General features: G+C 45.2%; 1 protein-coding gene and 1 long non-coding RNA gene across 2 annotated transcripts; one reads left to right on the top strand and one right to left on the bottom strand.

Moving 5' to 3' along the window:
* Nucleotides 1–1,049: 1,049 nt before the first annotated feature.
* LOC116940819 (uncharacterized) lies at nucleotides 1,050–116,896 on the bottom strand. The gene is made up of 12 exons (XM_032951042.2): nucleotides 116,497–116,896; nucleotides 101,242–101,274; nucleotides 51,646–55,514; nucleotides 48,241–49,647; nucleotides 47,447–47,566; nucleotides 46,314–46,393; nucleotides 29,482–29,803; nucleotides 23,091–23,332; nucleotides 16,121–16,207; nucleotides 14,747–14,828; nucleotides 13,635–13,720; nucleotides 1,050–9,541 (listed from the first exon to the last, which is right to left on the bottom strand). Exons 3-12 carry the CDS (start codon nucleotides 55,373–55,375, stop codon nucleotides 9,344–9,346), a joined length of 6,354 nt encoding a protein of 2,117 aa, XP_032806933.2. The 5' UTR covers nucleotides 55,376–55,514; nucleotides 101,242–101,274; nucleotides 116,497–116,896; the 3' UTR covers nucleotides 1,050–9,343.
* LOC142924237 (uncharacterized) lies at nucleotides 49,621–50,466 on the top strand. The gene is made up of 2 exons (XR_012941432.1): nucleotides 49,621–49,707; nucleotides 50,273–50,466. It is a non-coding gene; the product is annotated as an uncharacterized LOC142924237 (long non-coding RNA).
* Nucleotides 116,897–121,875: the final 4,979 nt, after the last annotated feature.

Genomic DNA, 121,875 nt, shown 5'->3' with positions numbered 1-121,875 from the left:
TGGGTTGAGATTGTCTTACGGGCTCCCTCTACTGGACGGGATCGATCCTTGCCACGGCTTTGCACTGACGTGAACATCCTGAGATGGCCTCGGCCCTCCAACAAAGCAACGACCACTCCACACTGCCCAGTTCCATTGCATGAGCTCCAGCTGACGAAGCCAGCACGAGGCGATGCTCGTCTTCATCAACAATCTTGAGCCAGGGAGATCAATGCCACATTCTCCCCTCAGGGCTCTGAGACAAGTTAGATATTTTAAAAGCTGGGACGATTAGTCGATGAAGTTGATTAATCAACTACTTTTTACGTGGTTGCTTCCTCAGGCTCCTTTAAAACGGCGGACGTCCTGCCATCCTGCCTCCCGAAAGCAAGAAGCCCCCTAGATTTGGACATCTGCGAAAAAAAGCATCATAGCTAATGGGATTTTTCCAGGATGAATTCTGATTCTGAAGTCACGGCCAACGTGAAACACACGTGGCACGAAGTGAGATGTTCACGTCTATTGTTTGTTATCCGAATTGTCAAGCGAACCGATATTCAGAAGAATAATTAATCACTTAATCGCATTTTCCAAATTGTAATGCTTGATTAATAATGATTATGATGATAATTAATCACAAATTTGTACTCATTATATTGATCCTGGATGGATGATGGGCCGTGTTGACTCTGGACTGGTATTTAAACTCAACACTTGCCAATTACGAGTTGAGAGCATCCGCCCAGGATAATTACGAGGGCTCTCGACATCTCAAATAGACGAGGCAGCACAAGACGCCAATGACTCGAGTCGCCCCCAATCTACACGGTCAAAATCACAATTCATCGTTTTTACTTGATCAGGGCTGTGAGCCTGTGTCATGGACATTGCTTGGGATGACTATTTTAAGGTTTGACGTAAAGTAAGTAGAGCAAAATGGTTGCAAGAAAAAAAACAATTTAATGTTTTTGTTGTATTATTTATTCGTGTTCCTGATAAAAACTAAAACGTGCACATTGCAAAATGCGTCAGACGTCATTTAAATAACAAAAGACAAAATCAAGCAGCCCTACAGATAAGAATAACCTGTTTATTTGATGCTTGGGCTAAGTTGAGCAGCTACAGTAGATACACGAAAACTGAAACGGCAAACACGTTACTGGAAATCACGGAGCCAACTACCACATACGACAGAAACAAAACGTCGAATCACGTTGCGCAAGAGCCAGCACAACCACAACCCAAATGCAAAGCACAGCAACCACATCGTCCATCTGCTTTGTCGCCGGTCTCCCCCGAGATCTGTTACACTGCCGACCAGACGAGAGAGCACGTGGGCTCGTCTTCGAGAACTCCCATCGAGGCTGCCCACGAATGTTGAACTGACTCACAAGTCGACTGCGATGCCATGTGTTAAAAAAACAGAACACGTGAAATGTGGCGTTTAACTTCCCACAAGAGAAAGCATCAACCAATTAATCACAGTATGCAATCGTTTTTATGATCACGTTTGAAATAAGTACACCATATGGCAGTTTTGTGAAACAATGCACTCTGCCATTATCAAACAAAACATTCAACCAAACCAGTGACGCCAGTGAATTACACTCATACTGGCAGACAAATATTCAAACAAAGTTGCGTGAGCTCTCTGCAATCCAATCAAAGGCATACATTTCACGTGTGTTGACCTTTATCCGGTGTCACAGTAACGCTGCAGATGCACAACAAGCAAGGTAACATTGTCTGTTGCTATATGTTCCGATGAGCATCGTTTCGGTTGGAAAAGATTAAGTGATTGAGTCTAAATTAGCAGATTTTCCTCACAGCGATGCATTTCCTAAAATCGCCTGCATGGGCTGAGTGACGCGTATGGCTGCATTGGGGAGCTGTGAAGGGTTGCTTGTGGAGCCACGTGTTGGCCCACAGGATCAAGTGAGAAACGAAGAGCAAAGGAACGTAAATCCTGACACCGTAGCTGGATCAATTCCTTTCCCTCCATCGACCAGTGGGGATGCCCACGGCAGTCCTTGTGATTGTGCCCCGGCAATGTCCACGTTGCTTCTACGAAGGCGACGCCGCAAGGCATCTTGCATGAGACGTGAATGGAATGAAAGGGAAAAGCCTCCACCCGAGGCGATGGCCCTACGTTCTCCTCGACATTTATAACCTGTGATACAAGCTGCAAATAATGTTAAGACTTCATTGTGAAGATTCAGCATTCCATCCAAAGTGTTGGTGGAAAGAATTGGTTTTTAAAACGAGTGTAGCTATGACAGCACGGGTTAACAGAACAAGCATCATCTGTAGAATCGTTAAAATCAATATGATGTTTCTGTGTGCAAACACGTTCTGTACCTCTGTTATGCTGCAGTTCTTTTGTTATTACAGCCAATAAAGCTGGGTTTTCAATATATCCATTTGAAACTCTGGGCCAGATACGTGAATGGCCACTCACAGTTATGTAACCAGATTGCAATCTTGAATTCACGAGTTTTCTCCCAGGGAGCTGTGTCTGTTGGTGCCTGGTCTGCAAAAAGAATGCATCCTGCGTCAGAGTTATGTTTACACTCTGCAGCAGGGCAACTTGATTCTCAGTGAAGACACGATCTACTGGGGAATTTTTTTTTTACCCAATAGTGCAGGGGGGGGGATAAGCAAAAATAAATCAACAAAAAGCAAAGTAGAAGTTTATAGTGGACCTCATTCATTTTTCGTAGAGGTTTAAAATGGAAAACATCAGTATATTTTACTATAAGTTTACTACAATTAGCAATGCAGCAGACTAAGGGACGTGTAATAAATGTGCAACGGCAGCTGAATAATGATACCAATGAAATTCCTGCATGAGAAAATCGGGTTGAGATCTGAGGTAAATAAACCTCTCAAAAAGAATGATACGCTCTTCTCGATCTGTTCCCAATCCGCGGCGGCGATGTGGACGCAAAATTGCCAATGCCATGGCCAGTCTAATGTGAAACGGGCACAACAACATTGTGTCAAAGATGCCTCATTTCAAACTGCGAGTGATCGTGCTCTAAATAGAACAGCGCCATTAGGCATGTCCTGTGCGACCGATGAAAAATGGTGAAATTGGTTGACCCGAATTGTTACTCTGAATAATGCAGCGTCCCCGCGAGAATACCAGCGGAGATAAAGAGCGGAACAGCATTGGTTGTGCACCTTTACGCGACCATTGGGGTCACTGAAAATGGTAAATCACGCCATTGCAGCTGCATCTGAGGTCGTGTGCACTGCAGCCTGTTACACTTGGATGCACTCCTGCACGGTTGAAGAATGTGACGTTGCTTGTAACTGGGAATACACTCAGCACTGTGTGGTGCAATAATTCTCACGGTGCAACAACAATTACCAACGAGCCCGAGCCCCGCAGGAACGCAATGGAGATGATGTAAGCTTGCTTGTTGTGCAGAAACTCACACGGCATTCTTATTAACATCGTTGCTCCACCGGACTTCCTCCGTTATCGTAAACCAATTTCCATCCATATCCGAACAATCTACTTCAACCCAGTTGACAATCTGTTCACGACTTGGAAATAAGTCAATTAAATGTTCCCGCACCTGGGGTCTGTTTTGTGGTGGTGGTGGTGGTGGGGGGAGAGTTTTTGTTCCAAAATAAAAGGCCTTGATAAATGGTTCTGTGATTCCACCTTGTGACACACGCACGCTCATAGAACGACCAGTGTCATTTTGTGTTATCTTCTTGTAACAGAAAAATCGCCGCCCACCACCCAATTACCCCAGCAGACCTGCTGCTGGACCCTGACACATCGCACTTCATAACAAGCATCCGTCATCACTGTTCGATCCTTACGCCATGCACTCTATCAGGAGAACACGAGAGGCATCGTCACTGGATCCTTTATACATTGTAGTCAGCCAATTGACGTCTAAGAATATCGTCATATTCTTATTCACTGTATTTTTCCCCCAAACCAGTTTAACTGATATCATCTTATCTGGTTAGTGTCACGTCGACCAAATTCAAACGGACAAATACCACAATTCACGCTGGAGGTCAAATCGTATCCGTAGCTAGTGTCCTCCTCCCTGCGCCTCGCGTGAAGCGAGCACCCAGCGCTTGGGCCAGACCTGCTGCTGCTGCACGTACTTTAACTTTTTGCATTTTTGCCCTGAAAAGTACAGACTGCACCTTCATCCTCTGCTGATAACCTAAAATTTGGCACAGCCATTCGGAGACATTTGCAGAATGTTCTTTACCCTGTTTTTTATCTCTTTCTTTTTTTGTTTCAATAAATGTTCCACTCAGTAAACTCGCAACAAACAGACCTTAATAACAAGACACTTGGCCTATCCAAAGCTGTACGTGACTGCACATCATAAGCCAAGCCGAGTGCTGTGTGCGTGATTCACAACTCCAGTTGTGCTCACGGCTGTCTCCACACATTTTATTGTCTCTGTATGTCCCTTGTTGCTAGACTCGTCCAGGCATATCCATTAAAGTGCTAAGTTTAGTAAGCATTAAACTTAAATCTCAAAACAGACATGCAAATTCATTCAATATCTAATTGGTCTAACCATATCGGAGTATATAGAAGTAGTTTTAGTACGCTTCTAAATTAATAGAATGTTAAAGGCTGTTTTTTTTGTTTTCGTTTTTTTTGTTAAGCGGCTAAAGAATACAATGATCATAACACAATATATAATATCGTAATTCCGTTCGTCTACTACAAGTAACGTAGAGAAATCTTACAATAGTCTAGGGTATTAACAAAACACGCAGTGGTCCAGGTGCATTGTTGAGCTGGGTAACAACAGCAGAACATTCCTTGACGAGCTAAACAGGCAGAAATATGTGTGCTCACCACAGCTAGCTGAGCAACACTTCATTTAAAGTTAAATTAACATGTATTACATCGTGTAGTAGTATCCGTTTACAAACAACCTTAAGCATAATAAGCAAACTAGGTGAGAGAATTGATTTGATCTGGTCTCCCGTTTTCATATCTCACAGTGTTATTGTGTTTGTATCTCGCATTAAAAAACTATAATCTACATGAACCTGCACTGATCACACCAGTTCGTGGGTTGCAACCTGGACTGGATCATTTCAGCCCTCTTCACCTTGAATGCTGTACGTGCCTAAGAAACTTAACGCAAATATAAGTATAAATTAAATCGCCATAACATATCGGTGCCTTAGAATAGTCTGGAAACAGGCCTTGGCAGTGCGTACACTCGATCGTTCATCAACTGCAGCATCCAACAAAGTCATCACGTGGCACCAGGAAAACCAATAGCTTATGCTCCTGTCAGGTGGAGTCATCATTTATGTTCACAACGAATGTTCCTGGTAACTTAAAGACACCCCTCGGTGAGCCGAGTCAGCCAATGGCAAACCACTCACGTCTTGATGGGCTCAAGAAGACTTGCGGCTGTGGCACGTTGTGTCGTGCCCATTTCCTTGCAAACGCCTCGCAGTAAGTCGTCGGCAAACACTCACCTACGTGACTTTACCGAAATAACGGAAGAGTATGGGTCCTTGGAGTCACGAAAACTTCAAATCTAGGATAAACTCACTCAGACCTTTACCAGCTTTTTTGCTGCAATGCAAATGTTACAATTTCCGTAAAGAGATAAAAACGAATGCTGATGGGATTTGTCTCTTGCTTTGGCAGTGTGCAAAAAAAAAGTGTTTATGGGTAACGTTTCTGAGCGCGCCGCATAATTGTCGCGCACGAGACGTTTCTGTTTGCGATAAAAAACAATCGTGCTTGTGTTGCAATACTCACTAACTAAAGTGAAATGGTACCAAGACAATTTTGTAGGGATAAGGGATTTAGAAAAATAAATCGCAGACATTAAGCAATTACATAGTAACCAGAAATTATATTTGTGATCAGGTTAGTCAGTTACTATTTTAGAAGCTACTTGGATAAGGACATAATTACAGTACTGGAAACCAATCATGCATTTGCATAGCAAATTCAAAGTTATTTCCAGACACCGGGTTTTTAAATAAATAATTCAATCCATTTCAATAGTAGCTGACACTTTGCTATTTTTCCATTTAAAAGAAAGTGTTAGCGCTAATCTGCATGACGGATTGACTTGTCTTAAGACAGGTGTCGTGGAACAGGGGTTGAACGCGTGGAATGAATCAAAATTTTGTCAGTCACAGAAGAGAATTCCATCGGCCTGAATAGAGGTGGCATGCAGCCAATCACATGCAGGTGTTATATTTATATATGTGTTTGTATATATAAATATATATCACATGGACAACTCAATTCCATGAACCCTGAAAAAGTCTGGTGCTTGCTTTACTTGATTTAAAGCCTGATAAACGGCAAAAAATATGTGAATGTTCCACTTTTACAATGAAGTAGTTGACTGACTGGACAGGTCCTCTATATAACGGCATGGTGGACGTGTGTGTGTGTGTTGGACTTCTTTCACACCGTACGCAGCAAACCGTGCTCATCGGCGATGCTTAATTGGCACAGGCTGCTGGCGTACAGCAAATTTGTTGCGATTTCACATTCCAGTCATGTGCAGCGATCGAGCGTGCGGAGTTTCCTCAAACGTTTGTGCATCTTCTTGCGTATGGCGAGGGGGGAGGGGAGAAATGTTATTGAAACGTGTTATGTAGTCGAATGCGACTTTTGTTCTTCTTTAACCAATCCAAGGAGGCCGTAGATGCTGCTGCTGCTGCTGCCGAGTGCGGTGACACCGCCAGAGTGTTGGGTGACGCGCTTTCACGCCAGGGTGCCGATTAGGAGTCTGTAACATTCTATGAAATTTACCAACTGCCAGTTTTGGTCACTTAAACAGTACAGCGTTGAATCCACTTGGGTAGAGGGCATGCCCAGTAGACGTGGAACCGTCGGCCAAACGTTGAACAAATGGTTCTAACCACAAGCCAACGTTGGCGCAACGTTTGGCGCAAACGTTGGACTGTTTACCGTGTAATTGGTTATGGTGAACTTTATTGGCCATGCTACTTTATAGACCAGTGGTCACTTGGAGATGATTTACCCACGCTTAGTTCAGCCAAAGTGTTCGGCACGCTTCATGGACAGATTGTGGACTCGCTACATTTAAAAAGCACGGCACACCCAACAGCAGTGAGCCTTACCGTTCCACACGAGTACAGACGCCAAAATGCCGCAGCAGTGCAACAGCAAGCCTTTGCGGCTTCCTCAGGCAATTAAGATAATGAGCACGGCGTTTAGGGTGACATTGGCATCGCATCGTGCATCGTGTAATCAATAGTATGTTCAAAAACTTCTCCACAACTGCAAGAAGCCATTACATATTCTATACTTATTTCTTGATGTTTCAGCATTTGGTATTTTCGTGGCAACAAAATAAAGTGTCTACATTTTAGACTTTTCATAGAGATTTCATCGATACACATACAGATATTTTAATGTAAAAACTAGTTTCACATCTATTAACATTACTTATTGTATTTTTGTTTGTGTTCATGTTTAGCTCATTGCAGCCACAAAAAAGACGTGGAATCTGAAACGCATTACAGTTTATCAGAGGGCCTAATGGTCTGCAGATTGATTGAATCGTGTTGCCAATTGCTCCCATAACCTGTGGCACGTCGAACTGGCACGACTTGTTTCCGTGGATAACAAAACCTACCCCTGCGGTATGCCACGGCTTACAGGATCCGCGATATGACCCCTCCCCCATATTCCGGATTACTGGAGTTCGGATTACTGGAGTTCGGATTACTGGAGTTCGGATTACTGGAGTTCGGATTACTGGAGTTCGGATTACTGGAGTTCGGATTACTGGAGTTCGGATTACTGGAGTTCCGCTGTGTATTTTGTCAGCCTTCAGTCCTGTTGTTGACACTACGGCATTATGCTTGAGCTGAGCGATGTCTTGTGTTTATCACCCAAACTCCATCTACTGTTTAGAAAGCTTTAGCTTGGCTTGTTTGAATCCTTTCACACTCTCTTTGTCACTTGGTCAAATGCGCACACTCCACGTGGAATCACCAGCATCAGCACAAGGTGGAACAATCCAAATCGCATGTCCTTTCATTCGCACAAACAGCGGAAAACTCCAAACAGAACCAAACATAATTTCACTTGAAAAGCTGCTGGTGCGAGTGTGACCAATTCCATTTTGCGTTTGGCATCACTGATAATTGGTTATTAGACTGAACCAACACAAGGTTTTCCAGCCTGCTTAAAACAAGAGATGGTCAAAATGCATAACTTTAGTTTCACTATGTGGGATAGCTTTTGGGTTTCGCCCGTAAAGGGAAATTGAGAAAGGTGAAGCCACATACACTCGAGTGAAAACCAACCTTGGCTTTGCAAACTGGTAAAGACCAACTGTTGGTTACTTGCTGAGTAAAACCAGGAGAGTCTGTTATGTTTAAGTCACTGTTAAATATAGCTTCATATTTTTTGGGCAAAAGTAATGTCACGTGAAAGAAAAACATATCCATTGCTTAAGCAAGGGCAGCCTATTGCTGAGCCAAAGCACATTGGCTGTGTCGCCATAATCCTGTTCCATTCCTAGTGCAAGCGCGCTCCCTGAAACGTAGCATTGGACGATGCAAATGGATGAAATAAATGCAAATCCGTCTGCTGGTGGAAGGGTTAAAAGTCATGGATGAGAATGTTCTAACATATTTTCTAGAGCCATTTACAGAGGGGTATACTTATATAATACGTTAATAAGAATAATACGACTTGCCTAAATTGGTAATCACGTTGGTTGCATTTCATAGGAAATGCTTTCTGCTGACCACAAAGTCCGTCAGAACGTTTGTCGGTCACAATGCTATGCACGATCTTATAGACCTCATGAATTACATGCTCATATAATATCCGATCTTCTGCACGAGGAGCCCCATTGTGAACGATCACAAAATGGTGAACAGACGCCGCATAGCTCTGCGTTTGTAGCGAGATTGCGGTGTTAAGTTCATGCGGTATGTCTACATCATGGGGCGTGTGACATTTGCGGCGCTACGTTGAATGCATGCTGTGCGTGCATTAAGCGGTGTGTGGCAGCCTCTCGTCGTTTTTGCACACGTGCGCTCTGTGTCAGCAAATATCAAAGCTGTGTCAATGCACAGCTATGAGCGGCGGCTGGGTACACCTCACACCTGCGACAGGACCGGCGCCGCATCGCACTCCTTTAAAAGCCACAAAAGAAAGGAAATGCGAGGTTACTTAAGGCCTACGATCACACCACACGAGTACCACGCGACTACATGCTTTCATCAGCAAAATGCACTTTGTAACGTTTCTGTTCACCATTACGCCGATCGCAGAAAATCTGGCCCGTGATACGTGGGGGGGGGGGATGGGGGGGTGGGTGGGGGGCACGAGGGGCTGGGCCCCTTACAAGCCCTGCTGGGCCAGCGCTGTGGCGAGCTGGATGGCCGGCTGCTCGGACTGCGCGAGGCCGTCCGGTTGCGAGAGGCTGCCCATGGAGCACACTTTGCTGATGCGCAGCGGGGAGGGCCCTCCGGACGCGCTGGGGGAGCGTGAGCGGCTCTCCGTCCGGGCCTGGCTCGTGTCCTTCGGCGGCGAATCGGTCTGTGGGGCAGCGATAGTTGTTGTCGTGTTGCTTCCTCGGGATACAGACGAGGCTCAGACACAAGATAAATCCAAGCTATTCCATACGAGATACAATAAAAAAAGATCAATCATTAAGCAACGTGGCCATTGGTTGGATATACATATGTATGATAAAAAAGAAAACCTAAAGCTTTAGTCCAAGAATAAATACTTATGATGTTTCCTTCCAACAGAGGCCTATAGAAGGATTGTCTGGATTTAACTCTGCTGCTGTGGCGTCCTCCTTAACCCGTGATTGTGTGCAGTAGCCCAGCTCCAGGATTGGAATCTGCTGGCAAGGCCGAATCCTTGCAGCTTGGGTTGCCGAACACTTTTCCAAATGAATTTAATTTGCCAATGGACAGAAGGTGAGGGTTTAATATGGGTGAGTGTGTGATGGCCCAAGCCCAGGACCGGTTTGTTGGCCGGTAGCCCAGTCAAACACTGCTTGGCGGCCCTATTCACAGAGATTCCCCCACCCCCCCTCTCAGGATTTTGATCAATGAGTCTTCCTCAGTGTGCAGAAACCCAAAGTAGCTTTAGCACTGTGCAACAGTCTTCAATCTGCAGCGATTTCATACACAGTAATCCAGTGGCAGCTTGGGCCTTGGCTGTGCTTGCAGTTGGGCAGTTAGGTGGCTCATCGAGTTGACTTCACTAACACTACAGCGCCCAACACCATCATAGACCAACAGTAATCCCCTTTTCGTTGCGCGGAAATGTTCCTTGTAAGAGATCTGAACGAGCTCTGAATGTGCCGATTGGGTCACCGAATGCTCAATCGTTGCAGTATCTCGCACCTCCGATTGGTGCTGACGAAGCTCAACTCAACGATGCGCTTATGGGCCCTCAAGAGACAGGTGTATTTATCTCTACTCTCGTAGCCCTGTCTCCTTCTCAAGCCCCTCGTGCTACGTATATGCAAGGCTGACTGTGCCACCTGCTCTAGCTGAGAATAAGCTGAAACGTTTAATCATATAAATAATAAAATGCTGGAAGAATATTATTTAAATTATACTTGAAAAATAAGCCACACTACCTATCACAACTTATATACTTGTAATGGAAGTTTTAGTTTTAATTCTAATGCTTTAGAACGTTTATTTCAACTTAACCTTTGCTCCCCGTACTTACAATGCTTTAAAATAATGATGAGTTTTACATAGCGTCATTTACGCAGATCAGATCGCATCTCACAACCGCTGAGCAAGCACAGGCAAGCTGGAAGGCAACCAGGCGCTAAGATGGCGCGAACAATTGCACAAGTTCTGTCGTCTTCTCTCTATATCAAGGAGTGTTTATACGCACGGGGCGGAAACCGGGGCATCCGGAGAAAACCACGCGTTAAATAAACACGTGTGACAAGTCTGCTCTACTGTTAAACCCGTATCGTTTTCCCAAGTGTGTCTTGTTAAACAACGTTGTCTCAATGGGCTCTTACATGGCTGAAGTTAAATGTTATTCACGTAGTTAAATAAAAGTTAACCAACCACTGCTCTGGAAAAGTCACACCACACTAAGCATTACATAATAGTTGGGCATACATGGCAGGTGTGATTTTCTGGAAATTGAATCAATTTCACACCAATTTTCTGTTTCATTAATCTATTTACTGTTTTTTTTGTTAAAATCATGAAATCCTGGTTGTGTTTTAAAATCAAACTTTAATTTACAGTGCATAAACAATGTTTATATTTACAGAGACTCATGTGCACAGCACGGGATGGCTACTAGAACAAACTCATTTGCACAGATGCGTCATCCTCATCATTCACTGTCTTCCACTGTCCACGAACGCGAATAACATGGTTGTGCCTTGCTTAATACTGTAGGAATAGGTTTTACCCTTTTAACTGGCACAAAAACTGACACTTTTATTCAAGGCATCATGTTTGCAAAAACCACAACACAAGCAGTCAGAATGCAAACAAAAAAGACAACTCTGATAATATGCACTGTCCTTGAATTTGATTGGTCCACACCCGAGACAGCTTTTCTTAGAGCCTAGTCTCCATTGGTGTTGGACCAGAAGACGCCAAAAGGCGTACAACTCAAAAACAGCGCACCATCAGAGTATTGAGGGCTCGGGGTGAGCATTTACATTATCTTGTTTCTGGCAAAGGAGGTCTCATAATGTAAATGCTCACCCCGAGCCCTCAATACTCTGATGGTGCGCTGTTTTTGAGTTGTACGCCTTTTGGCGTCTTCTGGTCCAACACCAATGGAGACTAGGCTCTAAGAAAAGCTGTCTCGGGTGTGGACCAATCAAATTCAAGGACAGTGCATATTATCAGAGTTGTCTTTTTTGTTTGCATTCTGACTGCTTGTGTTGTGGTTTTTGCAAACATGATGCCTTGAATAAAGGTGTCAGTTTTTGTGCCAGTTAAAAGGGTAAAACCTATTCCTATATCTTGTTTCTGGCATAGGAGGTCTCATAATGTAAATTGCTTAATACTCTTCAGGTATCTCTCGATTTGCCAACGCTCGGTTTACGAAGTTTCGCATCAACGTAAATGAACAAATCATGGACGCTTTTTGATGAACGAAATCGAATTTCCATGTGAGAGAAAGTTAACTCTGGCAGGTGGCACGAGGTCATCAAACAAGTGCCACCCGGGATGCCGCAGCATCATCCATCAGCGACAGCGTCACGGTGTCCTTGCAGGGCAGCAGTGACGTCTCCACGTCACCTTGCCACTCATTCCAACATGCAGATCTTTTGGTGAGTTCCCTGAAAAGGTTAATTATTTTTGTTTGAAATGAATTACTATTCAATCGCTTCAATATGTATGTTCTTTATAATTATTATTTTTGTATTGTCAAAAGTGATATAGGTTTTTTATATTATAGGTTCGGAGTAGAGTTGGAGTGAGTCTGAAACACATTCCAAATTGTTGGTATCAAATTAATGAGAACAGCCATTCCGATTTACTAAATTCCTTTTGGTAAATCGAGGGATACCTGCACTCTAAAGCCCTAATGTCTTCAAATAAATACTGTGAAGCTGTTCTAATGATGTTTTAATACGCTTCACATTAACCGTTTGAAGCTCTTCTTTATTCACCAATGCCATTCATTAAAGCTACGCGTAACATTGCGGTGTTCTGATAGCTCTTTAAACGGAATGCCACAGCTCGTCAAGAGCGCCGAATTAAACTTGCCACAATGGGTTCTGTCGAATGCACGTTTTGTTTAATTCACGCAGACGCTGAGAGCATTCTCTGTTTTTCTCTGTGCATGAATCAAGCTGCCGCAACACGGATCGACATCACCCGTGTATGGATCTGCTTGAGAATAAATGGAACGCCACACGCTGTCCCCCTGCTCTGGGAAGATGAAAAGCCTCTTTCGAAAGCAATTCTTCGGGGAGCGTACAACAAAGTTTACCTCATTACTGCCACCACTCTCACGAAAATAAAGCAATCGCTAAATAAAGCCCAATGATTCATTTGGCAATTTGTCATGGCTGTCAGACAAATAATTCATTTTAAAAATTTACATTCCTCATTGCTTGACTCCGATGCACAACCTTTGATTCCACTTTTGCTTGGTAAAATGTTAACTTTATTCTACGAATTTCAACGTAACCATTAAAACGAATCAACACCAGCACTTGCTACAAATGTGCAACAGAGATAATATCAACACAGTGGTGGTGTCTCTGATAGGCAATTTTAGCCAAGTTCACCGATGCAGATGTCTGAGAGCTCTAACTTCACTGGCCACCCTCTGCATTTCCAGTCCAGTGGCCTCACCGTTCCAGTGTGCTCCTCGGTATTAGGAAGCCACTGGAGCTATGCAATATTACATCTAGATTGAGCACATTCCTTGAGCATTGCTTTTTGTGTTTAATTTGTTGTCCTCCCCTCGCACTTCCGATGAGCACGGTTGGTTATGTACGGTGCGAAAGAAGTTTAAAATACAATATACGCGGTTAATTCCAGGCTACGTGCACAAGCGCCGTGGTGCACGTGGTTCATTCTGCAGGCACACGCACACACGTGCGAGGTGGGCTCACAGGGTCAGCATCGCGAGTAACTGGCGAGGACATGGCAGATCGTGTTATCCTCACCTTGCTCCCCACCTCGCCCAGGACGTTCTCCAGCGAGGCTCCCTTGCTCTTGTCCCTGTGGCTGGGAATGGTCACGTTCCCTCCTCCTGTGGGACGCACGGTCGGTCCGTGCCGGTAAAGGACACCGCACCGACGACCAGACCGCCCGGGAATGCGCCCGATCTCGTCGCATGCGGGGGAGCTAAGCAGGATGGAGCCAAGTGAGTCGTCACGGTGGCGAGATGTTAACTACCTCGTCTGGTGTATAGGACAGCGTGGGTTTGATCCGACCCTGACGCCTGCTGTATATTTGGGAGTGTGCGGTGTCTCTCTCCCCGTGGTCACGCGGATTTTTCTCCAGGTCCTCCAGTTTTCCCTCCCATTTAGAAGCATGTGTTTAAAGAGTATTTGGACGTGGTACATTCGCACACTTCGTTGAGTTATCGTTTGTGGCCAGGTCGCTTTTGAAAAAGAGCTAAATAGCAGCTCAGTGGGCCTTACCTGGTAAAATATGAATAGTTTAGTTGAGTGTTCGGATGGGTGACCGCCATGCAAAAAAGAGGAGCAGTAGATATTGTGGATAGTAGAGGGCAGTGCAGCAAGATCCATTTGTTGTTCTCCACTTCCCCCACCTCCCACAACCCGCACTGACCAGCGTGGTGAAGTATAGACAAATATTCCTCACGGCCTGCAAGAGCGAGGTGTGGCCCTCATCCTCATGACAAATCGGACTGCACATGTACATAGCACATTGCATTATCTTGTTGTATACGGGGCCTACAACGCGTGCAGGTGTACTTGTCGACTGCCAGGTGTTACGAGTGAAGGTACAACTAGACCGCTATACAGTGATGGGTTAACGTGGACAGGGCATGCATACAGACTGTACTTTCACAAGCGTACACGTGCCACGTGCACAGATGCACAGGTGTTCAAGTGTACAGCCAGGCCTAACAGGTACCAAGCTGGCTGTCGCAGGTGCACAGGACACGTGATCTGATTTATATCCGCTTCATTTTGATGACCCAGGTTCCGCTTTGCAACGGAGCCTCTCCCCTGGTCTCGTGACTTCTCACCTGCTTCGACAAAACGAGCTCGAGGTGTGAGCCCTGAGCACTCCCTCCCCCACGCACCTGGCTTGTGGTGGATGTTGTGCTTGGAGCCACACTTCGCCGTCACGTGGCTCAGATCGATCTTCTTGGTCACGATCTGCACCTGCTCGGAGTGGTGGGGACATGATTGGAAGTGGGAATTTAAGGGTGCGTGCCTTCTGCAATTGGTGTTGGTTATCGTGATGGCGCATGTATTTATGTGTGCATAAGGAAGGACTACAAACTAAACACAAAACGCAGTTCGAAAGAAATTCGTTTTCAATGTAGATGATTTAAAAGCTCAGTGCTCCAGTGGCTTGCTAATATCGGAAGGAAGAGCATTCCAGACGGCCGCAGAAGCTTATCTGAAAGCGCCGCGCGATGCGGTGACCACCGCCTTTGTTCGATGGCTTAGCCAAAAGCCGCTGCTGCTGCGAGAATGACCGGCGTTTGCGTGATGGTTTACTCACCTTAACGAAGTGTACATGCAATACCATATCAATATTGTATAGTGTCCATCTCAAGACTTCTCACAAAAATTTGAAGGTAATACAGGTCATAAGCATATTAACAATACGTCCATATAGAACATCAGCTGGAAAAAAAACCCCATTAATAATGAATTTTACGTTGCTATTAGATGCTTTATATGATTACAAATCAAAGGTAAACTAGCCACAATTAAAGTGCCATAATATGAGACCAAGCACATTGTTATTTATTGTTCATCCCGTTTGTTGTTGTGAATAATCCATATCCATTGGACACTCCAGTGGGACAAAGCAATGCCAGAGATGACTCACACACGTGACGTGGGCAGCCTCCCTCGGCCAGGACGGGAGGAGGGATAGATTTGGGCAGATGACGTCGGGAGAATGGCATCAAAAGACCTAATTATAGGTTCACGCACAGCTCCAGTTCTGGGTATAGCTGTACTCCATGCCATGTTTCCCGGGTCGACAAGGATTCGTGCTCATGAGGCCGTGACTGGGATGTGATAACGCGGAGCAGCAGTGCAGAAAGCTGCCAGGGCAGCTGCCTGTCTTGCATTACATTTACAAAATAAGTATGCTCAAGCGAAGCCAAGATTGAAGACAATACATAGATAGCGTTGTTACTAGGGCACTGAAATCACACTGCCTATCGTATGTGTTGTACAAAACTGAAAAAACACAGCCCGAGGTCTGTGTTGTTATTGCTGTTAAGATTTATCAATTTAATGCTTCGTCAGAAAAAAGGCATATTCCACGTTGGAGGAACCATGATAGGGGATGCACAGGAATGATGGCACATCTGTATGCCAATACGTACCACTCTTTTGTTCTACAGCATTGTGGGAAATGCCATGGGCTCAAGTGAAGCGACGCAAGATCACAGCAGGAAGGAAACCAAAGATGTCAGCGCCAGAATACTCACGCGCCCTCCTCCTGGCACATGTTTGATGTTGGCCATGGAGCCACACTTGGACTGCACGTGACTGAAGTCAAGCTTCTTGCTGAAGACCTACACGTCGCACAGCACGAGACGAAACCGTACATCATGTTTAGTGGAGGCTCTTCTGATGCTGCGCCGGTCACTGTGGTGCAGTGATTGGTGCAGTGTCCAATTACGAGTTGTGGGAGAAGAGTGATTTGTGATTAATGTAATTCAAGAGGATACTGGCATGACTATGCATGTATAGTCCTCGCTTGTATCACAACCAACAAAGGCATGTGACGTTCAATAATGAAGATATGGAATCAGACAAAGAATGACTGACAATGTATGAAAATCAAGCCGTGTATTCGCATGTAAACTATCGAAGCGATCCATTGTGGTGTCATGTTTAAGTACGGTTCTGATGCTAACAGGTACATGTAAAGAGGATGAAAAACAACACAACAATAATAATAATTCAGGCCCCTGCTGCTCTAAACCCACAACACTGGAGTGGAGAGCCAGTGCGGCTGATTCAATTAATATTGGATAGAACTGCTTACTTCTCAAAAATTATAGTTGTACAACAACAAAGCCCCATAGCCCACAATTAGCAACTCCTTTGCACTTAACAACTTGCAGGTATAATCTTTCCTGAAATTAGATTGACCGACAAAATTATCTCGTCATGCCTTGTAAATCGAGCCCGTTACATATTTTACCAAAATGCGAAATTCCCTTTCAGATTGGTTGTAAATCCATTACAGTCACAGAAACTGACGAATGAAAATCATGGCCACGATGTTTTAAAAGTGCCAATAAAGAAATTCCTCACTTCCTTTCAGCAGAATGGAAGAATACAATTATAATACAATTAGAATACAATGGGAACCAGATGAATTGAGAATATTCAGAGAAGTGAACCACTTGACAACGTGGAAGAAAACATGGAATAGGAAAATCGTCTTGGATGGTGCACAGTTGCAAAATTGCCAACAACGAGGTAACAATGAAACGGAACCGTTTGATATAAAAAATAACAATTAAGTAATCACACATAAACATGGCAGTCCACAATAGTTAATGGCATACTTTTGTGTCGCGTTTTCTTTGATGTAAAAAAAACTATCGATTCTCAACCACATAGCAGATTAACTGCAATAAAATAAAATTGACGTCTCACCATTGAAATCTCGAATGAGAGGCGTTAGGCCTGTAAGAAGCATCTGTATTTAAGCGTCAGCGCAGCCAGGCTCACAGTGCCGTGACGTTGCGGGCGAAGGTCAGGGAGGGAGGGGGGAGCCTTGTGCACGGTCACCGGTCGACATTCTCGCGATTTTACCCTCCGGACGTGGACACCTTTCCAAGTTGCAAGGAGGCCGCAACTGTGCAGCTGTTAAGGTACAAGAACAGCTGCCACCTAAACCTCGCAAACGCGTCACGAGAGAGACGTGGCATCCCTCCGTGTCAACTCGCTGAACGCTCGCCCTTCGGCGCGAGTCGCGCGGATCAATCGTGCGTCACTGGCGACCCCAGAACGCGTCAACGCTGATTATTGCACTCCAAGACGTTCATTTATGAAGCTTAGAACTTTTATCTGATAACATAGGAGACACGTGCTATGTGCTTCTATATGCAATTATGCCCAATCAGTTTTTTTTGTTTTATGAAATTTAAATCTAGTTTTTAAAAAGGGCATATATTAAATACATTAAGAGCCTCAGTGAATTTTCGTTTTTCTTGTAAATATCAATACACATCCGTTTAGGGAGCAGTGCTGTTTGGGGCTTATTGTATTTTGGCTAGGATATCCTCCAAGGTAGGACTCTCGAACCAATTAGGATCACGCATCCAAAATATGAAGTTTGACAGCAACAATATATTTGTTTGGCCCTTGGGCTGCTGTCTCAACAATCTCAATTTCCCAAGGCATTTTAAGGAAGCCACTGCAGCGTACGTGAAGGACATGTAAGCAGATCAAGTTTAAATATTTTCTACAAAGTCTGTTGGCCTACCAGTAGATTTCAGCATTCACACAACAGAAAAGAAAATCGTCTCGGTTGGGGCATTCACTCTTCGACAGCATCGTCAGTAATTGGCACATTTCCCTCAATAAACTTTTATACCAACGTCCCTCACTAATTTTCGGAGGGAGGGGGGGGCATGAGGGCCGCCACACCATTTGAAACCATTGGGGGGGGTGACAGAATCACGACGATGATGACGAGGGGTGGGGGTGTCGTCACGTGGTGTTGTGTCTTGTCGGGGTACCGCACGTCAGGGGCTGCACTAAAGGCCCCCAGGGGCCGCCAGTGGCCCCCGGGCCTTGCGATGAAGAGCGCTGCTTAATACCAACTCAGAGGGAGTGTTGTGTAACGGGAATCGGTGGCTTGGCTTATAGCGCCGTGGTTCTTTCAAGTTTTTGAAACTTTCGGCCTGCTGGGCCGCGAGGAGGCAGGATATGCCAGAAGAGCGACCATTTCAGGATGATCCCCTCATTTGTGTCGTATTGTCCAGGTGCTCCAGTTTTGGAAACACATTACTGGAGTTGTTTAATCGTTCCAATGTAGGAACCTCCTGAAAAAAAAACAGAGTCTTGAGAGGCAAATGCTTTCCTGGGTAGGCAGAGGGCACGATATTATTAGTTTCTTTTTTGCCATTTATCTCTTGTAAGGTTGCCAGGTGGAACCACTTAATCTGATGATGAAATCGAGGCAGAAAGCCAAACACTGATTAAGAGTGGAATGTTAATGAGCAGCTAATAAAATTAAATCGATTTATCTATTTGCAGCTTTGCTGAGATAGTTCGTTATGCCGTGATGAGTCAGAACAATTCACCTTGCACGACAAGTACAAGGTCATGTGGTCATTAAGCCAAGGCCGCCGATGTCACCACACCATGCCATCACTTCCTTCCTTCTGCCAGATCTCATAAATGTTCTATTTGAGTACGAAGGATACCAGAAAATGTATTGTGTTTTTAAATCGATATGTGTTGTACGTAATGGCTTCCGTGACCACTGCAGTCACGAGTGGCCGCTACGTTCACCTCAATGTAAAAAAAGAGCTTTTTTGTATTTAAATTCATCGATCCATTGGGGCATGAATTGTCACACCTTGCACTGTAATATACAAGTGAAGCACATAAATTCATCAAAACACGAAAGTAGACATATGACAAGCCCCAATTTAGACTACCTCATTAAAAGTTGCACCCGTTACATATTATAGTATTATGGATGTTTGTTTTGCACTTGGGATATGCAGTCCAGTTCACACACAATCGCAGTGTCAGCTGGAGTGAGCGGGAAGTGGCTCTGACGGGTAAAGCTGCACCAGTGAACGCCACAGGTGAACTGCACAGGTGAACTGCACGGGTGAACTGTACAGGTGAGCTGCACTGGTGAACTGCACAGGTGAACTGCACAGGTGAACTGCACGGGTGAACTGTACAGGTGAACTGCACTTGTGAACTGCACATGTGAAGCTGCACAGGTGAACTGCACAGGTGAACTGTACAGGTGAACTGCAATGTGAACTGTACAGGTGAACTGCACTAGTGAACTGCACAGGTGAACTGTACAGGTGAACTGTACGGGTGAACTGCACATGTGAACTGCACATGTGAACTGCACAGGTGAACTGCACAGGTGAACTGTACAGGTGAACTGTACAGGTGAACTGTACAGGTGAAGCTGCACCAGTGAACTGCACAGGTGAACTGCACATGTGAACTGCACAGGCGAATATGCACATGGGGAGCTGCACTGGTGAAGCTGCACCTGCTCTGCCTCTGTCAAGTAATGGGCCTCGCTCACAGCGTGTGCTCTCCCGCACGCACGCAGAGCAACGGCGCTGTCACATTGGAGCCCTGGATAGAGCAGGTCACGTGCCGCGGGGTGACGTGTGGGTACTTCCACCCCCTTTGGCCAGAAGGTGGCAGGAGAAAGCAGCAGGGGCTGCGCATTTCGCAATGTTGCCCCTGCCGCTCCATGCGCATCGTGCGTGGCACTCGCGTCGTGTGCCAGGGCACCGTGGAGGATCGCGACACTCGAGGATCCTCCAGCGCCCACATCCCCAAGTGAATCCCCCCCCCCCCCGCCGCCGATGCCACAGCGACAACAACAGTCCACTTTGGGCATACGGCGAAGGGGCCAGAGGGAGAGATGATCATGGAGAGTCGGAGTGAACGTGCGTGTGGAAGAAAGCGGAGAGTTGGATGAATTAGATGCGAAAGAAAACCCCGTACTATGCCCCACAGGTTTCACACTGTGGGGCATTTGACATGCTGCCCGCATCAGCCGACAGCAGCCTGTTCGTACGCCGGCGATGTCTGAAAGCAATGCGACTCTTTTGTTGCCGAGCTTATTTAAGGAGGTGTTTCATAAGCCAGGGGAGGGGTTGTGCCGTGCCCCGCCAAGCGATTTCAGTCAAGGAGGAAAATGAATACTGTAGAGATGATTACGAACCATCGTTGGGTTTGTGTCATTCCACACCAGACCTAAATGCAAACAAGGCTTAGAGGAGCCCCAATATTGAAGCAATAACTATTTTAACTGTTTGTAAAGGTGCAGCCCTATGATTTATTGCGCATGCCACTGCTGGCGGAGAGGCCTCCACGAGAGGGTATTTGGCCTACGCTTCCATGCTCGCCTTGAATCTTGAAAGAGGTGGGAGGACTCGCATTCTGCCACCGTGGTGAAGCCATTAGCACCTCTGGGTGGACAGAGGCGGGGGGGGGGGGCACTTAAGGAACTTGCCCGATTTTTTATTTAACTGCCGCACCGGATCATCGAAGCGATGGCCTCTGGATTGCAAGTCCAGTGTGCTCGCCATCACAGCACGGTAGCGTCCCTGAATTGCTCGTGCGCAATCGCCAAAGTGATTTCCTGCTCAAACGAGCATCGGGACAGTGCTTATCACCTGCTAATAGCCCCGAGCCAGCGGTGGAAATTGCACAGTCGTATGGTGGAGGTGAGTAGATCCACAGGACACCCCTTGTTGACTGAACCACAAAAAACTGGTATTGATTTCATCGACCCCTGAGGCATGATGGGCTGAGTCAACCCCCATTCAGGATATGAAGTGGCAACCTTTAGATTACGAATTTGGATAGTATTTCAGCACAAGCTTGTGGGATAGCGCCCTTTCTCATCACTGGTGACGATTATCTAAATCGGTCCTGGGCCTCCCCAAGGTCGACTCAGTCTCAAATGAGTACCTGGTGTGATTTGTAAACATCGCCACTGGAAAGACAAAGGCGGCCGGGCGTGGTGCTGGCCACGCACCCCCTCGTGTGCCGTGACGGCCTTCATAGGTGCTCGCTAACAGCACTTTCCACAACAGTCTGTTAAGGCTACACGGGGGATATTTTTTTTTGTCTCGCAAGCCCCGTGCAGTTCTGCTGAGCGCATGGCTCTCTAATTGGCTCACCATGGCAACGCTGCCCGTGCTGCTGCTGCTGCCTCGCGACTGGTCTTTGAATGCAGTCATTGGCCAACAGTGGCGTCACCAGAGGCATTGGCGATTAAAGATTATATTTTAAATAAATAAATATATTCTCCCCCCCTGTTGACGTTTATGATTATAGAGTGCTGAGATATATGGTGGGGAGAAGCTATTGATTGGAGCAGCCACTGCTGGGCGTCGTGCCACGCCGGAGCGGTGACGGATTGGGGCCCCTGACTTTCTCAGAGTGTTGCTCGCAATCACTCTAGAGGGGAATTCAAAACGAGATCTTTTCAAAGACCAAACATGGAATAAATGTACGGCTTCCTGTGTCAATAAAGCGGAGTCATTAGACATGCAGAATCTCACCTCGGGTGGCCTTGCTTAATGGAAAGAGCCGTTGCCCATTGATTATATAGAACGCGTGTTAGCTCAAGTTACACACTACTGCATGGATAATTTAATGGGAAATAGGTCAACCCAATTTGCGATCACACAGCATACTCAGGGTTGATGGGGATGCTTGGGGGCTGGGGGATGCTTAACGCAGCACGGTGCCTTCGCAGCAAGAAGCATCTGCGCTCAATTCCTGACTCGGGTGCCTTTCTGCGTGGGTTTGCTCCCCTGGGTTCCACTCCCACGCTGTAACAGGAGGTGGCCAAACATCCTAATGCTGGAAGAATACCTGCAAATGACTCGAGATTACACAGCAACATCGCCCCCTACTTGGCGGAATCCCCCTGAAATAACGGCCTTGAGACTCAGACTTTCCTTGGTGAACAAGCGTGACGATATACTAAGAACAATGCGTGCTTCGTAAAGGATGTTCTGCAGTGTCCGAGCTCTGGCTGTATCCTCCGGTCCGCAGAGTGCTCGGCGAGCAACGCGTGCCGTGTCCCCTCTTCTGTGAGCGTTGCTTTGGCATGGAACGACAGCCATCCGCGGTCGTCGCTTCTCGCTCGGTGCAAGAACCACGCTCGCTGTCGACGCGCCGTGCCACCGTCATCGGTTTCGGAACTCTTCCCGACCCGTCGACTCTTTTGCCAAGTCCCGCGGCCGTGCTCACTTCACGAGACGGCGTTGGTGTTACGCCGTGAGGGGTTGCCGGACCCTTTGCGTTACAGGCCTGTGCTCGAAAAATGCAGGATACGTATCAACTAAACCAGAAACTAAACAATTTTATTTTAGCAGGTAAGGCCCACTGAGCTATTTAGCTCTTTTTCAGAAGCGACCTGGCCACAAATGTTAGCTCAACGAAGTGGCTTATCACGTGGAAATGTATCCCGGCCAAATACTCTAAGTGCGTGATGTTTATTCTAAATGTGGAGGGAAAACCGGAGGACCCGGAGAAAAATCCACGCGACCACGGGGAGAGAGAGAACGAGATGCAAACCCCAAATATACATCAGGCACCAAGGTGCGGATCAAACCCACGCTGTGCACCGAGCGAGGCAGATCAAGGCTCTCGGCAGCCCTGACGGGGGAATCTCCGGACGGGGGCACGCAGATCCCTCCTCCTCACCTTGCTTGCCCCGGCGGGCATCTTGAGGTTGTCGCTGGAGCCCACTTTGGAGCGCAGGGCCTTGAGGTTGGAGGGGGCCACGAGGCCCGTGGGGGAGCGTGGCGAGCGGGGCCCCTTCTTCCTCTCCCCGGGAGTGGTGCTGCCTCCGCGCTGGGCGTGCGGAGTGGGGGGCGTCGGGGGGCCCGTGCCAGGCGTCGTGCAGCCGCTCTTCTTACCCCCTCCGGGCTTGCCCTGGGAGCCGTCTAGGGGGCGGCAGCAGCAGCAGCAGCAGCAACGTCGGAGGAGGAGGAAATGAATAATAATACGGCAAGCGGTATGTTCTACATTTTCACGCAGTACGTGAGATGCTGTATACACACAGTTTATATAAATGTACACGCAACTAATACGTACGCTACACCGCATGTCGACTATGCGGTGACATGGTCCAGCGTTCGTGCGTTCGAATCCAGCAGGCCACCCTGGTTATTACTGTGGGTGTATTAACCGCAAAAATACGATGCATCGATTGTTTCACAATGGACGTTAAAGATCCTGTGATGCCAATTGAAAAATGTAGGCCATTGCATGTATGTTGAACTGCTTTTGCACCGTATTTAACCAACCGTGCTAATCGGTGACTCTGACTATCCACCCACCACACGCAAATGCATGGCTATGAAGAGATGAAGGAGCAGACTAAATTAAGGTGCAGACATCGTCCGCGTGAAGGTGCAGACTAAGATAATTTAGTAACGTTATTTGAAACCGTAGTGCACAGAGCAAAGTAAGATTGGTAATCGGTTACGAATGTACAGCAAGTACAAACATGAATTCATTGTGCACCTCTCACCCCATGTACAAAACATGGGGTACATTGTGCATCCCTCACCCCCAAGTCTAATAACTGACAGTGGACTAACTGTTTTAGTCGACTCGTGTTTCGACTAAAAAAGTCAAACATGACGACGTGAAATCCACAAAGACTTGGCTAATACTCCACATGGTTGCAGTCGATGAGACTAAGACTGTGACTGCAATATAAAAGCGCTAACACCGCCAGCTACAAGCTGCTCTTAAACGCCCAGATCATCAGGGGTTGATGGCCACCACCAAGAGGGCACGAGGACTTGAAAAGTGTGGATACGAAGTGGTTTCACGGCTGCTTCAGTGAGGTTCATGAACACGGTGGCAGCTCGTCCTGGGCCGGGCTGCCACCGGAGAGGTGAGGCCCCTGACGAAAGAAGCGGAGAGGGCTCACTGGAAATTGCATCATCGCCGAGACAAAATAAACTGATAACGCCGTTACAATATCAAGCCCGAAAGCCAATTATCACGCTCCACGTTACTCTCTCCATTGCACAATGAGGCTGAATGCTGCTGGAGCTGTTCACCATTGCGGCACACCGCAAGAGGATACACACCTGGGACAGGCGGAGACGATGAATTATGTATCGCATACACGCATATCGTAGCCGTGGAAAATTACAGTTTCATCTCCCCGCAAAAAAATAAACCGATGCACGTATTCAGCTCTCGGGATGTTCGGCTATCTGTTCGGTGCGTTTGCATGTGTGGATGAAGCCATAGCGCCCAGATATATTCTCTTTTGCACGGCAAGAGCTGACGTTGTGAGTGAGCTGCCTTCTGCGCGCCGCCTCATTGCCCTGCGCGTGGCTGCCTTTCCGCACCCGCGACGGCGTCCATACAGCCATCAACTCGGCCTCCGGAGTGCCGCTTGAGGATTGTGCACCACCACACGAGGAGGAGGATTGTTAAAACTAACGCTGGGAATATATGTCGATTAAATCAAAGCACAGACTGAAAGTTGTAATCGTCGAGTTTTTTTTGCGTTCAAATCAAACGGACGCCGAGCCGACGTCCTACCGAAGGCAGGAAACCCCCACAAGCCACGCCCAGCGCGACGCTGCTGATGATACCGACGACATCACCAAGCTCAGCGACACGTGCGAGAACACAGGAGACACTTTTTCTTCCCCCAAACTATTTTCGTGTTATCCAATTCGTCGAGTAATTGAACTGATAATCGATAGGGTGGTCGATGACTTAAATATATCATCGGACATGGCCCAGCTCTAGCTAAGTCTAGTTTTTGTTATCTACACCATGTGAGTTTATAATGTATTTGTCGATTCGTGCAAGTGTTGCATACAGGTATATATATGTCTTTTCTTTCACACACGACAGAGCGAAAACCCTTTCATTTATTTTTCTTTTAATGTGTTGGCCCGGGAACAGCTGAGCTCACAAAATGCCATTATCAAAGGCGTTCCAAGAGTCAAAAGGAGTCGGGATATTTTATATTTCACAGAGCCAACATAAGGAGAGGGGACAACAATCGGACCTTAAAAGTGGAATTTAAATTAATACACCATCCCCTTGTGAAGGTCTCCCACACTCATGCTATTGAGAGTCATAACCACGTCCGCCCTGGGGAAGTCCCGTTACTCAGATACGGCGCAGAGCGCACACACTTCACCCTGTGGTGGCCCTCGATGTGTTAGCCAGCACTGTGGAGAGTGGGGTAGGTGGATTTCACACAAGATTTCACTATCTCCACACGTTCGTCAATAACACGTGTTATATATGAGGAAACCAACATGCAAATTACGTCACGTTCCAGGAAATGTCCCTGCTTCATAGCAGGGCGATGCTCCTCCTGCTATCACAAGGGCCTGTCTGCTTATTTCAATGCTTGACAGAAACTTCACAAGCTGGAAAGCGCCGATTGGCTGCACTCACTCGCAACCTCTTCAGACGTTAAATGTAAGAGGGCTTTCCTTCCGATGAGCGGGCGATGTGCCTCTCCTCTCTTCTCCAGTACACTGGGATCCTTGCTCTCTTGAGATCAATTAACAAGCCACAAAGTGGCTCTGTGATCGCACAGAAACCTTCAAAATTGCTTGCAAATCTCTCACTGTTGCTGAGGCTGAATTGATGTTTTTACAATCGGGCAAATGCATTTCACCACGAGTGGCTGTTGTGCACATGCAGAAAATAACAAGAAACCAAACTCAGTCAGCATCGTCCTCGTCGTCTGTCTGCTATGAAGAATGGCTGTTGCTAAGATACCGGAAACTATTCATAATGTATGTCCTGTACGTTCAACTTCGTTCGCACCATACGTAGCCAATCGTGCTAATCGGAGGTGCGGAAATTACAATCCTGTATATTCGTGTTTATTTAGGAAAATAATGCAGTTATTTTTACACGCAAACAATATGTTGTAAATAAAATAAAGGGGATAACCTACTTATTATTCATTTTGTTTGTATTCATGAAAGTCAGGTGATAGTTGACGCACACCAAGGGAATTACTGAGTCCCCCATGCTGCTGTATCGACTGAAGTGGCACATTTCTGCACAAGGTAGCAACCGCTGCTGCACAATCGTGAGCATGACAAGCACGGGAGCGGTGGGGCCATTACGAAACACAATCAGCCGGCTGTCTTTGTCTCCCCAATGCTGATGATGACACATCAAGCCAGTTACTAATTTTAGGCCGAGTCAACCTCAGGAAGGCCAAGCCAATTTAATATACCACTTGCTGGGTATTTAGGCTCACAGTGCAGTGCACTATTGCTAATGCACACACACACACATACACACTCCAGGCAAAGTAACTTATAACACGAGGCTTCTTTAGACGGCTCTACAATAAACTGCACCGTGGACATTATTATTTGGTTTCAATGCCCTGGCGCGGTTGATGGCTTTCCGACCCCACCGGGTACCGCACTGACGTGCGCCCAAGTTGCCTCGCGACAGAATTAATTGGTCGGCCGGGGCCGTGGGACCCGAGTTAACATTTGGCAGCAAACATTTTAAAAAAGTTCTGAAACGTGCCGGGACAGTTTCCCGCGGAAGTTTGCGCAGTGCGAGGCCATGGCGGCCACTGGCAGCGACACTACGCGCGTGCGGCCTCGGGCGACAGGCACCGGACGCGCCGTGGACTGGGCAGCACGGGGGGCGCCAACCAACCTTGCTGTGACCTCGCAGTTAACATTTTACAATATCAAAGTCAAAGGATCTCTGTGCTCAAATGGGTATTTGATGTATGTATGTTGAACCTCTTCCGCTCCAGACGTAGCCAACCGTGCTAATCGGAGGTGCGGGGGAAGGACATACAAAAAAGCGTGTCGTGTCACTGAGTCTCAAGACTGCTTTCACGAGGGTCCTGTCAAACGTTCGCAGCATGCTGCGATGTTGCGGCATTTATTCCCAATTGAGTTATTTTCAAAAACTGTACCACAAATTACTCAGTTGCGAAATGCATAGCAGCGGTCACCCAGTGCTGTGAAAACTTAGTAGGACTGCTGAAAAAGAAGACCTCAGACTCAGTGAGGCCCTCCTGGCCAAACAAACATCATAATAATAATGATATCAATCGTGTACGGTGTTTCTCTATGATGGATTCCCTGAACCAGTGCTGGAAATTGTTTTATTCTCAGCGCTGGGGCCAAGGAGTCATGGCACGGTCAACATCGACTCCCCACAAATTCAAATCAAATCATGAGTACATTTTGTATTTTCTCCGTTTTTTTTTAATAGAGCAAGGCTATCGTGAAGGAAGGTGCTTTGTTTCAGACGACGAGTATCGTCTGCAGGAGATTCACAGCAGGGAACGATTTTGCTTCTATTGCTTTGACAAATTTATTGATTTGCGAGTAATTATCGAGTTAAGGAAATATGGATCGTGACGCCGGCGCACATGGCCTCACTATGTTTTGTTGTCCCAATAATCCCACCGGGATCCTTAAACACCCCCTGTGAAGTAAACGGAGCACAGCCACGGTCAACGCAGCCGCAGGATTAAACAGGGTGGCCGTCGGGCTTCAAACCGCGAGCACGCTAAATCTTAATGCATCGACTCCTGCAGGACGATGGGCTTGGGCTGACCCACGACCTTAGTGCCACTTGGCCAGATAAATACTGTATTTGGCAACAAATAAGAAAAATAAGAAAATATTCACTTGACGATAAAAAAGCAACGTTTGCAAATGTATGAAATGTTATTAATTGCTACTGCTGGTGCACATTTATAGGTCAGTTGATGCATCTAGGATGTCATAAATATGCATGGTGAGTTCGGGCGGAATATTCCCATGGGTGTCCAGAAGTCAGTGCGAAAATTAGGACTGCAGTTGTGAAACGTAGAAAAATAGTTTTTTTTTAAACTACAAACACAATAACATTTTCACAGTTTCGCCCCCTACGGGAGAAACTAGCTCTCCCAATGGCAATGCAGACTTTTTCGCGATGGCCCAGGGATTGCCGACGGAGCTGTGTGCTGCTCCAACGCTCGTTGGATGGACAAAGAATGCATTTAGGTGCCCCGATTCACTACGAGCTATGAATGCAGTCAAAGCGTTTGTAGCGGTTTTTGGCCCACTTTTCCACGCGAAATGGGTAGAGCCTTATGCCGCTAAAAATCTCATGGACAGTCGCTTGCCACTGATTGTTAGCCGTGGTCAGGAATTGAACTCGCCAGGTTAATCATAGCACAGCGTGCTAATCGCTGTGCCACAGCTCCACCACAAATAATTAATTAATGAGTACCTGATTCTTTTTCTTAATAATGTAAAAAAAAATCGATTTCAATTAAACAAATTTTTTTTACATGTAAACAATCGCAGTGAAGCAGTGGAGCAGTGGTTAGTGCACTGCACTATGAACCCGGCGACCTGAGTTTGATTCCCAGCTACGGCTTTCATCATTTGCGATTGATATCTGAAGCGGTCATGGTCTCCAACGTCACCATGTCTACTTCACCAGCGTGGTGAAGTAGGGTCCGAGCCACCCCCATGGCCAAAAAATATAGGGAGGCCTTCATCCATGAGTAGATTGACAAAGGGTTGGAATTTATATTCACAAACGAATGAAGGTACATTGATAATACAAGCACACGTAGTAGGGTCTTTTTAAATAACATTTTCCTCATAAATTCAATGCATTCAAAATGTCCCTGTAAAGAAATGCGGACCCAGGTGGCTTTTGCTTGAGTGTCGTCTACATTCAGGCCTTGGCTGGGTAACTCCTCAGGCAATCCTTTGAATTAAGGCTCCATTAGGTCTTGCACAGGCCCAAGGACCGCAGAGCCCCTCAAATGAAGATCTAATGGTGCACATTAGCACAAAAATGATCCCTCCGGTAAACTTCTGCATGAACGTTCTATTGCCGCATCTTGGGCTGTGCCCTGGAGCTCTGAGAATGCAAATGGGCCAATGAATATACAATAGAATGGAGCTGAATCAATCCAATATCCCAACGCATTTTGTGCAGGGAAGAGGTAAAGGTACGTATGTATGTATGTTGAACTTCTTTCGCACGGTACGCAGGAAGGACAGCAACGACGAAGGTGCAGGGGCTGCGGCGCGTCAACGGAGCTTACTGGTGGGACGCGACGGAGCGCTCGCCGCCACCGTGGACAGCCGCGGTGCGCTCACGGACGTGGGGATGGACGCCCTGAAGGGCCGTGGCGAGGAGTAGGAGGAGGCCGCGCTGGCCCTCGCCGTCTGGGTCCTGGTGCCGTCGCCGCCGCCGCCCGGCGATGCGGTCTTGGCGGCGGCGGAGGGCCTGGCAGGCCTGCCAGTCCTGGTAGGCCTGCTCGCCGTTGTCGCCGCCGTCGTCGTCGTGGTCTTGGCAGGGGACACGGACGATGTCACCGAGCGCGCCTTGGGTTTGGGAGCTGCGGTCCTGGTGGCCTCTGTCGCCTGGGGCGGTGGGACGCACTCGTTAGGGGACCCCCTCGTTAGCGGACCCCCTCGTTAGTGGACCCCCTCGTTAGTGGACCCCCTCGTTAGTGGACCCGCTCGTTAGTGGACCCCCTCATTAGCGGACCCCCTCGTTGGTGGACCCCCTCGTTAGTGGACACCCTCGTTAGTGGACCCCCTCGTTAGTGGACCCCCTCGTTAGTGGACCCCCTCGTTAGCGGACCCCATAGTTAGTGGACCCCCTCATTAGCGGACCCCATAGTTAGTGGACCCGCTCGTTAGTGGACCCCCTCGTTAGTGGACCCCCTCGTTAGCGGACCCCATAGTTAGTGGACCCCCTCGTTGGTGGACCCCCTCGTTAGTGGACCCCCTCGTTAGTGGACCCCCTCGTTAGTGGACCCCCTCGTTAGTGGACCCCCTCGTTAGTGGACCCGCTCGTTAGTGGACCCCCTCGTTAGTGGACCCCCTCGTTAGTGGACCCCCTCGTTAGTGGACCCGCTCGTTAGTGGACCCCCTCATTAGCGGACCCCCTCGTTGGTGGACCCGCTCGTTAGAGCGATCGCCCCTCCCTGGTGCCACCCGCGGCGTTCCACGTGTCACACGCGACGCTGCCAACGCCGTGCTGTGGTGGAGACGTCACAAGGCGGAATAAGGAATCGTCAATGTTCGTTGCTTTGATGTATTGCCCAGACAATTGTCCCCTTTTGTCAGAATTCTACTGAACAATACCACCGCCATGCTCTTTTACTGTTCGTAAATCATCGAGAAGATTATTTTGAAACATTAACTGCTCAAACGCGTTATTGCAGAGAACAAACACATGGCCACGAATGATTTATGGAATAAAACGTCACGCATGAAAATGCCAAATAAACCATGAATTAAAAAATAATTACGTGAAAAGTAAACAGCGTTACTCATTTCCATAAGCAGAGATGCTGAATGTGCTCGCGATGCCCGTCTCAGTGACTGCTAAATCTGAGCTGCGGTGGAACTGCGGAACTCAGAAAGGTTTATTTTGCATTGGGTAATCGAGCATTGTTGTGGCGTGGAGACGTGTGGGCTAATGAACACACGCACACATGGCACTCTGTAGCGCAGCATTGTCTCGGGACTGGGAGACAGTTTCATTTGACAAGAGGGTACCCCTAAATATTCGTTTCTACAGCACTCACGAAGGATATGCATTAAAACAGTCCCTTTTAAAGCAAAATTTATCATAAACACACGACAAAATATATCCGCTGATATCATTGTTTGCAATGAAAAGAATGATCATTGTTAATTTTCTAGCTAGCGCCCTTCATGCTGGGGCATTTCGAGCAATATTGCATCGCCTGTCATCTCAATGCAAGGTGAAGATACAGCAGCCACCTGTCTATGCCACGCCTGGCAGAAGAGCCTCTGGTACAGGGAGCTGGGCAGATGTGTATGAAGAGGTGGAAGTACCCACGCTTCACCCCACCACACGTGACCCTGCAGACTATAGCTATCTGTGGTGAACCCGTTTACACTGCGGATTAACAGAGGTGAGGGGATGTATAAAACTGGCCCGACATGGCTCACTGCCATGACAACCACGACAAAAAGCTAAATCATTACCACAACACAAAACGACTGACGTCATTTCCAACGAAATGACCGCTATCGTCGTTACGTTGAGTGCATTGCTGAGGTCTAATTGCATGGAAATGGCCGTACGTGGACAGCTGTGATCCACTTTGCCCAATAATCCAGGTGCCCATCAGCGCAAATCTGCAACCTTCATAAGTGTGAGAACCATCGTAGTGTATTGACCAAATACCACTCTACGAGCGGTCGTTTATGGAACAAAACCACGGGAGAATTATTAGCAGTGCTGAGGGCTTTTTTTGTGAAAAAGAAGCACATTTTTGGCGACATTTTTCAAGGACAGAAGCAATATTTCTAGAAATGCACTGTACCAATGAAATGTCAGTGGCAATTCATTGAATTAATGACTTAAGCTGAAGTGGAAGTGCTGATGAAAATAGAATTCCATGCAATACAAAAAACAAGAAAATTTAAATGGTCGAGGTCATCGTATAACAGACAACAATTCCACCGACAAATATATTCCACCCAGGAACTTTTTTCCACCTCCAGTTCGCTGGATGAACGTGTCAATTTGCACGTCTCTCCGCAGGTGACATGGACTGAACCGAAGTCCGCACTACAGGTGCTGGCAAGTTATGACAAGCCTGGAATTGTAGCGTCTGACCAGATGCAAAGCCTGTCAATGGAGGCTTCATTGGCATTAGAATAAAGCTGCATGCGCGTATTGGGAGGTAAACGTATCTCTGTAGAAAGGACACTTCATTTCGTCAGTTTGACGTGTCTGAAGGGTTGTGAAAACTCGGCAAGCTTCATTAGTGATTTTTTTTTAAATCAGTAACACTGCCATGTCACTTGAGTGCATCTACAATGTCTGTGATGACTTCAATAAAAAAGTAGTTGGTGATGCGTAATGCAATAATCCGTAACCAATAATTCAATTTGTGACATCGTTAATCAAATCATTGATATAACATGTTATTTGTGCTGTTGGCACTGTGAATCGATATGAATTACGGAAGCACGACAGTTTTCTACGTGCGGCCCGATTACTGGCCCACGTCACTGCTGGCGGAACAGCCTCCTCGAGGGAGCTTTAGAGATGGGCCTTCTCTGTCTTTCTTTCCCACGTGCCAAACCCCACACTTTACCCCACCACACACGACCTTGTTGATCGACTGTGTGGTACCCATTTATACCATCCAGAGGATTTCAAGATTGCCAAATCCAATCACGACATCGTGTTTTTCAATGACTAATATTTTTCAGGTAATTATGAAAACTTGGGACACTGCATCCATTATTTTTCGTCTCCCCCCTCCTCTTTTCCAAACATAGATGGGCTCGTCCATCTGAACAATCTGTCAAATCGCTCTCCGTGGTGCTAACGTTAAAAAACCGCCACTTTTTTCAAATTTTCTTGCTGTGGTTTTCAAACCTGATGATGATTGCTTGTGTTGCAGTCGAAACGTCGTGAGAATTGTATTGTTTTGTATTTTTATTATTTTATTGTTTCCCTTCTACGTGACTTTACCGAAAGAACCAAGAATAGACTGCAAGGAGTTACCCGTGATGCGTATAGCTGTGGCTCACCTGATGATTCGGAAGCGGAAATCTGATCCGATCATAACCTCAATGCAAGGTGAGTTATATTGGCTGCCGATGAAATATCGAGTTATTTACAATATTCGCATCCTTGCCTAAAAGGATGGGCACCATTCCGGTCAGTCCTGTCTCACCGAGCAGCGCGCAGTGCCGGCTCCAGTGGACGTCGATCAACGCCGGCTACTCTCCGCAGCCCGCGGTGACGCTGCTGCTGATGCTGCTGGACCCACGCACAAACCTTGCGCAGCGATACGGCCAGCGCAGTCTCACCGGGGGGGGGGTGGTCTCTGGCCCGAAGACCTGGATCTGGTTACCGGCGGCAGATGTTCGCGATCTATCCTTGAGTCTGAGCCAGTTTTGCATTGGACCTAAAACAGTGTTGTTCCAAAGAGCTCACTGTGTGTGATCATCGCGGCGCATTCGTGACGGACTGGACTCATAAAAGTGCACGATAAAAATAAAAAATTCAGACTTACAAAACAGCTGATTCTGGCTGCTTGTTAATTGGGCTTTGACAGACAAGACTCACTTTGTTGAAGGGTCTTGAAAGAGGGCTCATCAACCTGGAAACTATAATTGGAAAGCGTAGACATTTTGCTGCTGTGGGCTCCCGGGACAGATGAGTCCTATCACATGGCATACTTCGGCCTTCATGGCAAGGTCGCCGCTGGTTTTGGTTTGATCCAACCAGTCTGGATCGTGGCCCTTGTGTCCAGGATGTAAGAATACAAACAGCCAATGTAATTTCCTAAGATTTTTCCTTGAAGAGTGTTTTTTTTCAACTCTGCATCTCTTTTATTTATGCCACTCAGCACGCAATGATCTGCTCACGTGCGGGTCTTAAAACTATACAGTGAGGGAAAAAAGTATTTGATCCCCTGCTGATTTTGTACGTTTGCCCACTGACAAAGAAATTATCAGTCTATTATTTTAATGGTAGGTTTATTTGAACAGTGAGAGACAGAATAACAACAACAATATCCAGAAAAACGCATGTCAAAAATGTTCTAAATTGATTTGCATTTTAATGAGGGAAATAAGTATTTGACTCCTCTGCAAAACATGACTTAGTACTTGGTGGCAAAACCCTTGTTGGCAATCACAGAGGTCAGACGTTTCTTGTAGTTGGCCACCAGGTTTGCACACATCTCAGGAGGGATTTTGTCCCACTCCTCTTTGCAGATCTTCTCCAAGTCATTAAGGTTTCGAGGCTGACGTTTGGCAACTCGAACCTTCAGCTCCCTCCACAGATTTTCTATGGGATTAAGGTCTGGAGACTGCCTAGGCCACTCCAGGACCTTAATGTGCTTCTTCTTGAAGCACTCCTTTGTTGCCTTGGCCGTGTGTTTTGGGTCATTGTCATGCTGGAATACCCATCCACGACCTATTTTCAATGCCCTGGCTGAGGGAAGGAGGTTCTCACCCAAGATTTGACAGTACATGGCCCCGTCCATCGTCCCTTTGATGAGGTGAAGTTGTCCTGTCCCCTGAGCAGAAAAACACCCCCAAAGCATAATGTTTCCACCTCCATGTTTGACGGTGGGGATGGTGTTCTTGGGGTCATAGGCAGCATTCCTCCTCCTCCAAACACCCAGTTGTCCCCTGAATCATTCAGATGTTCATTGGCAAACTTCAGACGGGCATGTATATGTGCTTTCTTGAGCAGGGGGACCTTGCGGGCGCTGCAGGATTTCAGTCCTTCACGGCGTAGTGTGTTACCAATTGTATTATTGGTGACTATGGTCCCAGCTGCCTTGAGATCATTGACAAGATCCTCCCGTGTAGTTCTGGGCTGATTCCTCACCGTTCTTATGATCATTGCAACTCCACGAGGTGAGATCTTGCATGGAGCCTCAGGCCGAGGGAGATTGACAGTTCTTTTGTGTTTCTTCCATTTGCGAATAATCGCACCAACTGTTGTCACCTTCTCACCAAGCTGCTTGACAATGGTCTTGTAGCCCATTCCAGCCTTGTGTAGGTCTACAATCTTGTCCCTGACATCCTTGGAGAGCTCTTTGGTCTTGGCCATGGTGGAGAGTTTGGAATCTGATTGATTGATTGATTGCTTCTGTGGACAGGTGTCTTTTATACAGGTAACAAGCTGAGATTAGGAACACTCCCTTTAAGAGTGTGCTCCTAATCTCAGCTCGTTACCTGCATAAAAGACACCTGGGAGCCAGAAATCTTTCTGATTGAGAGGGGGGTCAAATACTTATTTCTCTCATTAAAATGCAAATCAATTTATAACATTTTTGACATGAGTTTTTCTGGATTTGTGTTGTTATTCTGTCTCTCACTGTTAAAGTAAACCTACCATTAAAATTATAGACTGATCATTTCTTTGTCAGTGGGAAAACGTACAAAATCAGCAGGGGATCAAATACTTTTTTCCCTCACTGTATATAAAGTGACAAGCTTAGCTTCAGGGCATGGAATGTTGATGTGCTGGTTTCATGTCTGCCTACGACCTGATCACCAAACGTGAGATGACCAAGTTGCCCATGGCTGCAATAGAACACCTGCTCATGCGTTGTTCGTTACAGGGCCATTATGAATGAGCTATGCCATCGTACGGGGTTATTTATCCTCTCGTTTCAGGGCGGAAGACGTTTCATCCACAGGCTCGTCCCACCCATTGAGTAAAACATTCATCCAATTCCTTCTGGGTTGGCTGACATCCCTTGGCTCGATGCACGATGCGTGTGCACCCCTGACCGAGATAAAATGACATCAATCAATGGCCACAGATCAAACTGCATGTCTATTGTTTGCTTGTGGCTTGCCTGTGCACTGGTTCAGGGGCTCTTGGGAAAGAAACAGCGGCAATAACGCCCATTCAGAGGAGCAACAAATATCGTACATTCAAAAACTTCGTCTGCCGATTTTACTTCAAGTGGCTGTTCATAAGTTCACATTATACGAGATGTAGCAGGGTAAGAGCGGTGGTGCGGTGGTCGTGCACTGCGCTACGATGACCCTGCCAACCTGAGTTAGACTCCCAGTAGGGGCTAAAATCAGCGGCGATCAATTTCTGAACCGGTCCTGCCAAAACCACCTCACCAACCGGCGCTGGCGAGCGTGGTGAAGTACGGTCGAAATAACCTCGACAATCAGCAAAGTGCGGGGAGGCCTTCATCCAGCAGTGGATGGACAAGGGTCATTACATGGGTATATATTTTTTCATTTTATGAAAAAAAAGAAAGAGCATGAAGGAGAGAAACGGTACAACATGACCCAGAAGAGGAGCAGGTTGTCAAACATTAGCACGTGCGATTAGCATGGCTGGTTAGGTACAGTGCAAAAGAAGTTCGACGTGCATACACCACGTACAAAGAAACCGACGCGATGTTTGAAATTATCAAAGAGAATGCCACAGCGGTTTAAAAGGCAACGTCGAGGTCAGGGAGCACCCGGAGAGGGAGTCACGGTCAGATTAAAGGAGACGGCTGGCAGCATGACGGACAGCGGAGAGACGATTGCTACAGCCAGAGCAACATCGGTTGCATCCATTGTGAATCTGCGAGCAGCACCATCATGGACGTTTCCTGTCGAACGTGGGGATTGACCATGAGGTGGAAATGTGAAAGGAGAGATAAGAGCGATCAACAAAAATGGAATAAGAGGGTATATAATCCTGCATCGTGTTCGCAATTCAAGTGAGGGAATTGAAGAAGTGGGATTTATATTCAACAGCGAGTATATCGATCCGTTGAACTCGAGGCTATGGAATTATGTGAAGACATTAAACATAATTATTACTATAAAGCCCTCTTACACTGGATATGAATTCAGAAAGTGACTTGAACTAGATTTGAAAAACCTACACCACTAAGCCCTCAAGTGAATGAGAATCTCGGCTCACCCCACCTTGCGCTGAAGGGGGATTCACAGAAACCTAATTGAGCGATTATCAATGACAATATAGGCTCCAACGAGTCACGTGTGAAGTGCAGTTGTACACAACCCACTTATGTTGTTAATCTTCGTTCACTGACCCCACAGATCACAATTCTATACCATTCCAGCTCACTGTCGAGAATGATCCCCTTGCCTTCTGGGTAGATAGTTGTTCACGCATTGCTAATGAATATATTTAATTTAGCATTTTCTTTATTTTAGTAATCATATTGTCGCTCCAACCTGCTTTGCCAGATAGAGAGAGAGTTAGGTTTAAGACATCCAGCATTTTGGGAAAACCTAATAATACCGTGAGGCATCTCCAGGTTTAGGATATCACTCAGTTTGTTGTCAACAGAGCAGACAGGAGCCCCAAAGTAACAGCGTCTCACCGAGATACTAATTCTCACGTCTGCACCGCTGCATGCGTAGCGACTGGTATTTCTGATTAATCAGGACGGTATCAAGGGTGTAGGCATTGAATATGGAACAGAGTAGATGCCAGACACCTCCAGGTAATAATCACAGTTCAATCCCCGCTAACAAAAAACGAGAACGTTAAAAGTCAAAAATAAAAAAAAATCAGCCAGGCCCTGAGGTCGCGTTCCCTTGAACTCAAGCGTGCCACCCTTGCCCTGCCCTTTGAACCCGGACACGGCCTGCTGCCGAGCAGCCTTCTTTCTTCTCATTTCTAAAATGTCCATTAATTCAAATATTCTTCTGTTGCCATCTGCCATTCCAAAATTATGAAAATCTGTTCCATTAAAAATAAATCTGCTTTGATAAAGTCATGCATTTAATAATGCAAACCCACCCTGAAGCCGGGTGGTTATGCAAGATCTAAAAGGGAACGGCAAGCTAAATTGTTTGCACGGTGGGTTGTTAATAGGTTGAGTGGTATAAAGTGGAGCACACAAGTCTGGCAACCCTAACCCATAATGAGCACTCTGAAAATTGCTTTTAAAAAGTTAACATTTTTGTCATCAAGCCGTCTGCCTCTGAAGCCACACACGAAATGATATCTGATCACTGTGGGTTGTTTTTTTTTTTAAATTAGAATTTTGTTCTCATCTTCAAATACATTTTATCGCAAGATCACTGAATCACAACTCATCATCTGGCACATTTGCTTCTCTTGCGTTTTAGCTGACAATCGTTTCCCTACACAATCATTCCGTCTCCATCATCTGAATAACGATTATTTTGTGTAAGGCATGATGGAAGGGTTATCTCTAGGGTTTAGAATTAGTGTCGATGCGAGACATGAGTTACTATTACAGTTCGGGTAAGGAATGGAGCTAAAGTGTTAAGGTTTGAGTTATAATCAGGATTTTTTGAGTGACATTGTTACACACATGACCTAGTAACAAAACGATCATATAACAATTTGTCCACGTGTGGAAATTCCTTTCGTAGCTCAATTATTTACAATACACTTGAGGTGGAACTGTTTGAATGTGCGATGGGGATATGTAAATATACTCCAATGCATGACAGTGAAATAGAATTGGGCGAATACGGACATAAGTCATCAACTTCAACTTGACGTTATTTTTGCTTAAACAATTCTACATCAATTTATTCTGATGTGCTATGGGCACGTTTGTAATCATTTTTTTCATTCTGACATTGTCAAGCAATTTTAATTAAATGCATTTCAAAAATATCACAAAATGGCATTCACGAAAAATAAATTGTAGACTTTGGTCTCTAGAGTTCCCTCTTGTAGATGCTCTTCCACCAGCAGTGGCACGAGCGGGCAATTGCAGGGCTGCGCCTTTACCCTTTATGTACTAAAGTGTATAAACAAAGACAAAGATTCCCCGTGTAGCCTGAGCAGACTGTTCGAGAAAGTGCTGTTATCGACAACCTATGAAGGCTGGCACAGCACACGAGGGGGTGGGTGGCCAACACCATGCCCGGTTGCCTTTGCCTCCCCAGTGGCGATGTTTACACACTGCACCAGGTATTCATTTGAGGCTGAGCCGACCTAGGGGAGACCCACGGCCGGTTCAGATAATCGTCACCAGTGTGGTGCCGTGAGCGAGAATCTAACTCGGGTCACCAGGTTCGCAGTGCAGCGCGCTAACCGCTGCACCACCGCTCCGCACACTGAACTGTACACACGAGCGCACACACACCGTGGCGGTGCTGTGGCACTGAGCTTGACTCACGATTACAAGGTTGCGAGTTCAAATCATAGTGGGGCGGCTGACTCAATTATCCCCTCTGGATGGGGCGATGAAATGAATATCACTTCGTGGGACTTGAGCAGCGGTGATCCCATGGAGAGGCATCACAAGCGTGACATCTTTCCCATTATGGTATCAGCAGGGAGACAGTTTTTTTTTACTATTAACGCATTCATATTTATAAAATAACCAACACGCGACTCCCTCGCAACGTGTCAGACCACATCAGATCTTGGAAGCTAAGCAGATTTGTGCCTGGATAGTGCATGGATGGGTGAACAACGTATGCGCCAGGCTGCTAGAGAGTTGTATTTACATTGTGGGCAGCAGAGGGAATTGGACAACAACGTACACTGTTGTACTGTACCTCAATGTTCCACACCTTCGCCAAACCCGCACTGCCCAAGTGTGGTGAAGCACGGTCAAAGAACTCCCGCTGGCAGCATGGCGAGGTGAGGCCCCCAGCTATCAGCGTGTCGACAAAAGAGTTGCACGTGTGCATGCACACATGAAATGGCAGGCGAATTCAATGTAATAACGGACGTTTTCTTTAACCAACTACGACCGTGGTCCGCTATGATTGTCATTGCATCTTATGATAGGCTGGTGACGTTATGTTGAGGAAGTAAAATATTTCATTGACATGCAGGTGGACGGACACGAACTCCGAGGATGAAGCACGGATAGCGTAAGAGCGGTAGGTCAGCGAAATAGTGGCTGGGGATTTGGGGTGATATCTGTGAATGCATTTCAAAAAGACTTTTAGACAGCACATGGCATTTGCTCTTCCGATGGCCATTACGGTTGCTTTGTGTCGGCTACACGCTTCCATCCCCAATTGCAACGTTGCACTGAAGGCTTTTTGGACTTGCGTTATTGCGCTGTGTCTGTCATCCTCTGGCCTCCAGGCACGAGAGGGCAGAGCTTCACGCAGTGAAAGGCAGAGAGAGAAAGAGAGAGCCGAGCTAGTAGACTTTAACTGCAGGCTCTGAAACCCGTTCATCTGTGATGCGTCAGATATGCTACAGACGTGTGACCTTTCCTAAGTGTCAGCCACAATTCTTCTCCTGAACAATAAATTAGGCTAATAAATTGTAGAATGTGCAGCTTCTGCAGAGGGAAAGCAGAAAGGTTATAATAAAATTGCGTTTGCATTGTCCGTGACTACCAACACAAGGCAACTTGAAACTACCATTTCACACAATCATTATATTTAAAGATAAATGTACCTTGATTAAACAGCATAATCACAAATTAATCTTACTATTTGTCCTTGTGCCTGTGTTTACACCTTGATACTTTATATGCCAACATTAAACATCTATCGTTGTCAACACCAATCAGCCTTGGTCAATCCACTGCTTAAGCTGCCACCATCTCATGGACCCGTGATGTAATAATCCGTCCAGCACCGGCACGCAAGCTGATTTCATCACTCCATCTCCGCGGTTGTTGTAGTCTTGTACGTGCTTCCTTGGTTGTGACTCCATTATCATCTTTATAATAATATGCTCATTATTATTATTATCCCTGGTCACCTGCCATCACTGGCCTCTAACGACCTGTCCTGCCCACGCCAAATTGTATTAACAGTTGGATGACATCAACCACACAGCTTTCCGAAATGAAATATAATAAAATACTGTACCCAGAAAAAATAGATTTTGGGCCCAACTAAATGCTTAAATTATGCCCTAAGCTCAAATATATTTGGCTTGTGTCACTTTGAGTAAACCTGCAATTCCTCGTGTAGCACTTGCGCTGAATGGACCTGGCACAGTCCTTTAAACTTCAACACCATCCCGAAGCCTGCTCCCTGTGGAGATCTGCAATTACGTCGACTCCTCTTCACCTTCCACCTTCAGGGTTCCAGGATGTTTTTATTGAAGCCAGGGACACACACGCGCAACAACCAGAAGTGACAAATCCAGCATAATGCACACTACAGCTGTATGCGGCAGTCGGCCTCGTAAGACTAATAACTGTACGTCTACTCTGCATTTTCAAAGTAATACTCGTGTCTGTTTATAGAGCCACTTTTATATTTAGCTCGCAATTTCATTACACCTTTGAATTTAACTGCGTATCTTGATTCACGACATTACTATTGTGCTTAGTGGCCATTCTGTGCGGCTTTAGCTGCGCCATCTGCCTGCGAGGCGCATGGGAACTAGAATTTGCGTGGTTCGGGGGCACGTCTGGGTTTGCATGTCCAATCAAAAAACAACAAACGCGTTGCGAGCTCAGTAGAGCAGCGACGGATTCTTACGCACAGAAGCCGAGCCCCATGAGTGACAGAGAAAGAGCTGCAGCACAGCAGCGTTGGGAGTGAATTCCCATAGAAATACAGCGTATACATTTTTACTTTGTTTTTATAATTCCCATCACGTGCGCAAGCTTGCTGATTATTATTACTACTACTGTATTTGATTCCTATATTACACTTGTTTACCCAGAAAAGCCTCACTGAGTCTCAAGACTTTTCCAGGAGGGTCCTGCCAAGTTTCCTTGCCAGGGCCGATGTTTCTGCTGCTGCATTGTCAGCCAAGATGAGTGATTTGTCATTTTTCAGCACTGGGATGTTTGGCCGATACCATTCACACTGTATGGTGTTTTAGCTACGGGAGGAAACCGGAGAACACAGAGAAAATTCGAGCCGAACAGGGGGAGAGCACACAAACTCCACGCAAAAAGGTGCCCGAGTCGGGAATAAATCACGGAACTTCTTGCTGAGAGGCAGGAGTCTTACTGCAGCGCCACCCTGCCACCCTCATGCAGGCCACTTACGATTTCATCTCCACCTTCATTGTAATCCCATTCCTTGAAGGCGTTTAACAGCAAACACATCACAAACCTGTTTAACCTTAACAAAGAGTATTTAAGCGCGCTTTCATGATTGTGACGTACAATGCGTGAGTGCACGATTCAGCGGCTGCTGCAGCCCCACAGAGACGGTGGGGGGCGTTCGTGTCTATGGTGACTGCTGTCGCTGTGGTCGAGACTCGTTATGTAAGAGGCTGCTGTGGACCCAACTCGTTGTCATGGTGCAAGGACCGCAGGGGCAGGAGAGTGTGAAGAGAGCGTGGGGAAAGTGGCCCGGTGCGTAGCGCACTGTGCTGCGAAGACCAGTGGCCCGAGTTCAATCCACGACTACAGCTAACATCAGTGGTGATTGTATGAACCGGTCCTGGGTCTCCCTGAGGTAGGCTCACCTTTAAATGTGTACCTGGTGCCGTGTGTGTGAACATTTGAGCACTGAGGAGACAGAGGCGGCCTGGCGTGGTACCGGCCTTTATAGGTGCTGCTCACGAACAGCATTTGCCCCAACAGCCTCTATAGGCTATGCGGGGGGGATAAGAATATTAAAACACCAAATTGAAACCTTTTGCAAGGAATCATGTTTGCATTAACCACATACAATTGTGCTATACGTGGTTAATGTCTGCATTAACCACATATACTTGCAAAAAACTTTTCAGTTTGGTGTTTTAACATCTTAACACAACTGTTTTATTGGCAAAAAGGATACACCCTATCCTTATATTATTTTTATACTGGCAAGAGAGATTCCATGATGTGAGGGAGCGGGGGGTGCTGATCTTTGTCCTTGTTTGGAAGGGGGCAAGGTGAGGGAGGATGGAGCACTTCGAGTGAGGGTGAATGCAGGAAGAGCTGAAGGGTGGCTGGGCTCGGAGCTGCAGCTGGAGGTAAGAGACCCGTGGAAGGGCTGTGCTGAGAGGGCAATGTTTGCCGGAAGGTCAGAAGGGTGAAAGAGTGATTCGACGGAATGTGGATTCATAATATCGTTGATGGTTTAAGTGCTGCAGACACAGCAGAATGTGAAATCAAATAAAACAATTATTTTGCCCAACACATATAAACGAATAATTGAATATAATTAATAATAAGTAATAATTGTGTATACAACATGATACGGAGTAAACTTGTCAATCACCTCTGGAAATCCGGCAGCATTTGCTGACCAAGCCTGGCTGCTGATGAGACCCAGAAGGCCAAAACCGGTCGAGAGTTTACTTGAAGCAAATTTTGCTGATTGATAATGTCGGTCTGGAAAGTCAAACGGCTGATGGTGTAAAATAAATTAAATATATTTAATGCGGAGACACAGAATGCAGCTCTTCTGATATTTTCGAATATCAGGCCATGTCGGCCCATTGGTGAATTCTTCAACTGAGCAATGCAAACTTTCGAATGTGAGCTAATTTTGTTCCTGCTTAAGGACTATTGATTTTAGGACCCAGTGGACTATTACAAAACAGGCTGAGATCAACAAATCTTAACAAAATGGTCCATGCATGTGTTCCAGTGCCTTTGATCAATGCTGGAGGCAATGGCAAGGCAACACAAAACCTGACAAATCACCAGCTGAGGGTTTGTTGTATCACCCATCTATTACTCTATTAAAATATAATTAAGGGTGTGACACAGAGGCGGATGTAGAGGCTTCCTCACGGGAGGAGGGGAGGGGGGCGTAAAATGTCAAGATTTTGAAATAGGGCCCTACGTTAATAAATAATAATTAACGATTTTATAACGTGCATATTTTTCAAATGTACTTCTGGAATCAAACGCGATGTCCGATTGAGACACTGGGAGGCGCAGAAACTCTCAACGTTTTTCTCTGTTAAATACCAGGAGGATTCCAATTGTCGCGATCTCATTGATGGTACAAAATAACACTGCAGTGTAAATGACATGACTGCTTTGTTAACACTGATAATGAGGTGTAAAGTGATTTAATATCAACTTCATCGTGCTCACAAAGTATGTGTGACTACGATTTCAAAGATATAACACGTCTTTGATTGTGCAGGATATGTCGGGCATACGCATTATTATTATTGTTATTATTCACGACTCTGGTGATTAGTGGCTTGCCGAGTCAGCGTACGCATCAACTCAAATGGAAGGCAAACAATTGGCATCACATCGAGAGCAGTGGCCAATGGATGGAGAGTGCCCCTGGACATGCCTCGATCCACTGCTCGTTTACCGAGGTACACACCACGGCTGACAAAAGAACCCCACTTTCCCACCGCCTTCATGAACACAAATTTAAGGGCAGATTTGGAGGGCGCGTGGCAGTAAGTGAAACGCACGTGCGGACGTTCGTGAAGAGGGCACGCGAGACCTCCCGAGTAACTTATTGGCCCCCCGGGGAAGGAGGTTTCAGATGGCTTCGAGAATCACAGCAGAAATGAGGATCTTCGTGACAGACACGACAGCAGAGGGTCGCTATAAGCGATGCAAAAGACAAAGGAGAAAGTTCCCACCCAGGTGACACGCAGGAGTTACGGATGACAGGGAGGACGTGGTTCTGTCTTGCAATAACATACAACTTCAATGCGTAATGACTGCATCGTACAAGGCTGCACCTCGTGACACTGTACAAAAAGCAATATGTGCGTTGCTGGCTCATGGGGATCGTGCTTTAGGTGAAGGGGGACATTGTGGAGAGCAGGAAGGTGATGTCTGTATTAATCACGGCGTTTGAATAAGTAGAAATGGCCATGCATAGGCAAAGGAAAAGAGGGAGGTCATCACCCTGGATTGAAAAGAGGGATGGAGCCAGCGGCGTGGACGGCTAGGGGGGGACGGTTCTCGACCGAAGCGTCAGCAGCAGAGAAGGAGCGGCTTCAGGGATGCCCACCACAGCACGCTGGCATTGTAGAGGCCCACACTTTTCAGTACCATCGCCTCTTATTTGTCAAGATGTAAGTAACAGCACCCATGATAATACAACTCAGGGATAAGAGGATTAAACCACTTTGTCTGATTGGGAAGCCGAGAGCGCTATATATGTATTCTTTGGCAAAACGTCCAAGGCTCTAATGTCATATCTGTGCTAAAATTATAATTCGAATAGTTATTCGAACGGGTCATGATGACACCCCCTTAGTCTTATTCACCCAGGTACCTTGGATTCATTCACACGGAGCTGCATGGAGCTATATATGGAATGACAGTCCGTGTGTACATTCACATGGAGAACTGAAGCATTCATAACTGACAGAAACAAAACTGAACACATTCGTCATTAAAACTGTGGCATTAGAATAAAAAAAACGATAAACAGGTGACGTTGTGGGCAACGTCCCTTGATCACAGCACACGCATCAGCATCATTGTGAGCGCGTTTCACAGACCGAGGTTTCACAGACCGAGGTTTCACAGACCGAGGTTTCACAGACCGAGGTTTCACAGACCGAGGTTTCACAGACCGAGGTTTCACAAACCGAGGTTTCACAGACCGAGGTTTCACAGACCGAGGTTTCACAGACCGAGGTTTCACAGACCGAGTCTAAATCGACACGACGACGACGCGTGTGTTGCCTGCAGCAGGATAACTGCCCGGAATGTCGCCTACTATATACTTATTTTTAAAGCAATGATGTTGACGGACGTGTTGAGATTGTTAATTGTGCTTGTGCACCACTGACAATGCAGCATCACCATATAATAGTTTATGATTAATATGATTAATGACGTTTAACAACAAAAAAATAAAATGTTAATAGTTAAAGTGAATAATAAAAAAAATACTTTTAAAAAGGAAAAAGAACCGACCCCCCTGATTGGTCAGGACGTGAAACTGTGCAGCGCTGGCAGGCGGCGCTGCTGATGCCACCGCTGATGCCACCGCTGATGCCAGCGCTGATGCCACCGCTGATGCCAGCGCTGATGCCACCGCTGATGCCAGCGCTGATGCCACCGCTGATGCCAGCGCTGATGCCACCGCTGATGCCACCGCTGATGCCACCGCTGGGCCCCTGAGAGTCGCTGCACTCCGCCCCACGTTCTCGTTTACGCACTGCAAAGCGTGCAGCTCGCACGTCCGATTAGAATCAATAAACAATTGTTTGGAATGAGATGGGAAGTTGTCTCAGCAGACCTGGAGACAATCGGAGTGCCTAATCTTTGCGGGGGGGGGGGGGGGGGGAACTGTGTTTTTGTGATTACTCACGAGATCATAATCTAACTTTAGCCCTCACAACATGAAGTGTTTGCTCAATTAGTGTGAGTACTACTTAGAAACTGTGGTCATCTCGAACCTTTGAAAGTCCACGACCATCTCCCTCCCCAACTCCATCTTATGCTCTAATGAAACGATTAGCCTCTCGAATACATTGCTCAGAAATGTCAAAGCAGACGCAGATCCAAGAGCTTTCCATCGCTGGCGTCAGCAGCAAGCATCACAGAGACAGTGTCTCACATCACCTCACCTTGGCCTTGGCACTCGGGCTGAATGTCTGCTGTCCTGCTGCAGGCAACTCCACTCCTCCTGCGTCCGCTTTTGGAGGAGCTGTAGTGTACAAGACACAAAATCAGACCGGTCGGTTACGTGCATTTTGATTTCCCTTTCCCGTAAGCCCAGATAGGCCGGCTTTGTCAGAAGAAGGTAGCTCTTTTGAAACTAAACAATGTTTTATTTTACCAGGTAAGGACCATTGAGTTACATAGCTCTTTTTCAGAAGCGACCTGACCACAAATGATAGCCCAATGAAGTGGCTATTCACGTGGACATTTCTAGCAGCCAAATACTCTAAACGCACGTTGAGTCTAAATGAGGAGGGAAAAACTGGAGGACTCGGAGAAAATCCACGTGGCCACAGGCAAAGCATGCAAACTCCAAATATCCAGAGTCGGGATCGAACCAACGACCTCCTGTATACCAGGCGGGGTAGTTAACTTCTCCTGGCCACCGCAGCACACTCATGGCCTGTTTGGACCTTCGTCCAACATCCGCGCCATTGGCCACCTCCCCGCGTCATTATTTCGAGGTTGGATCGGCAACCACGCGTCCCCCGTGCGCTTGGTGAAGATGAGGTTTTACAATGGTCACAAATCCACGTCGAGTGAGGAGCCAAGACGAGATCCCCCTCTACTGCTGCAGCAAAGTGACGGGCCCTCCAAAGAACGCTGCACATGTTGCAACACCCCCAGCAGCGACAGCGGCGACCGCCAATCGCCACGAAGTGGCGGTCGTGTCGCAGTGCTCATGGGCAGACTGGGTTCATCTTGAGGCAAACAAGGCAAATTATGGTTAAAATATTTTACTTGCTAAGTAAGTTTAATACTGTAAGGCTCAAGCTTTGTGCCACTTCGCATATGATCATAAAACCTCAAAAGAATAGTTCCTTTTTTTAATAGGATTTCTAAATATATTTGGTGCCATGACACATATCCAAACATTAGATATCCGCCCTGACCAAAGAAGCACGTCATTTCAGCAGCATTGCGTCAACGCAAGCAAACTCCGGACGGACTGGCTTCGACTCGCGGTGTCTCATCAGCAGTCAGAAACAAGAGACAATGCTGCCTCGCGGGTGAGGGAGGATGGCTGGACGGGCATCACCTTTCTGTCGCTTCTTGCTGGTGGCGTGCGGGGAGGCTCGCTGGGGCCTCTCCGTGGCTCGGCTGGCTCTCACGGGGGAGCGAAGCTCGGCGCGCTTGCTCAGGTCTCCCTTCTTACCCACTGGGCGACCGCAGGGCAGCCGAGCACGCAAGAAGGGTGTGCGAAAGGTCGGTGGGGGGTGGGGAGAGTCGGGGAGATGGTTGGATGAGTGGCAGAGAGAAGCGTCAATCAGAATGAACCCATTAATAGCACGATCATTGGTGAACTAGAAAGGTCCTGCAACGTGCATTCGTTAGGATAAACAATCCATTAACTGATTTCAACGAATTAACTTGTCCGCACATTGTGATCAAATGTGTCGTTCATTTAGAACATTGAAACATTGTCATGTAAAAACACTCATCTAAATGCATGTTGATTCTAAATGTGGAGGGAAAACCATAAAAACCTGGAGAAATATCCACGTGACCACCACGGGGAGAGAGAAAAAGCGGACTCCAAATATACAACAGTCATCGTCAGGGTTGGCGAGGCGAGGAAGATACACCTCATTGCCTAAATGCTATGAATTATGTTTTTTTGCATGTCATGTCCCTTAATATAAACTTTAATCAATGCCAATAACTTGTTTTAGCCATTTAAACATATCATGTTCATTAGTGCAAAGTTAGTTATGGTTCTACATTATAAATTAACCTTGAACACTTCACCAACACGACAGGACAGCACAACACGAAACATCACCGACCCAATGAACTCTAAATACATTTCAATGAGAGTTCCCAATGCACAACCTTTTCTGCGCTTCGTTGAGTCTTTCTTGGGAGACTTCTTCTCTGGAGAGCTGGGAAGGGATTGCTTCCCCACCTGGTCACTGTCTCTCCTCTCCACGAGAATCTCCACATCAGCGAGGCTCTCCCCCTCCTCCTCCTCCGGCTCCTCCTCCACCATCTTGCTGCTGTCTTCTTCCAGCTTTAACTCGCTCTCTGGCACGCATTCCTTACTCACTTCGCTCATTTCTTCTTCTTCTTCCCCCTCCACGTCGGTTCTGCTCTCAATGTCTGCTCTGCTCTCAGCCTCAGGCTGGCTCTGTTCTTCTGGCTTTTCATCACCGTCTGGTTTAGTGTCATCTTCTGTTTTGCCCCCGTTATGCGGATCACCCTTCGCTTCTGGCTTATCCTCGGGAATTGTATTTCCTTCCGGCGTGTTCTCAATATCCGCAGTGCTCTTCTCTTCAAGCATGCTGCCAGTATCTGCAATGTACTTCTCTTCTAACCTGGTCTCAACCTCTGGAATGCTCTTCTCTTCAAGCAAGGTCTCAACATCTGGAATGATCTTCTCTTCAAGCAAGATCTCAACATCTGGAATGCTCTTCTCTTCAAGCTTGATCTCAACATCTGGAATGCTCTTCTGGTCCAGTTCACTGTCAATGTGTGCAACGCTCGACCCTTCAAGTTTGCTCTCAGTATCCGGAGTGCTCTTCTCTTCTCCTTTGCTCTCCGTATCTGGCCCGCTGCCCTCTAAGCTGCTCTCAATAACTGGAGCGTCCTTTGCATCTGTCTTTGTCACAGCATCTGCCTGGCTCTTCTCTTGCGGCCTGCTTTCAACTTTTACATTTGTCTCGTCAGGCTTGTGTTCAACATCTACCTCCGCCGCTTCCTCAGGTTCGCACTCGGTGTCTAACTTTCTATCCACGTCTACCGTGCTCTCAACATCTGGCGTGCACGTACTACTGTCTCGGTCGCTCATTGCGGCCGCTTTGCTTTCACTGGCGACTAAGGGGCTCTCCAAATGGGCGTCTTCAGCTGCGGCCTGCTTCTCGACGTCATCAGTTTGCTCTGCCTCTACGGGTGGCTTTCTGTCGCCCTCCGATTGTTGTTCCGCAGCGTGGGCTGCGTCTTCCTCCTCGACGATGTGCCGTTCCTCTGCTTGAAGAACCTTCTCGGGGTGAATGCTCTCCACTTCCTCTGTGGGTCGCCTCACTTGCACCTCGTGGCTGGCAACCGCCTCCATTCCCCAAGCCGGAGCCTCCTCGACCCCTGCTGGAGCTGCTGGCTGTGTCTCCGCTGGCAGGGTCTCCGTCTGGACGTGAGCTTTATCTTCGGCGGGCACGGACTGGAGATTCTCCAGGGGGGCTTCGGTGTCCACCGTGTCCCCCGATTCGTCGATGGCCTCCTGGTGCACAATTGGCTCTTTGAAGCCTGCAGGGTCAACAAACAAGCGTGACTGAAAACCCCACGGAAAGAATCATTTTAAAAAAGGTTAACTTTCAAATACCTAATTTCTCGATGCTTCGTCACTGAAAATGTTGGAAATGCTCTAAGTTTCAAGCATAATTCTTAACTATCTGAACTTCAGATGTCCATTTGCAACGCGATGGATCCTAGATAATTTTGAAGTCAATCATTAGGTTTCCAGAGATATATTTTTTAGGAACAACCAATATATACAAATACATAGGATTGAGGGGAAATAATTTATATCACCTTATCTATGGTAATTGGGGCGTATTTATGTTAAACACAGCTCCCAACACATATGTGACACGTGATGCTATTAAAATTCAGTAGCTACCCAATTGACTTAATTTCAGTCAAATGCGCGCGTAATCAACTGTGCACACGCCGCTGGTTAATGCATCTGAGCCGTCGGTGCAGCAGTGCAGTACTCTCGTGGTTTTTTAAAGAGACCTCCAGCGCCATCCAGCCCCGCCTCTCCCCGGCGTCTCGTCCACGAACCCCCCCCCTCCCCCATGTCCTCGCCTCCCCCGGTTGCCAGTGGCATCAGCCTGAGCCGCGTTTCATGCTAAGTCGCCTTTCATTCCAGCTCGACCTGCACGTGCTGGATGGAGGAGGAGGCTGTCACACTGCTCTGTGGCTACGTGGGGCTGACGTCCACTCACACACAATATAACATTCTACAAATATTACATTATTTGCTTTTTTTGCATATCTGGCACTCTAACTGTATGACGGTCACGCGTAAAAACATTCACTAAATAAATAAATCACCTTCCATTTCTTCATTTTCACGTAGAAATATTTTTTGTCTGGGGGGTTTATACCAAGCGTTTAATCGTGCTCACCGAACTACAAACATGATGATTATAAACTCCAGTGTAAATTAATATTCTGGTTCTGATTCGGTAGTGTGCATTTGCATTGATGGTGGTATTTGCTTAGATGTCGCGCAAATCGCTACATATCCCGCTCCGTTATTTAACCATCGGAGAGGCCAATTGGATTTTCTTCTTCTTCGGAAATTGAGGAATGGTTGCCCAGAGTCACACAGGAACAGTTAATTTTCAGCAGTGTAACATTGATCATATTTGGCCTACAAATGTGTGGATACTTATCTGACTCCTGACCCTCACGAGATACTCACCAGGACATTCACAACTCACATATTACTCACCAAATAAACTCAAGAGACACTCACCAGTGACTGACATGTGAAGTGTCATAATCTGTGTGTATGGATCGGTGGTACTGCTCAAATTACAATGCAGCGCTGGTTTCAATTAGCATTCCATCACGTCGGTTGCATAGGTCACTCTCATTCTGACAGTGGAAGGAACCAAGATCAGATATCACTCACGACTGGTATTATCTATGGCCGGGTATTGAACTCAGGTTGCTGGTTTCGTAGCGCAGTGCACTAACCACTGCCCTAACTAGTGTGTGTAATGTATCCTACTTAGCATGTCGTGTGTGTTGTAACAGCCAGCACATGCGTGCGTGCACAGTGCTGAATGCTAATTCGCCTAAGAACACCGATGATTCTCGATATTTTCAGATGCCCATCAATTTGACATTCTATGGATCACACCAAACAAGAATCCACAGGGCAACGATCTGAACTTTTCGGAGATCACTTGGAAATTGTACGTGGAGAATCTGCTGTATTTCGATGATGATGATGTTGAAATCAAATATACGTTGGTATATATATAATTGTACCGAACTTCCCTGCTGGGTTTCCTGTATTCGACCATCCATTTCAAAGCCAGATAACTTGCACAAAACATAGCTATCACGAATATTAATTAAATTGCCCGTATAAGAAGAGGTGGCATTAACCCACGCTTACCCTCTACACCTCCGATTAGCAAGGTTGGCTACGTACGGTGCAAAAGAAGTTCAACATACGTGCATACCTCGCCACACGCCATCTGTAGCCTGATTCAATGCGAACCTTACCGCTCGCTGTTGGATGTGGCTTCGTGGGCTTGGCATCCTTCTCAGCGCCGTGCCGTGGCTCTGCCCTCGCCAGCTGCTCCTCCGCTGTCTCCATCTCCTTGTCTTTGATTTGTTGTTTCGAATCTCGCTGCTGTCCCTCGGCACCCTCGCTTACAAACACTTCCACCTGCGACTCGGAGAGGCCTTTGCCGTCTTCCGCCTGGTGTTGTGTCTCAGCGACGCCTTCGGAGCCAGAGTCGGCAGATTGCTTTAATTGAACGTCAGTGGTTGTGGCGTGCTTGGCATCTTCCTTCTGCTCGGCGTTTGCCGCTGTGTCTGTTTTGATCGATTCATCCGGTTGAGCTTTCTCCCTTGCTGGAGGCAAGCACTCAGCGTGTGGTATGCTCTTTTTAGGACTTAAACTTTCTGAATGAATATAATCAGTGAACGCTGCGTCCTTTTGAGCCGCAGCTCCCTCGCCCAGGGTGTCTTGCTTGTATTCGTCATCGTCGTTGGGCGGCGGCGTTGTTGATATTCTCGGAACATGCGCTGGACACAGCTGCTCCTCGGCAAATTTGAGTGGCGCGATCTCAGAATCGGGGCTCTTGTCCTGCTCTCTGAGGTCCGGCAGTTCTCTCTCGTACGTCACGCGAGCGTGGTGGTGGTGACCCTTGTCGCTCTCATCGTCGCTGCCGTCATTGTGGCGCAGCACGCTGCTGACGTCGACGCTCAGCGAGTATTTTATTCCTCCAAGACGCTTGTCTGCACCGGAGAGTGACCGCGTTGGGGTCACGTTCTCGAACAGAACACCGGCCGGGTGGTATTCAGACTCCCGCGCGCTCAGCACGGGGAGGTCGGATTTCATTAGAGGAGAACTGAAAATAAAATCCTTGTCTTTGTCCACCGACAGAGAATCCGGCTTGTACGGATCTGCTTCAACACGCTTAATTTCTGCGGAGGTGTCCTCTGTGTCAGACCTTGGAACCAGACCCTCTTCTTCTTCTTCGTCCTCCTCCTCTTCCTCCTCTTCCTCCTCTTCTGGATGCATGTGTTGCGTGATATCTATTTCTGGGGTGCCTCCTGATGCTTGGTCCAGCAGTTTCGTTTCTGCCGATTGTTTGGAATAAGCAAGGAGGGCCTCTTTACCAGCCGTGTTCAGCTCCATATACTCCACATCGTGTCCGTGCCCCTTCGCGTCGGGGGGATACTCGTAGTACGCAGATTCATCCTGCGGGTCGATGCAGTGAAAGCGAAAGCTGCTGAAGTCACTTTCCTTCCGTTCCTCCTGCCTGGCGTGCTCCGGAGGGAACTCTTGCCGAGCGCTTGCCGCAGACGCCTTTTCGGATGGGAAGTACTGTTCCTCGTCGCTATTGTCCTCCTGAAACTCAGACAAGATAGCTGTTTCCAACGGCGAGAGCCTCGAGTGGCCGTGATGGCCGGCTGACTTCTGACCATCTTCCCCGCCCCCCCCAGCTGTGAGAAAGTCCCCCGACGTCGGCTTTCCAAACTGGTCCACGACATTGCACTGCAATTCATCATCGGAGCTGGCGTCCGACTCGCTGTCGATTGCTTTCATGGCGTAGAAATCTAGCTCCGACTGCGGCGGCGCCGATAGTGGTGTGGACTGCGCTTGGGGTCCCAACATGCTGGCTACAGCGGTTTTGGAGGTGTCCGGTCCAATAGCGACCGCGTCTTTCCCATTCGAACTGGAGCAGGTTGTTGCGTGCTCCACTGGTGTGGACGCAGCGTCACCCGGGGCGAGTTTTCCGGGCCGAGGTTCTTCGAAGTGATCTTGTTGTGTTGGCTCTTTCGTATGACCGGCACTCAAAGCGTCGCTTTCGCTCTCTGCTCGCGAAGCGTCTGCACATTTCAACTGCGGAATCGCGCTTCCATTCTTGTCATCCTTCATAATATCTTTGCATTCCGGTGCCTCAATAGATTTTTCTTCATCTTTCAATTTCTCTATGGAGGTTTTGTCACCATCCGCCCGCAGCACGTGTGCGTCGTTACTCCTCTTATCACCAAATTTGGCTTCACATTCCACTTTTGGAAAGGACGGTTGCACCGTTTGCACCTCGGGCATTTTTATTTCTTCTTCGAGGCTGTCACCTTTGATGGCACCCTGGCTCTCTCCTCCTTGACTCGATTTCACCTTTTGAGAACTGCTTCCCTGTAACACTATTTTGGATGCTTTCTGTTCAATCGGTAGAAAATCTGTGGATATTATATCTCTTTGCGGAGTAGGCTTTTCAGTGTGATGGTTTAACGATGTTGCTGTAATGTCCAAGCTTTGGTCTTGAGCAGAACCCGCATCTGTGGGCGCAGGTTTATCGGTCTGAAAATCAGCCGCCTCTCTCCCTTCAGGAATAGCTCGCAAATTTACAACGCTGGTGAAACTTGACTCATCCACACCCACGTTGCCTGCTTGGATATTGAGGGCATCGTTTTGTTGCTTTGTTTCTTTATCTGCCTCCTGTAGATTACGTTCCATTTCCAAAACCTCGGGCTGTTTGGATGACAAATCAGCAGCCACCACTTGCTCTGTAAACATGCAAGCACTGTCGGATTTCTGTCCCAAGCACTGCTCTGAAAGCTTCCGCTCCAGTTTTTGGTTTTCACTTTTAAGGGTCTTACTCTGTGAGGCCGCGTCCGGAATGTCGTTGTCGTCTTCCCCCCTGTAGTCGAACGTGTACGTGTTGGGCAGCGTGTAGGATCGCAGCATTGATGCCTTCTTGTTGGAGGCCTCGTACGACCTGAAGGCGCAGGTCTCATCCGCGTCTGCAGGCATTGCACTGAAGTTCACAACGCTCAAAACGTTCTCGCCATTTCCAGGTTCATCGAACTTCTCTTCAACCAAAACTTCCTCGCTGAATGTGACCTGTTTCGTCTTCAAGGTTAATAGCCCACTTGAACCCTCCTGATGTGGAGCCTCAGCAAAGGAACCTTCATCCGATTCTTGAGGCTCTGTAAATCCCGCTATAGGCTCCTCGTGAGGCTCGGGGCTTTCTTTGCCGGTTTGGGGCCGTTTGCCGTTTTCAGCTGCACTGCCAGACGATTCAGTATTCGGCGCGGCGGGTTTGCTTAATTGAGCATCGTCAGATTCATTTGGCAGCGCTGCTGTGCTGGCTGTGTCACATGGCACAGGCTCATCCCGTCGAAATTCTGGACCCTGAATGTTGTCGTGAGCGAGGTGTGCGACCTCGTCGCCATCTCCACAAGGGAAACAGTGAGTTTTTGTCACGGGCTTTTCAGATGCTTCCTTGTTTTCATCTGGCTTGTCAACGTCAAATTTGTTCTCTTTGTGCGTCACGGGACTCGGTTTGTCATCGGAGAATGAGAGTTGGTTTGTGAAGCCCCCAGCTGGTGGCCTGGAGTCCGCCTTGGAGTCCGACCGAAGTGAGGCCACGTCTGCCCCACTGCCGCTTGGGCTCGCCGCTGGCTCAGTCGCACCGAAGCTGCCGCCGCCTTTCTCTTTGGTCTCTGAAGCATCCCTGGAGGCCCCCGGTCCCTGCTGCGGAATAGCCGGTGGGCTTTCGTACTCGGAGGGGCTTGGAAGCTCCCAGTCGTCAAGGACAACAGGTGCCGGCTGCCTGCTGGAAGCGGCGCACTCCTTTGCTGCTCCTGCTGCTGCTGCATCCGTCGTTTTCTGTGATGATGGCTTGGCATCAGAGGAGTCGCAATCGTCATCCTCCTGTGCGTACGTGGCGAAGGAGGGTGGGGCGTCCGGGCCCTGTTGGCCGTTCCCGCTCATGGTGTTGCAGGCAGTGGAGCGGTAATCCCTCGCGATGTCTCTTTTTTATTATCTGTGTGTCTGCCGCTATTTATTCACGCGCACGCTGTGGCGTGAACACTGCACCGATGACTTTCTCCCTTGAGGCAGGAAAATGTGCCTGGGTAACGGAAATGAGAAGGGACAGTTTGGTTAGTGTTCAAAGCGTTTTGGACAACACAGGGCACACAAATTGTCCGCAGGCTGTAAGAACAATCTAGGCTCACACGTCCATGGCCCTCTTGCCTTCACCAACTCGTACTGGCCAGTGTGGTGAAGGATGACCAATAACCATCATGGCTCACACTGTGGGGAGGCATTCGTGCCTCAGCGCATTGACAAAGGGCTGTGCACGCGGTTGCTGTATAACTGTATTCATAGGCTAGATTATGAGCACTGTCTATTAACAAGCATTAATAGACAGTGCTTTGTCTCCTGGATTATTGCCGTGTTTGCTGTGGCTTTTGAGTGGAAACATTCACAGGGCGATGAGCACACGAGTCGCAGAACACACGACGTCATAGAACACCCGACGTCACAGAGCACACAACGTCACAGAACACATGACGTCACCTCCTCCGGTGGTCTTTAATTAAACGCCCAACTCAAGTGACACGATGATAACTCAATGCCACACAAGCATGGCAAGGTAACGTTCAAATGAGCCCCAAGACCGGCACAGCAGAGAGGTGGCCCTCATCCAGCAGTGAATTGACAAAAAGGGCCGAACATCTGCACGTGGGTAGAGTTGTCTGTGGAATTAACATCCACCACAAAGGCGTGCTGAGCTCAGCTGCGGCTTACTGCTCCTTCAGACGTTACGCGCGATGAAGGGGCCATGTAGCTCCTCTCAAGGCAACGGTGGCAAGGGAGGGTGTAGCGCAGAGTACAAACTTTCATCGTAAAACAATACCCAAATGTGTGGCTGACTTCATACTTGTTTTAAGGTGCTGCCAGATGTATTATACAATCAATAACACGCGTACATAGGGTAACACTTACATAAACTCACATATGCATAAACACAACATTGAGAAACGTGAGTACCACTTGGTGGGAAGTCAAGATCAGAATGTCCCCTGAGGTTATTGGCGATTGCCATGGGAATGTGGAATGAGCATCACTGGCTCAGCCAACAGAGATGGGCCCTGTAGCAATCCCCATGTGAGCATGGAGACAATTATAGATGTGGTCTGTTCAAGGTTGTTTATTGGAACTTGCCATATATGTTCATTTGTAGTTACAATATACTGCCTCTCCATAGTAGACTTGTTTTTTCAAACTTTTAACTTTCAAAATGTCTTTGGAATAATTAGGGGATATACAGTGTTAAGATAGTACCATAACAGTGTCTCAGTTATGGTGAAACATGCATTCCTTCTTCACATTTATTTTCCTCTTACATTCATCCTCCCTTGATTTCGAAATACAGCAATTTCAAAATATGTCTTGCTTAATCCATCACTTTATAGTGTATGTCCAATCTCTCTCGAGTGTAGAGATTAATGCAAACATATCCTGTGATTTTAAAATGTATATAACTCCTCATACGCACTTAATCGGTATCTTGAGCACTCATCTAACATATCTCTATCCTGTGTGACATATATATTTAAATAAAAACGGAACAATGTATATTCAAGTCACATCACCAGGCAAAATATATATAAAAGCTGCCGTGAAGGCTAATAAGACGTATCTCTTCAAATGTAAATAGGTGTAGACTCCATTGGGTGCAATCATCAAAGATAAGTGCTTCTTTAAATTAGAATCCATAGACTGCGGTGGTTCTGTATTTCGCAATGGACTACAATAAACGAGCAGCGACGTGAAGAGAGGGCTCAAACGCTTTGCTCTTTGTCTTTTTTTAAACAAGGATTACGGGAAAAGCTGGGCGAGCGGCTTAAGCCTCGGAATGTTTTTTTTTTTCCCCCCCTCCGGGGGAGTGAGTTCTAAATTGTCTGTGTGTGACGGGCGAAATGGGAAAGGCGACGATGCGAGGAGACGGCGGCTGAACGCAAGGACGCAGCGGAGGGCACGCCGAGCGGCAGCTGCGCTTCTCGTTTGGTCACCGCCGAGATGGAGGTTCATTTAAAGTTTACTTTATAAAAGAAATGCGTTATTTACCCTGGGCCGCATGGAAATTAGATGGACGGCGAACAATGACCGTGTTATCTAACTAAAAAAAGCACACAGCGGATTAAAACGGGCACAGGTGTTGTTTACGTTCTGGACACACTGCCTGGTTGCTAGCCCACATCAAAAAACGACATCTGTAGGTGAAAATATCGCACTCCATTTGAGAATGTGGCACGATCTTGACTGAAAATCAAGGGCACGAGAATCATTCCCACTGCGAGGTTTATAGTCCTTGTTTAGTGTGGCTTGGCTATATTCTCCAGTCAGTGACCACAAATGCTTCGTTAATTCACTCTTTCCATGCTTTGGGGAAGAAAAAAAATGACTGAGCAGATGTTACTTAAACATTGGCTATGGCCATGAATAACGATGGCAAGTGTCCATAATGATGTTGAAACTATAGTCGAATGAATAATATATTTGAGGTCATATGCTAAATATACGGTAGTTACATAAACAAAATCAGAAAATTATATACGATATATTTCGAATTAAAGCTTTCGTGACTGCAAGGATTAATCCAGATGAATACGATATATTGTTATGTTTTAGCATTCCCACCACATTTAAAAGTAATTCCTAAAATGCCACCATGAAAACTAATATAAATTGTGTTAGCTGTTTGCCAGTACTTTGATGGATGAAGGCCTCTCCATGGCAATGTTTTGACCATACTTCACCACGCTAGTCAATGCAGCTTGGGGAAGGGGGCGAGCCCAGGACTGCTTTACATGTCACCTGCCAACTGACATTATCCAAGATCAAGAATGGAATTAAATATTATTGGTTCATGACGCAGTGTTGTAATAACTGCTCTACCCCAGTAATTATTGAATGTAATATTGTTCACATATCACACATCACGAAAATGTTTCACTGTGTATGTTTGATTACTGAAATGACATTGACTAAATGGCATCGATGCATTATGTCAAGTTTCAACTCCAGTATATTGCCAGGGCGTCCAATACGGCAGATAATGCCATGAGAAGTGTGGTCTGTTTTTTTGAAAGTTGTTATTGTCCTAACTGCAAAAATACAAAACTGTAACAATGCTCATTGAATAGCGCGTTGCAGTTGCCTCTTTCATCATCATCATATTTCCGAAGTAGGCCTCAGATGCACTGAGTCTATGAATGGACCATTCGGTTGTTCTTGTATTGAGTCTTAGCGTGGACTTTTATTCAGAAAACCACACAAATAGTTGATGCGGTACCTTGTTTAAATGATAATGAATCTATTGCTATAAAAGTGTACTTTGAAATATATATGATTTGGCCAAATAATGCCGAAAATTGTCAAGTTTGCATAAAAAAATGTCTTCATCACGCTACCAGGAAAGGTAAATGGCCCTGGGGCAAACATCGTCCCACCAGCCCAGTAGCGTTCGAGATTCATGATGAGGTGCCACCACCTGAAGGTTGGGACCCCCCCCCCCCCCAAGTGAAGTCGACCACCGTGGAGACGGAGCGATAAGATCGTGGGCATTGTTGCATCGCGAGACCATGGGGACCGTGAGGCATGGGGAGACTTGGGGAGGGGATTTCATCCACGAGTGAATAGATCATGGACTGTGATGACGATACCCTATTTAGTTGTAGCTCTTTGAGGCGTGTCTTGAAAAGATAACGATCATTGATTTATCGTGGCACATCATTGGATTTTAACGTCACGTTGCTAATCATTACTGCGAATCAACTATTGTGGAAATGCATCATAAAGGACTAAAGTCTAGATCTTCAAAGCATGAATGGCATATGCACACAAAATCAATGGCTTGGCCATCGTGGGGTGACCCAAGATTATTTAGGTAACAGATCCAATGCACCAACCACATGGCAACCCAGACGTAATGAGCAACCACTTGTAATTAGCTGGTGGAGGGCGGTGGCTCAATGGTTATTGCACTGCACTGTGAATCAGGCGGCCTGAGTCCGATTCCCAACTACAGCTAACATCGGCAGAGAGTGATATCCAATCTAGTCTGGGGCTTCAGTCAACGGGGCTGGGAAGGCCTTCATTCAGCAGTGGGTCGATACAGCCTGTAAAGGATTAATTTGATTTAAGTAACACAGCGTTATACTATCCAGGCATACAGAGATAACGTGGCGGTAATTAAAAGAAAACACTCTATATGCAGATGAATGTAATACACGTAAAGAAAGTGAGGTTTCAGATTTGGGTATCATTATATCTCAGGGTCGGTATCCTGCTTAATCTCGGGCAAGAGTTAAATTTTAATGCCGTCACATGAAAGTGTGCTTCGTGTAATGTATTTTCATCTACAGTGTTGCCTTCCCCTACTTCATGTACAATATTCACTTGTACACATATATGGATATTCTCTTGAATGGATCGGAATACACGTTTCAAAATATATTTGAAAATTTAAATAATATTTCAAGGTCTACATTTTGAATATTTTACAAGCAGAAGATGATCGTTTGTAAGGATATATTGCAACTGTGTGGACACAATTTCTGCTGTTATGGAAGGCTCTGAATTTAGCTGCTACCACTTTGAAGGCCTTGTTTATTTCTCTACTTAGAGTCACTTGACAAACAACACCAACGCGTGGCTCAGTGTCTACAATATCCCAACAAACCTGTCCCGAGCTGTGGCAGTCTTGGCAAAGAACAAGATATTGGTACCACTCTGAAGTTAATTTGACAATGTTATAATGTTGATAAACTCATTAATGTATAAACACTCCATTTGGCTGAAACGAAGTAGATAAGACTACATTTCGTAACTACAACTGTAAAATAAACAAAATTGGTTTCCTTCTTGATGGAGCACGTGTTAGTGTGTATATCCTGTGTACAGCCCTGGGGCAGGTGTGAAAATTACAAGTTCCATTGATATGGTCAGTCCATCTACAGTAAAAACACGTTCTGGACAAAAGCTTCATAGCTCATCGGATTTCTCCAGGATAAATAGATATTCTGTTTTTTTATTTCATCAGTCCATCTGGAGCAAGACATTGATAATGATGCTGATGATGCTGTATAGTGGTCAATGGTGCTTAAAGACAAAAACAAATTCTAACTATCTTCTAGCAATATGAAGATTGTAGTACATCAGGTGTGCGATGTTCCACAGATATTACCAAGCACATGAAAGGCCGACACCACGATAGCTCCATGCAAAAAAAGATGGTTCTGTGGCAAGCAGCTAACCCAGGAACCAATATTTAACTTCTCAAAAATACCCACTCAATGTAAGGCATGTACAGTATGTTTAAAGAAAACACATATCGATGTTTTTATTTAAAAGCCTATATTTTGCAACAGCTAGTATTTTACATTCGTTAACATTAAAATGGGCGGACAGCTCATGAATAATATGGGGCAGTAATTCTCAATAACATTCTTCATCTTCCATTAATTTGGCATTCCCGGTTCCCGGCGGCCAGGTTTCAAGTGTCACGAGCGTCAATGTGTTAATAAGGAGAGCACAAAGATAATGAAGTGAGCGGAAAGAAACAGCAAAGGGAGTCTCAACATTCTCAACCATTTCTGCAAGGGACAATCTACTCACAACATTCACACTCGAGCAAGACAAGGATGCAACGCACATTTTGTCCTAAGCCACGGAATATTCCATTTTTAGCTGTGGTCATGGCCAGTTGTGAGGGAACAGGGGCTGTCATGAGCGAATGGCCTAAGAGGCCATCGTGATAGAGCGTGACCCTGTGGCGATGTCGACACCAAACAGTGGAAGCTCAAACTGCATTGCCACGGCTCACAATGATTGATGGTCAGCAGGGCCTTATATGGGCATAACCTCAAATGAGAAAAGGCTCTGCTGACCCCGACTCATAAAATCCCAGACTTGATTAAGGCACAGACCATATCAATGCCTCGGGGCATTGAGCCTTCATTACAAAACACCCCCCCCCCCCAAGAGGATTGAGCAAATGCGACTGAGAGTCGACGACGATGGGAGACGTTCGTTATGTTTTTCAATGTCGCCCTGGAACATGGGAAATAATTTGAAATGTAATTGACAAAAGCTCGAGATCGAAATCGTCCTTCCGAATCAACGCCTTAGCCTACCTTCAGCGCCCCCTTTATAGAATGAACAACGTTCAATAAGAATAAAATAAACACTTGAATGACAAATCAGAATACAAAGGAAAATTGTGTTTGAAGAGAAAATATCTCTAGTTTTCTTTCGAGTGCATTTCTTTTGAATGATGTAAGTCACTGATAGTTTGACAAGAGGCTCACACTGTGATTGAAGGTGCAGCAGTGATGTTTCTGTAATGGTAATTTGCTCTGTGGAGGTGTGCAAATATCATCCGTAATTTATGTTGTAGGTGTGCATAATTTTCATCAACGCATAAAGATTAATAAAGTCAGAATTTACCAACGGATCTTGTTTCAAACACCATGATTTATCAATGAACTGCCAATGTTTACAGAGACTGCAAGATCCTCAGTAGGCCTGCTGAAAGCTGACACTGACTGAGATATATAAATGAGTCCTAAATGTACTCTCTCCTCCCTCAACCTTGATGGAAATGTGGGCCCCATCAAACCCTTTTTTTGTGTTTAGATTGTTGTCCATCCCGATTAGCAGAGTTGGCTACGTACGGTGCAAAAGAAGTTCAACATACATCCAGCCATGCTTGATCCCTTAAAGAGCCAGGTCTCAGGGCCATTGCTTTCAAAGTCTCCACCAGGGCTGGCACTCATGGGGGGTACTGGCGTGGGGCCTGCACCACCAAATGTTCACTTGGAACGACCCAAGTTCTCTCTGCATAGTGGTGAACCACCGCTGTGGTGGCCCCCCACAACAGATTCACTGCCCCCCCCCTCCCCACCGTATCCGAGAGGAGCTGGGGTCAGGCCTGGTCTTGATTCGCCTCGTCTTTGTTTTCACCACAGCTTGCACTCATTACCGACCTCACACTGAGTAAATGTTTTCCTTCAACCCCGATATTCATTTTAGTTTTATGAATAGCAGAAGAAAGATCTCTTCATGCACACTTTGTCGAGCCTTTCGGGTCGATGAACCCAGCAGGGGTGGGCAATGATTTATTTCTGATGGCAGAAGATTGTGCCAACTGCCAGCCTAGGCTGGTGATGAGACTCGGTGGCAGTCTGAGCAGCGTGCAACAAGCGCATGCCTAATGCGGAGCGAATGTTATTGAAAGGTTGCATACTTATATTTAATGCATTTCAAAAATTACGCTCAATCGGACTCATCACAAATCCTATCTCAGGTTTATAGTTCATATACTGTACATGTTCGTGATTAAGCCATTGCGTAAGAATGGTGATATTTATTAATGAAAGCAGCCTCCCCTACTGTGCAAGAATCGTCCCACTAAGAACTACACCTGGATATCATTCATTGTGATATTGGCTGAGACTGGACACACTCTGATTATCCGTTGTGATGTTGGAGATCGGCTTCGTGTGTCCTGTTATCCACAGGGTTACCCACGATTTTACTCCACTTATCTGAGAATCCTGGTTTATACGAAGAGTTGGGGCAGCAGGTAATACAAGTGTTCATGGACTCTACAGCTCCTGCAGTTTATAGGAGTCGCGGGTAACACGATAGAGGAGTTATATTATGCACTACATTTCATTTTGAGCTGGAGAAACTAGCGTGTCAATGTATTTTCAAGGCATGTGCGTGGCAGCAGTTGAATGATTATTGCGTCATTCGAGTTGGGTATTCTATTGCGAACCGCCTGGAGGTGACCCCGTGTGCTCGTCAAGCTGCGAGCGGCGCTTCCTCTCCAAAGCCACAGTGAACACGGCAACAATGCAGGAGACAACGGGGCATGCATTCCATGAACAAAATAAACAAGAACGAAACAATAGCATAAGGTTTGCATTCTAGGTAGACACCCAGTCCGCATTTAAAATTTAGTATTTTATGATTGCGTGTCAATTGACAGTGTGCGTGTTACGCAGCCAATGGGCATCATTATACGACGGCGGCTACACACGTGGCCCCTTTGTCCATCCGATGCGTCATGAATGCCTCGGCACGCTGTACGGGCCACAGGAGTTACGTGATCATACTTCATCGTGATGGTTATATCGATGCAGTCTAGGTGATTTGTTCTCCGGCTATGTAATGTTGTACTTGATATAATCATTCGGTTAAAAAAGTAATAAAAAAATACGACAGGAAATGATAAACAGTCGCATGAAGATTGACTCTTTTTGATACGCAACAGACACAGAGACGAATGAACACACATGTGCACACATTTATGTACCAGTCACAGATCCAATGTGCTCAGAGGTAATTTAGCTTTGGGAGTGGAGCAGTGGGCCAGTGGTTATCACGCTGCACAATGAACCCAGTTTGCTGGGTTCGCGATCCCCAACATCACTGGGTGAGTGATATCTGACCCAGTCCTGCCCCATAACTTCACCAACCCAAGCTAAGCAGCATGGCTAAATCAAGTCAAATGACCCCATCAGCCAAAAGGCTGATAACACCATTGTGATGCGTGTAAAAAAAAGTGAAACAGTAATTAAATCATAATACACATTATTGAATGCTCCAAATATGTAATATATGCTGCGGGCAAACAATGTCCCTTTGGGATCCCGTAACTCTAAGAGATGAAGATAAATCAAGGGATTAAAGTACAAAGATCCCAAACATTACCATTGGAGATGAAGATCACAGCTTAAAGATATAATATATTATAAATATATGATATACAGTATTATCTAGATGTAATATGTTACGTGGATATCATGTGTGAGTATAAATATTATATACGGTCAGAAGGGGACCAAGAGTTCAAATGGTACAACAAAATCAGGGCACTTGTGAAAATGAGAGAGATTACGGGCAGACCATATGCTGTTAAAACAAAACATTATTTGGGGATGCTGCGTGGGCAGTGGTGCACAAGAACAATCTACTAGAAAGCACAATTCATCAACAACACTGCCTCTACATGATACATGAACTATGAGTAATTATTATTTATTTTTTCTACCTACGTGACTTTACCGAAAGAACCAAAGATTATGGATTCCTGCAGTGACGAAAACTTCAAATCAATAATGATTTATGAACTATGTCACCTCTTATATTTGTTTCTTTGAACGCAGTCTTATTGACGAATGTGGGTTTTCTTTGCATGCTACTCAGTATGGAGAAGTCTTCATCTGGTAATGAAGTTGGAACTGATCATGTATAATGATGATCATGATGATATATTTACATAAACATATTTGGGAGAACCACATGTCAACTCAGAGATGGGCGAACATTGGGGGTTTATTTGTATTTTGACTTAACTGTTTTCAGAATAAGTCACATTTTACTAGAATATAAAGTTAACACAACAGTCTCAGCAGAGGCCGTACACTATTCCGCTCAGTGTGTCTGAACTCTTGCCGAGTTAGCACAAAAGCCAGTCGACATTTTCCAAAAGCCGTGAATAAGTGGAAAATTATACATTTGTGAAAACAATTGTAAAGTTTTATCGGTTGCTCGTGGGTCGGAACAAGGTGGTGGCTTTTGAGGCACCGGGTTGAATCCGAGTGTCAGCCGCCTGTGTTCAGCTAATCCTCAAGTGGAGATCATCACAGCCCGATCACCAATTACTTCATAAAAAAAACTCCATCACATTCAATTTTGGTTTTACACTTCATTCAGGTAAATTCCAGCTATTAGAGAATACATATATACAGTTTGGCTGCCCTCGGATGCTCATTTCTGTACAACAGGGTAGAGAAGCAGGCAATGTCTCCTTTATCTGTCTCTCCATGTAAAAAAACCCGTCAGCCCCACAGCTTTCTTCAGTACAAGCAAACTCTCAAACGGTTTAACATGCAGTTGTCTCATCAGAAGTCCAACCTTGCCTCATAGCAGGGTGTGGGAAAGTGTGTCACCGAGCGTGAGGATGAAAAGTTGTCACCTGAATGCTTCTCAGAAGCAGTTCTACGATATCTCCTTCAGCGGCCTCTTCTCTCGCAGTGCACTGATCTGCGAGAGACGCGATGGCCTTTTTATCCCATGACATGATGCCAAGAGAACAATTAGAATACAATCTTTAAAACAGTGCTTCATTCGCAAGCTGCATTAGCATCACCTACCAAACAACTACTTCAGCTTTGCTCTCCATAAGCCAAAACACATTACCGTACGTCCGTGCAATATAAAATCAAGGGCTTGCATGTCTTTAGAGAGGTCAGATATCACCACATTTAGGATTTGAGAGAGGGGCCTTACCTCTCAAATTGGAGCCAATGACCCAGGAATTTATTACGAGGAATTTTGATTTGCATTTATACAGCAAATAAATAATAATGCCTCTCAAAGTGCTTCTCATGAGTTTTGGCCGAATGCGCTATCGGAGTTGGCCGTAGTGGTCTTTAATGAGGCCTTGATGTTATTCTTCCAACAAACTTACGTTAAGCAGGAATTCTTTATGTACGAATGCGTATGTTGAACTACTTTAACACCGCACGTAGCCAAGCGTGCTACGTATGTTGTTTATGAACGCATTGAGGAGCACACTGTTTTTATTCACGTGAAAATGTTCTCCCCCGTGATTCTTGTGGGGTTACAGGTTCACCAGATGATGGCACATGAACATTGCCTTGTTTCTTGTGGATCGCACTGTCAGGAGACCTTTGATTGCAATTGTCAGGTGGGAGCAACCCTTGTTTCGTATTTTCCAGTGCAGTAAACCCGTGCCACTTTCCATTGGTACCGGAACGGCACTTGGCACAGAGTGATAATTCGCTCTGCATTCAAATCGATCAACGTGTTGCCAAAAAGTGGAAAATTTTAAACGCGGGGGTTTGTTGCACTCCCAACACTGGAGGTACGAGCTGCTACCGACATCTGCAATCCTGCGTACGTTAAGAGTGTCTCAATGTACCGGCAATTGTCAATTCACTGTTGACCTCTCCATGCTTTAGCCACTGTGCACAGTCATGCATGGCTCGGATATCCTTTGTGCACGTCCGTTGTGTTGTTGTTTGCGCTGGGACGACAGTATTTTTAATGCCGCCCTTTGTCAATCCACTGCTGTATGAAGGTCTCCCCACGCCGCTTTGCTGTTTGGCCATACTTCACCGCGCTGGTCAGCGCAGGTTGCTGAAGACTTGGCAGGCAGAGGATTGGTTCAGATGTCGCCCGCCGCTGACCCAAGCCTCGGCTGGGAATTGAACTCGGGTCGCCGGGTCCATAACGCAGAGCGTGAACAACTGCAACTGTATATTTATCCTGCAATATATGAATATAGACCGTATATAGTATGAAGACCATGCCTCGTGTATATATATATATATGGCTCTGCAAGTGTAATATCAGTTAATTGTCCAATTGCGGGAGGTGAAAGGTTACATTTTGGTGTCAATTGTTGTCAACCATGCCACGTAATTTGTGCCAAAATGTCCTCTTCCATTGACGCCCTGTTCCACCATAAACTCGCGCCGTGAGTTGGGGCGTGCTTGACGATGCATTTCGTCGCAGTCGCCGTTCAGATTGCTTGGACTAACAAAGGGGCTGATCCTGCACCAGGAATGGAGGGCTACGTGTTGTTGAACAGCTCTCCCTATCTCTCTCTCTCTCTCGAGCAGTTACATTGAGCAGAACCCCTTCACCTCCATAGACGATCAAAGCTGTGCACTTGAATAAGTTGCATCTGGGAAGCGCTGACCACTCGATAATGTAATATATGATCGCATGATATTTGCACTGCGCTCTGAACCTGGTGACCTGCTTTCAAGACCCAGCTATGGCCAACATCAGAGGTGAGTAATATCTGAACCCGTCCTGGGCCTTCCCAATCAGAAATCTGCACTGACCAGAGTGGTGAAGTATGTCAAAAACAACCCCCTCGACTGATACGGCACGGGGAGGCCTTCATCCAGCAGTGTTTTGACAAAGGGCTGTAAATAATACATCAAGTTATTTATCTTACGTCTTGTATCGGATTGTATATCCCGTGAAACTCCTCTGATCTTCTGTCGTATCACCCGCTCTTCCTTTTACCCAAGCCAAATCAAAATCAGCCCCAATACAACCACAGCTGTCACCCCTTACCAGTTCAAAGCAATTTTATTTTAATCGGCATCCCTGTATAATTGCTGCTCTAGCTGACATTGCAATGATGCTGGACTCTATGGTTAAGGACACTGCGACACTGTTAGAAGCAGCAGCAACAGGGATTTCAATATTGGTTTTGCAGCAAAAATAGCCACTTTCAAGGGCATCTTCACTGTGGCCGCGGCAGCCGATTTCGACAATCGTAGCGACTTTGCTCTGGGCCGCATTCACGCAAACGAGAATTGCGTTACATTACAATCATCAACAGCAACCATCTTCTATCCACCGCTGGACGAAGGCCTCCCAACATTATGGTCATTCCTCACGGTCCTACTCTATCACATTATTCAAGTGTGTAAACACATTTTATTTGACATTGGCCAAATTAATTATTCACAAACTGAATTGTACTTGAAAAAAAAGTGGCCCAAATATCACATCTCTTTTGTCTTCTGTCCATATCCCAGACGAAGCCACAGGGGTTGTGTGTGTCTGTACCCGAGTCCATTAAGCATGTACGCTGAATCGTTTTTGATTATGGAGAAAGAAACAATCTACGTTGGCTGCTTGTAGGTCACGCCCTTGGGATGAATGAGAGCCAGGTACAATACAAGGAGGCCACAATCTGGAGCTCACACATTCCTGGGACATAAAGGACCGTAATGATTATGGAACGCCGGCCGTGGCTGTTGTATTAATACCGAACATAACCAAGACTCCGCACATGTTTGGGAGGGTCGAATTTTGCACAAAGCCGTTTCCGTTCAAGGTGACAAGCTGAGACGCGTGTTTCGTTGTTAAAACTTTTTCAAATTTTATTATGTAAACAACACACCTGAAGACGACCGTTTGAGTTATGGTCGAAACGTCGTGAGAATTTTTTATTGTTTTTTATATATATTATTATTTTGTTGTTTCCCTTCAACGTGACTTTACCGGAAAAAACTAAGAATATAATAACAGGAACCCACGTTTAGTTATGAATTTGCTTTGCATTTGCTGTTCAATGCTCTCCTGCTGGAATTCACAATGCCACCACCATCCCAGCCTTTTTTTTACCAGAAAATACCCACTGAGCTATTTATCTTTTTCTCAGAAGCGATCTGGCCACAAATGATAGCCCAATGAAGTGGCTAATCATGTGGTAATTTATAGCAGCCAAATACTCTAAACGCATGATTCTAAATGTGGAGGGAAAAACCAGGGGACCCGGACAAAAAATCCAGGCCACCACGGGGAGAACATGCAAACTCCAAATATACAGCAGCGTCAGGGTCGGGATCGAACCCACAACCTCCTGCATACCAGGTGAGGTGGTTAACATCTCACCACCGTGGCATCCCATACCTGTAAAAGGTGTTCCGACCGCCTCAGCTCCCTCAGTGAAATACCAAGTCACTTTCGAAAATGTGAAATGTGTTGACCATTTCTCTCAACTTACTGTCTGTTATACACGTGACATTTGGATCTATGTTGAAATGATTTTGCACCGTACGTAGACAACCGCGCTAATTGGAGGTGCAGAGGGAAACAACAAACTAAACACAGAAAGTAGTTCTAAAGAAACGAGTTTTCAATTTAGATTGAACGTGAACAGAGCTGGACATTATCTCTCTTTCTCTCCGAAAATATCATGCTTGGTCAGCACTATCCTCAAAAAGCGAGTAGTTTTTCATACTCTACTGCAACCTCGTATTGCATTTCTAGTTTGTATCTGGTCAAATCAAGGCTCTTCCAGATGACCGAGGTCAACTGAGCCTATATTGAGAGTGTGGTATGAGTGTTCAACAACAACACTAGGGGTGGTGGCAGAGCATCTCTCTCGCAAGAACGTGCATCCCATTCCTGCCCGCGTGTTAACTCAACCCATCATCTATATGGGGCAGATAAAATACGTACTACAATGTGATAAGTCCAATGGTGGTTTCTCCCAGCAAGAAACCGGTCCCTGCCACACGGCGGCCGAATTCACACGACCGGTGCGGGGACCACCGGCGGAGCGGTCAACACTGATGGTGCGGGGACCACCGGCAGAGAGGTCAACACCGACGGAGAGGTCAACACCGACAGAGAGGTCAACACCGACAGAGAGGTCAACACCGACGGAGAGGTCAACACCGACGGAGAGGTCAACACCGACGGAGAGGTCAACACCGAAGGAGAGGTCAACACCGACAGAGAGGTCAACACCGGCGGAGCGGTAAACACCGACGGAGCGGTAAACACCGACGGAGAGGTCAACACCGACAGAGAGGTCAACACCGACGGAGCGGTCAACACCGACGGAGAGGTCAACACCGACGGAGAGGTCAACACCGACAGAGAGGTCAACACCGACGGAGAGGTCAACACCGACGGAGAGGTCAACACCGAAGGAGAGGTCAACACCGACAGAGAGGTCAACACCGACGGAGCGGTAAACACCGACAGAGAGGTCAACACCGACGGAGAGGTCAACACCGACGGAGCGGTAAACACCGACGGAGAGGTCAACACCGGCGGAGAGGTCAACACCGACAGAGAGGTCAACACCAACGGAGAGGTCACCACCGATGGAGAGGTCAACACCGTCGTCCCGTGCTCATTGGAGTTGAGGGACTCTACGATAGGCAGGCAGTGGAGACATTCGAGCATTGAACAGCACAACAATTGCTATTGGACGCACTGCCTCCTACCGACAACGCCTGTTGTGCACGGTGGTTGCCTCTCCTAGCACCATCGAGGCTCAACCTCGCTGAGCGTCCGGGATCTGACAAGATTGGGCGCATTGCTGGTAGACACACACCGGGTATGGCAGCAAGAGCAGTTTATGAGAATGCTGTCGCAAGAGGTAACACGTTTGGCGCAACGTACCTTCACTGACTATCTGTAATGAACGAATGAAATTGTTGGTACGTCCATCTCTTCCGAGGCGTATGGCTCGCGTGGTAGAGTAGGCCAAATACGCTCCCTCTCGTAGAAGCCACTCCACTAGCAGTGGCATGAGCAAGACATTTCTGGGCTGCACCTTGACATTTTACAACAGTGCAGGAGTTGTTTGTCACTTCCATCTATGGTATTGATCATTGGTACCCCATAACCCATTTTGGCCTACTGCCATAACTTTGCCCATGACTTTTATACACAACAGCCGCTCTCTCTGTAAACTCAGAGACCGCCAAAAAATAACACGAGCTTTACAACCCGAAGGTTCATTACACAAGGTAGCATGATCTCCAGTAAATTGGACACGCATGGGGAACGATTGCCAAACAGTTTAGACGAGGAGACAAACATTTAGACAACTCGCGGCAGGACGGCGAGGACTACCAGGTGCATGCACGGCATGTTCACTTCAGTCGCGGCGAGTTACGGATAGCTCGCTCGTACGTTTTGCATGGATGTTGAACTCCTTTTCGCACTGTGCGTAGCCAGCCGCGCTAGTCGGAGGTGCGGGGGGAGGAGAAAGAACTAACCACAGAAAGGTTAGGGTGCAGCCCTGCAATTACTCGTTCATGCCACCGCTGACAGAAGGACCTTCAATAAAGGGAATTCTGGAGAGCCTGTCTGGAGGTCACTTTTGCCTACTCAACAACTAAACACAAAAATAACTTCTAAGGAAATTAGTTTTCAATACTCTTTGGTTCTTTTGGTAAAGTCACGTAGATAGAAAAATTAATAATTAGATCACGTTTCGATCGCAACAACAAGCAACTATCTTCAGGTGACGGTTGCTTGTTGTTGCGATCGAAACGTGATCTATTATTTATTTTTCTTTCTACGTGACTTTACCGAAAGAACCAAAGAGTATGAATTCCTGCAGTCACGAAAGCTTCAAATCAAGATTGAGTTTTCAATCTCGATCTAAATGTGCACAGCTCCAGTGGCTTCCTAGTATCGGAAGGAAAAGCGTTAATGATTATTATGACAGAGGTCAGCAAGCTCAAAATTGATGCCACCACAATGCCGTGCTTGCTACATTAATTACAACTAAATCAATGGGTGCACCTTTCAACGTCTTCAATTTCATTCTTCATTTAATTATCAAGGGAGACTGGGGCGAGGCTCCCTGGATCTGGCAGGCTTGAGGCGCCACGCTTTTCGTTTTCAATATTACTTTGGAATGAGAACAACAGCGTGGTGGAGGCATAGGATTAGCAGAGTGCGACGTCAGATAGAATTGATCAATCTCGGGTACTTCTGTTGGCCTTTCGCGTCGCAGAAACAGCGGGCAAACGCGCAATAACCACTGAGAATTGCGTCCGTCGTGAGCGTCGAAGAGTGGATGTGTGCACGCGCGTGCGCGTTGCCAACGCCGGGGCTGTCGGTGGGCAGCGTCGCGGGGCAGCGGACGCCCCTGGTCGGAACTGGCGAGGCACAAGTTCGCACCGGGAGGGTGCAGAGGGGTGCAGGAGGGCGCAGGATGGTGCAGAGGGGTGCAGGAGGGTGCAGGGGGGTGCAGGATAGTGTAGGAGGGTGCAGGATTGTGTAGGAGGGTGCAGGATTGTGCAGGATGGTGCAGGATGGTGTAGGATGGTGCAGGAGGGTGCAGGATTGTGCAGGACGGTGCAGGATGGTGTAGGATGGTGCAGGATTGTGTAGGAGGGTACAGGGGGGTGTAGGATGGTGTAGGAGGGTGCAGGATGGTGCAGGATGGTGCAGGATGGTGCAGGATGGTGTAGGATGGTGCAGGATGGTGCAGGATGGTGCAGGATGGTGCCAGTGCCAGGCTGTCAGGCTGCCAGCCGTCACGACGGAGCCCTCCGCCCTCGTGGGAGGATTCTCACCACTACAGGCGGCTGCCATGCGCCTTAGAATTAAAGTGGAAGCTTTCGTCAGCTGTAATTTTGTTTAATTGGTGTTGAGCAGCTTGAATAGGAACCTAAATAACAGTGTTTAAAATTTGCAGTTTTTTTCTTTCAATGTAAAAATACTAGAACAGCTTTTTGACGTGTATTTTTGTATCCACTTTTGAGCTCAAATTCTAAATAAATTTACAACTACATTTTACATATTTAGTAACTAATGTCCAAGAACTGTTTTCTGAAGTGTGTTAGAGCCTATATTTTCGATATTGCATCGTCTATACCACTTTATTTCAGTTTTATAACTTGCTTAACTGCTTCAACTTGGGTTATCACTGAATAATTGATAACCAAGTAACGTGACTTAAAATCACATTTGATTCGGTTTGCAAAGGTGAAATGAGAACCGGGATCATAGTCACGTGAAGCAACATTTCATTCCATTCATCCTCAAAAAAGATGCCTCGTCTTGTCGTGCTTTGAGTGACCCGAGGAGAGGCTTCACAGCGCCCTCTGCTCTGATCCCACAGCCTGTGTCGGCGACGGCACGACACGGCGTGCTGCTGAGCCGCCTGGCAAGCTGATAGCAAGCAGTGGGTTCGCATCATTGGCGCGTGGGTTAGGGCGTTGCTGGGGCCGTTTTAATTTGTCAACCACCAGATAAAGCAGACATAGAGAATATATGGCATTAACTTTATTTTGTAAGCCACAACTCTTTGCCAAATTTGTAATTTCATCACAACCGTTAGTAGCTAATATATTATTGCTCTATTATGGATATAATTGTTGTTCATATTATTATCCATGGCAATACCGCACCGGCAGCTGACCGTTGGACTTCAAGGTATCTCAACATGTGTTGTGACTGATCATATCGAGTCTATTCTTTGTTATTGCTTGGTTATTGAAATTCAAGATAAGAATTGGTACATGGGAAATGTGTAAGTATTTAATAATGTAATATATATGTCTGCAGTTATTCCGGTTTCAACATAAGCACCCTGCGAATTTCAAGATGAATTTGCATACAGGTACTAAAACCATTTCCATGGCATCGTAATTAAGTCCACATCACCACCGCATTTCCATTCAAATCTTAATAGATGTGCAATGTTGCAGATTTAGCTCAATTAGCGAATCTTTTATGACGTATCACGCTAAATCAGCTGCTACATGTGATTGATGAGCATGTGATTTTTACGGAGAGGTTTGATCCCAGTTTGGAAAGTGCTTCCCATTTCTTAATATGCTTGTGCCATGCATGGCTAATAAAGACTTTTAACAGTTTAAAGTAAAATTACTCCGATATACGAAGCAGATAATTATACTTTAAATGGATAATGGGACCAAAAGTTTCATTTTAAAGAGTAAACTAAATATGAATAACTGAAAATAGTTTGAGTGCAAAAACTGAAAAGATTAAACATTAAAATCCCGATACAAGCTGGGTTGAGTGCAACAAATCATCGTTAAACATCTCAACCACACAAATTATATCAACATTAAAATAATTATACGTCCTAAATATTAAGAGTTAAACGATAAGAAACATATTTGACTAAATTAAGACAGAATCAACATAATGAAAAGGAATAATAAAAATGTCACTAATTTAAATAAACTGTAATTACTAACAAAAATATAATAGACCATCAAATACAGTGACGTAACTTGGAATATAATTTACCATTTAGGTGAGATGTCAAATTACGATTAAATTGAATGCTAAAATGAATAAAATACTTACAATTGCAATTGCTGTACTGTTATACTGTGCGAAAAGCGATTCGGGTAAGGCATTATCGGCTATTTGTGATGATCAGGGTATCAAAACCTAAAGCAGGTGCGACATTTATCCATGCATGGGCTTGCAACAGACATTTCCATATTCATTGCTTACTGTGGGGATTAGCATAGCAATTTACATAATACATTCAAAGACCTTTCTTTATGAGTATTTATTATCCAATATTGTAGTGGAATTTGGTTTCATATGTGTGAACCGAGATGCCATATGCATAACCCGGTAAAATGATCATTGCTCCATCATCCTTCTGCCTTTAAACAATTTGAAATAAGACCACACTAAATTGTTCACTCTAATACACCAACATTAGTTCATTCCAATTGGTGATGGTTATGATCAGGTTTAAATAACGTACATGTAGTTGTGCGTTTCAGTGTTATGGTGGAAATGATCGCGAGGTATATTGTCCAGGTTGTAAGACAGTATCACCATCATCATCAGGAATAGTTGTTGGCCCACTGCTGCACAACACAGCGCGCTGGACAGCGCGGCATGCTGAAGGCAGGGAGCACAGACGTGGGAGTATAGAAGTGAAGTGACATCGCGGGATGTCAACATGCAGTGCCGGCCCTAGAGAGTCACGGCGTGCGGTGTAGCGACATCGCGGACACCACAGCGGTGTGGGTGTAGTAGCGGCCCTGGAGGGGCCCGGTGAGCGTTGATTGATCGCATCGGATGGCACCACGCTTGGCGTGCAGTGCCAGCCTTACAGGACAGGGTGTGGGAGTGCCGGCCGAAGGATGAGGTTACTAAAGGACATGGCACTCTGGTTGACCCGAGAGGACACGTGACCGGTTAAGTCTACAAAGGGGCCCCAAGTGGGGGCTAGGGGGGTCACGTGGTTGGGACCCAGATCCTTCCTGAGGATTCTGGTCGTGGCCAAGGGCGGAGCCGGCTACGCCGCAGATAATATAACCTGGGTCCCAGGAGGGACCAGGGTTGTTGTTGTTCATCCTGGAAGAAGCCTTCGTCTGTGTTCTCTGTTCAACGAGTCTCCAACACGTGGACCTGGACCCAAGCTGTTGGTCCCGGTCCGTAGTAGCAGTTACGTTGTAACTAGTGTAGTTAGCCTGGTGGTCACCACCTGGCTAGCTACACCAGTCACGTTGTAACTAGTGTAGTTAGCCTGGTGGTCACCACCTGGCTAGCTACACCAGTCACGTGGTAACTAGTGTAGTTAGCCTGGTGGTCACCACCTGGCTAGCTACACCAGTCACGTGGTAACTAGTGTAGCTAGCCTGGTGGTCACCACCATGGGTTGTTATTCTGTTAAAGGGAAGTTACCCCGTGTGTTGGAGTTAAATAAATGTGTTGCCTCCAAGTCTACGTCTGCGACTCAGTTGAACTCGCTACAGAAGTACCGCACAGTGTAATGTAGCCCTGCAGCCGAAAACAGCCATTGTGCGAGGTGGTTTCTTATCCACGCACTATCCAGGCCGAACCCTGCTCGGCTCCAGACATCTGACAAGATCGGATGCATTCCGGGTGATGTGACCATTAGAGATAAACAATCCCAGGAAGTAAACAAAACGACTGTATAAACATTTAGAGAGCTCCTGGACTTGATGGAATGCCCGTGGACATCGTCAAAGAAGCAGGACCAGCTGCTGAAACAAAGGGAAGCCTTCATCCAGCAGTGGAATGACTATGGCTACTGCTGCTGATGATGATGATGATATATGGATCAGCAACAACATGAATATTGACAAAGAAAATGGAGGGACAATTTTTACAAGTACAAAAAGCTGCATAGCGAACATGGCTTGAATGCGAGGGGACACGAGGGATCTTGTCACTCTATTGGTTGCCGTCAATGCCGGATAATGAACGCAGCTTGCATGCAATTTATTACGAAGCCCCCAAGACATCTGTTGTCACCTATCACTAAACTTAACTCAGAAATATCTGTTCCCGCAGCTCAGTAATATCTATATGCATATCAATTTAATTATAGATAACAGTCAGCAGAATTTGTCAACGCACTGGCGGAGCCAGTGTGGGGGGGGGGGGGGGGGTGGCACGTGCCCCCCAATGATCCGATAGAAATCTCTAATTTCGATCGGATCATTGGGGTTTATTAGTAATAAATTGGCATTTTGAGACCCCCACTGCCACTGTGTAGCATATTATTACATGCCAGGGACTCTATGAGATGATAGGACAATAGTCTGAGTCTATAATTGGCAATGAGTAACGGAAAAGCAGTAATAAGTGACTCAGAATTGTGCGCAATTGCGTATACAGTCCACGACTTCCCTGAAGGCATCAACACCTTCAGCGAGCGCGATTTCGATCACACAACGCGGTTCGAATTCGCGCCATCGCCGTACACGCGTCGAATAAAAAGCAAGGGAAAAGTCCTTACTAACAACTCCGATCATTTTTAATTGTGTCAACGGTGTAAATTTGGCTTTTGATTTAAAAGGAAGTCAAAGTCTCTTAATTTGTGACCCTGGGGAAAAGCAACAATTAAATTCGGCGCAGAGCACACTCAGTCGTTATATAAATTATAAATATGCCCTGTATTTTGTTTGCACGTGGCATTTTAAAGCAAGAATATAAAACAATAAAGCACAAACCAACTTAGGAGTAATTCTGTGGCTGGCTTCATAAAAAACTAAACTCAACATTGTCTTTGGCTTTTTTCTCTAAATGAATACAAATTTTAGGAAACTTTAATTTAAGATTGTGTGTTTTGTCACTCGCCACTGCTATCAAATACATGAAGATGACTGTGCCCGAGTGACTGATGTAAACTTTTATAATGCTCCAGAAGAGGCAGAAAGTCGAAATTTGGAACAAATGTAGTCGATTCTATGCCTCCGACTAGAATAATTCAACATTTCCAATTTTGCCCCAAAAGAAATACTGTTCAGAGGTTGATTTGTTTCGCTCAGAGGGCAGGCTCAGCGTAAAGTTCTAATCACTTAAAATGTGCATGGTCACCATCATCAATGGACCAAGTGATTTGCCTCCTGTGGAGTGTAACGTTAAAGACAATAGAAAGAGGTTAAACAAATCCTCTTCCTGGCACTTGTAATATTGTTGTGCAGTAGAACCACACGGAGACGAGGAATACTACAAAGGCTGTTGCCGTAATGAAACACTGTTACACTCAACACTCTATGCTGCTCACACCAGGGGTAGGTGGTCTCTATCTCGGTTCTTTACCCAGGACACTGAATGCTATCTGGGTCCTGCTCTCGGCTATCCTTTGGGGATAATCAGAGGTCAAGGACACATGCATAAGCATTGCTAAATGCTTTTGCTATCTTCTGCATGCAGGACTTGGGAGAGAATACAAACTGAATTAAGATTAGTATTCTGAATGTGAGAGGAGAGTTAAAAAAATACAAGCAGGAATAGCGCTTCTGCATTCCTCAACTTTCTGTTTGCAGCAAAGTTTCCGAACTCTGTGTAAAAGTTAGACAACATATTTATTTATATTGCAGTTATTTGTGATATTGAAAGCTTAGTTTAAATCCAGCCTCCAGACAACCTACGATGTATTAAAAACACAAGTTAAGAGCAGAGTCTTAAAAAAACATTCTTTTAGGAAGCAATCAGCTGATGCAAATGAAATAAGTTTTACAAGACAGAGCTTTGATATTTTTCATTCTGCCACAGCTACAGTTCCCTGATAAGGGTTCAGTGCTTCCATCACAATTCTCTCAAGAGAAGATGCTGGACAGTTGGTGGACAATCATTTGTTGGGACAGATTGCCAACAACATGTTAAATTTTGATTTAAAGCTTTCGTGACTGCAGTAATTCATATTCTTAGCTCTTTCGGTAAAGTCACGTTGAAGGGAAACAATAAAATAATAAAATATATATAAAACAATAAAAATTCTCACGACGTTTCGACCATAACACAAACGGTCGACACACCTGATGACGACCGTTTGTGTTATGGTCGAAACGTCGTGAGAATTTTTATTGTTTTATATATATATTATTATTTTATTGTTTCCCTTCAACGTGACTTTACCGAAAGAGCTAAGAATAACAACATGTTACTTAATCGTGCTAAATTCTACCTTTGAGTATTAAAATATGTATCAGTTTGCCATGTCACAAACATTTCTCACAATCGCAGGGCATGTGGAAAAATGCTATCTCTCGCGTGGGTGACGTCTCCACGCAGATGTGCACAGTGACGTCTCAGCCAGGCTGGTGCACCGGCCAGGACGCCAGCCAGTAAAAGTAAATGCTCTAATATAGTAGGGCATTGCTTCTTAACCGTGTCTTTCAATCGTAATATGAAATCATACGACAGACATGTGAACACGCAAGACTGAAATGATGAGGTGGTTCTCATCAGATTTTGACGGTGATGTTCACGGCGAAGACAGAGGCACACACACAGCCCAGCGGTTAAATCAACTTGCCAGTGCTCCAGTTTGTGAATACTGCCATTGATCCAGTTTGTGGATAATGCCATTGATCCAGTTTGTGAATATTGCCATTGATCCAGTTTGTGAATATTGCCATTGATCCAGTTTGTGAATATTGCCATTGATACAGTTTGTGAATATTGCCATTGATCCAGTTTGTGAATATTGCCATTGATCCAGTTTGTGGATATTGCCATTGATCCAGTTTGTGAATATTGCCATTGATCCAGTTTGTGAATATTGCCATTGATCCAGTTTGTGAATATTGCCATTGATCCAGTTTGTGAATATTGCCATTGATCCAGTTTGTGAATATTGCCAGTGCTCCAGTTTGTGAATATTGCCATTGATCCAGTTTGTGAATATTGCCATTGATCCAGTTTGTGGATATTGCCATTGATCCAGTTTGTGAATATTGCCATTGATCCAGTTTGTGAATATTGTCATTGATCCAGTTTGTGAATATTGCCAGTGCTCCAGTTTGTGAATATTGTCATTGATCCAGTTTGTGAATATTGCCATTGATCCAGTTTGTGAATATTGCCATTGATCCAGTTTGTGAATATTGCCATTGATCCAGTTTGTGAATATTGTCATTGATCCAGTTTGTGAATATTGCCAGTGCTCCAGTTTGTGAATATTGCCATTGATCCAGTTTGTGAATATTGCCATTGATCCAGTTTGTGAATATTGCCATTGATCCAGTTTGTGAATATTGCCATTGATCCAGTTTGTGAATATTGCCAGTGCTCCAGTTTGTGAATATTGCCATTGATCCAGTTTGTGAATATTGCCATTGATCCAGTTTGTGAATATTGCCATTGATCCAGTTTGTGAATATTGCCATTGATCCAGTTTGTGAATATTGCCATTGATACAGTTTGTGAATATTGCCATTGATCCAGTTTGTGAATATTGCCATTGATCCAGTTTGTGGATATTGCCATTGATCCAGTTTGTGAATATTGCCATTGATCCAGTTTGTGAATATTGCCATTGATCCAGTTTGTGAATATTGCCATTGATCCAGTTTGTGAATATTGCCATTGATCCAGTTTGTGAATATTGCCAGTGCTCCAGTTTGTGAATATTGCCATTGATCCAGTTTGTGAATATTGCCATTGATCCAGTTTGTGGATATTGCCATTGATCCAGTTTGTGAATATTGCCATTGATCCAGTTTGTGAATATTGTCATTGATCCAGTTTGTGAATATTGCCAGTGCTCCAGTTTGTGAATATTGTCATTGATCCAGTTTGTGAATATTGCCATTGATCCAGTTTGTGAATATTGCCATTGATCCAGTTTGTGAATATTGCCATTGATCCAGTTTGTGAATATTGTCATTGATCCAGTTTGTGAATATTGCCAGTGCTCCAGTTTGTGAATATTGCCATTGATCCAGTTTGTGGATATTGCCATTGATCCAGTTTGTGAATATTGCCATTGATCCAGTTTGTGAATATTGCCATTGATCCAGTTTGTGAATATTGCCAGTGCTCCAGTTTGTGAATATTGCCATTGATCCAGTTTGTGAATATTGCCATTGATCCAGTTTGTGAATATTGCCATTGATCCAGTTTGTGAATATTGCCATTGATCCAGTTTGTGGATATTGCCATTGATCCAGTTTGTGGATATTGCCATTGATCCAGTTTGTGAATATTGCCAGTGCTCCAGTTTGTGAATATTGCCATTGATCCAGTTTGTGAATATTGCCATTGATCCAGTTTGTGAATATTGCCATTGATCCAGTTTGTGAATATTGCCATTGATCCAGTTTGTGGATATTGCCAGTGGTCCAGTTTGTGGATATTTCCATTTATCCAGTTTGTGGATGTTGCCATTGTGCCAGATGATAGTTCGATTCCCATTGCTGTCAAAGAATGAACGAGAGCCATTTCTTATGGCCCGCTTAAAAATAGCACTGTCCTATTTCGGATAAACACTCCTCCTCCCAGGCTGCCTTCCCTGCGCTACAAGCACTGAGGTGCATGGCAAGCGGTGCCATCAATCAGAATCCGTCAGGTGAAAGGGAGCTCCACAGATGTTTAACAAGAAGCCATATAATCATTCATTTTCTCAGCAAGTCCATGAATCGTCACGATTCAGGTTCATGATTCAATTCACGACTCGCATTTTTTTGCCAGTCAATGAAGAATGCACAGAGGTCACGGGTCTTTCATCAACCAATTACGTAAAGCAGACATATTGGGAATTAGTATTTCTTACACGGCTTATTCAACGCTCGCAACATTAGTGCAAGAAGCAATTCTAGTAAACTAATCTATTATTCATGAGAAGCAGAGTATTTGCCGTGGAGCTGCCGACAAACATTGGGCGTCCTTATATCTGTAAGAAACTCTCGTTGTAGAACAGCCAAATTACCAGGAACATGCAGTGGCTCCAGTTCGGGAATGCCGGAACTCCGTCTCGGGTTTTGTAAATGAGTGGCCGGAGCTACGGCACGTCCCTTGCGATAGACACAAGTCTGTATCTTCTGCCGTGTGGCGTGCTGCGGAAATAAGCACTTGATTTTTAAACGGGAATTGTTTCAATATAAATTATTATTTTTATAACTATCTTTCTAGATTAACTATCTTTCTAGATAAGTTGATGAATCACGTCGGTTCTTGATGAGCAGCGATTGATGATGTGAATACAGAATGGCGGCACAGATATTAAGCTGACCACAAGATGACATCCTGACAAAAGTGTTGGTCAAGGACACAGGAATCAAGATGCCTTCTTGACAGTGTGGGGGGGGGGATACAAAGGTGTTCTCCACAGTCCTTTACCTGTTCCCATTCTTCAGAGGCTGTTGACTGCAAGGGATTTAGCTGAAGCCTTAGGTATTGATTTGTGTTGTTGCAAAAGACCATAACCACCGGCTTGTTTTCACGAAGCTTTGACTTTGGGTGTCCTTGTGAAAGCTTATGGCAAAATGGATTTACTCTGCTCGTGCAGGGCATTGTGGGAAAGGTGTGACGTCTTTGTTAGCGCATGCTGTTTTATGTCCGGCCAAACCAGATGGAAGTATTATGAACTCATAAATGCCTCACGGAATCACGAAATATTTTAGGGAGGATCTTGCCTCTGATGTGTGGTGGCAATCTGATTCCAAATATGGAATGATGGCATATGTTTGTGTAGCCTACTAGAGTACCCAGAGAAAACACAAGCATACGAAAAGGCAATACTTTTCTGTCAGTGGTTGCTTCTTTCAAGCACAGATAGCTTTGCAATTATCTTATAGAAGAGTATTCCCGAAAAAAAATAACATTCCAAATGAAAAATATATATATATTTTAACCTTTAATACTTTCAAAAAATAAATAATCCATGCGCTGTATACAAATGTCATTACTTGTAATAAAAAACAGAATGTGGTATTGACAATGAATATTGCTGCGCAACTTACACATTTTCACCGTTTATTCATCGTCCCGTTTAACAGTTGTATCTGCTGGCATTCCAATACAAAACAACTAGGCCCACATGCAATCGCAACGCAGCGTTTCAGTGCCAGGTTTTCTCATCATTCAATGGATTAATGTGGTAGCCTTTAATGTTCCGAGAAGGCGCCACCATGCACCACTCTATATTTGGAAGCAGATTACGATCCGTGGGCTGCACGGTGGCTTGCCAAGCCGTGTGCACAGACCATTGGGCCCACTTTAGCTTCCACCTCTGCTGCTGCACGTATTTTTAGGCACACCATGAAGAACAAATGGACACGTTGCCAAGGAGTAATACAAAAAAATCAATGTGAAATCATTTACCGATACAAGGCAATTGTACATAAATATAGAGCAGATGGATACGTGTAAATTACGAATACCATGCATTGATTAGAGTGAGTTATTTATCCAAATCATATGACTAAAAAACTGGTAATTTTCCAGAGCCTCCCAAGTGTGTACCCTAGACTGTACTTACAAAAAACATTTAGAAGCAGAGCAAAATGCTGCAAAATCTGCTGAAAATGTATCACAGCAAAGCCATTGCACGAACGGAAATTTAATTGACCCAATTACAACACTGGACAAAATTGTCAACGTCAAATCTCCGTGAGTTTTTATTACAGGCATAACGGTGACCGCCTGTGCAACCTGATGACCCTTGCTCGGCACGTGTTCCCCCCTTCCCCGGGAGGGACCGTGCGGTTCTCCTGCAGCACTTTAGCTTCCAGGCCATGGCATTCAAAAGTAGGGCACGCCGTGGAGGAGCATGGACGCATTCTGCTACAATGGGGAGACCCAGACAGACGGCACCCCAAGAGGAACTCGAGGCAAGACCTGAGACAGAGAGTGTCCTCCTGGTACCCCGGCGACACAGACACGCGTGATGGCCACGGGTCTTGTAAAACCTTTAGCAGCTACATGTCGAGAAAAAAAGCGGCCTTTTCAATTATTCATAGTTTATTATTTATTGCATCACTGTCATTGCAAAATGAGTGGAGGATGACCTTATAATTGCTTGAGTAAATATGACAGCAAATTATTTCCAAAAACCATATGTCCTCACCTTTTATCCACATATTTTAAAGAATAAACAGAAAAAAAGCAGACAGTTTGGTCGTGATGTGTGCATATGACGTCCACTTTGTCGTATTGATCATTGAAACTGACAAACAACAGTGTATGCCACAGGCTTCCAGTAGCCCAAGGTTATTAAACTGTTGAATTCAAAACATGTTCGATGTTATTTTTCCCTATTATGGACCATCGGCGATGTACGAATACAATTTCCAAGTGCTGTAAAATTGTTAAAAGGACCAAAAGCAGCGCAGATGTCGATGAGAGGCATGCAATCTCCTATTTTGACGTTAAATTGCTGTTCCTGTATGAGATTAAATGTCAAATGGTGAAAACACGAAATAAGCCCCAAAATTCTACAGTTATATTTTTAGCATCACATCACCGAGAACTTATTTTACGAGGTACAAAAGTATTAAATTCATATTAAGAACTATAAACACACGCAGGCGCCAGAACATTTGATTTTCCACATTTAGTTTGAAAGATGAGTGGCCTAGTGTCGAGAAGACCCTGGCAAACGACATGGTAATGCTCCAACACCTCCCACGGCTGCGTCCATACCAATTAATCCGTATCCTGAGCACTGTCTTCATCTGTGACAAGAAGATGCTCTGGAGCTGGGGGGGAATGGGAGCGGGGAGAGTTCAGAAACTTTCTCATTGTTTCAATTGCCACATTGGAAGATCAAATGGGTTGATCTCTGAATTGCAAGCGTGCTAACCCATTGCACCATAGCAGCACCCTGACGAAATATTGTATTTGAAATGAATGGGAGATTGTTGCGTTATATAATGAAATGGATGTTGCTTATATCAGGTCAAACCCCTCTGTAATAAATGACCATTCATAAAGTGTCAAAATGCAGTCGCATCTCGTGGTGGTGTAGAGAGGAGTGAGACGTGCCGCATCACCGCATTCAAGAGAAGAGGCATAGGCAGGTAAGCAGAGGAACAGCAAATTGAGAATGCGGATTTCTGAGATGAGGAAGTTCCAGACTACAGGGACAGCTGAGCAGAACACTGGGCGGTGCTTATGTGCGTTGTTTTTAAACGACATCTCAAAACATACCTTTTTAGATTGGCTTTTAATTAGGATGCTCTGATTGTGTGCTTATTGTGCTTTTTATTATACTTTTAGTTCATTATAATGTTACATCTTTTTAACGTATTCATCTTATTGTTGTTTAAATTGTGTCAGTCCCTTTTAATTTGTCTTGTAAATCACTTTGTATTTCATTTAATGCACAAATTGTGTTATATAAGTAAAGTTTGATTTAATTTAGATTTTATTCATGTAAATTACACATTTTTATGGTGGGGGCCACTATAGAGTCTTCATAAATCTACCAATTTGGTTTCCCAACAAATAGTGCTCACGTATAAGATGTCTCGGAGTTTACTTGCAACTCAACACAGACATAGTTCATCCTAACATTTAGAAAGACCCAACGAGCTGCTCAGCTCTATTTCATGGGTGCCTGCCGACGGGAGCGATGTTACACGGCACAGATCTTAGCGGCACAATCACCGTTCAAAAGAGCGAGGACCAGCAGGTGTTTCACATGTCGCAGGAAAAGCGAGGACCAGCAGGTGCTTCACATGTCGCAGGGTGAGCGAGGACCAGCAGGTGCGTCACATGTCACAGGAAAAGCGAGGACCAGCAGGTGCTTCACATGTCGCAGGAAGAGCGGATTGGTCGAAAACTCAAAGGTAAAAGCACGACTACTGCACATTGAATTTTGATTTAAAGCTTTCGTGACTGCAGTAATTCATATTCTTAGTTTTTTCGGTAAAGTCACGTTGAAGAGAAACAACAAAATAATAAAATATATATAAAACAATAAAAAATTCTCACGACGTTTCGACCATAACTCAAACGGTCATCTTCAGGTGTGTTGGTTTGCATAAATTTATTTTTAAACGGCGCATTTATTTATTTATAAAAAACGTTAGCGCCACGCGCAGCGATTTGGCAGTTTACCCAGGACTAGTCCATCTATATTCTGAAAAGAGGAGGGGGGAGACGAATTTTTTTTATAATGTATGCTGTCTGAAAGCCACTGTAGGCGTGAACAATCAATTAAGAACTGAAATGGTTTATCAAATATTTCCAATGATTGCTAAGATAGAATCCATCTTCTCGGTTGAAATTATCTCTGCGCTTGTATATGTGGATAGCCTCATGAACGAATCTCTCATGGAAGCCAGATGGCTTACAAAGAACCTCTGTCTTGGAAAAGTCAATGGCATGTGAGCCTACTGAATTAGAACAATGATCTGCTACGGCCGAGGTGTTGGTCCTACCGTGTTTAAGGTCTGCTTTGTCTCTGCCATGTCTCGGACCGCATTCGTGAACACAAAGCAGACCTTAAACACGGTAGGACCAACACCTCGGCCGTAGCAGATCATTGTTCTAATTCAGTAGGCTCACATGCCATTGACTTTTCCAAGACAGAGGTTCTTTGTAAGCCATCTGGCTTCCATGAGAGATTCGTTCATGAGGCTATCCACATATACAAGCACAGAGACAATTTCAACCGAGAAGATGGATTCTATCTTAGCAATCATTGGAAAGATTTGATAAACCATTTCAGTTCTTAATTGATTGTTCACGCTTACAGTGGCTTTCAGACAGCATACATTATAAAAAAATTTCGTCTCCCCCCTCCTCTTTTCAGAATATAGATGGACTAGTCCTGGGTAAACTGCCAAATCGCTGCGCGTGGCGCTAACGTTTTTTATAAATAAATAAATGCGCCGTTTAATAATAAATTTATGCAAACCAACACACCTGAAGATGACCGTTTGAGTTATGGTCGAAACGTCGTGAGAATTTTTTATTGTTTTATATATATTTTATTATTTTGTTGTTTCTCTTCAACGTGACTTTACCGAAAAAACTAAGAATATACTGCACATTGCTTTGCGGACAAAAATAAATGAAGAAAAAATGTTATTTAGGAATTATTGAAAGTGTTGTTGGGAAGAAAAGCTGATGGAAATGGCAATCAATAATGGAGGTTTTATTTTTTATGGGTTAGATCGCGGGTAAAAAAAACCCCTCTATTATGGATGATATTGGTCGCGAAAGACTACGTGGAAGTGGCAATGTCAACTCATTGCTTTTGAGGCCGGAAAACATCCATTCCAATGTGCGCATACTCGATTACCTGTGGACCATACATCCACAAACTTCCCCATTCCAGAATGGGCCTTGGCCGTTTTTCTGAGCGAATGTGAGTGGAGAAAAAGATATTGTTAAATATATTGCTATCTGAAGGCAAGCTCCAAACCCGTCACTTTACTTAATATATTCATGGTTCTTTTTTATGATTCACAATGCTCCTAGACAGCTGGACACATCTCAAGGTTAAATATATTCCACACACTCAAACTTTTGAGATTAAACTACAATGATTTAGTCTGAACATCAAACAATAGCTGCCACTTCCTATCAAGAAACATTGTCCTTTTAATTATTAACGATTATTTACCAATTAGTGAAATGGTAGAACTTGTAGTGGACCATTTTATGACTGTGTAATGTAGAGCATAAAGTATTTGAAAAGAAAAATCCATTATATTATACGACCAACGTATGGTAATCCAGTATTCCATGTTGCAAAAATATTAATTAACAATACAAAAATATATAAGGTTGCACCTTTCTACGATCCACACGTGAATTTTGGTGTACCGCCTTTACAATCGCTGATAAAAACGCAGGAATGAAGTACATTTGACGTACAGTGTGCGGTTAGCCAGAGCCATGCCAAGCAAGGCAGTGCTAAGCTGAATTAAGGTGTGGAAAGTGGACTTCTATCCATCACTCAAATATTATATTTATATATTTATTCACACACACATGAGTACCCCCTTTCAGTTGCTGCATTGAGAATGCCCGACTATCCGTGAAATGAAATATGTTGCCCATTTCTCATCCTGCTCACACACACATTATTTCCATTTAGGCCGTGTGATAATGCAATATTGGTGCAATATTGATGCAATATTGGAGCAATATTGATCGGCAATAAGCTAAAAGCCTGCTGCAGGAGAGATAACTTTACAAGTATGAAAGGTAGAGCATAAGGTTGCCTCATAAATGCATCAACACGAGGGACGTCTAAGGGGAAAATTGGATCTGAAATGATTTTGGAAGAGCTTTTGTTTTATGAAAGAACATGAAACCTAATTACATACATCCCATGGTGTAATAAAATGTGACAACCTGATGTCCAGAGGTTTAATGAAATTTGACATACGTTTGAACACAAATATGCGGCGCTGTAGCTCGCAACACTGAAAACCTTCCACTTCACAAGACTGAAAATGCTGTATGAATGGATGGAATATCTGTATGCCAGACCGCATGAAATTGCAGGATGGTCAATTCCCTGTGCTGTTATTTTATGGTAATGCTAAGGCTGAGGTCAAAGCGTGTCATGCTTACTCCAGGAGAGAAACCATCACCATCTCCCCGCTATTTGTCTCGCCGGCCTTGACCTGCCCGCTGACTCAGTGGTATAGCGAGCTCCTTGCAATCCCAAGATTCCCGGTTCAAAGTTTGGTTGGGGGTTGACTCAGGCCATCATCCCTCTGGAGCCAATACAATTAGAATTGCTGTGCGGAGAAGTAAACGGTTGTTGTCCTGTTAATAAACTTTCCCTTGCATTACGAATGTGAAATTTCGACTTGTGGCGTATGGCTATAAGCGGGAGGTAAGCCCAGCTCAATGCCCATTTGAGCAGAACGTCCCTTTAGACTTTTTAAAAAAATCTCTCTCGGATTAGTTAAGTTGTATAGTCTATTAAGAAGTACATGTTTCCACATTATGTTTATCATCCTTTTGAAGACGTTACAAAATACCTGGCACCGTAAGCGACAGTGGGCCCACAGCTCAGGGGCTGTGGCAAGGCAAAGGGTGGCATAGCCAGACGAGGCACTCTGTGATTGCCTCCGAATGTGATGACGAAATGTGATTGAAATAAAATTGTAGGGGTCTGACGGTAGCACTGCGTGCGATGGTTTGAGGGCTAAGGAGGAGTTTTTGAAAAAAATCTAACGTATCATTTGTCTTATAATGGATTATAGGCTAACTAAAGTAAAAAATTGTTTTTATTATATTACTCGACTAATCCCACCCACTCGACTAATCCCAACCCTCGACTAATCCCATCCTCTCGACTAATCCCATCCTCTCGAATAATCCCACCCACACGACTAATCCTACACACTCGACTAATCCCACCCACTCGACTAATCCCACCTACTCGACTAATCCCACCCACTCGACTAATCCCACCCACTCGACTAATCACACCCACTCGACTAATCCCACCCACTCGACTAATCCCACCCACTCGACTAATCCCACCCACTCGACTAATCCCAACCCCTCGACTAATCCCAACACCCTCGACTAATCCCACCCACTCGACTAATCCCACCCACTCGACTAATCACACCCACTCGACTAATCCAACCCCTCGACTAATCCCAGCCCTCGACTAATCAACCCACTCGACTAATCCCACCCACTCGACTAATCCCAACCCCTCGACTAACCCATCCACTCGACTAATCCCACTCACTCGACTAATCACACCCACTCGACTAATCCAAACCCTCGACTAATCCCAATCCCTCGACTAATCCACCCACTCGACTAATCCCACCCACTCGACTAATCCCAACCCCTCGACTAATCCACCCACTCGACTAATCCCACCCACTCGACTAATCACACACACTTGACTAATCCCACCCACTCGACTAATCCCAACCTCTCGACTAATCCCACCCTCTTGACTAATCCATACCCCTCGACTAACCCATCCTCTCGACGAATCCCACCTTCTTGACTAATCCCACCCTCTTGACTAATCCCAACCCCTCGACTAACCCATCCTGTCGACTAATCCCACCCTCTTGACTAATCCCACCCTCTTGACTAATCCCAACCCCTCGACTAACCCATCCTCTCGACTAATCCCACCCACTCGACTAATCACACCCACTCGACTAATCCAAACCCTCGACTAATCCCAATCCCTCGACTAATCCACCCACTCGACTAATCCCACCCACTCGACTAATCCCAACTCCTCGACTAATCCACCCACTCGACTAATCCCACCCACTCGACTAATCCACCCTCTTGACTAATCCCACCCACTCGACTAATCCCACCCACTCGACTAATCCCCTTCCACTCGACTAATCACACACACTTGACTAATCCCACCCACTCGACTAATCCCAACCTCTCGACCAATCCCACCCTATTGACTAATCCAAATCCCTCGACTAACCCATCCTCTCGACTAATCCCACCCTCTTGACTAATCCCACCCTCTTGACTAATCCCACCCACTCGACTAATCCCATCCTCTCGACTAATCCCACCCACTCGACTAATCCCAACCTCTCGACTAATCCCACCCACTCGACTAATCCCACCCACTCGACTAATCCCACCCACTCGACTAATCCCAACTTCTCGACTAATCCCACCCACTCGACTAATCCCACACACTCGACTAATCCCACTCACTCGACTAATCCCAACCTCTCGACTAATCCCATCCTCTCGACTAATCCCACACACTCGACTGGCCGTGCGCACAGCCGGGGGGGATTGACTGCACCGAGGAGCAACTCGGCAGTCTGGCGGAACGAGGCACAGGTCTCGGAATGAAGGAGTGGATTCAGTGACGAGTGCTACATGGGATGAGACTCCATTAATAGTCTAGTTGTGAGGCTGACAGTCCACCATGATTATAACCTTCAGAAGACCTTTGCACACTGGACAGTGTGATTTTAATTCCAAAAGATATTGTTCACCAAATGCAAATGAGCTCGGCTGATATTGTAGTATTCGGCGACTGCTGTGTGACTCCCTTGTTTAACTTTATTTTTTATCTTAAGTCTTATCGCGATAAATGCAATATTCATTCGCTTGTCTTGGTTCTAAATAAGAATGTGTCGTTAAACCCGCCACCACCCGACAGCAAATTTGTAAGGTTTGGCACGAAAACAAAACATGCTAATTCATGACTAGTTCAGCACACCGGTGTGTTGGAGAGTAAAGACACAACATTGACCATTCCAGTACAACTCGCATCATCAGGTGGACAGCCTGATCTATCATGAATAATATTGGTTGCAAAAGCCTACTGCGTGTTAAACTGAGAATTGCCATCATTGTGACCTGAACTGGAAAGATCCTCGGCTGTGAACATTCCACGGAGACCAACGCTGCCGTCGCTGGCATCTTCTCTTGGGGGCTTTGTCGACCGGCACGTTCCACTGTGACCTTGACATCACCATGATTGTGATGAATGCAGTACGCTAGATCACCTCATGGGCTAGCTAATTAGATGATAACTTTTCATACGTGATTTAACATTCACATAAAAAATCCGTATCGAATTGTGCCTAGCTTGTGTGCTGCACTGCGATACTAAAACAATGCACACACACACATATATCTATAGACATTCACAGTATATGTATGACCTGGTAAATAAAGATACGCCATGTTTTGATTTAAAACTTTCGTGACTGCAGTAATTCATATTATTAGCTCTTTCGGTAAAGTCACGTTGAAGGGAAACAATAAAATAATAAAATATATATAAAACAATAAAATTCTCACGACGTCTCGACCATAGCACAAACGGTCACCTGATGATGACCGTTTGTGTTATGGTCGACCGTTTGTGTTATGGTCGAAACGTCGTGAGAATTTTATTGTTTTATATATATTTTATTGTTTCCCTTCAACGTGACTTTACCGAAAGAGCTAAGAATATACGCCATGTTGTGTAAACTCGTATTCTCGAAGTGCTACTTTGTGACGCGATGCTCTTAACGGCTGCGGTGTGTGGGGGGCCTGCTCTCAGCAATAGCTGCAGTTTGACATTCAATAGCTCGTGACATTTATGCATATATATTTAAAAAATAACGGCTTCAACTCGAGTTAAAATAAAAAGCTTATGCTGCAAAGGTGGCCTGTCATGTTTCCAAAAATACGATAAATATTAAAACGGGCAGGGAAATCAATGGCCCGTCCTGTGACTTCGAGTGGGACCCATTCCCCCAGGTGATAACAAATTAGAAGGCAACTAGCGGCACCTCTTGCCTTGCATTTACTAAGGGCAGCTGATGGTACAATCCCCACGTTTCAGTTTTGCAAACCAGACAAGTGACCAAATGCTAGTATTATAATTAGGATATATTTTTTATCACGTGTTTATTATGCATTTTGTTATAATTTTAGTTCATTATAATGTATGTACTCTTTGGTTATTTCGGTAAAGTCACGTATTTAGAAATAAAATAAAATATAATGTATGTATTTTTTTTAATGTACCATTATTGTTGTTTACATTGCGTCAGTCCCTCCATTTAGTCCTGTATAGCACTTTGTATTGCATTATTTGCACACATTTTGGCAATATAAGTAAATTTTGATTTGATTACATTTTTTTCCCTCTCTTCTTCATATAAATCTTCTGCGGAGAAAAATGCAAATACAATCTGTTGTAAACAGGCCCACTTTCCAAACGCTCACGTGTCATCTAAGCAATGGGATTCGTTCAGGAGCGAGATGGATTATGGGGTGGCGATGTGGGAGAGGCCTTACACCAGCAGTGGATAGACCATAGCGGTTCACGATCAGGGTGATGATGAAATGTCTCCAACTTAACGAAGGACTAAGACACGTTTCTAAGGAATGCTGTACAGGTTGGTATGCTTATCAAGCAGATATTTTTATATTAATATATAAGTGGCATTCAGTTTAGTAGAAAAGGAATCAAACCTCATCTTTTGTCAGACTATTCAAACTGTCCTGCATCTTTAGACATCTCATCGTCCACATTGTACGCAATAGTCCTGCATGGGAGGCTTTGGCGTACTATTTCTCTAATGAATAAAATTGTTCGGAATAAAACATCAGTCATGGAAGCGAAATGTCCTCGCTTGCTCATAATAGTGAATCATTAATTTACAGCGTTTTGTAAATCCACTGTTGAATGAAAGCTGCTCCACACCAGCCCCATCATGGGGGTTGTGCAATTGCATTTCACCAAGCTGGTCAGTGCGGATTGGGGAAGGGTTAGTGGGGAGTAGCGCATGTGTGTATGTACACGCACATGTCCATGATGGAGCATCTCTGTGTGAATACAGTCCAGCAAATGTGGACTTCATCCGCTCCTTCTGTATGGGATAGAGTGTTTCCCCCTCGCACGTGTGGGTTTTCCCTGGGTGCTCCAGTTTCCAACCATAAGATTAAACACTCAATAACTGACTGAAACATCTTCATATATAGCGGACCACAGAGCTTGGGAAATTGTTGGCACCAGCTCACCGCCTGGCTGCCTTCCGGCTTGTCCGTAGTTTCCCGCAAATACTGTGCACATTACAAGTTGAAGTTATCATTATTATACATGCATTCTTGAGTGAGCATCCAATCATTCAATCCCGGAGGTTTAATTGGTCGTTGTGTTAGTCCTAGTGATATTCCCAATTGTCCTGGCAGTCTGAGTAGGCGTCCTGGTGATCCCAATGGCAGTCACAGTGGTTCTGGAAATCCATGTTTTAGTCCACGTGGTTTGAGTAATCATCACGATCGTCACGGTGGTCCCAGAGTTCCTAGTGGTGGTGATGATGATCTTATTGGGAGTCTTAGTGGTTCCTGCATTTGGAGTGGCGGTGTTGGAGGTCTCAGTCCGATGGGAGTCGCCATTCCCGGTTGGCCACAGACCGGTCTCTGTGGCCCGTGTGGCCTCGTAGAGCCTCGGCTGGGCTCGGTGGCCACGTGCCCTTAAGAGCACGTGGCTCGGTGGGCACATGCCATTTCATTTGGCCCTTAAGAGGTTTGGACATGATGCCTAAAGTCACCTTTAAATCTCTGTACAACAATGTATAGTCGTTTTAGGACTTCAAAAGTAGAATCCTAGTAATGTCCCAATTAATCATGTTGGCTTGTGAATTAATGTATTTTTAAAAGTGTTGCTACTGCACAGGCACTCAATTTATAACCATTACCGATTCAGTTCGCACACGGGCTGGTTGCAACTTTGCTGTTGTGAGGTGTGAAGGGTAAATTAGCAACGCTCTCCCTGTCTGGACAAGGAATCCCATAAACATCCGAAGCTTCTCCAGCGAGGGTGCAATCTGTGCTGTCGCTAACAGCTGTCCTGCATGCACTTTGCGATAGATTAGTTTCTATGGCGATATGCAAATTGGGAAGACCCAAAAGGCATTGCTCTGGAGGAGCGATTCGCACTAAGAGTCATGGAAAAAATAAGAGAGAATGTGCAACACATTGCCGATGTTTGGCCACACACCAACTCAACTCTTTCGTCTTGTACGAATTGCGTGTCTTTGCATTGTCACACTTTTTTTGTTTACGTTAATGCCGCACACATGAAGAGGTGCAAAAAGGCAGCGGTTGAGTCTGCAGAGCTGTCCGAGTGTGTTTTCCACAAGAGTGCGATGCATCCCCGGGGAAGGTTAAGAAGAGCAGCCCGAACATTCCCACGAACGCCACCGACGGTTCGGACCGAACCGCCTCTCTCTCAAAATAAATGACGCTACTGCGACACAGAGCAAGATGAGAATGTCCGATTAGTGCAAGGTGCGTCACCGGTCGCCATAGCAGCACGTGTAAGGATAATTGTCAGTGGTAAAAAAAAAATAATTGCAAGGGCACAGTCTGTCTGGTAATCCTCTCCTGCGACAGCCATCAGATTGGGAAGAAGCAAACTGAAGCGGGTAGTTCTTGCGTATGCTTTCCTTTCTCGCTAGCACATCTCTCTAACCCTCATGGAATAAGAAGACTGGCAAATGATGCACATTAAGGCTATATGAAATACTGTCAACATACATTGGGAATGTAGCAGAAAACGTGACGGTACACGGCATGTTGCGTTTCAATTCCACGACTGCGATTGGATGTGTCTATAGCGATCGATGCGCTATCACAAATATAAAATCCCGACACATTGTTACTTACCAAATCTCTTTCTATTGTCCATTCAAGTGCGTGGTTTTTACGTGTAACATTATCCAGAGTAGGCACGTGTTCTACTCTCCACAAGGACATTGCGCATCGGGAAACACGTTCACTTTTTACACTGGAGGGAAATAAATCTCACACCGCTGCCACGAGGAAGGGCGTTATCTCCGGCCAGGAGACGTACGCGTAACAATGCGACCTTTTATCATCCACCTGGGCGGGAGATAACAATGATCTGCTGTTGACGCATGCCGCAGGGTAATGACTAGCAGGGGCAGTACGATTCAGTTCATCCCGCAGCCGTTTTTTTTCCCTTCAAATTCTCCACGCGAATTGGGCAAACGATAAATAGCGACATCAGAAAAAAAAACGAGACTTGATTTTGGGTTATCAAGTTATGATGCAACAGACCATCCTATTTAATTGTCCCTTAGCATTGCCAAGTACAGGCACATTGCCGTTGAATGTTTCACAGGAGCATTGTATGAAGACGGAATGCTGCCACAGCTTTGGAACGGGCAAGCACAGCAAACTTACAACGCAGAGGTCGCCGGTTCAACTTCTCGATGTGGCAGTTGAAACGTTGGGGCACGTTTCTGAAGTCTTCCCCTCCGCCTCTGTCCACCACAGTCAGTCGATTGGCAAGTGGGATCAAGTCTGCGCACTTCCATCTATTCAATGACATCTGGCCAGCGTGGAAGAGTAGACCAAATACCATTTAATGGACTCTCTATGGCTCCCTTTAGCGGAGGCCCCTCCGTCATCAGCGACGTGAGCAAGCTATTTAAGGGCTGCACCTTTGCATATTATTACAGCATAAAGTCATATTTAGGCTGATTCCATTACAGGTTCTGTTTTCTAGACGTATTCAGATGATCATGTCATATTCCCACGGCAGGAGCAATGCTCTTCACGTGACAATCATGGTTAGTGAATTGGAACTAAAACTGGGATTTGAATAACTCTCCCGATTGTGAGAGTCAAGAGCGCTCTCCAGCAGTGGCTGCTGCTGCATACCGTGGCCAGATATGGCGCAACTGTTTACGGTTCTGTGTGAGACTGCTGTGTTGATGCGACACGGACACTTTGGGCTACTGCGTTAGGAAAGTTTCGTACGCTTCATCGTTACTCAGTGTGCCCAGAATAAATAAAAACCCATGCATATAAGGAAGATTAGCAACTCAAGGACATGCTAGTGAACCAAATGACTTCACACTGGTGACTTCACACACTCCAACGAGTCGACAAAAGCTCCACGTGGCCATCAAATTCCGTGTGTCCAAAGCACTGGATGGCAGGCAAGCTTGTGCCACCGCACTTGACGAATGTGTTTATGAACTTGTATAAGACACAACGTTGTCACGCTTCTCAAAAATGAATGCACCCAAATAAATGTTGGAAAGGGTTTTTTGTTTTACATACAAAAAATGCTAATGTGATGTAAACAAATACCATTTAATCCACCAGCCTATGGGCCAATTAATTTCAATGCTTACAATTAACATTTGTTTAAGAAAAGAAAGCTTGGACCAGTATTGACACATGAGACGTTGAATGGTCCAAATGCGAATGCAATCATTTGTTCCCTCTCTTTATAAAGATCGTTACAATACTGTGCTGAAAAGGCCGAAACTATTTTTGGCAGCATGCGGCCAAATCACCCGCAATTTCATCAGAACCGGAGCAGGTTCAACCTCATTAGCACTTGGGGTGACTGCGCAAACAAAAACCCATCGTTGTTCTGCACTTCTTTGCTCCCATGTCTACCCCGAATTACCTTCACCAACGTGCACTGACCAGGGTGGTGAAGCGCGGTTAACAATCCACAACCTGCAAAGAATGGGGGAGCCTTTGTCCACCAGGTGATTGTTTGACATGAAGGTCGTAGATTTACTGTGCATGACCTTCTTCTGTGACAACTGTCGCGGACTTGATCGCAATTTTGCGAAGACAAATGTAAAAAATAATACGAACATATTTCAACACATTCGAGTGCCCTTTTAAAACGCTGTTTTGCTTTTACTATTTCATGCACGAGAGGGTTACTTAACCTTCTGATATCCCTGATTTCCTCCAGAATAAAGCATTAAAAATCACCTATTTGACGTAATGTATTGTTACCACTAAAATGTTGATTTTGACATAAAGCGCAACAATATGTCGGCACTAAGACAAATGAAATGTTTAAATTCTATATCCAGTTATGTTCTAGAAATGATTTCAAAACGTCTACATATATAACATGCATTCACGAACATCAAATTAGTTTACCATGGAACGAAACAATCATTGAATACAATTAGACATTCAACAGGGAGAGCAGTCCTTATATAAACAGTCTTATATAAACATTCTACATAAACATTCTACATAGACATTCTACATAAACATTCAAGTGGTGCTCGATTGGCCCACTCATCATGTCAAGTGAGAAGCAGTCACAAACAGGCTGGCGATGCTGTCATCTCACACACTGGAGTGACGTGTGAGTTAGCTAGCAATGCAGTGCACGTGTCCATTTGTTACGCAGCGCCGCACGCGGATCTTAAGCCGTAATAAAGAGTTGAGTGTCGGGAATGGCTAACGGAAATTAAATTCGGCATTTTGATGGGGGAGCTGCACAACCGCGTGCCTGAAATAACAATGCATACATCGGCAACAACAACAAAAAACTGCATAGCGTCTGCATTTGACATCTCTAATAAGCAATTTGTCCCGATGCCTGTCATTGACTATTCCAGCCATTTCCAAGCAACGCACGTGGTACGCAATGTCTACCCTTCTTCACTCAGACCCACCCCACAGTTCCACAAGCTCACATTAGTCTACAGCAGGTTTTTAACCCTTCACACGAACTCACGTGACCAATATAATGTAATATCTCTGCTAATTTATCTGATGCTTCCGCGTACAGCTGCAATGTTGTAATTATTCTTCTGCTGCACTACAATTATTTTTTTAGGTTTATTTGATTCGAGTACACGGATGATCCAATTTAGCCAGTCGCCCGGCTATAACACACGGGAACACAGCAGCAGCAGCATTATCAACAACAACAACACAATAAAACAAACTCAAACATCCTGTAAATGTCAGCTATCAAATCTCATCGGACCTCACGAGCAAATCTTGTCATGCCATCACAGACATTACGTTGATCGGAGAATTTGCAGTGCTAATGATAACACTGGACAATGAAGCGGAACGAGGATACACGATATACGCCTTTAAAATGAAAGGGACTCCGGCGGATATGACTACGCGTATCGTGGACTGAAAAGAAAACAAATGAAAAGGTTCTGGAGAAAGCTGATGGTGAAAGAAAACTGTTAGAGGTGATACAATCAAGAAAGCTTTGCCTACGATGGTCATGACATGAGAAAACAATGGAACTTGTTCGGAAAAGCAGATGATTCTTGGCACAATACCCGCTTCACGCTCGTGAGGAAGACCGAGGATGACAATGGATGGATGACATAAAAGCATGGACGAGGCTCACGCTGGAACAGACAGTGGCGAGCGATTGCCCATGGTGCGACCAACCCTCGGTTGGAGGATGGCTGAAGACAAGAATCCAGCACGGCAGCTGAAACAACGGGCACGTTGCTTACATCCCCATGGCTCTGTCCCACCCTGGACTGTAAATGCGACATCGCAGTTCATCAGTCGGCAAAGCCATGTGCGGTGGGCTAAAGTGCGAGCACACTCTCACGTCTTCCAAGACGTCTTGGCGGTATGGCAGATTCGGACTAATTACCCTCGAGAGAGGTTGTCTAGAGCTCCCTTTAGTTGAGGCTGTTCTGCCAGCAGGGGTTCGAGACAGCGATTGGCAGGGCTGCTGGTTTGGCCCGTAACCTTTTATGCAAATTACATATGCATACTCTCGAAACAATGCTTTTGTAGACATTGTTATGACACGAATCAAACGAGTTATGCGACAGCACGTGCAAAGCACTGGCTGATGCCCTATGGCGTAAACAGTTGAATGTATTTGCCGCAGCAGATCGACATAGCTTTTGGTAAAAAAAAAATGCCAATTAGCCGAGCATGTAGAAAATGAAGCTATTCCTAGGCAATCCGCGTTCCATTGCTGCTGCTGCTACTGCAGGAGCAGCAGCAGCCTCGTACGGCAGGGTGGGAGGATGGGGATGGGGTTGGTCAGTCGCGCCATTGTCGCGTCGTTCCAGCCAGCACCTCGGCAAGACGGCATGGGCCGCCGAGACAATGAGGGATGCGCGGAGTCGACCCCGGAACAATCGATTGACGATACCAAGGAAGGAAAAGTGTGGGATCAATTCTAATTTTGGGAATGAATGGAGTTGACTCCAAACCTCGGGATCGATTCCCAATTATTGAATCGAAATTAAACAGTTTGTTTTATTAGTTAAAAATCCCTAATTTAATTAACCAGTTGTGATCAATTCCCCTTGTTGTTCAAAGAGACCCTCACGACTCAAGGAAGCAGTCAACGTGATTCTACAGTCTGGAGTGGAAGGAGATACAATTGTGTGAGGTTGTATTAAAATAATGTTAGCATAATTATGATAATTTATTGTTTAGGAAAAAACAAGTTTTAATTACTACCATTTACTGGTTAGTATTTTTGTAATAAAGTAGCTATTTTTTTGTATGAATTGTGATTATTTATTGTTTATTATTCAAATATTTTGTTATCTTTTCAAATACATGTATATGTAGGTACCCGAAATATTCATGTACAACAACATATTCAGAACCTTCCGTTTGTGTTTATTCTGTTTCTGTATGCACAGGAGTTAGTTTTGATCAGTTAATTCTTGAACTGTCCATGCTGTATTAATCCAAAAACAATGTAGTCTACAACAATACATTCTACAACAATGAATGCTATAACACTACACTGTGCATGCATTCTACAACAAAAGGTTCGTAGTCGGTTCGTTTTTGGAAGGTAACTGGGGGGGGGGGGATTGAAATGAAAATTGATTCCATCTATTCATAAATCAATAATCGATTCTACGAACCACTCCAGAAACCTTGCAATCAGCCATCGCTAGACTGTGAATGGCCACGTTGCTCGGTAAGCCTGTGTGAGGGTCTGGACGTTGCTTCCCTGCCAGTTCGAGAAGCTTTCGTGCCAGGAGCCGCACAGAGCGCACCGCCGTGGTGGCAGGATAACAACAAAATGAGGCTGCGAATCAAACACACACACACACACACCTCACACCTCACACGCTCCCCAGCCCTACAAAGATCATTCAGGCGACAGAATAACGGACCCAATGCCGGCACGACACGTTCAGCTTCGCTCTAGAATTGTTGACGATTCATCACGTTCAATACGTTTGTCAGGGAATGCTTGGGCAGCATTGTTAACAAAAATACAAATCCTTCACCATCGATTATAAATTCGGAGTACAACACACCCAGTGTTACTTAATATGAATGCACTATTTTATTTGCGAATGCAATGTATGGAATGTATAGTTAATTTGACCAAATAATTTAAAGTAAAACATTGCTTTCTGCACAATACAATATTAGTATTATTAGGAGCAAAGCATCGACAATAGATTTTTTTCCCTTCATCTTGTGCCCCCACATTTAAAGATTATACACATTTAACTGTGGCACCCTCTACTTAACTGTGACAAGCAACAGTCGAGCATTTTCTTTAGACTCAGGAGAAAATATCTCCGTTCATCCTTGTCCTTTTGAACCGTCAATGAACACTTGAACTAGTGCTGGTTTAAGCATGCCACAGAAGGCAATACTTGTACTGTGTAGAATATTATAAAACAAACATATTTCACTTCCACAATACTCAATATTAGAAACTACCCCAATCCTGAACCGAGTGAGGGCCATTTAAAAGGCTGTGAACCTCTAAGGAATAAGAGAATGATACTTCAGCTTCACTTCCTACGCGTTTTCAAATTAAAGTAGGTTCAGAAACGATCAAGACACCATCACAGCCATTGTAATGTCATGATTTAGTGGCTGTTGGCACGTTGAGCGATGACCTCTTTACTGCTAAAGTTAGATACGTTTGCTTAAAGCGAAGCTCCTCTGTTTGTTGGTCCTGCTATGATTACCCATGATCCCACTCTCCTGCTGTTAAGTCCATTGGCCCTTCGGAGACCCCTCTGCCTTTTAGTAGTTTTACTGCGCTATGGGTCTCACAAACCTCGACCATTTTCACATTACACTCACCCATGACTTTAACCCTGTCCCATGACGAGGATTAGGAGGTTGCACCTTTTGTTGCCCTTCAAATTGAATTGGCAATTGTGCTGTCGGCGTCACGTCATGAGCCAAACTCTTGCAAAAGCAGATTTATTTCTGTCTCACAGGACTTTGTCTGAAATCTATTCATGTCGCCTTTCTATGCACAATTTTGGAGGAAACACTTGTACACACGCTCTGCCGACATAGATATGTGCATTGCATGACAGGGCTGGAATGTGTCCCAAGTTAGGTGAAAAGTCCAGTTGAATGTGACGGGTTTGTGAAGGCATTGTCTACCGGCTGGGACTGTGAGCTCGCTCAGGGGTGGTTGAAACGTGGATTTGAACACAGATCTCTGGAGTGCGAGGCCAGTTTCCTGACCCCTGAGCTACCGTCCTTTTCCAAATGATTGGCATTTTGGACAGAACTGGAGAATTTCAATAAAAAAATGCACATACAGAGGGAAAAGATGATACCCTCGTTTAACGAAGGGAAAATACGAATGCTATAAACTGGAATATTTGTTTATACGTTCATTTTATATCACAGATCTATTGAAATCATGCTTATTGTCGCGTGTTATATTTTGTATCACATACATGTGACGATCTTTGCATTTATGGGGGTTTTGCACGATGTTTTAATTACTTATCCAAATAATTTTACCGGCATTCACCTCACGTGTGTGAAAATAACTTCCAATGGAATCTCACCTGTGAAAGTGAACCTTACTGACTGTAAATGAGAGCAAAACTAACACAGTTTAGAAGCCCGTTTTGTGCAACGTGCGCGCTTCATTCCGCAGGGTTGTCGTGTGGCTGATGCACAAAATAAGTACGCTCATACACGAAGCCACCGCGGTCAAAGCCGTTTGCAAACTTTTGCTCGCAACTCACCCGCTGACGAACGAAGGGGACAGCTCTTGAAACCTGCAAAACATACAAATCCAATTACCATCTCAATCAGATTCCACCCAGATTCTCGTTTAAACAGTCCCAGGAAAAATGCATTCGACATGTAAAATTCGTCAAAATTATGGTCCCTAAAACTGTAGCATGATGTCATTTTACTTCAATAATCATACGTAATGCATAACAAAAACTCAACTAATTAATCAATGACATTGCCTTGATCGGGCAAAAAAACCCAGAGGGTAGACTTGTGAGTAAATGGCAGCCGGAGTGTTGGGTGGCCTTCATCCTGCAGTGGAAAGTCACTCACTGATGATGATGAATTATGTACATATAATGTAATATGAAAATCCCTTTCGATTAAGGTTGTTTGACCATACTTCACCCTGCTGGTTAGTGTGAGTTGGTGAAGGGGCTGGGGGGGGGGCAGCGTTGGTGAAGATATCACTTGCCACGAGTGACAGTATTATCCGTGGCCAGTGATTGAACTGCGATAACTGGGTTCATAGTGCAGTACGCTTATCGCCGCACCATGGCAACACCCACAAATGATCCTCATGGCTGTACCCCAGGGACCAAACAATACAAAATGGCCGAGGCAATTAAATGTTTTATTTCTGGGACAATATATTTTTTGCCAGGGGTGTACTTGACTCCGCGACTGGGGTACCAATCAATCCCAAATGAGTGCCACACTCCGCGATGTCGACACGCAGCCAGGACGATTGTGCTGAAACCCTGAACGCTCGCGGCACCGTAGTGGTGCATCGTGAGTACAGCTCGTCGAGATGAGTCGACTGCCGCTTCGCCGACCGTCAACAGACTAAAAATTACTGCATCACGGACATTATGCGAGAGGCGGGGTACTATGGTACCCCGGGGTACCGCCATAAAGTTCATATAACGTACCTGCATGGAAAAGCTGACATATATCTGCCACATATTCACTGGGAAGACGATTGCAGTCTTTTCATTCGTAACACTCCCGAGTGCACCAGCGTGATAAAAGAGAAAACATTTAACACTGCTTTTGGCACTGAGGCGCAGCAAATTCCTATGGAGCCGGGAGTTTATTTGGCATTTGGATTTCCCTCCTATCTGCCAGCCTGCCACACACAGGTGTGGAAGTGACATTGGACGTTTTTACGCTTGGCTGAATTGAGATGGTAATTACTCCAAACTCCAGAGACCATGGGAATCACCGTAGCAGTCAGCCTGACCTCCATCACCCAAAATCCAATCAGGCCCGGCGTTACGGGGCAAGGCTATCATCAGCACTGCCTCAGGCTACTAATTATAATTCTGTGTGCAGCTGTGTGAAACACAGACGGATTACAAATAATTATCATGCTCTTTTTGCCAAAGGAACTCATCATACACACAACGATGCATTCCGGGGCTCAGTGTCACTCGTCTGTCAACTCGTGCTCTTCCTCTTGAATGTAACTAATTACGTGCTGAGAAATACACTTTATAGACGTAAGCACAGGATAATCAATAAATTACACCATGGTTGCAATTAGTTTTGCCTAATAACTTAAAACTGAGCAATCAAATCTTTGGGCAATGGTCCTTGTTTGGAGCCAATGAGAGAAGTGGCGGATGGAAGACTGGTGTATACTGTCAGTTTAATTGTACATATGTAACGTCTTGAAATGGCTTGGACATGTGGAGAGTCATTTTATGAACCACTTCCTATCGATGGTACTTTGTTGGTATAGGTTTATATTATGGCATTCACTATTTGTTTGTTGCAGATGTTCGGGGTACAAATCCGAGAGGCCGCCCTGATTAATAATTTCTGCCGGTGTATTACCTGGACAATATTCACCGTCTGCTTTACAGTGGGTATTAAAGATCCCGTAATGTCATTTAAAAAGAGGAGGCCATTGTGTGATGGAGTTATAGTGGAAATTATACAATTCACCTGTGAATTACTCAATTGAGAGCACACACAGCAACATTGCCATCTAAAGTGAGACTCCAACAGACCGTGTCTGGGAAACACAGGGCCTCCGTGATAGCCTTGTGCTATCATAACAAAAGTGCCAATACCATTTTTAAAAAATTATTATTACTATTTTGAATCACTCAAACATCGTAACATAATGTATTGATAATGCAGATACAATGTAGATGTTTTATGCCCACAAAGTGTTATCAGATCACTCACGTAATTCAGGGCTCACTTGAGTCAAAAATTCAACTGGGTTTCAAAATCTACTCCAGAAGTAATATGTCCAATTTTCACTCGAAATTATCTATTGTACGGACGCAAAACTCGTAACCTATGTGAACATAACGATATTGTCACATGCCTCCTTGCATCACCAACTGGGTGACGGATGAGAGCAGGAGGGGTGCTGTTATCAACAAAGGTGGTGCGTGTATAAATCAGACATCGGTGCATGAATCAGACATCGGTGCATGAATCAGACATCGGTGCATGAATCAAACATCGGTTCATGAATTAGACATCGTGCATGAATCAGACATCGTGCATGAATCAGATATCGGTGCATGAATCAGACATCGGTGCATGAATCAGACATCGGTGCATGAATCAGACATCGGTGCATGAATCAGACATCGGTTCATGAATCAAACATCGGTGCATGAATCAGACATCGTGCATGAATCAGACATCGGTGCATGAATCAGACATCGTGCATGAATTAGACATCGTGCATGAATCAGACATCGGTTCATGAATCAGACATCGGTGCATGAATCAGACATTGGTGCATGAATCAGACATCGTGCATGAATCAGACATCGGCGCATGAATCAGATATCGGTGCATGAATCAGACATCGGTGCATGAATCAGACATCGGTGCATGAATCAGATATCGGTGCATGAATCAGACATCGGTGCATGAATCAGACATCGGTGCATGAATCAGACATCGTGCATGAATCAGATATCGGTGCATGAATCAGACATCGGTGCATGAATCAGACATCGGTGCATGAATCAGACATCGGTGCATGAATCAGACATCGGTTCATGAATCAGACATCGGTGCATGAATCAGACATCGTGCATGAATCAGACATCGGTGCATGAATCAGACATCGGTGCATGAATCAGACATCGTGCATGAATCAGACATCGGCGCATGAATCAGATATCGGTGCATGAATCAGACATCGGTGCATGAATCAGACATCGGTGCATGAATCAGATATCGGTGCATGAATCAGACATCGGTGCATGAATCAGACATCGGTGCATGAATCAGACATCGTGCATGAATCAGACATCGTGCATGAATCAGACATTGGTGCATGAATCAGACATCGTGCATGAATCAGACATCGGTGCATGAATCAGACATCGGTGCATGAATCAGACATCGTGCATGAATCAGACATCGGTGCATGAATCAGACATCGGTGCATGAATCAGACATTGGTGCATGAATCAGACATCGGTGCATGAATCAAACATCGGTTCATGAATTAGACATCGTGCATGAATCAGACATCGTGCATGAATCAGATATCGGTGCATGAATCAGACATCGGTGCATGAATCAGACATCGTGCATGAATCAGACATCGGCGCATGAATCAGATATCGGTGCATGAATCAGACATCGGTGCATGAATCAGACATCGGTGCATGAATCAGATATCGGTGCATGAATCAGACATCGGTGTATGATTCAGACATCGGTGCATGAATCAGACATTGGTGCATGAATCAGACATCATGCATGAATCAGACATCGTGCATGAATCAGACATCGGTGTATGATGTCCTTGCAGTCTGCAGTTTAAGGGGTTTAACATGCACAGTAGAAGGAGAAGATCTGACAAGATAATATACATGTCTTGTCAAAGATGCAAAAGAGAGTGAGTTACATGTTGGTGACCCATTACAATAAATGAGGCAACGTGCGCATGAATCAAAAACGTACACAAATATTATTGAACTTCTAAATTAGGCACAACTTACAATTCGAACACTTGAGTATCATAATTAATTAAAAGCAATAGCAGTTGGTATTTTGTCCCCAGCCATAAATGATCTGCAATCCATGAAGTGATGTTTCCACTTCCTTTGGACTATTTCACTCTTGTGCAATAATGTTCGTTCTGCTAAAACATTGACGGATGGTGTTATTTATACCAAGAATAGTTTCTCAAATTACATTTTTATAATTAATTTAACTCTTGCTCATAGTACAGATGTATTCATGAGACCTCTACTTATGTAGATTTTGTTACTGAGGAACTGAACTCGTTAGCTCTCAAACATAAATACGTCTTCAATGTAACGTCAACGTATCGTCACAAGAAACTGACAGCTACCAAGATGTCTCCCATGCCATGCAAGAGTCACGTAAACAACATTTCAAACCTGAAGTCATTCACAGGATAGTCTCCCAGATAAACACTCGTGTGCCAAGTAAGACGAAAGTAGCTCACGGATAGGCACATGTACTTACACTGCCAGTGCATATGGCAAGGTGTGCTTGTACTGCCATATCACAAGATACTCTCCGATATGTCCTCGATGCATTTTAGCACTAACGTTTCATATTAAATGTTTTTTTTTAAATCCAATATTCTCTATTAAATGCACTAGTTCATGAAAAATGTCTCATCCAAAACTACCACAGTGACTCTCGCACAGAAGTGTGATCTAGAGACAGGCTGATTCAAAGCAACTCACTGTTAGCATTTGCGACCCTGGTGTGGTACCGATATAATTAGGGTCAATGGCACAGGGACTATGACAGAGAGGTTTTTTTCACATGCAACGATGTCTGTACAATCCACCAAAACTGCACATCCCAACTGCGGCATTTGAGGCATGCTCAATCACCCCTCGGATTAATGTACTTCGAAAACGTTTCTGTTTTGTTCAGCCATTGGCAAGAAGGACTGAAACCATGAAGCTCAAGGCACACACGAGAACTCGTGTTACAGGATATTAGTCGCCTGCCCACGCCTGCAATGCAAGGAACTCAGCACTACCAGTTCAGTGTTCCGAGACGACTTCCATCTCAGGGGCATCATTCACCTGAGCGAGCAACCACATCCAATGGATTTCAGCTTTTAACGCCTATTCGGTTACATAACGGTGCTGGAGTCGCATAGCAAAGTGCGATTTTCAAAAAGTAGAAATGTTAAAAAGTCAAAGTGTTCCCAAATCCGTGTGAACATTGGTGCCTCTCATCTCGTTCGGGACACCCGTACTGTACCAGTGGTGGAAACTCCACAATCGTATGCCGCCTGATTCTGAGTCGTCTAGCATAACATTTGTAAAACATCTTGAAACTAAGATTCTTTATGGAGTTTGTACATCAAGTATTTGTCTGTACCAGCACTTACGAGCCTCAGCCACACATGGCTTCACTGAGTGGCCTTCACTGAGTGCTATCGACGGGATGAGAAAGTGGCGCATCATTTTGTCGGCTTCTGGCAATATATAAATGCACGCAGCCACTTATTTCTCATCATACAAAATGTCGGGATGAAGCTGGCATTGTCGCGAACTTGTTGCCGTCAAAAACAAATTGTCGACGCTGCAGCAGTCTCCCAATCTGTCATCAGCTTAGCCAGGCACGTCGACCACCAGCACTCAGCCATCCCTGGCGACGTTCACATTCAGCTACATTGAGGACCAGCTGCTCACAGCTACTTGGTGCCGAATGCGCCTTTGCTAGCTTAACAAATGCACTTTGAAAATATAAAACTACAACCTTTAAACTATTCTTGAATTTTATCAGGTAAAGGCCCAATGAGCTATAACTGTAGCTCTTTTTCAGAAGCGACCTGGCTATCACAAATGATGGCTCAACGAAGTGGCTTGTCGCGTGGACATTTAAAGCAGCCAAATATTCTAAACGCGTGATGTTTTTCTAAATGTGGAAGGAAAAACGGGAGGACTCAGAGAAAAATCCATGCGATCACGATGAGAACATGCAAACTTGAAATATACAGTAGGCGTCAGGGTCGGGATCGAACCCACGACCTCCTATATACCAGGCGAGGGAGTTAACATCTCGCCACTGTGTCGGCGGAGTTATTTGACCATACTTCACCACACTGGTCAGTGTGAGTTGCGTGTGCATAGTAGTGCAGTAACGACGTCATTAACTGCACAGCCTTCTGTTTCCCACAATATAGCTCCGCAGCAGCCTATAACAACCTCGTGTGCATGGCAGTTCCTCATGCAAGCAAAACCCATGCTGAACACTGCTTAGCTTCAGAGACCTGACAAGCTTGGATCATTGTGGGTCATTTGGTCATGAGGCTTTAACAGTGAATATTTACATTCCCACCGTCTTCAACAGCTCACAGCCACTTACTTGGGAACGCTGTCGCGCCATCTCCAATGGTTCTCGCCTTGACCCACATCGTCAGGCGGTGAATCTCTGTCCATTGTTTGGGGGCCGTGTAGCGGGTTCGAGCCCAACATGCATCACTGGCAACACAAGCTATCTGGACTGCTCCCTAGCGCTCCCGTGGCGATTCGCAGACCGGTTCACTTCAGTTGTGCAGATTGGACATAAACATGCAGGATACTAAATCTCTGTGGGCTCCTCACAGGACGCGTACATGCACGGCCCTCTAATGGTGCATACTCGACGGACAAATGAAACAACTGTATTACACACGTGTGACAACAGCAGGAATAATATAAACATAAACTCCTTTTATTAATGATGGACACTTAATAACTGTATCGAGGATCATTACCGATTCAACACAATAGCCTTAAAAACGGACGGCATGATTAGAGAGAAAGATGGGAATCCTAGCCAGGCACACTGGGACAGAGCTATATGGTCCACAGCAGTATATGGCTGGGTACCTCTTCTGCTGTGCTGTTCTTTAGCAATCCCTGAGCATCCCTCTGGTGTCCATCCCTCAAGTGGAATGCGGTCAACGTTCAACCAGCACTGGATACGCTGCGAGTAGCTCTGGTCGTGAGCAGTGATCAGCACTTGTGTTTGTGTGTGTGAGATTTGATTTCAAGATTTCTTCAACAATACCCCGATCGTGCCAATGGCGTCTCAACACAGGATTAAGCTCTCGTTATAGCTGTTGTATTAAATCCTTAAAACAATCTTAACTATCGTGTTTATTTCCATATTTCCTCATTTAGACTTTGAACGTTACGTTATTTCCAACATTTATATATACAGTGTATTATTAAACTTGCATCATTTAAATGTTCAATTTCGCTCAATTGCTCAGATGACCTTTCTCAACGTATGCTAATTGTACGTTAAACGTTCCGGTAAATATTCAAATCACGGTGGCTGGACACATGAATGTATATTTGCATTGATGCCCCCCCCCCACTCTCCTCCTCCTGCGAGGGTGCACTGAGCCTGGCGCTGCCCCGCGTGTCATCATCCCCGCACGCGCAGCAGCAGCAGCAGCGAGCGGCGACTGCAGACGGACAGCGCCGCGCCTGCTCCAGCTGTGTCGCCATCCGTGCGGGGCTGCTCGCGGAATCCGTTCAAGCCGGGCCAGCGGCACCGGTGTGCTTGGGGGGTGAGTTCGCCAGAAGCCCCCCCCCCCCCGTTCGCCACGCTTCTGAGCCACACGAAATGTCACGACGCCAGTCTCTGCGCAAACGTTCGGCGACGGCGGCTCGCCTCTCATTCCGGGAATCGTCCGCGGGCCGTCGCCGACGATTGACCTTTGCCGACCCTTCCAGGAGGCGTCAGTTGCGCGTGATGCGATCGTTACTTTAACGTGGCGATGGCAGGAGCGTGTGCCCGCGACTGCAGACAGGGATGTTGCCTCGATTCAACAAACACGAGGATTGGGATGAACATTTGAAAGTGTTTTGTGCAGAATGTCCATAGGTTCGATCTAATGGGATTCGGTGTGGGAAGGCAAGTTCATTTTAAAGGAGTTTCCAAAACATACCTAATCTATTTCTATGGTAATGTACGGCAATTGTTATGTCTTTGTAAGGCGTATTGTGGTAAACAGGTATTTTGATAGAGTCTACGTGCCGTATATTAAAGGCTCATTGTGCACATGTAGCCATGGCACTGTAGGAAGCAGAACCAATGAATCACCTCCACAGCACAAAGGCTTTCTACATCATAAAACGCATCAAACACAACATTAGCTTTTCAGACTATATTTCCTGGTAGCGAATACAAATGTATATCTGGTTGGGCTTGCCATGAAAGTGCCTCCATGAAATACATTATGATGACGATGAGCACGAAGATATTTGGTCCAATAAACATACAGTACTGTATAGTTTCGTGTTGGCTACTTTACGCAGTTTAATAAAGGATCTTCAGAATTAACAATTCGGCACTTAAGATGGCAAATTAAACACAGCGTTGCTATTTACAAGCAAGGTATAAATGATGAATACATAAAGTAGGTTTTTTTTATTCGCAATGGTCCAAATATTCTACATACTTGACAACTTTAATCAACAAAATCTAGATTGGGCCATAGCCCAATAAAAAAGCAAGGAATCTCAGCATCCACGTGAATGTGTTTTCGTAATTCAGACAAGTTGAAAGATAAACGACTCCGACATTCTGCTGAGTCGCTCTGCAATGACGTGCATGTGGCGGCCGGCTCGGGAAGGATTTATCGAGAAAGCGATTTGCGTATTAATAACGTGCCATTCGTGTCATCTCCAAAGAAACACGAATTCTGTGCTTCCAAGAGTTTAATTTCATCAGATGAAGTTTGTGTTGCTGTCACGTGATCATAACAGCGGCTGCCGCCTGTCTTGTTGCCATCCCAGCCAAAATCGAAAGCAGGTTTTCTCGAACGCTATATCTCTCACTCCTGCCACACAGTTCATCGTGCCACTTTGATTTCGTCTTCTCCGTTCGGATTGCATATCGTGTTATTACGCGGGGCACCCATTTGATGATTGGTGCACGGAGATAACCCGCACCATTATTTCACCCGTCCTCACAGGGTACGTGGATTGATGCACGTTGTGATCAGGCTACGTGGTAACACGGCCATGTACGAGTCCCTGTGAAGGACTCGGAATGCCATTGGCACTTTGAAATCACCGTACTTTCACAAGTTACATTGCTCTTCGTACAGAATTGCTCGTGTAATAATGTATGAACCCCGATGGTAATTTGCACGGAGTGCTTACATTGCAAATGAAAAGGTTGTGAATTCCAAATTCGGGTTTCAACTGATCTCATTATCCACCCGTGGGGGATAAAACACAGTACCACTGCAAGTTGTCCTGTGCAGAAATTGAAATGGAAGTATGGACTTTCTACCACCGACTAAAAACTAGCAACAGAGATACAATCAAAACACATGCTACTAATGCAATAGTGTGCAGGTCTTGGCCTTCTTACCTTCTTTCAACCCAGCACATATAATACCCTCCGTATTATATAATACCCTCTGTGTTGTATGTGCTGAATCATTCAAAAGCCACACTGTCTGTAAAAACCCATCACAATAGGAGAATGCGTGCAGGGTGGAAACAAATAGCATGCAAAGGTGTGATGCTCAAAAACAGTAGGAAGGCACGATTACCATCGTGCATGGAATACATGTCATGTGACTATTACATTGCACTAAACGAGCTGGTGGTTTGGACAAGGCTAATTAAAGCAAGCCGAATGTTATGTTTGTAGATAATCATATGGTTGAAGTCTATGATAAAAATGTAAAGGCCATTCAGATAATCCCAGCTCATCTCCCCAACAATACAATGCCATTGTTATAAACCTCTCCCTGCTGAATACCTCCACTGGCTTTAATTTAATTACACTTTGGTATGTTTGTTAAACCTATTCATTACCATGATCTTCCTTTTAATCCTTTAATTATTTTCTTATGTAATGATGTGAAGTTGTCCAAGTCCTTTTACAACTGTGCACGGCTCCATGCAGTTTACATTATCTTGCGCAGTTCTTCTACCATGTGTAGGCCACATAAAAAAAAAAAAACATCAGCAGCAATGCCACATTATTAAATCTGTTCTCTTACGAAGATTCAGCTGTTTTGCTACAGTTTTTTTTTACCTCAGAGTTACTTTTTTCTCAAGCTCGTCACTATTCTTTGCCATTTGCAGATAATTATTCGTCCACTGCTGCTTGGTGCCTCTCGTACTAAACTATTTTTTTTATTTTACCAGGTAAGGCCCACTGAGCTATATAGTTATTTTTCAGAAGCCACCTGGCCACATATGATAGCTTAACGAAGCAGCTTGTCACGTGGACATTTGTTTGAAGCCAAACACTCTAAACGCACGTTTCTAAATGTGGAGGAAAAACCAAAGGACCCGGAGAGAAATACACACGACCATGGGGAGAACACGCAAACTCCAAATATATAGGCGTCAGGGTCTGGATCGAACATACGACCTCCTGTATACCAGGCGAGGGAGTTAACTTCTCACCACCGCCCACTTGTTCCACTGGCACATCCTAGCCACGCCAGTATGGGGGACTCGCGATACAGGTGTTTTTTTTCCCACTGGATATTTGTAGAAGAGCCGAGCCAAAGCCAATTCCGGCCTCACAAGATATCTGAATCGGCCTCCCAGCCAAGCCAGACCAAGGGGCGGGGGTTAATCAGGGTAATCCTTGCTTGTAACATCGGTGGCACGGCTTGGGTTCTGCAGGGGAAAGACAACCTGGCACCTCCTGAGCTGTGTCCAGATGGCTCGGCCCAGCCGTAGCATGGCTCGAGTGTGCGAGATTGCGTTTGGTCATGCAGATCCTCCCGTTCACAAGCCATTAAACCTTTATGACTTCATAGTCGACTGAATGTTCTGTTTCAATGTGTTTTTTTATCCTTAAGTAGTTATAAAGCTATATTCTTACAACGCCCTTAGCAAAAAGCACGATGAATGAGAGCTAGACCAGTATGGAATATAACCACGATTTATATCCCAACAAGGCTGCATAAGGTGTGCAGTGATAATATATTCGTTTATACATTTCCAGCAGAAAAGGCATGCAAACTGCACCACCAGATGGTAAGAAAGATGAAAGAGTAACCTCTTCAAGAGCACGCTCTGTCTGTTTAAAGAGATTAGGCTCAGATCGCAGCTCAGTTGTTACGGCAGTCCGAATCAAGCTGAGTGGTGAATGAGAGAAGTCTGGGTATGCTGACCAATCGAATTTGACAAAATGCCAATTCACTACAGCAACTTCAGAAAAGGCATTCTTGCAGTCCAAAATACATTTGAAGCAGAATCAGAACCACGATGGGAAGGATATGAAACAGCAGCGTTAGAGATACCAGCAGAGACGTGCTCGGTCCAACAGTGAAAACAATAAATACAAAAATGGGCAAACGTTCCAACAAAAGAAGCTATATAAAATGCGATAACCTTAAAAATAAAGAATTGGATGGCTCCTAAGAAGAAACAGTGGATGATGCAGGCTAAGACATAAGAGCAAACACAAGTCAGCAGAGATTGCTATAATCAGGTGGAGGATATGTACAGTTATATTCTTGGTTCTTTCGGTGAAGTCACGTAGAAGGGAAATAATAATAAAATAATAATTAAACATTATATAATAAAATTCTCACGACGTTTCGGCCACAACCAACGCAAGCAGCCGTTCTCAGGTGAAGAAACAGAGCTGTCAGAAAGACATTATGTTTTATTTGTATTATTTTATTATTTCCCTTCTACGTGACTTTACCGAAAGAACCAAGAATAGGAATCCCTGCAGTCACGAAAGCTTTAAATAGAAAAAAAAGCTATGTACAGTTATTTTGTAAACGTGTTCTACACTGCATGGAAGTGAACATTCCCCTTTTGCTCATTCCAGCAGGGAGAGTGATTGTGGAGACTGCCGCTGTGGTGAAGCACTGTCGTTCGTCTCGACGGCCTCCTGTCCCTTGGCTACTCATCAATGCCTTCTGCTAAGCCGTGGGCTTGCAACCATCACACACCAACTCTTGTCCTCATCCATAATTTTTCGGCTTTCAAATTTCATTGCATGAATAAATCATACAAATAAAACATGTTTGGTCAATTGTATGAACTGTGTTTTTGGATTTTTAAAAATACATTATTAAGCATCCATAAAGGAGAATTTAGTTGTTTCAGAGGTCTACTTAAATGAGTCACAATATATTCAAAACAATATTTTCTAGGAACATGGTCTCCACTCATTGTTAAAGCTAAGACATAGTAAGCAGTCACGATTTGGATGCTGAGCAAATGCATTGTACATCTGCAGTCTCGTCTGCTGATGTACTTTGCAAAATTAGAATTAATGAATACCTAAATTTAAATACACTTGATTTGTATAATGTAATGTTAAACTACTGGTGGATGGAAATACCAAAATATACAGTTACTGATTTTGTTTCTTTGAAGATGGCATTTTAATTATTTTATATTCATTACATTGTATATCTTGATAAGTCTCCAGTATCATTGTATTTTTATTTCATTGTTGGCTAAGTGATATTTTGTTTTCACGGGTATTTTTTAAAAAAGATTAATGTTTTTCCTTAAAATGTAAGATTTGCCTTTCCCACAGATATTTTTTTTTCAATCAAATACATTTAAAATGTGAAATATTCAAATCCAATAAGCTACAAATAATATCTGCATGTACTAATAGGTGTTTTCCCCTTTTTTCTGGCAACAAAAGTGATACCTTTTGCAAGGAATCATGTTTACATTAACCAGTCTTGTTGCCAGAAAAAATGGGGAAAAACCATATTCGTATATTTTGGTACTGGCAAAGGATGCCTCGTGAAATATCTGCATGCTTTAAACTAATTGTAAATGTTAGCACTTAAATATATATTTGAAAGCTACGAAAGTCTATATAGTTGCTTTATAAAAAAAAACACATTACGTACTTGCTATTACAATATACAACATATAATATTGCATTTTATTTCTCGTGGTAGTATACAGAAAATTACGTAATGAAATATATTCTTGATATCACACGCTACAACGTAATAGCATCATCTTTGCACAACCCTCAACACAACATACTTCATGGCTGGCGTTACCTTAAAAATGTACAGAAATAAAAATAAACTGTGCAATATGCTCTTAATTTTTTCTACAAAAAGTAAACGGCAAAATTTTGAACCTCCACAGAAATAAATAAAAAATACCCGATAGACCACTTCATGGACTCAACAGCAAACAGCGGGTGGTGAAAGTCAATGCAGAAACTCGAGAGACTAGAGCACCTTCCTGCCATAAACCGGCCAAATGCATGGCTTACGATGCGTGCGCGGTTGAATTGCAGTAGATGAGGCACAGGCTTTTTCTCAATTAAAGGGATCTGCATTGCGTTTGTTCAGTGGCTAGTGCTGGGCCTCTTGGTGGCTGGCAGGGCACGGAGCCCCCCCCCCCCCCCCATTTAGATGCTTCAGCGCCTCCTACACGCAGCAGCGGCCCTGGTGTGAGCGTCTGCCTTATTACACCGTGACAAATTTCATTTTCAGACACGCACTTCTGTTTTGTACATTCGCTTTTTTGTATTAAACATAGCAGATTAAATACTTGGATTGCTGTTCGTATTGCCAACCGTCGGTTGGTATGAAAGGGTTCTCGGTGTTTTATTTGCTGCGATGGAAACGTTAAGTGGCACGTGTTAACGGGGATTGTTACGGGAGGAGAGGAGACAAAGGGAATGAATCTGGTAAGAATTTATATTATATGAGTTAATGGCTCCCATGTGTGATTCTCGCACCAGGCTCTTACAGCCAACAACATGGGCGAGACGAATTTGCAGTGCGTCATTCCTGTAAATGTGGCTGCCTAGTGAAAAATACTTAAGCATTGGATCCACAAATCAAGCTTAAATCACACGCTTAAGAGTATTTCAGAGTTGGCCTTTACAGATGGTTATCTCTTAACTGTTGTGCCATCAGTTTGGAAGCTGATATTTCTGTATTTACCACGGAATAACTTTGGTGTTGTAAGGTCACCAATGGTGACACTACATAGCACGCACTAATTTAGACCAATAGCTTTTGATCCTAATTGACGATGCAACACCACCAATAATTCAGTGCCACCACTAATAATTCAATTCTATATGACGTTGTAAAGCGACCACAGGAAACAATGTTGAGGAATCATTAAGAAGCAAATGCAATGCATTAAGATCCAGTGCGAAGTGCGAGAGATGTGGAACACAGGAGACCCAGCTGAATCAGTCACGCCACTGGATGATTTATTGTTTGCTAGCCGATATTGGGTTAAAGCTTCGGGCAGCAGAATTTCTTAAATGGAAAATGAGCTCTCACTGCAAGCACGGAGGATTTCCAAGACATTTCCATTTTTAAATCTTGTGATTACCCTACATATTTATTTTAACACATATATTTGATTTATCAAATAGAAACCATGTGGGCTGCTGAAATTAACCATGTGTTAAATGTGAACTCATAGTATCACACCGACTAATCGACGATGTTACTGGTCAATATATAATAAGCTGTGTGTGCATGTGTGAATATTGTTAAGAAATATCGCCAGCATCAAGCATTGTCAGCAATTTGAGCGGCACAGCAAGCACACAGCGTGTTCATATTTTACACTTCAAGACGCCACATTTAATATCTACTGCATATATGCACACATAGCATTCATGAATTGTCAAGTTTTCCTTTACATTTCTGGCACGTACACAGACACACGAAAGCAGTGGTTGCTTTCATATCTGCTGCACGTGAGCTTCGACACATTAATGCCTCCAGGGCGGATGTCTTGCGGAGCCTAGCTTGCGAGCTGTATGATAAATAGGTTGTTTATGTGTGTGTGTGTGCGCGTGTTAATGACCAGAGTTCATTTGTTTCCAAAGGCGGCGGCTACTTAGCATGCACGGAGGGGTCTCCGCACCACCGGTCCCATTTTGCTTCGTGCGCTCGGCCTCGCGAACCCGCGATGCCGCGCGGGTTCGGGTCGCGCCCGACACTCCCCGCTGCTTTTTTTTATTTTATGAACGACATCGCTTTGCATGCGACACAACAACAACAACAACGACGGCGACGACACAACGACGGCGACGACGACACCGAAATGTAGAGAAATAAAACGCTAGGTTCCGTACACTGCATTGACGCGACCGTACCGTTAAAATCCTCACCGTGATACTTGAGAGCAGGGATAGGTATGTTAACAGTAAGACAATAGGAAAACAACAATAAGCCCCGCATATTTTTGAGGGATCGTCCTTTTGTATCAAAAGACAAACCCCCAAAAAAAACCCCCGATAATTATCCCGGCCGCACAAAGACCTCTCTCACCACCCACCTCAGACAGCGCGCACTCGCCACTGGCTGCCGTGCGCTCTCCTCCTCCAACTCTCCTCCTCCTCCTCCTCCGCTCTTCCCGTCCTTACGTCCGCTCCTCTCTCACCCTCCTCTATCTCTCTCTTCCTCTCTCTCTCTCTTCCTCTCTCTCTCTTCCTCTCTCGCCCTCGCTGCGCCTGTGAACGGAGCCGAGCAGACGACGCAGCAGCCCTCCCTGTGCTGCCGCCCTCTCGCTGGGGGGGGGGGTGTTTGGGGGGGGGTTCTCTTCCCGGGCCGCTTCGCTCGAGTGCCGGAGCGGAGCAGCGAGGCACCGCCGCTCACCGCCGCCGCCTTGCCGCCTGCCGGAGAATGCGGCTGGTCGAGCGACGCCCAAACCCGCAGCCCCGCTGCTCTGTCTATCACCATGGCTACCCGGTTGCCATGGCAGCGCGGTTTCCATAGGGAAACGGATGCGGGGGAGTATGGAGAGCGGAGGGGGGGGGGTTTGGGGGGGGGTTGGGGGCGGGGCGGCGAGCCCGACACGGCGGGGGGAGCGCGCGCGCGCCACTCGGGGTTTGCAGTCTCGAGCTGCCGAGCTGCTCCTCTGCGTGGTGTAGTGCACGGGGCCCTCGGGACTGCGCTCCGAACCCGGCAAAAACCCGGGTTCCATTCCCGGGCACGGCCAACACCCGTGACGATTATTTGCAGCGGTCCTGGGCCTCCTCCCCTTGGTCGACTCAGCCTCAACTGAGTCGCTGGGTGCGTTGCGTTAAACATCGTGACTGCGGGGCACAAAGGCGGACGGTCGGGGTGTTGCCCCCCACCCCCTGGTGTGCCGTTCAGGCTGTTCGCTAACAGCAGTGGCACCAACAGTCTGTGAAGGCTGTACGGGGGGGATCTTTGTGGCTGTGCGAGGAGCGGCGACTATGGGCGAGCCAGACCCGGCGTGGATAACGACGGAACGCTCTCGTGTCGGGGTTTGCATTCACGATCAGCGGCGCTTCTTTGCGTGTTAACACGGCCCTTGTGCTCGCGTCTGGATCGCCATGCCTACGTTGAGTCATCGCCCTTCTTACATTTTTGGGTTCTTGACTTTGCCGGAGACTGGCTGCTGCGGCAATGAGCAGATGGCCACGCCGCTACGTGCGCTGTCAAAGCTGCTGCATCATTTGCAAATGCCTTGGTCAAAGAAGTTGATACATCCACCAACGAAAAAAAAAATATATACATTTTAATGATTGGAAATATAGACATTTCATGAACATTAATGATTTTTTTTCGTTATTGGTCTCGAGGATGTGAAATGCTGTGACACCTCTGCAAATCTACCCAGGGATGACGAGGGCATGCATATGCACACGTGGAGGCGGTGTTCTGTAGTTCTTTGTCCAAGGCTATCCGAGGCACAGTCGTGTGATCTCCTCATACGCTCTTCACATTTAAACACGGCGTTAGGCTCCCGTGTTCGAAATATTGAAGTTTATTAAGTAAGTCTTGATTTAAAGCTTTCGTGACTGCAGGAATTCATATTCATTGGGTCTTTCGGTAAAGTCACGTAGATAGGTTGAAGGAAAATAACAAAAAACGACGACGTTTCGATCATGATGACGACCGCTTGTGTTGCGATCGAAACGTCGTCGTAGTTTTTTGTTATTGTTATTTTCTTTGAACGTGACTTTACCGAAAGACCCAAGGAATATTTATTAAGTAAGGTTAATTAAAAACCCGTTGTTATTATACGCTTCTGTGGTGGAGCAGTGGTTGTGATCGGTGACCACACTTCACTGTGAACCCGGCAACCTGGGAATGGATTCCTAACAACGGCTAACATTAGTGACAAATTACATCTGAACCCGCCCTGGCAACCGTAAAAGAGTACACCATTTCTCTTTTTATTCAATTAAGCGTTGGGTGGTGTTCATCTTTGATGATGGGTTTGAGCCAGTGTCAGGAATCCCACATTCATTTGACAGGTACCAGTACATCCATATTTCATACACAGATTTTAATAGTTCAATTACTCCTGTTTCCTATTTTAAGTGCTTTTCTGAATATCATACTGCAAGGGCGCTTTGAGCATCGCGCGATGATGAATGCATTTCCATGTAGAACGACAGCAGCAAGCAGTCCACGTGGAGTGAAACGTACGGTGCAGCACTACCTGGTGTCGAGGATCTCAGGCTGTTGGCGTTCATGGCGCCTGGAAGAGTCGTTGTGTTTGTTCACTGCTTGACCGGCAGGCCCAGGGCGGGGAAGGAAAGGGGTCCACAGAGCCGATTGCCCGGGCCCCCTTCACGCAAACGCTGCACGGGCGCGTGGCCCTCTCGGAATGCACTTCTCTGTTCAAGCAATCGACAATCTTCCGCTGCTCTGCCGATGGCCTGTAGCGAATCCGTGTTTGAGGATCCCTGCTCTCGCTGTAGTAAAGGTCACAAGGTCAAGACCCAGCTGGGCTTGAATTTTTAAAAATACGTTTTGGTTTTATTACAGAGAGAAATAAACACGTGTACGCTTTAAATACTACAAGAGTATGTTTTGAAGAAGAAAAAAAAAAACATACCTAAATTATCATTATTAAAATAAATGTCACAGTGATTAAACAGTATTCGATTAATTCACATTCCAAATGTTTACGTCAAATGAGTCGTGTTTATTTTTGATAATTCACAAAAAGGTGTGTACGTAATGTGAATTTAACCATTGTGTTGAATGCAGACAAGTTTTGTGCATGATGTGTCACACAGCGATGTATTGGGAACATGATTCCATGTACCCTTGCAGAGTACAGCACAATAACACCAGCACAAACGCAACTAACTGGAACATCGTGTCCACCGTACATTATAATCGCATTCAAACCAAGCAGCTCCGGGTTCTGTACGATGCTATTAAGGTGACCTTTAATGATCCACGATATTTTCCCATCCGTGCGCAGTTACGACAAATATTAACAAAGAATGGGTTCTGTGCAACACATAAAACACGCGAGTTACATTTATGAACCGTACATTGATGCGTGGATCGATAAATATGTCCCAGCATTATTGTCTCATGGTCCTTCCCATAATGCAGCGCCACAATGAGAAGTGACAGAGTCGAGGTCCTTGGGCTTCAAAACAACAAAGTCTATAAAAACAATGCCAGGATTTAAAATCCAAACAGACTTTCTCTGCAGATTTCCCTCCGAGTGAACGCACCCAGTGTCTAGCAATGTTGTGCTGTTTCTGCAATCCCTGCAAAAGCTAAATAAAGTTGCGTGCAAAAGTAAATTAGGCTAGCGGGAACAACGTGTGACCTTATTACATAGAGCGCATGGCATCGAGATTATACAGCGTTCAGAAGCACATCGAGTCGTATGGGGAGGTCACAGGTTTACAGTGAGGGAAAAAAGTATTTGATCCCCTGCTGATTTTGTACGTTTGCCCACTGACAAAGAAATGATCAGTCTAGAATTTAAATGGTAGGTTTATTTTAACAGTGAGAGACAGAATAACAACAACAAAATCCAGAAAAACGCATGTCAAAAATGTTATAAATTGATTTGCATTTTAATGAGGGAAATAAGGATTTGACCCCTCTGCAAAACATGACTTAGTACTTGGTGGCAAAACCCTTGTTGGCAATCACAGAGGTCAGACGTTTCTTGTAGTTGGCCACCAGGTTTGCGCACATCTCAGGAGGGATTTTGTCCCACTCCTCTTTGCAGATCTTCTCCAAGTCATTAAGGTTTCGAGGCTGACGTTTGGCAACTCGAACTTTCAGCTCCCTCCACAGATTTTCTATGGGATTAAGGTCTGGAGACTGGCTAGGCCACTCCAGGACCTTAATGTGCTTCTTCTTGAGCCACTCCTTTGTTGACTTGGCCGTGTGTTTTGGGTCATTGTCATGCTGGAATACCCATCCACGACCCATTTTCAATGCCCTGGCTGAGGGAAGGAGGTTCTCACCCAAGATTTGACGGTACATGGCCCCGTCCATCGTCCCTTTGATGAGGTGAAGTTGTCCTGTCCCCTTAGCAGAAAAACACCCCGAAAGCATAATGTTTCCACCTCCATGTTTGACGGTAGGGATGGTGTTCTTGGGGTCATAGGCAGCATTCCTCCTCCTCCAAACACGGCGAGTTGAGTTGATGCCAAAGAGCTTCATTTTGGTCTCATCTGACCACAACACTTTCACCCAGTTGTCCTCTGAATCATTCAGATGTTCATTGGAAAACTTCAGACGGGCATGTATATGTGCTTTCTTGAGCAGGGGGACCTTGCGGGCGCCGCAGGATTTCAGTCCTTCATGGCGTATTGTGTTACCAATTGTTTTCCTGGTGACTATGGTCCCAGCTGCCTTGAGATCATTGACAAGATCCTCCCGTGTAGTTCTGGGCTGATTACTCACCGTTCTCATGATCATTGCAACTCCACGAGGTGAGATCTTGCATGAAGCCCCAGGCCGAGGGAGATTGACAGTTCTTTTGTGTTGCTTCCATTTGCGAATAATCGCACCAACTGTTGTCACCTTCTCACCAAGCTGCTTGGCAATGGTCTTGTAGCCCATTCGAGCCTTGTGTAGGCCTACAATCTTGTCCCTGACATCCTTGGAGAGTTCTTTGGTCTTGGCCATGGTAGAGAGTTTGAAATCTGATTGATTGATTGCTTTTGTGGACAGGTGCCTTTTATACAGGTAACAAGCTGAGATTAAGAGCACTCCCTTTAAGAGTGTGTTCCTAATCTCAGCTCGTTACCTGTATAAAAGACACCTGGGAACCAGAAATCTTTCTGATTGAGAGGGGGTCAAATACTTATTTCCCTCATTAAAATGAAAATCAATTTATAACATTTTTGACGTGTTTTTCCGGATTTTTTGTTGTTGTTATTCTGTCTCTCACTGTTCAAATAAACCTACCATTAAAATTCTAGACTGATCATTTCTTTGTCAGTGGGCAAACTTACAAAATCAGCAGGGGATCAAATACTTTTTTCCCTCAATGTAGATGTAGCTAATAATATTCTACAATAGGAAACAGCTCTGTTAAGCTAAATAAATAAACAACGCATATCTTGCATCGCTGTCAAAATAAATACATTGGAAGCTGATATAACGTTCCCAGTGTTTGAATCATACACGTGCTCGTGAGATTAGAAACATCAGGCTGAGCTTTGTTATCGATCTATGATTGAAACAATGTGGAGAATGCAGATTGGAGCAGAATTTTTGATCAAGGCCCATGACATTTATGTACTATAATACAAGAGTCCGTTATAAATTGTGGTTGTTTTATGTGAACAAATACTACTTGAGATACAAATACAATTAGTCCCATGTCAACGTGCCTCCTTGCTATAAAACGCATGGAGTGTTGTTCATCCCAATAGCGGTTCTGCATTAGTGGTGGAAATTCCACATTCCT

The sequence above is a fragment of the Petromyzon marinus genome, chromosome 10 (genome assembly GCF_048934315.1).
Source record: "Petromyzon marinus isolate PM22_M1 ecotype Great Lakes invasive population chromosome 10, UKy_Petmar_22M1.pri1.0, whole genome shotgun sequence".
NCBI lineage: Eukaryota > Metazoa > Chordata > Hyperoartia > Petromyzontiformes > Petromyzontidae > Petromyzon > Petromyzon marinus.
The sequence above is the reverse complement of the archived record's forward strand: the minus strand, read 5'-3'. Positions and strand labels throughout refer to the sequence as shown.

Excerpts from the sequence above, each read along its gene's own strand:
- LOC116940819 (XM_032951042.2), bottom strand. The coding sequence starts at position 55,375 with ATGAGCGGGAACGGCCAACAGGGCCCGGACGCCCCACCCTCCTTCGCC. Across the intron at positions 49,648-51,645 it reads GCCACATCCAACAGCGAGCG|GCTTCAAAGAGCCAATTGTG; the intron begins GTAAGGTTCGCA and ends TTGACCCTGCAG. Across the intron at positions 16,208-23,090 it reads TGCCCGCCGGGGCAAGCAAG|GTCTTCAGCAAGAAGCTTGA; the intron begins GTGAGGAGGAGG and ends TGCGACGTGTAG.